Source organism: Schistocerca gregaria, chromosome 9 (genome assembly GCF_023897955.1).
Source record: "Schistocerca gregaria isolate iqSchGreg1 chromosome 9, iqSchGreg1.2, whole genome shotgun sequence".
NCBI lineage: Eukaryota > Metazoa > Arthropoda > Insecta > Orthoptera > Acrididae > Schistocerca > Schistocerca gregaria.
The window spans coordinates 252576300-252720478 of NC_064928.1; positions in this window are offsets into that span (position 1 = coordinate 252576300).

The following is a 144179-nucleotide window of genomic DNA, read 5'->3' on the forward strand; positions in this document are numbered from 1 at the left end:
TAACGGATCGTGCAGCCACACCTCGATCTCTTAATCAACAGATGGGGACGTTTGCATGACAACAACCATCTGCACGAACAGTTCGACGACGTTTGCAGCAGCATGGACTATCAGCTCGAAGACCATGGCTGCAGTTACCCTTGACGCTGCATCACAGACAGGAACGCCTTCGATTATTTACTCAACGACGAACCTAGGAGCACGAATGGCAAAAGGTCATTTTTTCGAATGAATTCAGGTTCTGTTTACACCATCATGATGGTCGCATCCGTGTTTGGCGACATTGCGGTGAACACACATTGGAAGCGTGTATTCGTCATCGCCATACTGGCGTATCACCCGGCGTGATCGTATGGTGTGCCGTTGGTCACACGTCTCTGTCACTTCTGGTTCGCATTGAGGGCACTTTGAACAGTGGACGTTACATTTCAGATGTGTTACTACCCGTGTGTCTACCCTTCATTCTATCCCTGCGAAACCCTACATTTCAGCAGGATAATGCACGACTGTATGTTGCAGGTCCTGTATGGGCCTTTCTGGGTACAGAAAATGTTCGACTGCTGCCGTGGTCAGCACATTCTCCAGATCTCTCACCAACTGAAGTGTCTGGTCAATGGTGGCCGAGCAACTGGCTCGTCACAATACGCCAGTCACTACGCTTGACGAACTGTGGTATCGTGTTGAAGCTGCATGGGCAGCTGTAGCTGTACACGCCTTCCAAGCTCTCACTCAATGCCCAGGCGTATCAAGGCCGTTATTACGGCCAGAGATGGTTGTTTAGGGTACTGATTTCTCAGGATCTATGCACCCAAATTGCGTGAAAATGTAATCACATGTCACTTCTAGTATACTATATTTGTCCAATGAATACCCGTTTATCATCTACATTTCTTCTTGGTGTAGCAATTTTAATGGCCAGTGGTGTATTAGGACCAATAACCATTCACTGAGTATTATTTACAGTTAACATACAATTTTTCAGAGAACAGATCGAATCAGTTAATTGAACATTTCTAGACAATTTTGTTCCCGTGACAAGTGATGGGATAGCGATATGAACATATAAAAATAGCGGTAGCATGGCTTACACAAGGTATAAAAGAGCAGTGCATTCGCGGAGCTGTCATTTGCACTCGTGAGTGATGTGGAAAAGTCTGCTGTGTGATTGTGGCCGCACGACGAGAATTAGCACACTTTGAACGCGGAATGGTAGTTGGAGCTAGACGCACGGGATATCGTCTCTCGGTAATCGTTAGGGAATTCAATATTCCGGGCTCCACAGCGCCAGACTGTGCCGGGAACACCAGATTTCAGGGAGTGCCCCTCACAGTGCCGACGGCCTTCACTTAACGACCGGGAGCAGCGGCGTTTGCGTACAGCTGTCAGTGCTAACAGACAAGCAGCCCTTCGTGGAATAACCGCAGCAGTCAGTACGGGACGAACGACGAGATATCCGTTAGGACAGCACAGCAAAATGTGGCGTCGATGGGCTGTGGCAGCAGACGACGCGAGTGCCTTCGCTGACAGCACATCGCCTGCAGCGTCTTCCTGCTGCTCGTCACCCCGTATCGGTTGGTACACAAAACGGGTCAGATCGTTGTTGCAGAAGCAACGAAAAAAGCATGCCGAATATAAAAGAACACAAAATCCGCAAGATTGCCATAGCTTTACAGAAGATCGAAATATGGTGCCTACTTCAATGCGAGATGATTTTAGTAATTTCCACAACGAAATTCTGTCTCGAAATCTGGCAGAAAACTCAAAGAGATTCTGGTCACGCACAAAGCACACCAGTGGCAAGACGCAATCAATACCTTCACTGCGCGATAACAACGGTGAAGCCACTGATAACAGAGTTATTAAACACGGTTTTCCGAAACTCCTTCACCAAAGAAGACGAAGTAAATATTCTTGTATTCCAGCCAAGATGAGAAACATAGAAGTAGATATCCTCGGATTAACGAAGCAGCTTAATTCACTTAATAAAGGCAAGGCCTCTGGTCCAGATTGTATACCAGTCAGGTTCCTCTCAGGGTACGCTGATAAAATATCTCCATATTTAACAGTTATATACAACCACTCGCTCACAGAAAGATCCGTACATAAAGCCTGGAAAATTGCGCAAGTCACCAATCCGCCGAATTAAAAAAAAAAGGCACTGAGCACTATGGGACTTAACTTCCGACGTCATCAGTCCCCTAGAACTTAGAAATACTTAAACGTAACTAACCCAAGGACATCACACACATCCATGCCCCAGGCAGGATTCGAACCTGCGACCGTAGCGGTCGCGCGGTTCAAAACTGACGTTCCTACAACCGTTCGGCCACCCGGGCCGGCGCCGAATTACATGCCTATATCACTAACGTCGGTTTGCAGTAGGGTTTTGGAACATATACTGTATTCGAACATTATGAAGTACATCGAAGAAAACGATTTATTGGCACATAGTCACCACCCTTTCAGAAAATATCGTTCTTGTGAAACACAACTAGCTCTTTATACTCATGAAGTAATAAGTGCCATCGACAGGGGATGCCAAATTGATTCCATATTTTTAGATTTCCAGAAGGCTCTCGACACCGTTCCTCGCAAGCTCTTCTAACCAAACTGCGTGCCTACGGAGTATTGCCTCAGTTGTGCGACTGGATTCGTGATTTCCTGTCAGGAAGGTCACAGTTCGTGGTAATAGACGGAAAGTCATCGAGTAAAGCAGAACTAATATCAGGCGTTCCCAGAGAAAGTGTTGTGAGCCCTTTAGATTAGATTAGATTACTACTTGTTCCATAGATGATGAATACGACATTTCGTAATGATGTGGAACGTGTCAGGTTAATAAAAGATGTATATACAAGATATCACATTAGACGAAATATTACATGATACTCTTTAATTTTTTTAAAAATTCTTTTTTTGACGTTCGCAAATTACCCACTTACTATATCCAAAAATTCATCTAATGAGCAGAAGGAGTTGCCATTAAGAAATTCTTTTAGTTACCTTTTTCATTGCTGTATGGCTATCTGTCAGACTTTTGATGCTATTAGGTAAGTGACCAAAGAGTTTTGTGGCAGCATAATTTACCCCCTTCTGAGCCAAAGTTAGATTTAACCTTGAGTAGTGAAGATCGTCTTTTCTCCTAGTGTTGTAGCCATATGTACACTGCTATTACTTTTGAATTCGTTCGGATTGTTAATAACAAATTTCATAAGTGAATATTATATTGGCAAAAATGACTTGTTCTGATCCATGGACATTTTATCGGGAATATTGAGTAGTTTATCCTCAGACAAAACGCTAGGACGACCACTTCTCGGTATATCTGTCACTGAACCCGTACTTCGAAATTTGTTAATCAAATCTCGCACAGTATCGCGATGTGGGAGTGTTGTCTCCGGGAAAACCGAATTATATGTTTGACGAAGTGAAACTGTGTATTTACCGCCAGCTTTGAACACTCGTTCGACAAAACACACGTTCTTCAATGGTTAGTCTTTTAACAGTGACAAAAACGAAACAAACGAACGAAGGATCTGAACTTAAACGTTCGAGTCAACACGTAACGACACACACCAACGATAGTACTGACGCTGGCTGAGATAAACGAAACAGTGGAATGTTGGGAGAGTCGACTTGAAGGGGAGGAACCCAGGCAGGCGAACAATCATGCGGAACGCGCGGCTATCAATCATACGGCACTGCGGAGAGACTTTCTGAACATCCTGTATAACGTCTTTTCAATGAACAGGCTGAGATAGTTAACTGAAAGTTTCTCGAGAATTTTCTTTCCTTTGCTTTTTGCTGTGAAACATAAATAACCATTTTCTCAACGAAACCAAACAGCCACTAACGTAACATCGCAAACTGCATGGGGTGATGCAGGTCAAATATTTCCAAAACCTTTCAAGATATCTTTCTATGTTTACACCCAGATAATCTGTGAGAAAGTCTTCAGCGATCGACGTATATTCCCGGTTCATAGCTACATTCACTACAGAGGTATCGATATGATATCAACTTTGCTTTTCCCAATAGAACTACAGTAATTTTTGCCACTATTCAAAATGGTTCAAATGGCTCTGAGCACTATGGAACTTAACATCTGAGGTCATTAGTCCCCTACAACTTAGAAGTAATTAAACCTATCTAACCCAAGAACATCACACACAAACAAAGCCCGAGGCAGGATTCGAACCTGCGAATCTGCGAACGTAACGGTCGCACCGTTCCAGGCTGGGGGACCTAGAACCGCTCGGCCACATCTGCCGGCTTTGCCACTATTGTTACAGTTCTAAAAATAAAAAAAATATAAAATATAAAAAAAATAAAAAAATTCGACGATATTTCACTCTTCAGAATCCGATTAGTAGTGTTAGTAAAATAAGGTAATCAGACAAAAAGTTAGTGACCCCTAGAGAAATCAATAAAAGCGTCTTTTAAAAGCGTGTAATGCCATCCTTGGACTTGATAATCTCTGGTGTTTGGTTAGGAAGCGAGTACACAAAGGTGTGCAGGTATATTGCAGCCAGTTTAACCCACTCGGTGAGGGTTTGATCGAGCAATACCACCGAATTTCGGGGATGCTGATGGCGGAGTTTTATCCGTCCCACAGAATTTCTACATGGTTCAAATTAAGTCAGTTTGGAGACCAGTCGAGATGTAATAGGATGAGGCAAGGTTCAGAAAACCAGTGACGTATTCTTCCAGTCCGATCAACTTTGCTGTTGTCGACTCTATGCGCGAGAGACAGCAGTGACCTCTTGCGAGGTGATCGGACCGACGCCGAATGTTCGCTGCGTTGAGTTTCCTTCGAACTGTTGTCTTGCTAACAATTGGGGCTGCACCTTCATTTGCTGCCTGCCGCAGTTCTTGTCGGGTTCGGGAAAGATTTTGATTCACAAGTTGTGAAATGCGTCTGCGGTCCCTCTCACTCGGGATCTTCCTAAGATCACAATTCTGACGTCGTGTTACATCACTGCTTGTAAAGACTTTGAAGACCAACAAATCCAGCAAATGGACACACCATATAGTCATGGGCACAGTGAAGTACGGTGGCTACAAAACGCCACTGTTTCCTGCGCATGTACCCCGACATCAGTATGGGATATGGTCACCGTGCACACGTACACAGGTTGCACAACAGGTTGGCAAACTCTGTATCAGGTGGTCGAGCAGCTGCTGGGGTATAGTCTCCCATTCTTGCACCAGTGCCTGTCGGAGCCCCTGAAATTTCGTAGGCGTTTGAAGACGTGCAGCGATACGTCGACCTAGAGCATCCCAGACGTGCTCGATGGGGTTTAGGTCTGGAGAACAGGTAGGCCACGCCATTCGCCTGATATCTTCTGTTTCAAGGTACTCCTCCACGATGGCAGCTCGCTAGGGCCGTGTGTTATCATCCATCAGCAGGAAGGTGGAACCCACTACACCCCTGAAAAGGCGGAAATACTGGTGAAAATTGACGTCCCGGTACACCTGAACTGTTACAGTTCGTCTGTCAAAGACATGCAGGGGTGTACATGCACCAATCATAATCCCACCCCATTCCATCGAACCATGACCTCCATACAGCTCCGTTTCAAGGACATTAAGGGGTTGGAACCTGGTTCCTGGTTCACGCCAGGTCAAAACCCGGCTAGAATCACTGTTCAGACGATACCAGAACTCGTCCGTGAACATACCCCGGACCACTGTTCCATTGACCACGTACTGTGTTCTTGACACCAGACTTTACGGCCTCTCCAGTGACCAGGGGTCAATGGAATGCACCTTGCAGGTCTAGGGACGAATAAACCATGTCTGTTCAGTCGTCTGTCGACTGTGTGTCTGGAGACAACTGTTCCAGTAGTTGCGGTAAGGTCCCGAGCAAGGCTACCTGCACAACTCCGTGGCCGGCTGTGGGTACTGATGGTGAGATATCGGTCTTCTTGTGGTGTTGTACACTGTGGACGTCCCGTACTGTAGCGCCTGGACACGTTTCCTGTCTGCTGGAATCGTTGCCATAACCTTGAGATCACACGTTGTGGCACGCGGAGGGACCGTGCTGCGGCCTGGTGTGTTTGATCCGCCTCCAGTCGCCCTGTTATTCTACCCCTCAGAACGTCATCAGTAAGTGTTCTTTGAGCCATTTTCAAGACACAGTCACTATCAGGACGCCCGAAAACGTCTGCACACTTACTCTTTGAACCGTACTCTGACATGCACGACACACCTCTGCGTATGTGGACTGCTGCCAGCGCCGCTGTGCGACGACCGCAGGTCAAATGCACCGCATGGTCATACCCCGAGGTGATTTAAGCCCGCAAACTGCCCACCAGAGCGTTGTTTCAGCGTGTGTCAACATTGTCCTTGATTTACGAACATGAGTGTATAAATGTCTCATTTCTCGAAACTGGTTTATGCAGACGTAGAGGCAGTGCATGTATGGTGGTGTGCGTTACTCGGTCGTTGTTCCATTTATTATTTATTTGTTTTTATTTTACACGTTTATTTCCGTAGCACCAAACTGAGGAGCAAACCTCCAAGGTCGTAGAACGTGTCAGTACATGAAATTACAACATAAAAGTAATAAAAGATAAAATGAAATGTTTAAGATCACAGAAAAGACAAGCCATAAGTTTATGTAAACCCAGTCAATAACATTAAACAGGAGTCAGCGTAATTTTTCAAGGAACTCCTCGGCAGAATATGAGGGACCCATGAGGAAACTCTTTAGTTTCGGCTCGAAAGCGCGTGGATTACTGCTAAGATTTATGAATTCTTGACGTAGCTTATCAAAAATGGATACAGCAATATACTGGCCGCCTCTCTTCACAAGAGTTAAAGAAGTGCGATCCAAATGCAGACTGGATTTCTGCCTAGTATTCACTGAGTGGAAGATGGCCAATATCAGACTACACACGCTAACGAGCACGCTTTAACAAGAGGTTCGCGAAATTACACCTCTTATTGCCCAAACCATCCCTTTCTCAACTAAAAATATCCTTTTAGAATGTGTACAATTACTCCAAAACATAATACCCCACGACATAAATGAATGAAAATAAGCAAAGTAGACTAATTTTCGTGTCGAACGTTTACTTACTTCAGATACCGTTCGAATAGTAAATATGGCTGCGTGAAATCATTGAGCAAGATCCTGAAAGTGGACTTTGGTTCAAATGGCTCTAGGCACTATGGGACTTAACATCTGACGGCATCAGTCCCCTAGACTTAGAACTTCTTAAACCTAACTAACCTTAGGACATCACACACATCCATACCCGAGGCAGGATTCGAACCTGCGACCGTAGCAGCAGCGCGGTTCCGGACTGAAGAGCGTAGAATCGCTCGGCCATAGCGGCCGGCTACGTGGGCTTTCCACGACAGTTTACTATCTACCTGAACACCAAGAAATTTGAACTATTCAGTTTGACTAGTCACATGGCCATTTTGCGAAATGAAAACGTCGGTTTGATTAAATTGTATGTTAGAAACTGTAAGGACTGAGTATTATTATGATCTAGCATCAGTTTCTTTTCTACAAGCCATGAACTTATGTGTTGAACTGCGCTATTTGAAGTATTGCCAACGTTGCACACAACATCCTTTACGACAAAGCTAGTGTCATCAGCAAACAGAAATACAAGGTGTACATAAAGTTCGGGAACGCTTCCAATTATTTATTGGACAAGAGCTAAACATTGTACAGATGTGATACATGTTGCATTTTGATGGGACACACTGAAAGTCTTTTTTACAAACACTCGATATGCGAACCATGAGTGACCCATCAGACGTCAGTACGGTAATCGAATTCCTGCCACACCCGTCCCAGCATGGCATCGTCGACTGTGGCAGTCGCTTCGCGTATTCTCTCCCGGAGCTCTGCCACATCACGTGGTACCAGATCTTTAATGTGTCCCTACAGAAAAAAGTCACACGGAGTGAGATCTGGTGATCGGGGAGGCCATTTCATGAAACAGCTCTCACCATCTTCACCACGGCCACCATGTTTGCGACTAGCGCTGACTATCGGCAAATTACCAAACTACGCTGTGGCGAAATACAAGAAAATAAAAACCTTCCAGGGTTTCTCTTCAAAATGTCATATGTATTATATCTGTAGAGTTTTTGGATATTGAGCAATAAATAATTGAAAGTGCTCCCAGACTTTTTGTACACCCTGTATTTTAGAATCACTTGTAATACTAGGGGACATATCATTTATATAAATTAGGAGCAGTAGTGGCCCCAGCATAGATCCCTGGGGCGCCCTCCACTTAACCGTACCCCTCTCAGACCCCACTTCACAGCCATTCTGAACACTGTGAAGAATGATATTTTACTGTCTGTTATTGAAGTAAGAGGTGAACCAATTGTGAACTGTTCGCCGCATTCCATAATTGTCCAACTTCTGGAGCAATATTTTGTAATCAAAACAATCAAACGCATTAGTTAAATTAAAAAACGTGCCTAGCGCCCGAAATCTTTTGTTTAATTCATCCTGTACCTCGCACAGAAAACAGAATACAGCATTTTCGGTTGTTAAATCGCTTCTAAAACCAAACTCTACATTTGATAGCATATTATTAGATATAAAATGATCAATTATCCTTACATACACAGCCTTTTCAATAACTTTAGCAAACACTAATGGCATAGAAATAAGTCTAAACTTGTCTATATAGTCCCTTTGTCTCTTTCTACAAAACGGCCTTAGTACTGAGTACTTTAACCGTTCAGGAATCTGACAATTCTTAAAGGAAAAATTACAAATATGGCTAAGTACAGGACTAACATGTGCATCATAGTACTTTAATGTTCTGCTAGGTACTCCATCATATCTATGAACGTCCTTAGTCGTAAGTTATTTAATTACTGACTCAATCACCCTCTTGCCCTCTGCCATCTGTAAAAGCTTAACGATTCACCCGTGCGTGCACTCTGGGGATGCCTAATTGCTTGTGCCGAATGTTTATTTAAAAGTTAGGACCTGACTGAGTTGAACGTGAAACCGATTGCTGCCTTGACGCAGCTAAGAGCGTCTGCTTATGAAAGCGGAACAACAGAGAAGATCAAACTGTTACTAATCACTAACGCGGTTGTACCGACACATCAACTGGAACGCAGAAGACTTCGCATCTAAGGATGGCTCACCAGTTAACAGCGGAAACAGTTTTGCTATTGTTTCTGCTGGAGCCATGAAAGAAAGGTGCACGTCAGATATTGAATGGACTTGTAAAACAGCGATTTAAGATATACAGTCTGTTAAATGATAACTTGACGTCATGTGTTTGATTGCACGATACCTACACATCACGGTTGCAAGTCTCTGAGGAGATGTCTGGGCAAGATGCAACAGAAAAATTTCTCACGGTTTACAACTTCTTGGGTGCTATGGACAGGACGCTTCACGTTCAACAGTTTTCTTTGCGTAATGTAAGTCCCCATCATTTTCTCAGTTTTGGAAAATTGTACTATTTCGCAACAGTTCTCTAAATAAGTCATTATTGTTCTTCTTTTCCTCCAGTCTTTGACATTTCTTCTGAAATGTCGCCGTTATCCCGATGTGTCTACCCATCTTAACTAGGGTGGCTCTATGCATCTCATCAGCCACTGGTTCTGATATATCGAAATTTGTATATCTGATACATCTCAGGAACTGGACTTTTAAAGAGGCCTTTTAGTGCTGGACCTTTTTAAAAATACTTTGTTAGCTATAGACCCACTTGTCATCTTAACTGATGATTTAATCGTTTATGCTTTATTTTTGATTGCTATTGTTTTTAGATCATGACCAGAGGTAGAAGACAGAGAACTATATGTAAGGTAATGTACGTATACAAACTGAACGCGGCCTTAACTACTCGGTGAACACTCGACTGATCTTGTATTCATTAGATAGCAGATATTAAGAAATAATGCACATGAAACAGTGACGCCAAGCAAATACAGAAACAGAAGTTTTTCGTTATCATACATACCGATGGTAACTGCTAGACCGAAGTTGTTGCGAATGATGTCCGCTTACCTGTAAACGTGAAATGACACCAGTTACACTCGTATTTTGGTACTTCAGGTTACTGACATATTTAAAATTAAATGTGCTTTTTAAGAAAACTATATTTGACAACAGAGACTATACATACAGTGTCTGCCAAACCTAGAATATCAGAAGTGCACAGGCGGTGGAGGATATTAACCTCAGTATCTTTTGATCAGTGACCAACGGTCGGATGTTACTATTTCAGAAAGTAGGAAGTGTTGTCTAATCGATGTATGTGAGGTATATTTTCGTAACGTTTGAAGAGAAAACGATACACAGTATAGTGTTGTATGCCAACGCTGGAATCGTCTCTCTGGTTCCGTTTATTGAAGCATTCTGCCAATAGCTGCTTTCCTGAAATTCCTTCACCAAAGAACACAAGGCAAATATCCCAAAATTCGAATCAAGAACTGCAGCAAACGTGAGCAACATAAAAGTTACAAAGGTTCCGAGTTCGAGTCTCGGTTAGGCACAGAGTTTTTAATTTGCCAGGAAGTTTCATAACAGCGCACACCCCACTGCAGAGTGAAGAACCTCATTCTGGATGAAATCAGTTGATAAAGGAAAGTCTTACGGTGCACACTGCATACCAGCTAAGTTCCTTTCAGAGTATGGTGATACAATAGCTCCATACTCAGCAATCACATACAACCCCTTTCTTGACGAGATGTCCGTATCTAAAGCCTGCAAAAATGCACATCTCGTACCAGTACTCAAGAAACAAAATATGAGTAATCCTCTGCATTACAGACCCATGTCACTGACGTCGATTTCCAGATGGATTATGGAACATATACCATGTTCGGGAATTATCAGTTACTGCGAAGAAAACTATCTATTTACACATAGCACAGATTTAGAAATTATTATTCTGGTGCAATACAACTAGTTCTTTATTCTTATGAAGTCATGAGCACTATCGATAGGGGAATTCAAATTGATTCCATATTCATAGGTTTCCACGAGGTTTTTGACACTGTTCCTCACAAGCGAGTTCCAATCAAATTGCGTCCCTGTGGAGTATGGTGTCAGCTGTGCATAGTTCGTAGTAACTGACGGAGAGTCATCGAGGAAAGCAGAAGTCATATCTGGCGACTCCCCCCCCCCCCCCCCCCCAAAAAAAAAACGGCTCTAAGCACTATTGGACTAAACATCTGAGGTCATCAGTTCCCTAGACTTAGGAGTTCTTAAACCTAACTCTCCTAAGGACATTAGACACATCCATGCCAGAGGCAGGATTCTAACCTGCGAACGCAGCAGCAACAGCACAGTTCTGAACTGAAGCGCATAAAGCGCCTAGAACCGCTCGGCCACAGCGGCTAATTGGTGACTCCGAAGGAAGTGTTTTAGCTCCTCTGCTGATTTAGGAGACAATTAGAGCAGCCATCTTAGATTGCTTGAAGATAATTCCGTCATTCACTGAATCGCGAATTCATCAAAAGATGCAAAATGATTTAGACACAATGTTTCTATGATGTGAAATGTGGCAACTGACTCAAAATAATGAAAAGTGTGCATACTAAAAGGAATCTGTTTACTGTATTCATCTCTTGGTCTCCCTCTACGATTTTTACCCTCCACGCTGCCCTCCAATACTAAATTGGTGATCCCTTGCTGCCTCAGAACATGTCCTACCAAACGATCCCTTCATCTGGTCAAGTTGTGCCACAAACTTCTCTTCTCCCCAATCCTATTCAATACTTCCTCATTAGTTATGTAGTCCACCCATCTGATCTTCAGCATTCTTTGTGACACCACATTTCGAAAGCTTCTATTCTCTTCTTGTCCAAACTACTTATCGTCCATCTTTCACTTCCATACATGGCCACACTCCATACAAATACTTTCAGAAACGACTTCCTGAAACTTCAATCTATACTCGATGTTAACAAATTTCTCTTCTTCAGAAAGGCTAACCTTGCCATTGCCAGTCTACATTTTATATCCTCTCTACTTCGACCATCATCAGTTATTTTGCTCGTCAAATAGCAAAACTCCTTTACTGCTTTAAGTGTCTCATTTGCTAAACTAATTCCCTCAGTATCAGCCGACTAAATTCGACTAAATTCCATTATCCTCGTTTTGCTTTTGTTGATGTTCATCTTATATCCTTCTTTCAAGACACTGTCCATTCCGTTCAACTGCTCTTTCAAGTCTTCTGCTGTCTCTGAGGAATTACAATTACGTGCTAAAAATGGAATGATGACGTATACAGAGTGAGTCACTAACTATTTCCACTAAGAATAACCATGGAAGTATGATAGGAGCTGAAAAGCTTGTGGGACAAAAGTTGCATTGGACAACGGTGGCCATGACATCACGTTGGTTTTTTGTTGGTAGGTGGGGTCGCTTCAGATGTCTTCCATGTGATCCTCTGCCAGCTCCAGTCGGGCCGTGCACGTCGGCGTTGTGGCGTGAGTGGGAGGTGGGGTAGCTGTGTGCGTGTCAGTAGTCCCACTGGACACATCCGGTTCACAGCAGTTCACGCTGACACGTCTGGATTCACAAGCCCTCTCAAGTGTGTTGTGGTTGTACGATCTGCCACTGATGCCCTTAATACACTCCTGGAAATGGAAAAAAGAACACATTGACACCGGTGTGTCAGACTCACCATACTTGCTCCGGACACTGCGAGAGGGCTGTACAAGCAATGATCACACGCACGGCACAGCGGACACACCGGGAACCGCGGTGTTGGCCGTCGAATGGCGCTAGCTGCGCAGCATTTGTGCACCGCCGCCGTCAGTGTCAGCCAGTATGCCGTGGCATACGGAGCTCCATCGCAGTCTTTGACACTGGTAGCATGCCGCGACAGCGTGGACGTGAACCGTATGTGCAGTTGACGGACTTTGAGCGAGGGCGTATAGTGGGCATGCGGGAGGCCGGGTGGACGTACCGCCGAATTGCTCAACACGTGGGGCGTGAGGTCTCCACAGTACATCGATGTTGTCGCCAGTGGTCGGCGGAAGGTGCACGTGCCCGTCGACCTGGGACCGGACCGCAGCGACGCACGGATGCACGCCAAGACCGTAGGATCCTACGCAGTGCCGTAGAAGACCGCACCGCCACTTCCCAGCAAATTAGGGACACTGTTGCTCCTGGGGTATCGGCGAGGACCATTCGCAGCCGTCCCCATGAAGCTGGGCTACGGCCCCGCACACCGTTAGGCCGTCTTCCGCTCACACCCCAACATCGTGCAGCCCGCCTCCAGTGGCGTCGCAACAGGCGTGAATGGAGGGACGAATGGAGACGTGTCATCGTCAGCGATGAGAGTCGCTTCTGCCTTGGTGCCAATGATGGTCGTATGCGTGTTTGGCGCCGTGCAGGTGAGCGCCACAATCAGGACTGCATACGACCGAGGCACACAGGGCCAACACCCCGCATCATGGTGTGGGGAGCGATCTCCTACACTGGCCGTATACCTCTGGTGATCGTCGAGGGGACACTGAATAGTGCACGGTACATCCAAACCGTCATCGAACCCATCGTTCTACCATTCCTAGACCGGCAAGGGAACTTGCTGTTCCAACAGGACAATGCACGTCCGCATGTATCCCGTGCCACCCAACGTGCTCTAGAAGGTGTAAGTCAACTACCCTGGCCAGCAAGATGTCCGGATCTGTCCCCCATTGAGCATGTTTGGGACTGGATGAAGCGTCGTCTCACGCGGTCTGCACGTCCAGCACGAACGCTGGTCCAACTGAGGCGCCAGGTGGAAATGGCATGGCAAGCCGTTCCACAGGACTACATCCAGCATCTCTACGATCGTCTCCATGGGAGAATAGCAGCCTGCATTGCTGCGAAAGGTGGTTATACACTGTACTAGTGCCGACATTGTGCATGCTCTGTTCCCTGTGTTTATGTGCCTGTGGTTCTCTCAGTGTGATCATGTGATGTATCTGACCCCAGGAATGTGTCAATAAAGTTTCCCCTTCCTGGGACAATGAATTCACGGTGTTCTTATTTCAATTTCCAGGAGTGTACGACGATCCTTGGGGGTGTCTGTGCTGTGTGCACGTCCAGAACCTCCTCTACTGGTAGGAGAATATTCACGTGGCCACTGGTACCAGCATCGCTGCGCGACTGACCCAGAACGTCCAACATGGCTGGCTGTTCTCCGAAAGGACCATCCCACCACTCGGAAGGCCCCAGTCTGAGCCCTTTGAAACTCGTTCAGTCGGGTTTAGGAAGCGTAAGTGCGTCTACGTGGCATGGCACACGTTTTGCACATTTCTGGATGTGAGCATCCCTTACTAAAGGGTAGACACAGAAGGCGCCCTGGCCGCAGTGCCACTACGGTCTCTGTTGGCGTACGACGTTGAAACCGTTATCACTACATTTATTATCACCCAGGTGCCATGTGCCGTCACCTGATCTAAATCGACATCAGATGGCCGCTGTGGCCGTTCGGTTCAAGGCGCTTCAGTCCGCAAGGGGCTGCTGCTACGGTCGCAGGTTCCAATCCTGCCTCAGACATGGATGTGTGTGAAGTCCTTAGGTTTGAGTAGTTCTAAGTCTGTTTTACTCAATGCCCAGGCGTATCAAGCCCGCTATTACGGCCAGAGGTGGTGGTGCTGGGTACTGACTTCTCAGGATCTATGCACCTAAATTGCGCGAAAATGTAATCATGCCAGTTCTAGCATAATATATTTGTTCAATGTATACCCGTTTATAGTCTGCATTTCTTCTTGGTGTAGCAATTTTAATGGCCAGTAGTGCACATACTACAATTACGAAGAACTTGGGTTGTAACGGTGACGTAGATAAAGTTGTCCGGAAAGCAAACCAAACACTATTTATTGGTGGAACACTTAGAAAGTGGAAGAGGGTTGATAAAGAGACTGCCTAGACAATGCTTTTTCGGCCACTTCTGGAATACTGTTGTGCGGTGTGGAATCCTTACGAGGTAGGGTTAGCGGAGGAGATCGTAGAAGTTCAAAGAAAGGGGCAGTCCGTTTTGTACTATCAGGAAAGAGGGGTAAGAGTGCCACGGTTATGATACGCGAGTTGAGCTGGCAATCAGTAAAAGAAATGCTTTTTTCGTTGCGGCAGGATCTTGTCATGAAAATTCAATCACCAACTTTCTCCTCTGAATGTAACAACAGTTTGTTGCCGCCGACCTCCATAGGGAGAAATGATCATTGTAATGAAATAAGAGATATCGGTGCTCGCACGGGCAGACTGGAGTGTTGGTGTATACCGCACGCTCTTCGAGAGTGGAAAGGTAGAAAAGTAGCTTGAAGGTGGTTCAGTGAAACCTTTGGCAGGGACTTAAGTGTGAATTGAAGAGTAATCATGTTGATTTAGACACGGATGTAGGTAAACTTGTATAGTTCAGAGTAGGATGGTAGAGTAACGCGCGCTCCCGCAGTTGTGGCCGAGCAGTTCTAGGCGCTTCAGTTCGGAACCGCGCTGCTGCTACGGTCGCAGGTTCGAATCCTGCCTCGAGCATGGATGTTTGTGATGTCCTTAGGTTATTTAGGTTTAAGTAGTTCTAAGTTCTAGGAGACTGATGTCCTCAGAAGTTGTCCCATAGTACTCAGAGCCATTTGAACCATTCGAATATTGGATTGGGATCATCAGCTGCGGCAGACATATAGGCACGAGTATTGCAAATGGAGTAAAGTACGTCATGTCGTGACGTCACACGCTCAACATTTGTCAGTCACATTTAAGAAAAAGAACCACCACAGCTGTATCTTGAGAGTGTCTTTATTGTCCGACACGAGTAGTTTCGGCGGCACATTACCTCCATCCTCAGGCCTCACCACTGCCAAAAGTGTGTTAGAACTCTTTGGACCGTTTATTGTGGAGCCCTTGTTACTGGCACACGTCGGTTTTCCTGAGGAGTCTGTATTGCATCATCAATCACAGGTTATTGGAACAGCGGAAAGTTCCGCGGGACTGTAAGAAGGCGCAGGTCACAGCAATCTGTAAAAAGGGAAGAAAATCGGATGCACATAATTACCGGACAATTTCACTGACATCGATTTGTTGTAGAATCATGGGATATGTTTTGTGTTCAGACACAAAGACCTTTCTAGACTCTGAGAAGCTCATCTGCACGGTTTTAGGAAACACCAATCATGCGAGACACAGCTGGCACTCTGTGCATGATATACAATAGGCTCTAGACTTTCGAAAGGCGTTCGACTCAGTTCCGTACTGTCGCTTGCTCCAAAAATTGCGCGCTTAGGTCTATCCGATGAAATTTGCGGTTGGATAGAAAGTTTTCTAACAGTCAGAGAGCAGTATGTTGTCCTAAATATGTCTACGGGACTGATGACCTCAGATGTTAAGTCCCATAGTGCTTAGAGCCATTGGAACCATTTTTCAGTTACGCGCGGATAGAGGTATCAGAAACGTATTTAAGTGGCGATAAAGTAGCTGTTTGGACTGCCACTATAGTCTACGTTGTCACGATACGTTTATAGAGCTTTTGCTTACGTTCGTTCCGCAGTCCACACCCTAATTGTTTTTCGTCCTTTACACACTCCTCAGCGCGGAAGAGGTGTTTATCCAGCAGCGCAGCTCCAGCTCCGCCAGGTCTCTCCAGACCACTTAGACAGAGCCATGCCTCAATTCCTCTCTCTCCCTCCCTCTCCCATTCTCTCTCCCTCCGCCTCCCCCCCCCTCCTTCTCGCAGCAATACTCCCGGCTCCGCCCCGCCTACGCAGTGGGTAGCACGCAGCATGCATAATCGGGGGTTGCCATGGCGACCGGCTCCGTTTGTGCCGTCAGCGGGCCAGCTCTCTCACACACACACAGACACACACACACACACACACACACACACACACACACACGCACGCACGGCTCGATTACCTGTCGCCGTCCTTTGTTCTCGCGGCGCATGCCGCATTGCAATCCGTCCGCCCACGCGTTAAAGGCAAATGGCTGTTGGTGACACGGGGCGCGGGCGTCTCGTGTGTGTGTGTGTGTGTGTGTGTGCACGCTGAAATTTCCTGTTTGTGCCGCCAGCTAAATAAACCAGTTAGCGGAAAAGTAGTCGCTCTGACCATCAGACGTGCCGGTTGATCAAGGGTCCGGCGTATCGTTTTCATCGAGACTGTTGCAGCATCCGGGAGCATATTCTGACGTCACATATCATGGCGTTTCTGGAAAGGAAGCAAGCCTGTCTCAGAACTGTTCGTGTTGCGATCTACGAGAGTCGTTCCGAAAGTATTGTCCTCTATTTTTTTGTGGTGACTTTAGATGTCCGCGCCAGATATCGCTGGTGTAGTGCCTATGCTCAAACCTCCCCCATTCATTTGCAGCTGATTCTGCTGTTCTTCGGTACTTGGCGATTACAGAGGCGAGCTCCTAGAAATGGAGTCTGACGCGCGTATAAAACAGCGACGTGTGATTGAATTCCTCACTGCTGAGGAAACTGCGCCGATTCAAATCCACCGACCCATGCTAAAGGTGTATGGAGAAGATACAACAGACATGAGCAATGTCAAGCGATGGGTGCGGCATTTTGAAGGTGGTGAAAAGCGTGTGCATGAGAAGCTACGGCCCGATCGACCCTGCAAAGCAGTCATGCCTCGCAATGAACAGAGTCTCGATAAAAACATCCGTGCTGATCAGCGGTTGACGACCAAAGAATTGTCTGCAAAGCTGAATGGCAGAGTGCGACATACCGGATGGGGTTGGCTTGTTGATTTGGCTGGAGGGGACCAAACGGCGAGGTCATCGGTCCCATCGGATTATACACTACTGGCCATTAAAACTGCTAAACCAAGAAGAAATGTAGATGATAAACGGGTATTCATTGGACGACTATATTATACTAGAACTGACATGCGATTACATTTTCACGCAATTTCGGTACATAGATCCTGAGAAATCAGTACCCAGAACAACCACCTCTGGCCGCAATAACGGCCTTGATACGTCTGCGTGTTGAGTCAAACAGAGCTTGGATGGTGTGTTGACCATGCAGCTTCAACACGATACCATAGTTCATCAAAGAGTAGTGACTGGCGTATTGTGACGAGGCAGTTGCCCGACCACCATTGGCCAGACGTTTTCAATGGGTGAGAGATCTGGAGAATGTGCTGGACGGGGCAACAGTCGAACATTTTCTGCATTCAGAAAGGCCCGTACAGGACCTGCAATATGCGGTCGTGCATAATCCTGCTGAAATGCAGCGTTTCGCACGGATCGAATGTAGGGTAGAGCCACAGGTCGTAACACATCTGAAATGTAACGTCCACTGTTCAAAGTGCTGTCAATGCGAACAAGATGTGACCGAGACGTGTAACCAATGGCACCCCATAGCATCACGCTGGGTGATACGCAAGTATGGCGATGACGAATACACGCTTCCAATGTGCGTTCACCGCGATGTCGCCAAACACGAATGCGATCATCACGGTGCATTAAACAGAACCTGGATTCATCCGAAAATATGACGTTTTGCCATTCGTGAACCCAGGTTCATCGCTGAGTACACCATCGCAGGGGCTCCTGTCTGTGATGCAGCGTCAAGAGTAACCGCAGTCATGGTCTCCGAGCTGATAGTCCATGCTGCTGGAAAGGTCGTCGAACTTTTCGTGCAGATGGTTGTTGTCTTGCAAACGTCCTCATCTGTTGACTCAGAGGTGTGGCTGCACAATGCGTTACAGCCATGCAGATAAGATGCCTGTCATCTAGACTGCTACTGATACGAGGCCGTTCGGATCCAGCACGGCGTTCCGTATTAACCTCCTGAACCCACCGATTCCATATTCTGCCAACAGTCATTGGATCTCGACCAACGCAATCAGCAATGTCGCGATGCGATAAACCGCAAACGCGTTAGGCAACAATCAGACCTTCGTCAAAGTCGGAAACGTGGTGGTACGCATTTCTCCTCCTTACACGAGGCATCTCAACAACGTTTCACCGGGCAACGCGGGTCAGCTGCTGTTTGTGCATGAGAAATCGGTTGGAAACTTTCTTCATGTGGGCACGTTGTAGGTGTCGCCACCGGCGCCAACCTTGTGTGAATGCTCTGAAAGGCTAATCATTTACATATCACAGCATCTTCTTCCTGTCGGTTAAATTTCACGTCTGTAGCACGTCATCTTCGTGGTGTAGCTATTTTAATGGGCAGTAGTGTAGTAGGGTGAGGAAGGAAGTCTACCGTGCCCTTTCAAAGGCACGATCCCGGCATTTGACTGAAGCGATTACGATTTAGGGAAATTATGGAATACATAATCAGGATTTGAACCGTCGTCCTCGCAAATGCTGGTCCAATGTGCTAACCACGGTGCCAGCTTTCTTGGAGGGTGCAACGCCTTGGAAACAATGTTGGAACGTCCTGGATATCGCAAAGAATGTGTGAGATGGGTCCCGCGGATGCTAACAGAACAACAAGAAGCGCATCGATTGGAAATTTGTCGATACCTGCTGCACCAATATGAAGCTGAAGGTGACAGCTTTTCTGAATGGCATCGTCACCAAAGATGAGACTTTGTGTCAAAACTACGAGCCGGAATCCAAAAGACAGTCCACAGAATGGCGACATGCGAATTCACCGCCAAAGAAGAAATTCAAGACACAGCCGTCTGCAGGCAAAGTGAGGTGCACAGTCTTCTGGGACAGCCAGGGTGTGGTTCCTTTGGATGTCGAGGAGCCTAGAGCAACAGGACGACACTGACGAAGCTGAGAGCCTGAATTTCCAGGGTGACGCCAGATAGGAAGACCAACTTTCACCTGTAATGTGATAACGCCAGGCCCCCACACCAGTTTTGACCACGCAACTCACAACAAAATTAGATTGGACTGTCTTACTACAGTCACTGTACAGTCCCGATTTAGTGCCTTCAGGCTTCCATCTGTTTGGACCTCTGGAAGATGGTCTACGTGGCGAACATTTTCAAGTCTCAGATGCTGCTGTCAAAGCTGAAAGGAAGTGATTAGTCTCAGCTGTTTCCGATTTTTACTAGCGCGTCGTGCAGGTTCTGGTTCATCGTTGGCAAAAGTGCATAAAGAATAGTGGTGAATATGTGAAAAATGACAGTCTGTAGCTCAAATACTGCTCTTTTCGTTGTGCTCAAAATGGTTCAAATGGCTCTGAGCACCATGGGACTTAGCAGCGGAGGTCATCAGTCCCCTATAACTTAGAACTACTTAAACCTAACTAACCTAAGGACATCACACACATCCATGCCCGAGGCAGGATTCGAACCTGCGACCGTAGCAGTTGCGCGGTTCCGGACTGAAGCTCCTAGAACTGCTCGGCCACCACTTTCGCTGTGCTGTTGTGATTTATATAACTTCGGTAGTTTCCATAAATAGAAATGGCTGGCATTACTTTTGGAACGACCCTCGTAGCTATAGTAGGTGGATAAAAACATGGAGACACTGAGGAAAATGCATGCTTGAATATAGGAAGCGTACTCGGAGAGTAAGTTAGATAGAGCGCGAAATGGGAACCACAGTGAAAAATGAGATGAATCTTTGCACAGATGTGTTGCGCAGTGTATCTAGTATTAAACTCCCTGACAGATTAAAACTGTTTGCTGGACCGAGACTCGAACACGGGACCTTTGCCTTCTGCAGGCAAGTGCCCTACCAACTGAGCTACACAAGCACGACTTACGTCCCGTCCTCACAGTTTTACTCCTGCCAGGACCTGATCTCCTACCTTACAGACTTAATTTGGTTGCTTGAGTGAGATTTTCACTCTGCAGCGGAGTGTGTGCTGATATGAAACTTCCTGGCAGATTATAACTGTGTGCCGGGAGAGCTTCTGTAAAGTTTGGAAGGTAGGAGACGAGGTCCTGGCAGGAGTAAAGCTGTGAGTCTTTCTTGGGAAGCTCAGATGGTGGAGCACTTGCCTGTGAAAAGCAAAGGTCCCGAGTTCGAGTCTCAGTTCGGCTCACAGTTTTAATGTGCCAGGAAGTTTCATATCAGCGCAAACTCCACTGCAGAGTGAAAATCTCATTCTGGAGTGTATCTAGTATGTCTGTCGATCGTATCACGTCGCTATTTCCAGTCCTGAGCGCCCAGTCAGGCGTAAAGATGCCTACAAAATAGTTTCTCCCGCCAAGTATGCGTGGCTGCCGTGATATTTCGCCTGATTTCAGGCAGCCCACATAACGTATCTGCTCCACTCTCCCTTCTTCGTCACAATTCTCGGGCATACTGCAGGGGCAACGAAGACGCTCCTGCAGCGTTTTCTATGAGAAGTGTTTCATCGCCCACCCTACAGCCAGACCTTTGCTCCCTCTGATTTTCATCTCTGCTCACGTGAACCGCTAGCTACGAAGACAACATTCTGTCACAGGCAATGAACTGTAAATGCGCGTAGATAATTAGTTGAAAATGCAGGTGGTTGCCTCCTGTGACGAGGGAAGTGGAAAAGTTGTACTACGCAATGACAAATGTCTTATGTCGGAGTGGTGACTACTTAGAGAAGTACAAAATTAGTTAAAAACAGTCTTGATTGCAATTTTAGTTTTTTTCTATTTTTCAACGACGCGTTTCACCTTATGTAGGCATCTTCAGGTTATCTTTTCTAGATGGACAAGAGAGGCACCAACATCAGCATAACGCGTTCCCGGGACAGACGGTTGTTCAAGAGGATTGTGACTAAAAATGAGGGGCCAGCAGCTGCAGAAATCACGGTAAAACTGTATGTTGCGCTTTCACACCCTTTCAGCATCAAAAGAATATGCAGGGAGCTCCATAAGCAGGGAACCGCCTCGAGAGCAACCATTCCGAAACCATGCACCGCTGATTCATATCCCCGTAACGGGAAAACGTGGAGACAAAGGTATAAGACCTGGACAATGGAACGGCGACAGAAAGCAGTCTACGAGTCTTGTTTCACGCTGTTTCCGACTTCTGCCCGAGTTTATCTCCCAAGAGAGGAACACGGTGAGATTTTGGTGGTGATTTGGGCAGCGATATAGCAATATACCAAGGGCCCCAAAGTTACTCTACAGAACCGGACTTGTAGTGTTTACAACATATGGTGAGAAACATTATCACACTAAAACGCCAAAGAAACTAGTATAGGCATGGATATTCAAATACAGATATATGTAAACAGGCAGAACATAGCGCGCGGTCGGCAATGCCTATGTAAGACAAGTGTCTGGCGCAGTTGTTATGTCGATTACTGCTGCTACAATGGCAGGTTATCAAGATTTAAGTAGGTTTGAACGTGGTATTATAGTCGGCACACTAGCGATTGGACACAGTGGCTCCAAGGTAGTGATGGATTGGGGATTTTTCTGTACAAACATTTTACGAGTTTACTGTGAATATCAGGAATCCAGCAAAACAGCAAATCTCCGACATCGCTCCGGCCCGAAAACGATCCTACAAGAACGGGACCAACGACGACTGAAGACAATCGTTCAACGTGACAGAAGTGAGACCCTTCCGCAAACTGCTGCAGATTTCAGTGCTGGGTCATCAACAAGTGTCAGCGTGCGGACCATTCAACGAAACATCATCGATATGGGGTTTCGGAGCCGAACGCCCAGTTGCGTAACCTTCATGACTGCACGACACAAGGTTTTACCTCTCGCCAAGACCCGTCAACACCAACATTGGACTGTTGATGACTGGAAACGTGTTGCCTGTTCGGACGAGTCTCGTTTCAAATTTTATCCAGCGGACGGACGTGCACGGGTATGGACACAATCTCATGAATCTATGGACACTGCATGTCAGCTGAAGACTGTTCAAGCTGGTGGATGCTCTATAATTGTGTGTGTCGTGTGCAGCTAGAGTGCTATGGGACTCTTGAAATATCTAGATACGACTCTGGCAGGAGACGTGTACGTATCACCTGGATTCATTCATGTCCATTGCGCCATCCGATGGACTTTGGCAATTCCAGCAGGACAATGCAACACCCCGCACGTCCAGAATTGTAACAGAGTGGCTCCAGGAACACTTTTCTGAGGTTAAACAACTCCGCTGACCACCAGACTCCCCATATAGGAACATTATTGGGCTTATATTATTATTATTATTATTATTATTATTATTATTATTATTGCTGGTGTTTCGCCCTTAAAGAGCGCAGTTATACTAAAAAGACCAATTCCTTTTGCTGCCTTGCTTGCTACCCAAACTTCCCTCATTCGCTCGCTGTGTTTCTGTTTCCGGTTCTCTGTCCGTGGTTCTTGTCAGCTTCTTGTCTTCGGCAGCATCTTGATTGCCTTTTTGGTTGCCCATATTTTTTTCATCTCCCGGCTGTGATCTTGTTTGCGTTCCTCGGTCCATTTTGCGCATCTACGTTTGTCACAGAGCATCTCATGTAGTTTACTTTTCCTAATGATGTTTATGAATTTCATTCTGTCGTTTATTGTCTGGTGTAATGTTGAGTTGGTTCAGGTCGTTTCTTACCTCTGCCACCCATTTGTTGTTTCTAATGGTTACCCAGTCAAAGATCTGTTTGGTCAGTCTGTGTGATGGCATTCTGTATAGATGTCCACAAAATTGTAGTCTGTGTTTTCTAATCTTTCCTGTGATTGTCTCCGTATGTTTATATAGTTCTTCTGTAGGTTTCTTGATCCATATTCCATTGTTGTTAGTTGCGGCAAATATTTTCCTACGTATTTCCCTGACAGGGAAACCGCGCGGTCACAACGAGCGGTGATTTCACTTCTGTATACTGGTTGATACGGCAATCTCTAACTCTGACGCTTCTTAGTTTAATGAGGATTAGCAAAGCAAGACTATTCATACAGCACATTGAAAGTTATTTGAAGCTTAAACTGACAGTTAAACGACAGAAAGTTTTCTTATGCACAGAATAGGATCAGAAGTGTAGCAACATCTCTGGCCGTTAATATTGCGAACATTTAGACAGGTTATTTTGTACTTCAGTGTTGGACTCGCAGTGAACTCTAATGAAGCATTACAGACTAATTCTTTTTTAGACCACTTAATAGCAATTTGATAGCCACAGGATAATCAATGAACGATATTAGTACGATTGTGTATTCAGAGCGTTACGGCGTAAAGTATAGCACCGGCATGCCAGTCGGGAACGACAGAGAAGAGACGGCTGTGAGAAGACATCAGCCAATCACACGCTGACCGAACCTTCTTCCAGGACGACAACGCGACATCAACGGCCCCTGTGCGAAGAGGACATAAGCATCGCAACCGGCTGGCGACGGCCCAGTTGAACACCAGCTTCAAGGACAGACACTCGGACAGAAGCGTCCACGCTGGTTGTTTCGCTTGTACTGTTACCTAACAGACTGTCCATTGCCTGGCCTGGACAACTTGGATTATTTCATATGCCGCCCTTTGCTTGCGACAAATCTGTGTAAATGTCAATGCTAAGTGTTTTCACTACTGGCCATGAAAATTGCTACACCACGAAGATGAAGTGCTACAGACGCGAAATTTAACCGACAGCAAGAAGATGCTGTGATATGCAAATGATTAGCTTTTCAGAGCATTAACACAAGATTGGCGCCGGTGGAGACACCCAAAACGTGCTGATATAAGGCAGGTTTCCAACCGATATCTCAGACACAAACAGCAGTTGACCGGCGTTTCCTGGTGAAACGTTGTTGTGATGCCTCGTGTAAGGAGGAGATATGCGTTCCATCACGTTTACGACTTTGATAAAGGTCGGATTGAAGCCTATCGCGATTGCGGCTTATCGTATCACGACATTGCTGCACGAGTTGATCGAGTTCCAACGACTGTTAGCAGAATATGGAATCGGTCGGTTCAGGAGGGTAATATGCAACGCCGTGCTGGATCCCAACGGCCTCGAGCAGTCGAGATGACAGGCATCTTATCCGCACGGCTGTAACGGATCGTGCAGCCACACCTCGATCTCTGAATCATCAGATGGGGACGTTTGCAAGACAACAACCATCTGCACGAACAGTTCGACGAGGTTTGCAGCAACATGGACTATCAGCTCGGAGACCGTTGCCGCGGTTACCCTTGTAGCTGCGATGGTGCACTCAACGACGAACGTGGGTACACGAATGAAAAAACGTCATTTTTTCGGATGAATCCAGGTTCTGTTTACAGCATCATGATGGTCGCATCCGCGTTTGGCGACCTCCTGGTGAACGCACATTGGAAGCGTGTATTCGTCATCGCTATACTGGCGTCTCACCCGGTTTGATGGTATGGGGTGCCATTGCTTACACGTCTCGGTCACCTCTTGTTCACATTGACGGCACTTTGAACATTGGACGTTACATTTCAGATGTGTTACGACCCGTGGCTCTTCCCTTCATTCGATCCCTGCGAAACGCTACATTTCAACAGGATAATGCACGACCGCATGTTGCAGGTCCAGTAGGGCCTTTCTGGATACAGAAAATGTTCCACTGCTGCCCTGGCCAGCACATTCTCCAGATCTCTCACCAGTTGCAAACGTCTGGTCAATGGTGGCCGAGCAACCGGCTCTCCACAATACGCCAGTCACTACTCTTGATGAACTGTGGTACTGTGTCGAAGCAGCATGGGTAGCTGTACCTGTACACGCCATCCAAGCTCTGTTTGACTATATGCCCAGGTGTATCAAGGCCGTTATTATGGCCAGACTTGGTTGTTCTGGTTACTGATTTCTCAGGATCTATGCACCCAAATTGCGCGGAAATGTAATCACATGTCAGTTTTAGTATAATATATTTGTTCAATGAATACTCGTTTACGATCTGCATTTCTTCTTGGTGTAGCAATTTTAATGGCCAGTACTGTACTTTTTTCTAATAAAACTCATTAATACGTTTGTTTGAATTGTTTGTTTAGCGAACGAGTACTAGGATTGCTAAACGGCAAGGCTGGAGTAATGTTTGACGACAAGCATGGAGGCATAATAGAGAGCATGTGAATTACGCCGATAGAACCGTTGTTGAAGAATTCATATAATCCAGTTGTGATTTTTGGTAAATTTCTGGTGCATCGCAAGTCAGTTAGTATTAATATCGCAGCCACATTTTGACAGGCACTGTCCCGATCATATATAAGAGTGTTATCTCTGACTGGGTCTACAGCTTACGTTAACATTGACACTTAAATGTATTGACGAAGCGCTGTTAATGATATCACTTAAGTGAATTATCTACACCGTTAAGTACTCAAGAAAAGGCGTACAGTTGAATGCTGCTATTACACAAGTTCACGAAAGAGGTCGTTGACACCAGAGATTAATCGTGTTGTTAGAACATTGTTGTATGGCGTTTTCATTTGTTTCCAATATGTCCATTGTTTCTCACGAATGTAACTCAATATTCTGCGTCCAGATTGTCCGTCTGACTACCCCTTAATTGCGAAAAGGCTCTCTCTGTTATTGAAGAATCGAATTTAAATAGAAGAAAATTGGACTTAGATTAATACTGCTGACTCGACTGAGTACGGTTTATACTACGCTTAGCACTTCCCACGTGGCAACTCAAGGTCACCTCGGCAACTACACTAGATGGTTCAAATGTCTCTGAGCACTATGGGACTTCTGAGGTCATTAGTCCCCTATAACTTAGAACTAGTTAAACCTAACTAACCTAAGACATCACACACATCCATGCCCGAGGCAGGATTCGAACCTGCGACTGTAGCGGTCGCACGGTTCCGGCCTGAAACGCCTAGAACCGCTCGGCCACCCCGTTCGGCAACTATACGAGATATAAAAGTCCTTATAGATTAATAAAATCGTCGCAGTCAGCCTGTAATGACGTCAGGAGAAGAGGGACAGCAGTATTTTACCGTTATGGCTGATCGCTTCCACCCCGTTGTTCAGTTTTTGTTCCTCAGTGGTGATGCTGTATACCAAAAAGACAGAACACCTGTTCAGGCGGCTCAGATCGTCCAGGACTAATTTCGTGAGCACGGGGATCAACTGTCGCATCCTCCCTGGTCACCAGAGCCACCAGATCTCATTATTATCGATCGTTTGTGGCTCCTGTGGAGAGAAAGTTCCGTGATTCGCACACACCTGCATCACCGTTACACGAATTGGCCACGATCTTGCTGGAATAGTGGTATAAGATTCCCCTGATAAAGACCTGTTTTTATCCATTCCGAGACGACTGGAAACTGTTTTGAATGCCAAAGAGTGCCCTACACCGTATCAGACGCAGTTACGTGTTGTGTTTTTCATGCTTCGTTGTCACGGGGAGTGGCCGCGCGGTTTGAGGCGCCATGTCACGGATTGCGCGGCCCCTCCCGCCGGAGGTTCGAGTCCTCCTTCGGGAATGGGTGTGTGCGTGTTATTCTTAGCATAAGTTAGTTTAAGTAGTGTGTAAGTCTAGGGACCGATGACCTCAGCAGTTTGGTCCCTTAGGAATTCACAGACGTTTGAGAATGTTTCCATATTTTTGCCCAATCCCTGTACACTGAGGCGAAAAAAGTCATGGGATACTGATATATACTTATACAGATGACGATGGTTTAGCGTATTGACGGTATAAAATGGCAGTGCATTGGTGGAGCTATCGTTTCTACTCAGGTGAAAAACGTGAGAAGCTTTCCGCCGTGATTATGGCCATCATCATTATCAGTGTTCTGCCAAAAGGCAGGTTTTCGCACGGTAGTTCTCCAGGCTGTCCGCTCTTCTGCCATCCTCTTCAGGTCTGCATAATTTCCTCTTCCCTTTATGTCGTCTATCATCTTGTATCTCCTTCCTCTCAGTCTTCTCCCACAAACCAGTCCTTCCAAAGCATCTACTAGCAAGCACTCCCTTCTCAATGAATGTCCCAACCAGTTACTTTTCCTTTCTCTTACAACCTTCAGCAGATGTCTTCTCTCACCAACCCTTTCCAGTACTCTTTCATTACTCACTCTTTCCATCCAGCTTATTCTCTCCATTCTCCTCGACATCCTCATCTCAAATGCTTCTAACCTTTTTTCATCCTCTTGTCTCAGCGTCCATGTTTCTGCCCCATATATTGCCACACTCCAGACAAAACATTCGTCAAGCCTTTTCCTTAGTCCTTTATCTAATTTGCCACATAAGAGTCTGCTCTTTCTGTTGAATGCCTCCTTCGCTATGGCAATTCGAGTTTTCACCTCCTGGTGACATCTCAAGTCTTCAGTTATTGTGCTTCCACGAGATTTAAATGCACTTACTTGTCTAATGGTAGGTTGTCCTATTTCAATATTGGACAGTCTGCGTCTTGTACTGATGACCATACTCTTTGCTTCTGCTGTGTTTATTTGCATCCCATATTCCACACAAGCTTCATTCAGATATTTGAGCATGTCATTCATTGTCCACTCACTTTCTGGCACTAATACCATGTCATCAGCAAATCTTATACATTCTATTTACTTTGCACTAACACATATGCCTCTTTTCCCATCAAGCTTTTCGCAATAATCTCTTGAAGGTACACGTTAAACAACAGTGGGGAAAGGCAACAACCTTGTCTAACACTTCGTTTAATGCTGCTTCCTTCTGACATTTCATTTCCAATCCTTATCCTTACTTTCTGGTGTAAATATTGATTCTGTATCAGTCGTCTCTCTTTCCAATCTACTCCTTTCCCCTTCAAAATATCCATCAGCTTATTCCTCTGAACCCTGTCAAAAGGCTTTTCTAAATTTATAGAAACAGCAAAGATTTCTCTACCCTTTTCCATATACCTTTCCCCTATACTTCTTAACAGGCCAATAGCATCTCTTGTTCGTTTTCCTCTTCGAAATCCAAACTGCTCCTCTGCAATCCCTCTATCCAGCTTCCCATATAACCTTCTATTCAACTCTTTCAGCAAGACTTAAGCTGCATGAGAAATTAGACTGATGGTCCGGTGCTCTTCACATTTTTTAGTGTTTCTCTTTTTTTCTATTGGTATATGATTATGGCTGCACGACCGGAATTAACAGACGTTCAAAGCGGAATGGTAGTTGGAGCGAGACGCATGGGCCATTCCATTTCGGAAATGATTAGGAAATTCACTATTGCAAGAGTCACGGTGTCGAGATTGTGTTGAGGATACCAAACTTGAAGCATTATCTCTTACCACAAAGAGCGTAGTGCCCGATAGCCTTCACTTAACGACCGGCAACAGCGGCGTTTGCGTAGTGTTGTCAGTGCTAACAGACAAGGAATATTGCGTGAAATAACTGCAGAAATCGATGCGACGTACGACGAACGTATCCGTTAGGACAGTGAGGTGGTATCTGGCGTTAGTGGGGTGTGTCATCAGGCGTCCGAATAGAGTGCTTTTGCTATCAGCACGGCATCGTCTGTAGCGCCTTTCCCGGTTTTGTGACCACATGGGTTTGACCCTAGACAACTGTAAAACAGTGGCCTGGTCAGATGAGCCCCGATTTCAGTTGGTAAGACCTGATGGTAGGGTTCGAGTGTGACGCATATCGCACGAAGCTGTGGACCCAAGATGTCAACAAGGCACTGGCTCCATAATGGAGTGTGCTGTATATACATGGAATGGACGGTGTCCTTTGGTCCAACTGAACCGATCATTGAACGGAATTGCTTATGTTCGGGCATTTGGAGAATATTTTCAGCCATTCATGGACTTCAAGTTCCCAAACATGTCACCAGGCCACAACTGCTCGTAACTGACTTGAAGAACATTCTGGACGATTCGAGCGAATGGTTGGTCACCCATATCACCCGACAAGAGCCGCATCGAAAATTTATGGGACATAATCGAAAAGTCAATTCGTGTACAGACACTTCCGCAGTTTCGGACGGCTGCAGAGCAAGAATTTCTGCAGGGGACTTCCAACGACTTGTTGAGTTCATGCTACGCAACAGTACACCTGGCGAATCTAGGTCTTTGACTGGTTGAATCATAATTATTTTCAACCATAATGGCTATGTTTGTGAACCGTGACTGTGTGGGATAATTATTTATTCCACGTTTCTGCTACTAGTCACTTTTTAATTTATGATTAATCTAACATAATGCAACGCGTTTCGAACATGTTATCTTCATCTTCAGGCGTTTATACATACATACATACATACATACATACATATAGAGAAATGTTACTTAAAAAACAGTCTTAAACTAGATTACTCTAGAACTCTTTGTCCATTGTTTTTTACTTTAGCTGCTGGTGTGGCATTTGGTGGGAAGGAGGGGGCCACTGAATGGCTGGAAATAGAAATCAGTGACGTCTTCTGCTGGTTTTCTTCCTTGTGGTTGACTATGAATGATATCATAACCTGTACAGGATGCAGATAGATTTGAATCAGTGACGTGTTACGAAAATGGTGTGAAAGGCTTTTATATAACAGTTGATCACTTACAATTTCATCATCTTGCTGCTTCACTCGCATCACTGGTGTAATGGCGGAGCTGTTTGATGACATTACACTATTGCGCATTATATTTTGTCACTGAATGGCAACGTAGGTCACTGCACAAATTGCTTCGATGTTGTACACAACACAAGATGGAGGACTGTAGCATGTGAGTCTGTATCGATTATCGAGGTTTTGTATCGATATTCTTGGTACTGACAGATTTGTCGTCAATTATTTACATTGACATATCTTGAATCTATTGAGTTAGAACTGGCTTAAGACTGTCGAAGAATTTTGAGTTTTGGCTTAAGACTGTTGAAGAATTTTGAGTCTTTGGTTCGGTTATTTCATTAAGAATGTTATCTGCATGCTTTGTGTTATGTGTGAAAATTTCCTTTTCTTCCATGTATCCACTCTTTTACTTTTTCCTAGTTTGTGTATAATTTCGATGTTGTCTTCGATTTTTAAATGGTGTTCTGTGTCTTTAATGAGAGTTGCTACTGCTGATTTGTTACATTTATCAAGCGTGTAGCAGTCTAAATGTTCTTTGAATCGGTTTCTGAAATTTCTGCCTGTTTGGCTGATATGTTTATTACATGGGCTGTAGGTAATTTTGTAAATGTAGATGTATCAAGACTTGTACCTGGTGGTGTTATATTGTGAATAAGCTTCCTACTTAGGTTGTTGTTGGTGCTGAAGCTGATTTTTACTTCTGTGTTTTTGAATAGTCTTGCTAATTTGTCAGATACTATCCCAAGATATGGCATTTTTACTTATTTGACTGCTGGGCTACTGTCAGTTGTGAGTGTAGTTGGATGTTGTTTGTTCAGTTTATTTTTTATCTGTTGTGACATGGTATTAATCAGAGAAGGGTCATATCCATTGTATAACATCGAATCAATTTGTGCAGTGAGTTACGTTGGCAATCAGTGACAAAATACAATGTGCAACAGTGTAATGTCAATCAACAGCTCCGCCGTTACACCAGTGATGCAAGTGAAGCAGCAAGACGATGAAATTGTCAGTGATCAAATGTCATGCAAAAGCCTTTCACACTATTTTCGTAACACACCACTGGTGCAAACCTATCTGCATCCTATACAGGCTGTGACATCGTACATAGTCAACCACAAGGAAAACCCCAGCAGAAGATATCACTAATTTCGATTAATAGCGATAAACTGCACTCCCCCCCCCCCCCCCCGTTGTGTATTGTGTACATAGTTCCGCGTAGTCAGCGCTAACACAACTTTACTTTCCCAATAGAGCGCGCACCGCTAAGCACAACAGCGCAGGCGCAGCGCTCGTCCGTCTCCACACTACGAGATGGCGCTGTCTTAGAGACGGACCAAATTCTGCTTCCGCCGATCCGCGTATTAATATCTCACGCAGCCAATGAGATTGCTGCTAACGTAGAACCTTTTCTCCTCGCGGATTACACTCGCGCAGTGATACCTCAACGCACGAGGTATTATAACGAGTGTACAGACCTCCGATTAGTCAGTCTGCATTAGTCTGTAGTCAAGTTTCAGTCTGCGCCTAATAAGATTATCATATTCCTGTACATAGCCATGAAGAGAAATGTATGTATCAGAGATATGTGAGAATAAGATTAACGTACCAAGACCAAAGGAACTTCAGATTGTCAATTGTAAATAGCATCCAGAATCAAGTTAAGTAAGGTTAAGGATTGTTACTATTTTAACAAATGTCTGTAAAAATTAATCAAGTTCTGTTTAAAGTTGGTCACCGTCAATCTGCTACTCTAAGCGTGCAAGTGGCATTTCTATCGTTTGACCTAACGGCAGAAGATAACCACGTCATGATAAGACCACGAGACATATTGCTGACTCTCGCCTACTTCGTTAGAGCGACAAGTCATCTAATCTGATGATGTGTGTACCGAAGGTCTTACAGTACGCACACCACACCCCCCTTCCCTCCAAACGCCACACCAGCAGCTACAGTAAAAAACAATGGACAAAGAGTTCTAGATTAATCTAGTTTAAGACTGCTTATTTTTAAGTAACGTTTGTCTGTATGTATGTATGTATGTATGAACGCCTTAAGATGAACAGAACAGGTTCGAAACGCGATGCATTACGTTAGATTAAGCATAAAATAAAAAGTTACTGGTAGCAGAAACTTGAAATAAATAATTAGTCTTTCACGATTTCAGGAGGTATATCATAATTTTTATCAGATAAATGTAGATGACACGAAAATAGCATGAAGGTAAAATTAGAGAGATTCGTCGAGATCTGGAGGGTTAGCAGCAAACGCTCTTCCTGCACGCCGTTCGAGAGTAGGACAGGAAAAGAGGGAATTTACAGTGGTACACAAAGTAACGTTTGCAACACACCATAGGGTGGCTAGCAGAGTGTAGATGCAGATGATTTACCACACGAGCACGCCGTCTGATGAGTGACCAGGATTCGAATCAGGAATCTCACACTCCATTTCCCCACTTCCAGCAATGCAACACTTCAAATGGCTCTAAGTAATATGGGACTTAAGTTCTGAGGTCATCAGTCCCCTAGAACTTAGCGCTACTTAAACCTAAGTAACCTAAGGACATCACACACATCCATGCCCGAGGCAGGATTCGAACCTGCGACCGTAGTGGTCGAGGTGTTCCAGACTGAAGCGCCTAGAACCGCTCGTCAACGACACTCCAGAGCCACCTATCATGGAGCAGTGTGTTGAGGTAAGGGAGCCGCCATGTCTCTCCAGGAAACTGGCCGCCCTTAGTACCGCAACATAGTGGCCGGGGCAGAGCTTTAACGATTTGCGAAGAGGGCACTCGTAAATAAATGGGAAGAGCAGAGGGGGAGCGGAGATCCGGCGCGAAACTTCAGCGGTGCTTTAGCGAGTGCGCGCGCGGCGGGCAGGTAAGGCAGGTAAGAATTTATTACCGCGGGATTTGCAGGGGCGGCCCCCGCCGAGGTATAATGGCGATATTCAGCAGCCGGGCCGACCCCGGAGCGAGTTTAACGAAGTGCTCGCGGATGATACGGTCTCCCCGTTTTATGGGCGCTCTTTATTAATGGAGGCGCGACGGCCGCGGCCGGAGAAGCGCGAGCGGGCCTATAAACCAGGCCGAGCCCCGGCCAGGAGGGGTGAGAGGGTGAGGGGGGAGGGGAGGGCCCTCGTGTAAATTGCTGTCCGCCGTCTGCTGTCTGCCGTAGCCGTGTCTGCTGTTGCTGTCTGCCCGGCCGCCTCCATTTGTCGCGGTCATTAACGGCCCGGGAAGGGAAATTTACGGCCGCTTGTTGGAAATTCACTGCCGTAGGAGCGGCACCGCGGCTCCTCGCCGCTACAGTACCTCTGGCACGGTGGACGAAAAAAAAAAAAAAAAATGAAAGAACTGCCACGAGGTATTACCTGTGCTCGATGTGGCGTGTAAAATTATCAAGTACATATTTCTCTCTCCCTTTTGTTACATAGTTCGTTAGATTTTAGCGACTCCTCTAGTGACTACAAGAGGCCATATTAACTCTCCACAGATAAAACCATTGGTTCGACTCTACACAGGAGGAGGAGGGAGGAGGAAGTTAGTGTTTAACGTCCCGTCGACAACGACATGATTTAGAGACGGAGCACAAGCTTGAATTAGGGAAGGATGGGGAAGGAAATCGGCCGTGCCCTTTCAAAGTAACCATCCCGGCATTCCCCCCATGAACCATGGATCTTGCCGTTGGTGGGGAGGCTTGCGTGCCTCAGCGATACAGATGGCCGTACCGTAGGTGCAACCACAACGGAGGGGTATCTGTTGAGAGGCCAGACAAACGTGTGGTTCCTGAAGAGGGGCAGCAGCCTTTTCAGTAGTTGCAGGGGCAACAGTCTGGATGATTGACTGATCTGGCCTTGTAACATTAACCAAAACGGCCTTGCTGTGCTGGTACTGCGAACGGCTGAAAGCAAGGGGAAACTACAGCCGTAATTTTTCCCGAGCGCATGCAGCTTTACTGTATGATTAAATGATGATGTCGTCCTCTTGGGTAAAATATTCCGGAGGTAAAATAGTCCCCCATTCGGATCTCCAGGCGGGGACTACTCAAGAGGATGTCGTTATCAGGAGAAAGAAAACTAGCGTTGTACGGATCGGAGCGTGGAATGTCAGATTCCTTAACCGGGCAGGCAGGTTAGAAAATTTTAAAAGCGAAATGGATTGGTTAAAGTTAGATATAGTGGGAATTAGTGAAGTTCGGTGGCAGGAGGAACAAGACTTCTGGTGAGGTGACTACAGGGTTATAAACACAAAATCAAATAGGGGTAATGCAGGAGTAGGTTTAATACTGAATAAAAAAAATAGGAGTGCGGGTAAGCTACTACAAACAGCATAGTGAACGCATTATTGTGGCCAAGATAGACACAAAGCCCACGCCTACTACAGTAGTACAAGTTTATATGCCAACTAGCTCTGCAGATGATGAAGAAATTGAAGAAATGTATGATGAGATAAAAGAAATTATTCAGGTAGTGAAGGGAGACGAAAATTTAATAGTCATGGGTGACTGGAATTCGTCAGTAGGAAAAGGGAGAGAAGGAAACATAGTAGGTGAATATGGATTGGGGGGAAGAAATGAAAGAGGAAGCCGTCTGGTAGAATTTTGCACAGAGCATAACTTAATCATATCTAATACTTGGTTCAAGAGTCATAAAAGAAGGTTGTATACATGGAAGAATCCTGGATATACTAAAATGTATCAAATAGATTATATAATGGTAAGACAGAGATTTAGCAATCAGGTTTTAAATTGTAGAACGTTTCCAGGGGCAGATGTGGACTCTGACCACAATCTACTGGTTATAAACTGTAGATTAACACTGAAGAAACTACAAAAAGGTTCTAATTTAAGGAGATAGGACCTGGATAAACTGAAAGAACCAGAGGTTGTAGAGAGTTTCAGGGAGAGCATAAGGGAACAATTGACAGGAATGGAGGAAAGAAATACAGAAGAAAAAGAATGGGTAGCTCTGAGGGATGAAGTAAAAGGACGAGGGCTAATAGAAATCCGTGGGTAACAGAAAAAATATTGAATTTAAATGATGAAAGGAGAAAATATAAAAATGCAGTAAATGAAGCAGGCAAAAAGGAATACAAACGTCTCAAAAATGAGATGTGCAAAATGGCTAAGCATGGATGGCTAGAAGACAAATGTAAGGATGTAGAGGCTTATCTTATTAGAGGTAAGACAGATACTGCCTACAGGAAAATTAAAGAGACCTTTGGAGAGAAGAGAACCACGTGTATGAATATCAAGAGCTCAGATGGCAACCGAGTTCTAAGCAAAGAAGGGAAGGCGGAAAGGTGGGAGTATATAGAGGGTTTATACAAGGACGATGTACTTGAGGACAATATTATGGAAATGGAAGAGGATGTAGATGAAGACGAAATGGAAGATACGATACTGCGAGAAGAGTTTGACAGAGCACTGAAAGACCTGAGTCGAAACAAGGCCCCCGGAGTAGACAACATTCCATTAGAACTACTGACGGCCTTGGGACAACCAGTCCTGATAAAACTCTACCAGCTGGTGAGCAAGATGTATGAGACAGGCGAAATACCCTCAGACTTCAAGAAGAATATAATAATTCCAATCCCAAAGAAAGCAGGTGCTGACAGATGTGAAAATTACCGAACTATCAGTTTAACAAGCCTCGGCTGCAAAACACTAACGCGAATTCTTTACAGACGAATGGAAAAACTGGTAGATGCAGACCTCGGGGAGGATCAGTTTGGATTCCGTCGAAATGTTGGAACACGTGAGGCAATACTGACCTTACGACTTATCTTAGAAGAAAGATTAAGAAAAGGCAAACCTACGTTTCTAGCATTTGTAGACTTAGAGAAAGCTTTTGACAATGTTGACTGGAATACTCTCTTTCAAATTTTAAGGTGGCTGGGGTAAAATACAGGGAGCGTAAGGCTATTTACAATTTGTACAGAAACCAGAAGGCACTTATAAGAGTCGAGGGCCATGAAAGGGAAGTGCTGGTTGGGAAGGGAATGAGACACGGTTGTAGCTTCTCCACGATGTTAGTCAATCTGTATATTGAGCAAGCATTGAAGGAAACAAAAGAAAACTTCGGAGCAGGTATTAAAATTCATGGAGAAGAAATAAAAACTTTGAGGTTCGCCGATGACATTGTAATTTTGTCAGAGACAGCAAAGGACTTGGAAGAGCAGTTGAATGGAATGGATAGTGTCTTGAAAGGAGGATATAAGATGAACATCAACAAAAGCAAAACGAGGATAATGGAATGTAGTCAAATTAAATCGGGTGATGCTGAGGGAATTAGATTAGGAAATGAGACACTTAAAGTAGTAAAGGAGTTTTGCTATTTAGGAAGTAAAATAACTGACGATGGTCGAAATAGAGAGGATATAAAATGTAGACTGGCAATGGCAAGGAAAACGTTTCTGAAGAAGAGTAATTTGTTAACATCGAGTATAGATTTAATTGTCAGGAAGTCGTTTCTGAAAGTATTTGTATGGAGTGTAGCCACGTATGGAAGTGAAACATGGATGATAAATAGTTTGGACAAGAAGAGAATAGAAGCTTTCGAAATGTGGTGCTACAGAAGAATGCTGAAGATTAGATGGGTAGATCACATAACTAATGAGGAGGTATTGAGTAGAATTGGGGAGAAGAGGAGTTTGTGGCACAACTTGACAAAAAGAAGGGACCGGTTGGTAGGACATGTTTTGAGGCATCAAGGGATCACAAATTTAGCATTGGAGGGCAGCGTGGAGTGTAAAAATCGAAGAGGGAGACCAAGAGGTGAATACACTAAGCAGATTCCGAAGGATGTAGGTTGCAGTAAGTACTGGGAGATGAAGAAGTTTGCACAGGATAGAGCAGCATGGAGAGCTGCATCAAACCAGTCTCAGGACTGAAGACCACAACAAAACACTATCCAGGCATTTGCCTGAAGCGATCTAGGGAAATCACGGAAAACCTAAATCAGGATGGCCGGACGCGGGATTGAACCGTCGTCCTCCCGAACACGAGTCCAGTGTGCTAACCACTACGCCACCTCGCTCGGTATCTGACTCTGCACAGCTGTTACGTAAGAATGGCTATAGTGGCCAGGGCGCATGTGGTTTTCATGCTCTTGGAGGGTGCTGCAGACCAGTCGTGAACATTTAAAACTATTCAAATACATTTCTTTGGTATTGTCAGCGAGTTTAGTGGCAATAAATTTAATTACCTCTCTTTCAAGACTTGCATCTTACCAAACAGCAAGCTGGCCGCTGAGCCCGAGCGGTTCTAGGCCCCTCGGTCCTTCAGTCAGTTACGTCTCTATTGTACATCGTAAATAGTTTAGCACACCGGACACGGAGGTCTTAGTCTTAGTTTATAGCTTTAACCTACCCTAATCTCTTCCAGTTAAGTTTGTTTTTATTATGGTAGATGTTAAAGGTATGGTGAGCGATGGACAGCGTCTTGAGGGTCATTCCAAGACCCGGGTCGCCGCCCACAACCAGGTGACGGGCAATATTATACCTGAATCAGATTTTCACTCTGCAGCGGAGTGTACGCCGTGCTGGACGGCTGACCACCCAGGGACCAAAACAGTTTTTGGAGAAAGAAGGACGTGTTCACCTTGAAAGCAAAACCCGCTCTATTGTTTGGGAGAGGCCCAGCATACGCCTTTCTTTGATGGACCTAGTGCACAGTTTCAGAGTTCTCACAGGTGGACAGTAAACGCCCAACGCAGATGCTATATATTTCTGGATTGGTTGGCTTAAACGGAGCACCATTCTCCTGTTTGTAAGAGTAATGCTGATTGGAGGACTATTTCTGACGCAATGAGCCAGAGGAGTGTGGGAAAGGCAGTGGATGATATACCCTTTCGCTTTTTGCATGGAGGGAAGTCATTCCGGTGATGCTCGTGTAGTGGGAACACGTAGCAGGAGCGAGTGTGCTCGTGGGTGTACGCAGAGAGTGAGGAATAAAGTCTCCACTCAGTACTGCACTGAGAGAGCAGCTATGTCGCTAGCTAATCGGAGTGATACCCTATATTGAGTCGCTCGCGATTAAGCGTTTCTTCACTGCGTTATGGCGACCGTCTTCTGTTTTATGTCCTCCCTTATGGTGCAACGATCATCTATGAAGTGTACTGTGCTACCCTCTGGAAACTGAGGAAACGACTTCAGGGAAAGGAAATTCTCCTTCTCCATGGCAACGCAAGGCATCACACAAGTTGTGCAGTCGAGTGGATCTCACAGAACTTCATTGGACTGTTCCTTCTCATCCACCCAATAGTCCAGATGTCGCACCTTGACACTTGCGTCTGTTTGGCCCAGTGAATGGTGCACTTGTGGGAAGCAGTACGTGGGTGATGGGGAGGCTACTGACGCCGCGGGACGCCGGGTCCGACGCGACCAGTGGTACCATGTGCTCGCAGTAAGGTGGCGTCAAGTGGTACCATGTGCTCGCAGTAAGGTGGCGTCAAGTGCTACCATGTGCTCGCAGTAAGGTGGCGTCACGCCGTCGAACTGAACGGAGATAACGCTGAAAAGTAGGGTTTTGTGGCCAAAAGGAGTGGCAAATAATATAATGCATTGGGTTCCTGAATAAAACCAGCCTGATCCCGGAAAAAATATGTTGCATTATTTATTGAAGGCCCCTCTATATCAGATAGATCTAGGACAGGAAACAAGGCACAAAAAGTAGCAGAAAAGTTATGGCTGGCACTGAGCACTATGGGACTTAACATCTATGGTCATCAGTCCCCTAGAACTTAGAACTACTTAAACCTAAATACCCTAAGGACAGCACACAATACCCAGCCATCACGAGGCAGCGAAATTCCCTGACCACGCCGGTAATCGAACCCGGGAATCCGGGCGTGGGAAGCGAGAGGAGAAAAGTTATGCTGTTTGGAAAGAAGAACATCTATTTCCAAAGTAAGGAGGATATAAACTGCAGACTGACAGTAGCAAAAAACTGTTCTGTGAAAAAGAGTAACTCTTTTACCATTGAAAATAAATTAACGTGATAGGAAATCTTTTGTGAAGGTATTTGTCTGGAGCGTAGTCTTGTATAAAAGTGAACTGTGGAAAATACAGAGTACAAAGGAGAAGACAATAGAAGCTTCTGGAATGTGGTGCTGAAGGAGAATGCGAGAGGTTAGATGGTACGATCAAGTTACAGGTCTAGAGGTACTGAATCGAACTGGGAAGGGAAAAAAATGTATGGCACAAGTTCAGTAAAAGAAGGGAGAGGGTGATACGACACATCCTGAGAGAGTCCGGGGGAGGGGATAAAATTCGTAAAGGGAGAAATCACCTTGCGTACAGTAAACAGATTCAGCAGTCTTTACTCGGAGATGAAGAGGCGTGCACAAGATAGGGTAGCACGAAGAGCTGCATCAAACCAGTCTTCGGACTGAAGGCCTTTATAACACAATTCAGAATAATACACTCCGGGAAATTGAAATAAGAACACCGTGAATTCATTGTCCCAGGAAGGGGAAACTTTATTGACACATTCCTGGGGTCAGATACATCACATGTTTACACTGACAGAACCACAGGCACATAGACACAGGCAACAGAGCATGCACAATGTCGGCACTAGTACAGTGTATATCCACCTTTCGCAGCAATGCAGGCTGCTATTCTCCCATGGAGACGATCGTAGAGATGCTGGATGTAGTCCTGTGGAACAGCTTGCCATGCCATTTCCACCTGGCGCCTCAGTTGAACCAGCGTTCGTGCTGGACGTGCAGACCGCGTGAGACGACGCTTCATCCAGTCCCAAACATGCTCAATGGGGGACAGATCCGGAGATCTTGCTGGCTAGGGTAGTTGACTTACACCTTCTAGAGCACGTTGGGTGGCACGGGATACATGCGGACGTGCATTGTCCTGTTAGAACAGTAAGTTCCCTTGCCGGTCTAGGAATGGTAGAACGATGGGTTCGATGACGGTTTGGATGTACCGTGCACTATTCAGTGTCCCCTCGACGATCACCAGAGGTGTACGGCCAGTGTAGGAGATCGCTCCCCACACCATGATGCCGGGTGTTGGCCCTGTGTGCCTCGGTCGTATGCAGTCCTGATTGCGGCGCTCACCTGCACGGCGCTAAACACGCATACGACCATCATTGGCACCAAGGCAGAAGCGACTCTCATCACTGAAGACGACACGTCTCCATTCGTCCCTCCATTCACGCCTGTCGCGACACCACTGGAGGCGGGCTGCACGATGTTGGGGCGTGAGCGGAAGACGGCCTAACGGTGTGCGGGACCGTAGCCCAGCTTCATGGAGACGGTTGCGAATGGTCCTCGCCGATACCCCAGGAGCAACAGTGTCCCTAATTTGCTGGGAAGTGGCGGTGCGGTCCCCTACGGCACTGCGTAGGATCCTACGGTCTTGGCGTGCATCCGTGCGTCGCTGCGGTCCGGTCCCAGGTCGACGGGCACGTGCACCTTCCGCCGACCACTGGCGACAACATCGATGTACTGTGGAGACCTCACGCCCCACGTGTTGAGCAATTCGGCGGTATGTCCACCCGGCCTCCCGCATGCCCACTATACGCCCTCGCTCAAAGTCCGTCAACTGCACATACGGTTCACGTCCACGCTGTCGCGGCATGCTACCTGTGTTAAAGACTGCGATGGAGCTCCGTATGCCACGGCAAACTGGCTGACACTGACGGCGGCGGTGCACAAATGCTGCGCAGCTAGCGCCATTCGACGGCCAACACCGCGGTTCCTGGTGTGTCCGCTGTGCCGTGCGTGTGATCATTGCTTGTACAGCCCTCTCGCAGTGTCCGGAGCAAGTATGGTGGGTCTGACACACCGGTGTCAATGTGTTCTTTTTTCCATTTCCAGGAGTGTAAATTATCATATACGAGATAAAACCTATCTTCTCAGCAGCTGACCTTTTTAGTCCCAACAACTTACTAAACTACCAAATTAAACTACTTAAATAGTCAGTTTTGGAGAAGAGTGGAAGATACTAATTCACCTGGAATTGTGGCAAATTCCATACAGGCCAGTTTGTCAGGGAAACATTCTTCCACCTTAAGGAACATGAAAGAGGTTACCGACTTACAAGAGGAGGAACTTCTGATTAATGAACGTTACAGCTACAAGGCGCAACATGAAATCATGTCGTAACATCCTCAAAGGCAGTGTAACAAAAGAGGCTATTCCTTTCCACCTGTTACGTTCCCGTCCCCTCCGCACCCCTTCAAAAATCAGTATTAACTTTTTCCAACTTTTGTGATATACTCGATATGATCATCGGTATTGTATATGCATTGTACATAAAAATCTCGAGTACTGGCTCTGGGTTTATTCAACAGAACTTTATTACCTGTTACTTTCCTTTGGTAATCAGGAGTTAATGAGCCAAGTGAATTGTCTAAAAACTGTGCTAATTAAAAAACGTTAGTAATTCCAGATTTCGTTGTCATAATTCATTTATAAACGTATACCTGAGTCTATCTTCCTAAGAGAATAGATTAAAAAGACAAGTAAATGACAACATCTGTCACCTGACGAGGAAAATATGTTAGCAAAGTCTGCACTCATTTAATTCCGGAGTAATTAACATCATTAGAAAAAAATTGTTACTGAAATAGGATTCCATATTTGGGCAAAGCAGTCAGAGTAATTCAATATAAATCATTTATGTATCCAAAACTCCTCGTTCAAACGAAGGTTCTTCTACTATTCATTAATTCAGAAACGTAAATCTTTAATTGTAATTTATGAAAATCTAGCACACAAAAATATCTAACTTTAGTTTTAATTAATGTACATCTACGAGGGTCATTTCCTAAGCCATGGCAAATATGGTATATCGTGTTAAAATGTGGCACCACCGTAATCCAAATAAATACATTCGAGAGTGAGCGGCAAACAGTACCGAAATCAGCTAACGGATTACGACCGAATGCAAGGATGGCTGGGTACCAGCGCCTGGAACATTCAGTGTATGCTTGCCCGTGCTACACGGTGGATGCAAGCAGAGTGGATCAGCGAGCATACGTGAAAATTGCCTTTCTCTCCAGCAGAATTTTACTTAGTATCATGCGGAGATACGAGCAGCTGTGCGTGATATGGCATCACCCACGACGATCATGCTCATTGTGGTGTACGAGAGCCACTGCGTTCTGGAGTATCGCCTTGTTTTGGACGGCCACACCGTCAATGCCCAATACTTTCTGCTGTACCATCTGCGATGCACACTTGGGTGAAAACGTCCGCCCCTGCTGGATAATACAATCACACTCCATGATAACGTTACAGCCCACACTGCAAGAGGTGTAGAGAATTGTGTTCAGCAGTAGAAGTGGCAAATTCCCCCCACCCCACCCCACCTCCACCCACCAACCCAACCTAATCACCAGACCTCAGACCATGCGACTTCCATCTCATTTCAGAACTGAAGGAATCATTGCGTATTTTGCAAATAGGATGGAAATCCTCACGGCATTTCGGCTACAAGTGGCACATATTTATGACAATACTGTGGCGTCGCAACTAGTGCGAGCGCACAGTTTTCTATCAAATATTTACTGTGAAATGTAGACAGACTGTAAAGTAGCCATCAGATTAGCATATGTGCTGTAGCGGGCAGATTACCGGTGTCCGTTCGTCTGACGTCACGACCATATGGCATGTCTGTACCGTGAGAATGTAAGACCTGTGCGCTAACTAGCCGCGTGTATAACGTGGAACTTTCATCTTTAATAACTTCTAACTGAGGAACCTGAGGAAATTAAAAGTTAATATACTAGTTTCTGTTATGAACAAAATTAAGTCATCCAAATTTGAGCTTTGAAACCTGCATATTTTGGAAATTAGAAAAATCTTACAGAAAACGCAAATTTCTACAATTTTCGAGTCTAAATAAATACCATTATGTATAGGTCACCTTCAGTGACCATCCAACTATGAAACAAAACCACCTTCCGTGCTTTTGTATTTATTTTAAGAAATTTACTTTTAGAAATTCACCTATAACTTTGTTAAAACCATAAATGTTTTGAATTTTTGTGAACAGTTATTTTATATGAGTAGGTGAGAGTGAATGAGTGTGCCTGAGTGAATGAAAGAGGGACATTCGCCATTCTTTGCAAGTGTATAAAATCTAGGTTGGAACTCGCAAGTGTTCAGACGATGTAACCGTGGGAACAGAGTCGCCAGTGGTTCCCCATCTTAGTGAATGTCGGATGTCCAAGAGTGTATGGTATTGTACAAGCAGCCAGAACGTTCGCGAGTATTTAAATAATTTCTGGAAATAAAGTAAAGTCTAGTTTTCCTTTCGGTTTGTTAAATTATACAGTAAATTTTGTGTAACAAGAAATCATGACGTAAATGATTCAGAAGTCATGACTGGTGCGTGCTAGATTTTGGCGCGAGGCGCACCCAAAGAGTTAATTCTGATTGGCTGTGTGATGTGTGAGCCAATGAGATGCGAGGACGGTTAGCAGACTAGGAGAGTGAGTCGCGAGTGGATGAGGAGTCGCGAAGGAACTGTGATCGAGAAGAGACATGCTTGATGTGTCCTCGCGAATAATGTGTAAAATGAAGTCATAAAACGGCTTCATCGGTTCGGTACTGTGCGATTTGAGACTGGAAGAGTCCAGTAACGCGTAGTGTGAGTTTGAGCGAGTTGTGACTTTTCGTTCCGCGAAAGACGCGAGTAACTTTAATAATTAAAAGCGTGGCGGTACTTCGTAAACTTTTACTAAGTGCTTATGGCGAGCATTAACGTTAAAAAACGAACTATTATTGAACATCGACTGCAAACGTGTATGTTAGAAAATCGTCTGTGTTGCAGTTAAGTAAATTCCGTAACTTTGAAAGCTAATTCTGGCGGGGTTTGAGTGTGGATAGAATTGTGAACTGAACTTTCTTCAAACGTAGATTAGCGGGCTGATGATCAGGCTTAAAGACAATAAAGAGCTTAAATAGAATTATCAACTTCGCGTTCTCGTTTGAGTAAACAATTACTACCATTCCAATAACTCAATTTATTTAGGAAGATTGCTCATAGATTGTATTTCAGCAAACATGTATCGCGGCCTCCGGTGAGCGGCTATTAAATTGCAGTTTCTTCAACACTGCTTTTCTGCAATTTTTCCAGTAGCTGCTATCAGGAGAGGCGAGTGCAGCAACTACCTAAGAAACGAGGTAGGTGGACTTTCTTTCAGGGAAAGGAAACTGCGCGATAAGAGCCTGACCCGTCGCAAGTGGTGCATCGGCCGGGAATTAAAAAATAGTAAATTCCAGTGAATTTCAAAAAAAAAGCAGTAGTGACAATTACCGGACAATACAGAAGTGCTCGCTATGTGTAGGAACTGTGTAGCGTACAAATTGATATCGCCACGTGAATAGGAAGGACAGTGAAAGTGTCCGTGAACTGTAATGTGTTGTACGGAACGGAAGAATTTTTCGGTGACTACGCGCCGATTGGAATAGCAGTCTACGACGGCGTCTGGCAGACGACGAGCTACGGAGACTACGCAGAGGCGACGACAGCGGTGGCAGTTGGCAGCGCTGATTCGAGCGGGGGCCCGGAAACTGGTACAGCATTGCAGTGTATGGTGAACGGACCCGCAGTTTCATCTAGCAGCAACGCAGCACGCCGAAGCACAAAGTTAAGTACAGTGCTTTTGAAAACTTTGTGTGTTTGTGGAGTCAAACTGAGAAAAATGGCTGAGTTTCAACCAAGTGACAAAAAGGCGGAACTAAGTTGTGATAGTGGGATGGAGACAGGGGAAAATGACCCCATGAATTTTAGTTTAGACGTGTCTCAACCCAATTTCAGTAGTAGTTTGACTGATTCATCCTATGTTAATTATAGTTTGGAGTCAGATCCAAATATGTCAGTGCCCAGTGAGTTACAGTTACCCATGCCGGTAGTTAATGTTAATAGGGACATTGTATCAGCAAATGAGGGGGCGAAGGATAATGTCGCCAGTATGCTGATGAATCTATTAACTAAGATGAACGTGTTGGATTCCAATATGTCAAGTAAGATGGATTCCAGTATATCAAAATTGGAAACTAATATGTCAAGTAAAATGGATTCAAAAATGTCTAAATTAGGATCTGATTTAAGTAATGAGATGACTAAAATGGGCGCTGATTCAGATTCTAAAATATCCGATCTCAGAGACTGTTGGAAGCAAGATTTAGCAGTGCTCAGTAGTAAAGTAAATGTTGAAATACAGCAGGTTAAACTAGAATGTACAGAAAATATTGTTCAAGTGCAAAGTGAATTGACGACACGAATCGAACAGGTTACTGAGGATCAACAGCAATTTAAATCCCATGTTGATGCAGAATTAGATAAAGTATGTGAGCACATAAAAGTGGTAGAGAATTCCAATGAAATTAATCATGCCGCCTTAGAATGTAAAGTAAATGATACCAAAATTCGGTGTGAGAAACTTGGAGAGCAAGTTGTAAATAAGGTCAATAATTTAGAGACTCACATAAGCCATTTCAGTGAAAGTGTGAATGAGCAACTTTGTGGGCATGAATGCAGACTAACCAAAAGTAGAACAGTGTGTTTCTAACCATAGTGGTAGTATAATTTCCAGTGGAATAATTGAATCTACCGAGGTTGCGTATGTTACCCACAGACAGTTTTTAAAATTTGACCCAAGTAAGAACATGCACCCCAGAGAATTTTGGAACGATTTTGAAGACGTTTTGCCGAAAGTATGGAGCGATAAACAAAAGATAGGCTTTATCACTTCAAATTTGATGGGAGAGGCCAGAGTATGGGGGAATTTAGCCTCTGAAAAATACGCGAAATTGTCAGAATTTAAATTAGCGTTCTTTGAGGAATACTGGGGAAAGAGAAAGCAGATGGATGTTCTTAATCGGTTCTGGTCGGGAGAGAAGTATGACCCCAAGAGAGAGGGCATCAAACGATTTGTTCAAAGGTGGGTAACAACTCTGTCCTACCTTAGTAATAAGTTAGAAACGGAACAGATCATATTAGGGGTAGAAAATAAGCTACCGTGGAACTGGAAAACTAAGATCATATCTGCGCCCCGAGATAACATTGACAAGTTCGTACAGTATTTAGAAAGGGTTGAATCCGTCCAAAAAGAAGAAGAAAACATGAGGAGGGAGCATCGCCCGCCTGCTAGGCAGAATGACAATCGCGCGGATGTAAACATTAATAGGATGGGTGTTCAGAGAGGCGGCGGATACCGTGGCAGTTCACGTGGTAGAGGAAGAACATATGTTAACAGGTTCAATGAACGCGAGCAGTATGACGGCGGCCGACAGATGTCAGGAGGTGAGGCGGTCAGCTGGAGGCATAGTGATGACGCACCGCGCTCGGAAAACCATTAATTGTCTACGAGTGTGCTGGCGATCGTAGGCAACAGCGTTTAAAGTTAAATCCGCTGGCAAAACCATTCATAAGAAAGCAGCCTGAACGACCACCTAACATAAATGTTGTTGCTACAAAATTTAGGGAGGATAACGTAAAACAGACAGAGATAGTAGCTTTAAGTCAAGTGGAGGTTAATGAACCAATTAACTGTAAGAATAATCATAAGAAGCCACTTATTGAAGAACTAAGTACTAGTTATAAGGGTAATAATCAGAAAGACATTATGCACAGTAAAACTAATGAAGAGCTGTCGGATAGGGGTGAGAACAGTAATAATGGCAGGGTTGTGACTGTGCTTGATAAGATAATTGATGTTGTAGATAGTTACGAAGAAGAGGATAGATTAGAGGAGGAGGTAGAGGTTAATGACGACGCCTTGGATAGGGTCGTAGAAAAGGAGGTTAATGAGAAAGAGGGGGAAACATTGGAAAAATGTTTTGACTTAGCAATAGTGGATAGGCTAATAGGAGCTGCCACTAGAATTGAGGGTGATAATAAGCATGAAATAAACCCTGTAAGTGTGAATGTGATTGCCACCCAAAAGACAGGCTTCGAAAGGAGAGAAATTGTGCAAGATTTATTGGAGGAAGCAGAACCCAAAATAAATAAAGAGTACTTAGGGCAACCGATAGTAGAGCTAAGAGTATTAAATGAACCAGTTAAATGTTTGATAGATACTGGATCGGAAGTCTGTGCAGTATCCCAGAACTTGGTAAATGAACTCCCTAACAGTAAACAGATTGTTAAGATGCCAGTAAGTGGCTTGAACATTGTAGTAGCAACCGGTAAGACTAAGAAGACAGTAAAACAGGAAGTGTTTCTACCCATAGCATTTAAGGAAGTAGAAATAAGACAGAACTTCTTAGTTATAAATGGACTGAGTGTAGACATATTGGTGGGGGCTGACTTTTTGAATAAATATGAAGGATGGGTGAATTTTTCTACCAATGATGTTATGGTAAAAATTAAGGGTAAACTAATTACTATACCTTTCATCGGTAAGCAGCTATGTGAGGATCCTGAGCAGAATGATTTTCCTATATGTATTTGTAAAACAGAGAAATTCTTGGAGGGCTATAATGAGTACGGTGACAAAAAAGTAGAGGATCCGTCTGAGCTTGTGAGTGTCAGAAATAGGATCGAGGAGAAATTACTAGAATTAATTGATATTGATGAAGCAAGGAAAAACGATTTAAGACAAATACTAGTCAAACATGCCGAGGTTTTCTCAGATCAACCAGGGCTAGTAAAGGATTATGAGTGTTTTTTGACAGTGCAGAAAGACGCTCATTTCTTCAAAAAACCATTTGCAGCCAGGAGTGAGTAGATACCTCAGAGAGCTTTGCACTCTTTGCAGAGCTAAGTGCGTGACGAGCACTAGGTCTCGAGTCGTTTGACAATATTTCTTCCACTTTCTTTTCCGTATTGTCAACCTACCTCTTCTTTCATTCAGAACTAAAATTCTATCGTCTTTCCTTCTTCTCTATCGTAGTTTTTAAGTGATAAAGTGTTTAAGTAATGAGTAGGAAAGAACCTCAGTGCAGTATAGGTTAAGCGTAAGGAATGAGTGTAAGAGAAAATCAAAAAGGATTAAGATACCTCAGATAAGTAATAAGTCTCAGTAAAGTAAATGTTTGGCCTAAGGTGTGAGTAATGCCCTTAGAAAGGTAAAATAACTAAGAAATGTAAGAGCCTCAGAAAATATGGTGACGAACATTGAAGCTGTTTGTTAAGTAACAGAACGATATGTTAAGACGTAGCATTAAGCTAATGTTTAGGAAAGGAAATGGAGCAGTACAGCAAAACTGTCTGTTCAATGAAGTCAGAGCCTCAGGAGGTGATTTAGTGGTAAAATGAGTAAAGGTACAGTGCAACAAGGTTGACTGTCAAAGGGGTAAAGGAAGTTAAGTTAAAGGGACAGTGCAGCAGGACTGACTGTCAAATGAAGAGAAATATGTGAGAAAAGGAGAAAGAATGAGCATAGTGTTTGGCTAGCTCGATATTAGGAAAAAGTGAGGCTACGAAGGTGAGTAAATAAAAAGCTTAATGTTGGTAACCAGAGGTGGCGTTTGTTGGTAAACAGAGGAGATGTTTGTAAACAAAAGAAAGTGAGGCTACGAAGGTAAACAGAGCTGAGGCGACGTTGGTAACTCAGGAGGTGGATGTATGTTAGAAAGTATGGGTAACGAGGTTTAGCAGATTAGTAGGAAACGCTTTAACAAATACTAACCTGAGTGTGTGAAGTATGAGTATGAGAGTTGTAAATTAAACCCGAATGTGACTAGAGAAAACCTGATGTTGACAAGAAATTGAAGTAACTCCAGATATGTGAGATGAGGAAAGTACCCATGACATCGATTCCATTTTTGACCAGAGACACACAAAGCTCCCCAAGTTTGTCGTAGAGATTAGTATAAGGATTGTAGTGTTGATAAATGAATAAGTAAATATGTATTTTTCAGTGTTTAATTTATGATACAGGACTACAGGAGATTGCCTGGAGACAGAATTGTAATATTGATAATTTTGTGTATATTTTATATTGTTGTGTATTGTACAGGAACTGGAGAGTCACCAGTGCTGGCGGAGATTTATTATGTATTTGTGAACTATTTGTAGGAATTGTTTTTCTTAGTATTTCTTAGGTAACCATAACTTGTTTGATTATGAGATGAAGAAGTAATTAAAGAGTAAATGTGCCACTTCGGTACTGCATTAGGAAAGTCAATTCACTTTTCACTTAAAAAAAAAAAAAAAAAAAAAAAAAAAAAAAAAAAAATTGAAAATTGTACATACTGTAAAGTAAATTTTATCAAAAATATGAGACTTTAGAGTCAAGCAGATAGCGCCATTTATCGCTGCTGTAGGTTAAGACGTAGCAGTTAGAAAGGGAACTGAGGCCAGCTGATGTTTCAGGTGCGCCGAAGTAAACAGAGGTGGTAGCACGAGACTTGAAATGGACCTCCCAAGCAGGACCCGGTCGAACTACGAGTGCTATCAAAATCTTAAGTGTAAGTGGTAAAAAAGTGACGCTCACCATAGCGATAGTAGTGTTAGTGTGCGTGTGACGTACATCAAGATAGTATTTAGGTTTGTTTTCTCTTTCAGGAATTTGTAAATAGAATTTTGTAATCTGAAAAATTTTTTTTTGAATGATGATAAAAGTGCATGTTTAGATATAAGATGTTTTGTAGGTCGTCAGCCCTAGGTATAAGTGGATGATTGATGTACAGGAACTATAAATGTTAAATAGCTGTTTGAGTAAATCTTTAATAGAAATTTTTTTTAGAAAACTAAAAGTTTGTCATGAATGAAAAAATTTAGTTTCCTCAGGAGGTGTGTGGCGTCGCAACTAGTGCGAGCGCACAGTTTTCTATCAAATATTTACTGTGAAATGTAGACAGACTGTAAAGTAGCCATCAGATTAGCATATGTGCTGTAGCGGGCAGATTACCGGTGTCCGTTCGTCTGACGTCACGACCATATGGCATGTCTGTACCGTGAGAATGTAAGACCTGTGCGCTAACTAGCCGCGTGTATAACGTGGAACTTTCATCTTTAATAACTTCTAACTGAGGAACCTGAGGAAATTAAAAGTTAATATACTAGTTTCTGTTATGAACAAAATTAAGTCATCCAAATTTGAGCTTTGAAACCTGCATATTTTGGAAATTAGAAAAATCTTACAGAAAACGCAAATTTCTACAATTTTCGAGTCTAAATAAATACCATTATGTATAGGTCACCTTCAGTGACCATCCAACTATGAAACAAAACCACCTTCCGTGCTTTTGTATTTATTTTAAGAAATTTACTTTTAGAAATTCACCTATAACTTTGTTAAAACCATAAATGTTTTGAATTTTTGTGAACAGTTATTTTATATGAGTAGGTGAGAGTGAATGAGTGTGCCTGAGTGAATGAAAGAGGGACATTCGCCATTCTTTGCAAGTGTATAAAATCTAGGTTGGAACTCGCAAGTGTTCAGACGATGTAACCGTGGGAACAGAGTCGCCAGTGGTTCCCCATCTTAGTGAATGTCGGATGTCCAAGAGTGTATGGTATTGTACAAGCAGCCAGAACGTTCGCGAGTATTTAAATAATTTCTGGAAATAAAGTAAAGTCTAGTTTTCCTTTCGGTTTGTTAAATTATACAGTAAATTTTGTGTAACAAGAAATCATGACGTAAATGATTCAGAAGTCATGACTGGTGCGTGCTAGATTTTGGCGCGAGGCGCACCCAAAGAGTTAATTCTGATTGGCTGTGTGATGTGTGAGCCAATGAGATGCGAGGACGGTTAGCAGACTAGGAGAGTGAGTCGCGAGTGGATGAGGAGTCGCGAAGGAACTGTGATCGAGAAGAGACATGCTTGATGTGTCCTCGCGAATAATGTGTAAAATGAAGTCATAAAACGGCTTCATCGGTTCGGTACTGTGCGATTTGAGACTGGAAGAGTCCAGTAACGCGTAGTGTGAGTTTGAGCGAGTTGTGACTTTTCGTTCCGCGAAAGACGCGAGTAACTTTAATAATTAAAAGCGTGGCGGTACTTCGTAAACTTTTACTAAGTGCTTATGGCGAGCATTAACGTTAAAAAACGAACTATTATTGAACATCGACTGCAAACGTGTATGTTAGAAAATCGTCTGTGTTGCAGTTAAGTAAATTCCGTAACTTTGAAAGCTAATTCTGGCGGGGTTTGAGTGTGGATAGAATTGTGAACTGAACTTTCTTCAAACGTAGATTAGCGGGCTGATGATCAGGCTTAAAGACAATAAAGAGCTTAAATAGAATTATCAACTTCGCGTTCTCGTTTGAGTAAACAATTACTACCATTCCAATAACTCAATTTATTTAGGAAGATTGCTCATAGATTGTATTTCAGCAAACATGTATCGCGGCCTCCGGTGAGCGGCTATTAAATTGCAGTTTCTTCAACACTGCTTTTCTGCAATTTTTCCAGTAGCTGCTATCAGGAGAGGCGAGTGCAGCAACTACCTAAGAAACGAGGTAGGTGGACTTTCTTTCAGGGAAAGGAAACTGCGCGATAAGAGCCTGACCCGTCGCAATACGAATGGCATTCACCGCTTTCCCTAACGTTGGGAACACTGTGTGTATGCAGTGCAAGACAGTTCTGAAGGACAGTGGTTGATATTACTCAGTTTTGTTTCGTATGTACTCGCGCACAATAAATTTACACAATGTTACAATGCGTGTGTTTCATTTCAACCTTTGGCATCATCTCCTGTATTGAAACACTGTTTTATATTCTGTGCTATGTTCTTGCCGGATCAATGCACAACGAGGGATTCCCACGTCGTCGCATTATCGCAAGGTATACCATAGTTTCCATAAATCCTCGTATCTGAGAGGCAGACTGGAAACCACTTTATGGTCAATCTGTGGCAAGTTGCGAAATGAGTAAGATGGACGGCAGACGATGCAGTATAAATTACTATCCCGAAAGTGTTTATTAAATAGTCCCGTGACTGTTCCAAATGATTAACTGGACGGTGAATGAGCAACTACTACAAAGTCTTGCGTCAAAATTCAATAATGATCATCATCTACTGTGTGAAACAGGATCAGACTGTGATCAGTGTTACCTCCAGCAACGATTGTGCAAATAGATTTCGTATTGATATGACTTGCACTTCACGGACAGTGATTTGAAAACTTTATACGGAGACTGGGCTAAATGAGTTACATGCAACACGTTAATGGCTGTGTTTCATCACTTGTGTTACTGCACGCGAACAGTGTTACAGGATATCAGTTCAGTATGTGCCTAACTGTTTATCCGTCCATAATGTAAATAGGTGAGATACAGCTGATACTCCGTATTGCTCCAAACGTCGCCGAACTGTTCGTACAGATGGTTGTTGTCTTGCAAACGTCCCCATCTGTTGACTCAGGGATCGAAACGTAGCTCCACGATCCGTTACAGCCATGCGTATAAGATGCCTGTCATCTCGACTGCTAATGATACGAGGCCGTTGGGATCCAGCACGGCATTCCGTATTACCCTCCTGAACCCACCGATTTCACATTCTGCTAACAGTCATTGGATCTCGACCAAAGTGTTCCGCAATGTCGCGATACGATAAACCGCAATCGCGATAGGCTGCGATCCGACCTTATCAAAGTCAGAAACGTGATGGTACGCATTTCTCCTTCCTACACGAGGCATCACAACAACGTTTCACCAGGAAACGCCGGTCAGCTGCTGTTTGTGTATGAGACATCGGTTGGAAACTTTCCTCATGTCAGCACGTTGTAGGTGTCGCCACCTGCCCCAGCCTTGTGTGAATGCTCTGAAAAGCTTATCATTTGCATATGACAGCAACTGCTTCCTGTCGGTTAAATTTGGCGTCCGTAGCACGTCATCTTCGTGGTGTAGGAATTTTAATCGCCAGTAGTGCATTTACCGGTTTATACAACAAGTATTATGATATGCCAATGATACGTTTAGTGTTGGCAATTGAAGCTTAATTTGAGATAAGCATTGCAGTAAATTACTTTTTATTTACAGAAGACCAAAGACGGGTACTGTGCTGCTGGAATACTTGGTGCATTGTTTTGTAACGGGGAAACAGGAGTGGCAACAGTATTTTCATTATACCATAATTTTACAGAATGCAGGAAGTTTTACTTAGGAATTCAAGAAATGTAATCATGGGAGACTCCTCTGAGTGGGAAGAAATCACGTATGGATTTCTACAAGGCTCAGTTTTAGGATCAGTATTGTTCCTCATACACATAAACCATCTTCCATCTAATATACAATAGGCAGAATTAATTCTTTCGACACATAACACCTGTACTGTAATAAATCCAAGCATACGTACAGCAACAGAAGAAATGGTAAACAGCGTTTTTAACAATGTGATTCACTGGTTCTCTGTCAACAGTCTGATTATTAAATTGAAAAAGACACAAAATATTCAGTTATGTATTTCTATGGCTATTGCATCAATGAGAAGTGTAACACAGGCTAATGAAATAAGGAATAGGGTGAAAGCTTCAAAAATGTTAAGCGTCCTTATTGCTGTGAATTTAAACTGGAAAAACCACGTTATAGAACTCCTAAAACAACTTATTTCAACCACATTTGCACATAGAATCATCACAAATACTCGGTAGAGATACTTCAGTAAACTGACACATTTAGCATATCTTCGATCAGTAATGACATATGGTTTGCCTCCCTCAACCTATCTTCTAAGATAAGCCATAGCGTCAGTATTGCGTCACGTGTTCCTGCATTTCTCCGGAATCCAAAGTGATTTTACCCAATGTCGGCTTTTACCAGTTTTTACATTCTTCTGTAAAGAACTCGTGTTAGTATTTTCCAGCTGTGACTTATTAAAGTGGTTTTTCCCACATGTCAGCATCTCATTTATTTGGAATTGAAATTATTATATTCTTCTCGAAATCTGTGGCTATTTCACCTGTCTCATACATCACTGGAATACTCTCTTTCAAATTCCAGAGGCGAGAGAGGTAAAATACAGGGTGCGAAAGGCTGTTTACAGCTTGTATAGAAATCAGATGGCAGTTATAAGAGTCGAGGGGCATGAAAGAGAAGCAGTGGTTGGGAAGGGAGCGACACATCGTTGTAGTCTATTCCCGATGTTATTCAATCTGTATACTGAGCAAGCAGTGAGGGCAACAAAAGAAATATTTGGAGTAGGAATTAAGATCCACGGAGAAGAAATAAAAACTTTGAGGTTTGCTGATAATATTGTAATTCTGTCAGAGACAAAATGGTTCAAATGGCTCTGAGCACTATGGGACTCAACTGCTGTGGGCATCAGTCCCCTACAACTTAGAAGTACTTAAACCTAACTAACCTAAGGACATCACACACATCCATGCCCGAGGCAGGATTCGAACCTGCGACCGTAGCAGTCGCACGGTTCCGGACTGCGCGCCTAGAACCGCGAGACTACCGCGGCCGGCTGTCAGAGACAGCAAAGGATTTGGAAGAGCAGTTGAACAGAATTGACAGTATCTTGAAATGTGGATAGAAAAAAACGAAAACGAGGATAATGAAATGTAGCTGAATCAAATTAGTTGATGATTAGGAAATTAGATTAGCAAACGAGACACTTAAAGTAGTAGGTTTGCTATTTGTTCAGCAAAATACCTGATGACGGTCGAAGTAGAGAGGTTATAAAGTGTAGGCTGACAAAGGCAAGAAAAACATTTCTGAAGAAGACAAATCGGTTAACATCGACTATAGATTTAAGTCTTAGGGAGTCGTTTCTGAAATTATTTTTATGGAGTGTAGCCATGTATGGAAGTGAAATATAACAAAGAAGAGAATAGAAGCTTTAGAAACGTGATGCTACAGAATAATGCTGAAGATTAGTTGGGTGGGTCACATAACTAATGAGGAATTTCTGAATGAAATTAAAGAGAAAAGAAATTTGTAGCACCACCCTACTAGAAGAAAGGATCGGTTCGTAGGACACATTCTGAGGCAGCAAGACACCATCAGTTTAGTACTGGTACTGGAAGTAAGTGGTGGTGTTTGTGTGAGGGGGTGGGAGGGGGGTAAAACCGTAGAGGGATACCAAATGATGAATACTGTAAGCAGATCCAGAAAGATGTAAACTGCAGTAGTTACTCGGCGATAAACAGACTTGCACAGGATAGAGTAGAATGGAGAGCGGCATCAAACCAGTCTTTGGATTGAAGACCACATGTCATAAGAAATAATCTTCTGGGATAGCTTATCTTTAAGAAAGAATGTCGTCAGTGTTCGAAATCGTTCTGTAAGAATACTATGTTGTGCTCATCCATGATCTTGTAGAGATCGGTTTAAGGAATTAAACATTTTGACTACTGCTCTACATTACACCAGTGGGCTAGTGCCACAAATTTCTCTTCTCCCCAATTCCATTCAGTACTTCCTCATTAGTTATGTGATCCACCCATCTAATCTTCAACATTATATCTATTTTCTCGTGGAATCTGTTGTAAATATTGTACCTCAGTTGATAAGGAACGGTGATGTACATAATTGCAACACCGGAAGGAAAACTGACATTCATTGCTTCACGATAAGGTTGTCTTTAGCACGAAAAGGGATAAACAAAGTTTCAACAGAAATTACTGGTCATTTATCCAGTGATATAAAATGTCTGGCACACAGGGAAGTGCAGTCTGGTAACAAACTGAAAAACTTTATCGTTGGCAGCTTCTTCTATTCCGCAGATTTGGTTATTATTTTAATTTGTAAGAGGTGGGGATAGGAATGACGTACATCTGTATATTTAATAATAAGAATCAAATAATGAAGAAAAATTTTTAATGTTCAGGATGCACCCATACTTACAAATTAGTCTGCGACGTGAATATAAAATGAATCGTTCCACATCATTAAGATTTATTGTGGAAATGATCCACAAAAAGTGAAGCTTACTATTTAACTGTGATCTATTGAAGACACGTAATCTCAAATTTTTTGGGGTAGTTTCACTCTTATGTGTAAATCTTCACTGGTCTTTTGTTGGGGAACATCTTATCTTTTAAGTTTTATGTTTTCTTTGTGGAACCACTCACTTTGATTTCACTAGGGGAAAAATAGTGCATAAGATACTTCGAGCGGAACGATTGAAAGGATGTGTCTTTCTCCCTGCATTTGAACGAGACAAAATAGTCAATTAGAATCTCATTTATTATTTCACATAAAGCATATTGTTCAGAAATCATTGATTCTCCAGCATGTTTATTAATTTCTAATTACCACAACAACAATTACATATTAATATTACTAAATTAACTACAGGAGCACAATCTATGAAACTTCTATGTATGTTTGTGTGGAAAATATATTCAGAAAGCCACATTTTGTTTGAAAGATTCTTATTGTGTGACACTCTCTTTTTATGCCATGGAAACTTAAGTTATACTCATATCCGACCAGAAACACATCCTAGTTCTGTCTTTCATTTTTTGTCTACCTTATACGGAAGTTTGTCATTCAACAAATAAGAAAATACGAACACATGTGTTGCAATTCCGCGTATTTTAGTCCCTGTCAATAACATTCATGGCAGCGAATTTGAGGAAATGAATAATATTTATCAGCTGCATTACCGGCCGAAAGACGACAAATGAATTACTCCGGTCCCCAGTATGAAACAACATGTCAATAAATAATCGGAAAATTATTAAAACCTTTGATAGCGAATAATCAGATCCCGTCCCGAATACAAATGCCGCCTGTGGAAAAGTGGAAAGAACAATCGACTGTAACTGCGCTGGCTGCGGGACAGAACGAAAGAAACAGAACGGCCGATGAATAACGGAATCAAACTGTCAACAAAACTCTCTCTCACAAATATCGCGGGCACGCTTTGTCAATGCTAATTACGTGAACGGGAGCTGTCGGACGTATTGTGTGAGGGAGAATGGAATAAGAGAACACCTCCGGTGTTTACACACAATAATTGAAACATAATCATTGTTACGCGCAGTAATTACGCCGTATGATATCAGTTTTAAGGCCGAAATGCGTACAAGAGATGTGATATCCACGGCGCTGTTTAGCGACATACTCGTCTTTAATATATATATATTTTTTTCAGTATACTTTGTGGACGCAGCGTTTGTTAAGTCTGTTGTTTGAGCCGAGGCGATTATGGCAGCAACAAGTAATTAATCTGTGCCGTGCATGCATGTTCCTGGAATGTTGCCTGAGCTCCCAAAAGCTCACCACACACAATATTATCAACTTTCCACTGAAAGCGCCACATTGTTCGATTTGATGCACTTAAGACGGAATAGAAATGTACCAGCTCGTAATGTGATCCCCCACCACTGACGTAAAGTCGTGACAGTTAATTGCATGCTGCAAAGATAACTATACATTGACACAAAAACTTTTTCCTTTTTCCTGGGCTTTCTTCTTTGATTTTCCGCGTTCTTTTTTTGGCAAACTGGAAGATTTAATATACTATAGATTTTGTAGCTTTATTTCTTTATGAAACTATGTTTCTGTACACCTCATGGAACCGTTGTTTTTATTCTTTCTGGTGTGTGCTTGCACCTTTATTAACACACTACCTGCCAAACTCAGCACTGTCTGGGTTTAAATTTTTTCACTCTTATATCAGAAAAAGAAACAACAAAAAAGAACTTTGGTTGTAGTGTAATATGAAGAAATATCATTTCCGTGAATTCGTGAAAACACTATCGAAATTATGAAACAGTTGAACAAAGAAAAGGGCATTACGTTTATTTGTGTAAGTACAGCTGTTTTGCGTGTCTACTATGCGATTTTGTATACGTCTCTATGTCAACGCCTCTTCGTAACTCTATAGAAGACTGTTGTTTTCGCCTACAGCTGCCAACAAGGACACATAATGGAAATATATTATACAAGACTTACGTATTTTATTTGTAACTATTGTCCACTGTTGACACAGCTGTTCTCTTATTGTATGACGAGAAACAGTACAGCAATGTGGTCTCTGTAAGTTGTGTTCAATTAACGTGAACAGTCGACGAAATGAACTGACCCGGAAAAAAAAAAACGCCGGCCGGATTGGCCGAGCGGTTCTAGGCGCTACAGCCTGGAACCGCAAGATCGCTACGGCCGCAGGTCCGAATCCTGCCTCGGGCATGGATGTGTGCGATGTCCTTAGGTTACTTAGGTTTAAGTAGTTCTACGGTCTATGGGACTGATAACCTCAGCAGTTAAGTCCCATATGCTCAGAGCCATTTTTTTGTAAAAATTTTATTTGTACAAATAATATGAAAATGTCGATTTAATTTGAATGAAACTTAAAAATCCTTAAAATTAGTAACAGCCTATACTAAAAATTAACAGTAGAAGGGAACTATCATATACAAAAATCAGTACCCCACAGAAAGAAAGTGCTAAACGATTACACGTCACTATGCATTTAATATCTCTTTGCCACAGTACATCCCACGAAACAAATGAATTCTACATAGACCCAAAAATACATAGTGGCAGCCTAAATTCTGTGCTTGCGAAGAACTCGTATAAAATGAATGTTTAACAACAGAAACGAAAGAAACCAGCGTGGTACCTCGACACAAAAAGTAAAACACCACGGCACAAAAAAAGTGTACGTAACATAGCAAACAACACGATACATAGCGATTCTTTGTCGGAAATGCATAATAAACAGAAAAATAAAATAAGGTTTTGCTGTTTGCATATGACAAACTGCAGATTGCGTAGTAGACCTAAAACTACTAGCATAAATACCCACTAGCTTCATGTGAAGTATGCACACAAATGCATGCATCCACTTTATTTTCAAACGTACTATTAAACTATATACTTTAGATATACCGTAAATAAACAACATAGAATGCCTCAACTCACTGATACACGTCTTTTCTCTGTGCCGTATGCAAACCAATGTAAAAACATTTGATAATAATCGTTCATTTCACAAACGTAAATATTTTATAACAAAAGTTTCCTTAAAGGTTAACATGTAACTATAGTGCAGAAGGTAAATAAACAAACCCACTGCAGACAACACAAAAAGTACTGAAACATGTCTGGTTGGAAACAAAATTACAAAGGTGTCACGACGGAATTCCTCTCAAATATTAACCATTGTGTATTTTTGTGCGATCTGTGTGAATTAAACTTTAGTAATAAGAGGAACAACCTTGTTTAGATTTAGATACCGCCTCCACTACAGCTGACAATATCATGAAACGATAACCGCTATCTTCACTAGAAGTGAGGAAGTATTATGGGATGTCTTCAAACGAGTGAACTGTACTGTGAGAACAGAACATGGACTGAGAGTAAAGTGAAGAAAGACGGAAGTAATGAGTTGTAGCAGAGATGAGATTAGTGATAAACATAACATGAGAATTGATCCTGACGAGTACACGATGTTAAGGAATTTGCTACCTTGAACTTGAAAGCAAAATAATACGTGACGGAGGAAAAAAAAAAAACGATTAGCAGAGGCAGAGAAAGCATTCCTGGTCAATAGAAGTCTGTTAGTATCAAACATCGGCGTTCATCTAATGAATAAATTTCTAAGAAGGCACGCATGGAGCACAGCATTGTTTGGTTGTGAACCAAGGACTCTGGGAAAACAGGAAAAGAAGAGAATCGAAGGGTCCGAGATGTGGTGCTGCAGAAGAATATTAAAAATTTGGTGGACTGATAAAATAAAGAATGAGGAGGTTCTCTGCAGAACCTATGAAGAAAGGAACGTTCGGAGAAGACAGAGAACCAGAAAGAAGAGGATGACAGGACATGTGTAAAGGACATCAGAGTATACGTTCTGTAGTGCTGGGGGAAGGTGCAGAGGGTAAACACTGTAGGGGAAGACCTCTAATGGAATACATTCAACAATGAAGAAGTTAGCAAGAGGGGAATTCATGGTGACGTACATAGAAGGAGTCAGAAGACAAAACGAAAAGCGTAGCTAGTTGAATTTATCGGAAAACAAATTTCCACTGCTCCCTTCACCACCGAGTTCAGAATTATGAAGCCAACATTGGACTTCGACATTTTCATACCAGACCTACAATGACACGTGTCGATGCGGTGCACTGCTAAAGTGGATTTATTGGGTTGTAAGAGTGGGATGTACCTTTGATAGAGCGTAGGAGTCACCTGCCCAATGTATGAGTAACAAAGGCCACAGACTAGGGGATCTTTGTAAACCCCAGACTTATGGAACACCAGTCCATCCCAGACGCAATGCTAATGTGCTATTGTCTTCGGTGGAGGGAAAAGTATCACTTAAGCTCTGTGCCTGGGGAGGATACAACCTATTTTTGACGGCAGGAAGGCGACGGATTTAAATATCTCTCTGTTTTATTCCTCGTTCTTTGTGTGCTGTTTAGTCTTATTTGCAGATCCTTATATATCTTGTCTAAAATACGCATTTGCTTCAAAGAATCCGTTTAAGAGTAGAAGCTCATCTTGCTCACAGCTCGCATCAGCAAAGCTATGTACTCTGCGACCCAGAGCGGTGAGAACAGCCACCGGTGTCGGCTTTTTGTACGTAGATAACAGTCCGCATGAGGCAGCTTCCGATAGACTGCGTGCCGAAATGTGCCATCACCAAAGCATTTGAGAATAGAAGACCCCCTTCTTCTCGATTTCCATTATAAATTGTCTTTTTTCCCAGATGAAATTTAGATGCTTCAAAAACTCTTATAATTTATCCTCTCCATGGAGTCACGTCTTATACATGTCGTCAAAACTGTCTCCAAAATACGCCGAGTTTCGAACTAATAGTTTCCAGCGTCTTTCGCCCGAAGTCTTCCATTAACATAGTGGCTACCAAGGGCGACAAGGCGAAAAGCGAATACCCATGTGGCACTATCGCTCTGCTCCAAAAAATTCGTTGATAAATAAGAAGTATGACGAACTCAGGGCACATGTGAACAAAGCAGTAACCCTTTATCAAAACTTTAGCCAGTGAGAGAAAACGGGTCTGAAAGGTTAACCTTGGTGAATAAGCAAACCACGTTGAAGGTGAGTAATATGTAAGAATTGTTCAGTCTTAGTTATTTAAGTAAGTCGATAAACTCTGCAGAGTTGCGTATCTGATGAGCACATTTTCCATCAACAGGTCTTAATTATGAGGCAGAATGTACGTCACATTCGTAACTAGGAGAGCCTATACGACTCGCAGTTGGTAACATAGGAACATCTTTCTTGTGATTTTATTTGGAGTCTCCGTGCCATTTGGTTTCAATCTTCTCACAACTTCCACAGGGAATGGGGTGGGCATTCATAGGCGCACCATTCTTCCAAACCACCTGCTTAGTGCGCTCTTTACTGACCTTCTGGTATGTCCTGTTCGGTGAATTATCTATTACATCATGACATTCATCACGAGACAATAAAACAGTGGCACTATCTTTCCCAGCTGGCGATGTTTATGCAGTGCAGCCTCTCGGCCATAGATGTGATACTCTCTTGTGGGCAAGTTTTTCAACAGCCCGGTAACTGTATGTGACCACAGCCACAGTGGCCCAGTTGACGAGTTTACACAGATGGAGCGAGTGCCGCACCTTCAGTCTGTCCATACATTCTGATGATGGCCGAAAGATATACCACGAAAACGCCAGGACAATAAATAAGCTTCCTGGAGTTCCACGCCACAAATCTAATGGTTTATTCATTGCCATGCGAAAACATGAAAATATACAAACATTTTTTGTCTGTACTTAATTTGTAAAATTAAAAAACAGGTTTTTGGATGGATATTAATCTCATCTTCTTTTGTAGAACTATTCATAGTGATGTTAGGAAATAATGTGCGCCATCTAAAGTATTTTAGTCCTTTCAGTTCTTTATCACGCCACTTAACTAAATTATAGATCGTGTAGTAAAATTTTATGCATTTAAATAATAAAACTTAAGACCTGAAGTAAAGGCTTTTAATTCGAAAATTGCTCTAAAATACTCTTTCTCAGTGTTAATTACAAGAAATTTTCTCTGGTAGGGCCGACAGCATAGGTTATGCCCTGGAGTCTACATTTAAGTCGTAAGAAATACGGCACCAATTCTGCAGCTGCAATTAGAGCTATACTCCGCATATCACCTGATGGTATATGGCGGAGGGTACTTCGAGTACTGCTATCCTTTCAGGGTGTCCCTTTCCTGTTCGAATAGCGGATGGCAGGTGCGAAGAATGGTTGTCAGTAGACATGCGTATCAGGTCGGAAGTAATAAGTTGCTCGACTCTTCTCAAAACGTACGGTCTCGGAATTTCAATGTTAAACTTCACTATTGTGCGCAAAGCCTCTCATGCCACTGGAGTTGTCTGAGCATCTCCGTAACGCTCTCAAGCCCACTGAACGATCCCGTGGGGAAACGCGCCACATCTGCGTTGGATCATCACTTTCTCTCTTCTGTCAGGCCTACCTGGTAAGGGTCCAGGCAGAAGAGCAATGCACGAGAATCGGTGAAACAAATGTTTTGTAAGTTACTTCTTTCACGGATAAATTACACATTTTCTTAAGATTCTCCCTGTGAACAGCTGAATACATGGCATCTGCTTTGCCTACTATTCCTTTTGAATGGCCATTCCACCTATATATTTTTCGGCAGTTACAATTTCCAGCAATTAGGCACCAATAGTACAATCGTATTGTGTGGTGTGCGTACTGTAAGACCTTCGGTACACACACCATCAGATTATTTGACTTGTCGCTCTAACGAAGTAGGCGAGTGTCAGCAATATGTCTCGTGGTCTTATCGTGGCGTGTTTATCTTCTGCTGTTAGGTCAGACGATAGAAATGGCACTTGCACGCTTAGAGTAGCATATTGACGGTGACCAGCTCTAAACAGAACTTGATTAATTTTCACACACATTTATTAAAATAATAACAAGCATAGATATTACATAACTTGAGTCTGGATTCTGTTTACAATTGACAATCTGAAGTTCCTTTGGTCTTGATACGTTAATCTTATTCTCACATATCTCCGATACTTGACAAAATGTCTATTCACTAATCATCATTGCTAAGTCAGGAATATGATAATCTTATTAGGTGCAGACTGAAACTTGACTATACACTGGTACAGACTAATGCAGACTGGTACAGACTAATGCAGACTGACAGGTGCAGACAAATGCAGACTGACTAATCGGAGGTCTGTACACTCGTTATAATACCTCGAGCAGACAGGTATCACTACGCGAGTGTGATCCGTGAGGGGAAAAGGTTCTACGTTAGCAGCAATCTCATTGGCTGCATTACATACTAATACGCGTATCGGCGGAAGCATAATTTGGTCCGTCTCTATGACAGCGCCATCTCGTAGTTCGGAGACGGACGAGCGCTGCGCCTGCGCTGTTGTGCTTAGCGGGAAAGTTTTGTACGCGCTGACTACACGGAAGTATGTACACAACATATTGTATGTACAATATGTTACATTTACACCGAGGTGACGAAGGCCATGTAATGCTTCCTAACAACATGAGTAGTGCACCAACACAACGTGGCATGGAAGTCCCCTGCAGAAACACTGAACCATCTTAATTTTATCCATTGTTTGCAGTGTTTCTTCCGAGACTGTATTACTTTCGTAACTAACCTCAGCAGGTGGTTGTTCCTTATTGTTACACTGGGTCATGTTGCCTCTACAGCCGTCTATAATCACGAAAGTACTGCAGGTACAGGGTATTGTGTACGAACTGACTTCTTGATTATACAACGTAAATGTTCGAGGGAATTCAGGACGAGCGACCTGGGGGGCCAAAACATTCGCTGCAATTGTCAATAATGTCCTTCAAAGCGATCGCAAACAGTTGTGGGCCGGTGAGATGGTGTATGTACATCTACATCTACATCTACATCTTCATGGATACTCTGCAAATCACATTTAAGTGCCTGGCAGAGGGTTAATCGAACAACCTTCACAATTCTCTATTATTCCAGTCTCGTATAGCGCGCGGAAAGAATGAACCGCTATATCTTTCCGTACGAGCTCTGATTTCCGTTTATTATATCGTGGTGATCGTTCTTCCCTATGTACATCGGCGTCAAAAAAAAAAAAAAAAAGTTTCGCATTCGGAGGAGAAAGTTGGTGATTGGAATTTAGTGAGAAGATTCCGTTGCAACGAAAAACGGCTTTCTTTTAACGATTTCCAGCCGAAATCCTGTATCACTTCTGTGACACTCTCTCCCATATTTCGCGGTAATACAAAACGTGCTGCCTTTTTTTGAACTTTTTCGATGTACTCCGTCACTCCTATCTGGTAAGGATCTCACACCGCGTAGCAGTATTCTACAAGAGGACGGACAAGCGTAGTGTAGGCAGTCTTCTTAGTAGGTCAGTTACATTTTCTAAGCGTCCTGCCAATAAAACGCAGTCTTTGATTAGCCTTTCCCACAACATTTTCAATGTTGTTCGTAACTGTAATACGTAGGTATTTGGTTGAATTTACGGCTTTTAGATTAGACTGATTTATCGTGTAATCGAAGTTTGACGAAATACTTTTAGCACTCATGTGGATGACCTCACACTTTTAGTTTTTTAGGGTCAACTGCCGCTTTACGCACCATTCAAATATTTTTTATTCTAAATCGTTTTGCAGTTCGTTTTGATCTTGCTGATGACTTTATTAGTCGATAAACGACAGCATCATCTGCAAACAACCGAAGACGGGTGGTCAGATTGTCTCCCAAATCGTTTATACAGATAAGGAACAGCAAAGGGCCTATAATACTACCTTGGGGAACGCCAGAAATCACTTCTGTTTTACTCGATGACTTCCCGTCAGTTACCACGAACTGTGACCTCTCTGACAGGAAATCACATATGTAGTCACAAAACTGAGACGATCAATAGCGCTCAACACTTCATGTTGATAAAAAGCTAGTTGTGTTTCACAGGAACGATGTTTTCTAAATCCGTGCTGATTGTATGTCACTAGACCGTTTTCTTCGAGGTAATTCATAACGTTCGAACACAATATATGTAGGAAAATCCTGCTGTATATCGACGTTAACGATATTGGCCTGTAATTTAGTGGATTACTTCTACTATCTTTCTTGAATATTGGTGTGACCTGTGCAACTTTCCAGTCTTTGGGCACGGATGTTTCGTCGAGCGAATGTTTGTATAAGTAGGTAAAACTGTTACTGGTGCATATTATTCATCGTTATTGGGCCGTCTGAAAACCAAAGTGCAAGAAAAACGCCGGTGATTGGACCGTAACAAAGTCTTTTTCCATCAGGACAGTGCATGAGCACACACCTCAGCAGTTGTGGTCACAAAATTAATGGAAATAGGATTCTAACTCGTTTTATATCCCCCCTGTTCTCCAAACGTGGCTCCCTCGTACTATTATTTGTTCCCCAATTTAAAGAAATGCCTTGTGGTGCAAAGATTTTATTCAAACGATGAGGTGGCCGCGGCAACTAATAGCTATTTTTCAAACTTGGACAATTCCTGTTATTCGGAAGGGATCGACAAATCAGAAAAGCGTTGGACGAAGTGTATAAATCAAAAAGGACAAGATATCCAAAAATGAAAAAGGTTTACCCCAAACACGCAAGTAATTTTTATTTTTGCACGGGCTTTTAAAATGCCCCTCGTAATGCTTCGTGATATCGTGACGGACCTATTCTGGCCAGAGTAGTGCAGCAGCACAGCGTGGCGTGGACGTCCCCTGCACAAACACTGAACCATCTTAATTTTATCCAGTGTTTGCAGTGTCTCTTCCGAGACTGTAGTACAGTCGTAACTAACCGCCGCAGGTGGTTGCTCCTTATTGTTATACTGGGTCATGTTGCCTCTACAGCCGTACTGCAGGTACATGATATTGTGTACGAACTGACTTCTTGATTATACACCGTAAATGTTCGATGGAATTCATGTCGAGAGAGCTGGATGGCCAAATCATTCGCTGCAATTGTCCGATCGGTAACAGTTATGGCCCGGTGAGATGGTGTATCGTTGTTAGGTAACAAGAAGTCCAAAAATGGCTGCAGACGGTCTCCAAGTAAATCTTTCCAGTCAATGACCGGTTGGTTGGACCAGAGGACCCAGTGCATTCCTTGTAAACGCAGCCCACACCTTTATGGAGCCACCACCGGCTTGCACACTGCCTTCTTGACAACTTGTGTCCATAGCTTCGTGGGGTCTGCACCAAAAGCTCTTACCAACTGAAATCAGGACTCATCTGACCAAGCCAATGTTTTTCAGTCGTCTAGAGTCCAATCCCACAATCATTTATACAATTATTTCGCACAGGTATTAAAATCCATGGAGAATAAATAAAAACTTTGAAGTTCGCCGATGACATTGTAATTGTGTCAGAGACAGCAAAGGACTTGGAAGAGCAGCTGAACGGAGTGGAGTGTCTTGAAAGGAGGATATAAGATGAACATCAACAACAGCAAAACGAGGATAATGTATGTAGTCGAATTAAATCGGATGTTGCTGCGGGAATTAGGTTAGGTAATTAGACGCTTAAAGTAGTAAATGAGTTTTGCTATTTGGGGAGCAAAATAACTGATGATGGTCGAAGTAGAGAGGATATAAAATGTAGACTGGCAATGGCAAGGAAAGCGTTTCTGGAAAAGAGAAATTTGTTTACATCGAGTATAGATTTAAGTGTCAGGAAGATTTTTCTGAAAGTATTTGTATGGAGTGTAGCCACTTATGGAAGTGAAATGTGGACGATAAATAGTTTAGACGAAAAGAGAATAGAAGCTTTCGGAATGTGGTGCTACAGAAGGATGCTGAAGATTGGATGGGTAGATCACATAACTAATGAGGAGGTATTGAATAGGATTGGGGAGAAGAGAAGTTTGTGGCACAACTTGACCAGAAGAAAGGATCTGTTGGTAGGACATGTTCTGAGGCATCAAGGGATCACCAATTTTGTATTGGAGGGCAGCGTGGAAGCTAAAAATCGTGCAGGGAGACCGAGAGGTGAATACACTAAGCAGATTCAGAAGGATGTAGGTTGCAGTAGTTACTGGGAGACGAAGAAGCTTGCACAGGATAGAGTAGCATGGAGAGCTGCATCAAACCAGTCTCAGGACTGAATACCACAACAACAACAACAACAACAACAATAGGGTCCAGCCGTTATTGTCACGAGCCTAGAAGAGGCGCTGCAGGCTAATTTCGCGTTGTTAGCATAGACACTCGCGTCGGTCGGCTGTTCCCATAGCGCATTAGCACTCAGTTTCACAGCATTGTCGTAATGGATACGTTTGTCGTACGTCTCACATTCATTTATGCGATTATTTCGCGCTTTGTTGCTTGTCTGTTAGCACTGACAAATCTACGCAAACGCCGCTACCGTCTGTCGTTTAGTGAAGTCCGTGGGCCACTGCGTTGTCCGTGGTGAGAAGTAACGCCTGAAATTTGGTATTCTCCGCACACTCTTGACACCGTGGAACTCGGAATATTGAATTCTCGCAAGATTTCCGAAATGGAATGCCCTAGGCGTCTAGCTCCGACTACCATTCAGCGCCCAACGTCTGTTAATTCCTGTCTTGCGGCCATAATTACGTAGGAAACCTTTTCAAATGAATGATCTGAGTACAAACGACAACTCCATCTACGTTTCACCCTTTTACACCCGGTGTACGCGAAACTACCACCTCCTGTATATGTGCATGTCACTACGCCATGACTTTTGTTGGGACCGATGACCTCGCTGTTTGGCCCCCTCCGCGAAATTAGCCACGCAGCCATGACTTTTGTCACCTCAAGGTATTTACGTTCAGTGTCACCTTCAAGTCCCTGCACCGTTGATCAGTCGTATGCAGGTCTTCCTGCTGTTCGCTACAGCCTTCTGACGTAGACAGTCGCCTGCAAACGATTTCAAGGAGCTTCCGTCACTTTCTACTAGATCATTTATGTATACAGGGTGGTCCATTGATCGTGACAGGGCCAAATATCTCACGAAATAAGCGTCGAACGGGAAAAAAAACAAAGAACGAAACTTGTCTAGCGTGAAGAGGAAAACCAGATGGCGCTATGGTTGGCTCGCTAGATGGCGCTGCCATAGGTCAAACGGATATCAACTGCGTTTTTTAAAATACGAACCCCCATTTTTATTATATTGTCGTGTAGTACGTAAAGAAATATGAATGTTTTAGTTGGACCACTTTTTCGCTTTGTGATAGATGGCGCTGTAACAGTCTCAAACACATGGGTCACAGTTTTAGGCGAACAGTTGGTAACAGGTAGAATTTTTAAATTAAAATACAGAATGTAGGTACGTTTGAACATTTTGTTTCGGTCGTTTCAATGTGATACATGTACCTCTGTGAAATTATCATTTCTGAGAACGCATGCTATTACAGCATTTCTGCAAAAAAATCCTCAAAATGACGCCCGTCAACCTCAGTGCATTTGGCAATACGTGTAACGACATTCCTCTCAACAGCGAGTAGTTCGCCTTCCGTAATGTTCGCACATGCATTGACAATGCGCTGACGCATGTTGTCAGGCGTTGTCGGTGGATCACGATAGCAAATATCCTTCAACTTTCCCCACAGAAATAAATACGGGGACGTCAGATCCGGTGAACGTGCGGGCCACGGTATGATGCTTCGACGACCAATCCACCTGTTATGAAATATGCTATTCAATACCGCTTCAACCTCACGCGAGTTATGTGCCGGAGATCCATCATGTTGAAAGTACATCGCCATTCTGTCATGGAGTGAAACATCTTGTAGTAACATCGGTAGAAGATTTCGTAGGAAATCAGCATACATTGCACCATTTAGATTGCCATCGATAAAGTGGGGGCCAATTATCCTTCCTCCCATAATGACGCACTATACATTAACCCACCCAGGACGCTGATGTTCCACTTGTCGCAGCCATCGTAGATTTTCCGTTGCCCAATAGTGCATATTATGCTGGTTTACGTTACCGCTGTTGGTGAACGACGCTTCGTCGCTAAATAGAACGCGTGCAAAAAAACCTGTCATCGTCCCGTAACTTCTCTTGTGCCCACTGGCAGAACTGTTCACGACGTTCAGAGTCGTCGCTATGCAATTCCTGGTGAATAGAAATATGGTGCAGGTGCAATCGATGTTGATGTAGCATTCTCAACACCGACGATACTTGCGCAATTTGTCTACTAGTGATGTGCGGATTAGCCGCGACACAGCTAAAACACCTACTTGGGCATCATCATTTGTTGCAGGTCGTGGTTGATGTTTCACATGTGGCTGAACACCTCCTGTTTCCGTAAATAACGTAACAGGCGAACGGTCCAAACACTTGAATAATGTCGTCCAGGATACCGAGCAGCATACATACCACACGCCCGTTGGGCATTTTGATCACAATAGCCATACATCAACACGATATCGACCTTTTCCGCTATTGGTAAACGGTCCATTTTAACATGGGTAATGTATCATGAAGCAAATACCGTCCGCACTGGCAGAATGTTACGTGATACCACGTACTACACGAATATGTAATAAAAATGGGTGTTCCTATTTTTTTTAAAAATCAGTTGATGTCGGTTTGACCTATGGAAGCGCCATCTAGTGGTCCAACCATAGCGCCACCTGGTTTTCCCCTTTAAGTTAGACGAGTTTCGTTCCTTGTAGGTTTTTCGCTTGATGCTTATTTCGTGAGATATTTGGCATGGTCACTATGAATGGATCACCCTGTATATTGTAAAGGACTCGGCATCAAGCTGAGCGTCTACTTCTACATCGCTGTGGATCTCACGGAGCAACAGTGGGAGCTGAGTTTCGCAGGATCGCTGTCTGCGGACTCCATGTTGATTTTCACACCGGAAATTTTCGATCTCCAAAACTGCTGTAATACGTTAGCATAAAACATACAACTTAACCGTACAACAGAGAAACGTCAGCGATATACGCCTATAATTATGTGCATCTGTCACGCGACCCTCCCTGGGCCGATAATAAGACGCAAGCACACTGTTGCACAGTTGGGTGGCTAGGCTCCTTGATGCTCTGTGTGCTACGTTGATTCTGTCCAGGAAGGCGGCGTGTTGTTGTCTGCGGTGGACTTTGGCTCCAGAAGTTGCACCCGCAAGTTGCTGTTGCTGTTGCCTCGTCTCGTGTCTGTCTCCAACAGCTTTGCAGAGCAACTTATAAGAGAGAGAGGGAAAGCCAGGGAGAGAGGGAGAGAGGGAGAGAGCAGAGGTGGAAACTAATTTGGAAGGCACACTGCGGCAAAGCACGCAGCGCGTCCACAATAAACAGGCGAGTCTGATTTACGCGAGCGGAGACGCTCGGTTCCAGTCTTAATTATGTCTCGTCTGCGGCGAGAAGTTGGCTGAAGTCCACAGCGTGGAGGTCTCGTGTAGCGTCAACTGCACTCTGACGTGTGCACATGGGGTCACGGCCTGTTCGATCGAAATATTTATAAAATGCGAGGGAGGAGAAATGAAAACATCGTGGTTTCTCGGCGAATTCGTATTTCTGTCAGAGGTGGCAAAGGAATTGGAAGAGTGGTTGAATGGAATTGATTGCTGTTTGAAAAGAGTGTATAAGATGAATGTCAGCAAAAGGTACAAAAAAAAAAGGGTGTGAATGGATGTAGTAAATGAAGAGATGATAGTAGTAAATCAGGAGATGGATGTAATAAATCAGGAGATGAATGCAGTAATTCAGGAGATCTACGAAGTAAATCAAGAGATCAATGTAGTAAATGAGGAGATGAAGAGTTAATTAGATTGGAAAATGAGATACTACAAATTGTGGGTGAGTTTTTACACTCGGACAGCCAAATAACTGATGACAGCCGAAGTAGGGAGTATAAGAAATGTGGAGTAACAACACTGCGAAAAATGATTTGAGAAAAATAATTGGCCAAGTGTCAGCACGATTCGCGGGCTGTTGGTTCTGCACACAATTAATTATGTGCGTCGTCAGTTCATTTATTCCGGAAGTCGAGAATCGCGACCATTTTTGCGTCTCATCGACATTGATACTGACCAGTCGGCGAATGTTTGATTCACATACAATCTCAAACGCCATATGTGCCTGAAGTAACCGCTACTGGATATATGATTATGAATAGAGTCCGAAACGCGTCATATGGGTTTGACTGACGTTTGGCTTTTACCATAACGACTCAGTCTGCTTGCATGCAGAACTAATGGTTGTTTCAAGTTTTACGCCTGATAACAAATGACAAAAGAATTTTTTTCGTGTTATATAATTACAAATCAACAATTTTCGGATTTTTTCATTTACTTGTACTCTGAAACCTCGTTTTTTGCCAAATTTTGTGATTCAAGTCCAACGGGAAGCACCCTCTAAGGTTTAGGTGGGTGAGTTTTCGAGTATGTGACCTAAATGGCCTCATCTTTTGGTTCCATTGACTTAGAGGCTTACATTTATTACACCGCCAAGGATATGCAGACCTTAGTACGTGACATAAAAAAGGTTTTTTTAACAACAACAAAAATGCTCTGAGCACTATGGGACTTAACATCTATGGTCATCAGTCCCCTAGAACTTAGAACTACTTAAACCTAGCTAACCTAAGGACAGCACACAACTCCCAGTCATCACGAGACAGAGAAAATATCTGACCCCGTCAGGAACCGAACCCGGGAACCCGGGCGCGGGAAGTGAGAACGCTACCGCACGACCACGAACTACGGGCGGTTTTTAACAGACAGAGTCATTTTTTCGTTGGTACAAATACAGTTCTACAGTTTCTGGGATTTTTACTTTGTTTTGCCAAATCTCCTGTTTTCCAGCGAACGGAAAGTAGCGTGTAGGTTTTGATAAGTGAGTTTGCAAGTGTTAAAGTATGTTACATAAATGCCCGTATCTTTTGACTGCAGTCACTTAAAACCTTCAATGTTTTACACCGCCAAGGGACGGTAGACGTCAGCACGTGACATAAATGTGAACTAGATATGTTCTTCCGTCCATGAGACAGACAGAAAGACGGACAACAAAGCTCTCCTATAAGAGTTCCATTTTTACCAAATGAGGTACGGAACCCTATAAACGAAATTTTCTAACACTGAATATAAATTCAAGTGTTAAGAAGTCTGTTTTAGAAGGTATTTGTCTGGAGTATAGCTAATATAAGTGGGACAATACACAAGAAGATAATACAAGCCTTTGAAACGTGGTGCTATAGAAAAACGCTGGATGTTAGAGGGACAGATTGGATATGGATAGAATCTGTGACAAAAGAATTTTATGGCACAACCTGACTAAAAAAGGGAAAGGATGACGAGACACATACGGTGGTGTCAAGCAACAGTCACTTTGATTTGGACGTTAGTCTGAGGGATAAAACTTGTAGAGGAGTAGCAAGTCTTCAGTTTAGTGGCAAGATTAGAGCAAAGGTTGCGATAGTTATACATAGAGGGAGAGGATCGCCGAGAATAGGCTAACCTTGTGAACTGAATTAAATCCTTCTTCGGACTAACGACCACAAGAACTCTGACATTTGCAGAGAATCCTATGACGTTCCATTTTAACATACAAAAACTGGATTTGGTAGTTTTTCAGATGGCACGAGTGTCGTCATTCATCAGTAACTATACAGTGATGTTACATAATACATCGATAGCCAACGCGTGAGACGAAGAAGTTATGGAAACAAGGAACAACAAACATCAATGTATATACGAATGAAATGACACAATTTCAGAGACTTTACTGGTATCATACAGATATGATTTCAATTTTTCCTGATTGTTAGTGAGCACCTATTGTAGGGCTTTTGACAGAGTTGATACAGCGTTCTAGATCGTACAAAAGATGCTCTACGGTGCTTGTAGCAGGGAATTGAGGTGATAGAGTACAAGGGGTGATCATAAAATTTCGCTTATCACTACGAAAAAGTTCGAATAAATGTTGTTGTTGTTGTAGTGCTCATCAGTCAAAAGATTGGTTTGATGCAGCTCTCTATGCTATACTATCGTACGCAAAACCTCTTGGACTCCGAGTAACTACTACAACCTGCATATTTCTGAATCTGCTTACTCAATCTCCTTACTCTGCGCTTTTAATACTAATTTGGTTGTCCCCTGACGTCTCAGAACGTGTCCTATCAACCGATTCTTACTTTAGTCAAGTTGTGCCACAAATATCTTGTCTCCCGAATTAAATTCAGTGGCCCCTCATTAGTTACGTGATCTATCCATCTAATGTTCAATACTCTTCTGTAGCGCCACATTTCAAAACCTTCTGTTCTCTTCTTGTCAAAATTGTTTATCGTCCATGTTTGACTTCCACTACCGTGTACACTCCAAACAAATACACTAATGCACATGAATTAAGGATAATTACACAACGTGGCACTACACAAAACTGGCGCTAATAGCATAGGCAAACAGGAAACACACACAACACAGATCTGTAAGTCCACGGTTTGGTGATAAGTTAAGAAAACCGTCCCGAAACACATGTGCTACAAGACGCCACTGTTTCCTGCGCATGTACCTCGACATCAGTATGGGGTATGATCACCATGCACACGTACACAGGCCGTACTACGGGTTGGCATACTCTGGATCAGGTGGTCGAGCAGCTGCAGGGGTATAGCCTCCCATTCTTCCACCAGTGCCTGTCGGAGCTGTTGAAGTGTCCTAGGGGTTTGAAGACGTGCAGCGATACGTGGACCGAGAGCATCCCAGACGTGCTCGATGGCGTTTAGGTCTGGAGAATAGGCCGACCACGCCATTCGCCTGATATCTTCTGTTTCAAGGTACTCCTCCACGATGGCAGCTCGGTGGGGTCGTGCGTTATCATCCATCAGGAGGAAGGTAGAATCCACTGCACCCATGAAAAGGCGGACATACTGGTGCAAAATGACGTCCCGATACACCTGACCTGTTACAGTTCCTCTGTCAAAGACAGAGAGGAGGAGTTGCCATATATGTCAAAAGCTTCCACAGCGCCGCTAAAGCGGAGTTTTTGAACGCAGTTTTCCGAAATTCCTTCACCAGGGAAGACGAATGGAATATTCCAGAATTTGAAACACGAACATCTGCTAGCATGAGTTTCTTAGAAGTAGATACCTTAGGGGTTGCGAAGCAACTCAAATCGCTTGATACGGGCAAGTCTTCAGGTCCAGATTGTATACCGATTAGGTTCCTTTCAGATTACGCTGATACTATAGCTCCCTACTTAGCACTCATATACAACCGCTCGCTCACCGATAGATCTGTACCTACAGATTGGAAAATTGCGCAGGTCGCACCAGTGTTCAAGAAGGGTAGTAGGAGTAATCCATTTAACTACAGACCTATATCATTGACGTCGGTTTGCAGTAGGGTTTTGGAGCATATACTGTATTCAAACATTATGAATCACCTCGAAGGGAACGATCTATTGACACGTAATCAGCATGGCTTCAGAAAACATCGCTCTTGTGCAACGCAGCTAGCTCTTTATTCGCACGAAGTAATGGCCGCTATCGACAGGGGATCTCAAGTTGATTCCGTATTTCTAGATTTCCGGAAAGCTTTTGACACCGTTCCTCACAAGCGACTTCTAATCAAGCTGCGGAGCTATGGGGTATCGTCTCAGTTGTGCGACTGGATTCGTGATTTCCTGTCAGGAAGGTCGCAGTTCGTAGTAATAGATGGCAAATCATCGAGTAAAACTGAAGTGATATCAGGTGTTCCCCAGGGAAGCGTCCTGGGACCTCTACTGTTCCTGATCTATATAAATGACCTGGGTGACAATCTGAGCAGTTCTCTTAGGTTGTTCGCAGATGATGCTGTAATTTACCGTCTAGTAAGGTCATCCGAAGACCAGTATCAGCTGCAAAGCGATTTAGAAAAGATTGCTGTATGGTGTGTCAGGTGGCAGTTGATGCTAAATAACGAAAAGTGTGAGATGATCCACATGAGTTCCAAAAGAAATCCGTTGGAATTCGATTACTCGATAAATAGTACAATTCTCAAGGCTGTCAATTCAACTAAGTACCTGGGTGTTAAAATTACAAACAACTTCAGTTGGAAGGACCACATAGATAATATTGTCGGGAAGGCGAGCCAAAGGTTGCGTTTCATTGGCAGGACACTTAGAAGATGCAATAAGTCCACTAAAGAGACAGCTTACACTACACTCGTTCGTCCTCTGTTAGAATATTGCTGCGCGGTGTGGGATCCTTACCAGGTGGGATTGACGGAGGACATCGAGAGGGTGCAAAGAAGGGCAGCTCGTTTTGTATTATCGCGTTATAGGGGAGAGAGTGTGGCAGATATGATACACGAGTTGGGATGGAAGTCATTACAGCATAGACGTTTTTCGTCGCGGCGAGACCTTTTTACGAAATTTCAGTCACCAACTTTCTCTTCCGAATGCGAAAATATTTTGTTGAGCCCAACCTACATAGGTAGGAATGATCATCAAAATAAAATAAGAGAAATCAGAGCTCGAACAGAAAGGTTTAGGTGTTCGTTTTTCCCGCTCGCTGTTCGGGAGTGGAATAGTAGAGAGATAGTATGATTGTGGTTCGATGAACCCTCTGCCAAGCACTTAAATGTGAATTGCAGAGTAGTCATGTAGATGTAGATGTAGCGCAAAACATTTAGAAACTAAAAAATTTTGTGTAGAGCAACATATGGAAGCATGTGTCACTGAACTAAAACTAAATGATGGCACTTTCATAATTGTAACAGTGTATAGGTCCCCCTCAGGGAATTTCCAGCTATTTCTAGAAAACTTGGATGCTTTGTTGTGCTATCTGTCAGACAGGGGGAAGCAAATCATCATTTGTGGGGATTTCAATGTTGATTCCCTGGAAGAGTGTGATAGGAAGAATGACCTTGTAGTATTACTCAGTTCTTTCAATTTGAGCTCCGTCATTGATTTTCCTACTCAGATAACAAAGAACAGCAGGACATTGATAGATAACTTTTTTATAGACCAAGATAAGTTTAAGGACATAAATGCTTATCCTGTTGAGAATGGTCTTTCAGATCATGGTGCACAGCTAGTTACAGTACATGGCATAGCTCCATGCAGTATATCAAATAACAATTTCAAAGCAGTGCGTTCAATTAACAATATAAATACTGCAAACTTTAGGGAAAGACTAAAGGAGCTAGACTGAGATAAAGTGTATATGGAACCCGATGCAAACTTGAAATATAACTTATTTCACTATACATTTTTAAGGGTATTTGAAAATAGTTTTCCCAAGAAAACAGTGAAACATAATTCCAAGAAAACATATAAAAAACCTTGGCTAACTAAAGGAATAAGAATATCTTGCAACCGTAAAAGAGAACTGTATCTAACAGCCAGACGGAGTACTGACCCCGAAATTGTTCAATATTATAAAAACTATTGTGCGGTACTAAGAAAAGTTATTAAAAAGTCCAGAAGCATGTGTATCATGTCTGAGATCAGTAACTCTGATAATAAAATTAAAGCAATTTGGAATATTATTGAAAGGGAAACAGGGCAACCAAGAGCAAAGGAAGACTTTAGTGCCACTGAATGACAAGTGTACTAACAAACAATCTGAAATTGGAAATATTTTCAATAATCATTTTTTTAATGTTGTGGAGAAAGTAGGATCTAGATCTTCACTAGAAGAGGGAAGACTTCTAATAGAAGAGGCCATACCTGTGCAGTTTGAAACAACTGTATTTCTGCGAACCTCTCCCTCTGAAATCAGTAAAATAATAAACTCACTGAAAAGTAAAAGCTCTTACGGAATTGATGGCATTTCCAGCAAGATACTTAAAGCTTGTTCCCCACAGATAAGTAGGATTCTCAGCCACGTATGTAATACCTCTTTGGAGTAGGGTGTTTTCCCCGATAGACTGAAATATGCCATTGTAAAACCATTGCATAAAAAGGGGGATACGTCGGATGTCAACAACTATCGCCCAATCTCTCTTCTGACAGCTCTATCAAAAATTTTTGAGAAAGTAATGTATTCAAGAGTAGCCTCCCATATATGTAAAAATAAAGTACTAACAAAATGTCATTTTGGTTTTCAGAAAGGCTTTTCAACAGAAAATGCTATATACGCTTTCACTGATCAAATATTAAATGCTCTGAATCACCGGACATCACCCATTGGTATTTTTTGTGATCTCTCAAAGGCCTTTGACTGTGTAAATCATGGAATTCTTTTAGATAAGCTAAATCATTATGGTTTGAGGGGGGGCGGTGCACAAATGGTTTAATTCATACTTAACTGGAAGAATGCAGAAAGTTGAAATAAGTGGTTCATGTAATGTTAATACAACAGCTGATTCCTCAAACTGGGGAGCTATCAAGCACGGGGTCCCACAGGGCTCGGTCTTAGGTCCTTTACTGTTCTTGATATACATTAGTGACTTACCATTCCACATTGATGAAGATGCAAAGTTAGTTCTTTTTGCTGATGATACAAGTATAGTAATAACATCCAAAAACCAAGAACTAAGTGATGTAATTGTAAATGATGTTTTTCACAAAATTATTAAGTGGTTCTCAGCAAACAGACTCTCTTTAAATTTTGATAAAACACAGTATATACAGTTCCGTACAGTAAATGGCACAACTCCAGTAATAAATATAGACTTTGAACAGAAGTCTGTAGCTAAGGTAGAATTTTCAAAATTTTTAGGTGTGTTCATTGATGAGAGGTTAAACTGGAAACAACACATTGATGGTCTGCTGAAACGTCTGAGTTCGGCTACGTATGCTATTAGGGTTATTGCAAATTTTGGTGATAAGAATCTCTGTAAATTAGCTTACTATGCCTACTTTCATTCACTGCTTTCGTATGGTATCATATTCTGGGGTAATTCATCGTTGAGTAGAAAAGTATTCATTGCTCAAAAACGTGTAATCAGAATAATTGCTCGAGCCCACCCACGGTCATCTTGCAGACATCTATTTAAGGACTATGGATCCTCACAGTATATATATTCACTTATGAAATTTGTTGTTAATAATCCAGCCCATTTCAAAAGTAATAGCAGTGTGCATAGCTATAACACCAGGAGAAAGGATGATCTTCACTATGCAGGGTTAAATCTGACTTTGGCACAGAAGGGGGTAAATTATGCTGCCACAAAAGTCTTTGGTCACCTACCAAACAGCATCAAAAGCCTGACAGATAGTCAACCAACATTTAAAAATAAATTAAAAGAATTTCTAGATGACAACTCCTTCTACTCATTGGCTGAATTTTTAGATATAAATGAAGGGAGGGAAAAAAACTAACTTAAGTATTAGTGTCATGCAATATTTTGTGTAATGTAATATCTTGTACAGACATCTTTCATTAACCTGACACGTTCCACATCATTACGAAGTGTCGTATTCATGATCTATGGAACAAGTATTAATCTAATCTAATCTAATCTAACATGCAGGGGTGTACGTGCATCAATCATTGCCCCACCCCACACCATCAAACCACGACCTCCATACAGGTCCCTTTCAAGGACATTAAGGGGTTGGTATCTGCTTCCTGGTTCACGCCAGATAAAAACCGGCGAGAATCACTGTTCAGACTATACCTGGACTCGTCTGTGAACATAACCTGGTGGGACCACTGTTCGAATGACCATGTACTGCGTTCTTGAAACCAGGCTTTACGGTCTCTCCTGTGAACAGGAGTCAGTGAAATGCACCTTGCAGGTCTCCGGGCGAATAAACCATGTCTGTTCAGTCGTCTGCAGACTGTGTGCCTGGAGACAACTGTTCCAGTGGCTGCGGTAAGGTCCCGAGCAAGGCTACCTGCAGTGCTCGGTGGCAGTCTGCGGTCACTGATGGTATCTGTCTTCCTGTGCTGTTGTACACTGTGGACGTCCGGTACTATATCACCTGGACACGTTTTCTGTCTGCTGTAATCGTTGCCATAATCTTGAGATCACACTTTGTGGCACACGGAGGGCCCGTGCTACGACCTGCTGTGTGTGACCAGCCTCCAGCCGCCCTAGTATACTACCTGTCATAACGTCATCATTATGTGTTCTTTGAGCCATTTTCAAGACACAAACACCATTAGCATGTCTGAAAACATCTGCGTACTCACTCGCTGCACCGTAGTCTGACATGCACCAACACACCTCTGCGTATGTTGACTGCTGCCAGCGCCACCGTGCAACGATCGCAGGTCAAATGGACCGCATGGTCATACCCCGAGATGATTTAAGCCCGCAAATCGCCCACCGGAGAGTTGTTTCACCTTGTATCAGCATTATCCTTAATTTATGATAATGAGTGTACTTTCAGAAAAGATACCCTAACACCTAAATCCGCACTCGATGTTAACAAATTTCTCTTCTTGGTTGTATGGTTTTTTCATCCTCTCTCCTTCGTCCACGATCAGTTATTCTGATGACCTAATAGCAAAAGTCACCTACTTCATTAACTGTCTCGTTTCCTAATCTAATTACGTCAGCATGATTTGGTTTAATTTGACTTAATCTGATTAGCCTTGTTTTGCTTTTGTTGGTAATAACCTCAACTGCTCTTTCAAGTCCTTTGCTGTCTCTGACAGAATTATAATGCAATCAGTAAACGTCAAAATTTTTGTTTTTCTTCCTGAACTTTAATTCCTAACCCAAATTTTTCTTTGGTTTCCTTTACTGCATAGTCAATGTACATGTAGAATAACATCGGGGATAGGCTACAATCCTGTCTCACTCGCTTCTCAACCACAGCTTCTCTTTCGTCCCCCTCGACTCTTATACCTTCCATCTGGTTTTAGCACAAATTTAAAACAGCCTTTCGTTCCCTGTACTTTACCCCTGCAACCTTTAGAATTTGAAGGAGACTATTCCAATCAACATTGCAAAAAGCCATCTCTAAGTCTACAAATGCTAGAAACGTAGGTTTGCCTTTCCCAAACCTATCTTCCAAGATAAGTCGTAGGCTCGGTATTGCGTCGCGTATTCCTATATTTTTCCCGAAATCCAAACTGATGTTCCACAAAGTCGGCTTCTACCAGCTTTTCCATTCTAAATACGTGTTAGTACTTTGCAACTATGACTCATTATACTGATAGTTCGGTAATTTTTACACACTTCTCAGCACCTGCTTTCATCATAATTGAAAGTACTACGTTCTTATTGAGGTCTGAATGTACTTCGCCTGTCTCATACATCTTGCTGACTAGATGGAGGAGTTTCTGGCTCTGTCGAGGCTATCAGTAGGTCAGATGGAATGTCGCCTACTCCAGTGGTCTCGTTCAGACTCCGGTCTGTCAGTACTCTGTCCAGTTCTTCTGGCAATATCATATCTCCCATCTCATTTTCGTCTACATCGTCTTCCATTTCTGTTACTGCCTTCAAGTTCATACTTCTCGTACAAGTCCTCTATATGCTCCTTCTACTTTCAGATTTCCGTTTTTATCTTAGTACTGGTTTTCCATCTGAGCCCACGAAATTCACGCAGGGGCTTCTCTTTTCCCCAAAAGTCTCCTTAATATTCCTGTAGGTGGCATCTGCTTTCCCCTAGTGAAATATGGTTCTGAGTCATTTCATTTGTCTTCTAACTAATCAATTGTTTTGCTTGTTCGCAGGGCTGGTAGGCACTGGAATTCACACGGCTACAGTTGTGTCGTGCGGCGGTAGAGAGCTCACAGCCGCAGCACACTGCCGCGGTCCGTACCCACTGCCTCGAAGCACTGCGAGATTATGCTGGTAATGTGCCGCGGGCCAATTCCAGTATCAATCAGGACTGCAAACAAAACAAAACAATTTATTACTATATATGTTTTTTTCGTAGTTATAACTCTACGACTACCTCTCGTATTAGTAATCCATAGATCATTCACTTGTTTTGGACCTGTGCAACAAGTATCAAGCGCAAGGAACTTCAGGTGTGTGAGATGCTCTGAACTAAAAAGCATTCCGCCAATTGGTAGTAGGACGTAGGCACTGAGGATTCCGTACAAACGCAGTTATGTACAACATACATTGTTCATCCATCCTGGGAATAAAGAATATCAACGATTTTTGCCTGTTTTCGACATCGATACTGGCAAGATACTGGACTCGGGAATTCATAGACTGTATCAAAATCCTTACAGTAGTCCCTCAGATTAGACTACAAGAAGAAGTAAGAAGATTAATTTAGTTTAAACATCTAGAGAGAAAATTTAATAGAACATTTTTTTTTGCTTGATAGAACATGACTGCTACTTACATTTTATGTTTGCATGCTTTTTTGTTCTCCTATTTGTGCTTCTGATGGATGGGTAACGACTCCATTGTATGGTCAAATGGCAAAAAGATATTTTTATATGAAATAATTACAACTTAACAAATTTATGATTTTGTACTTTACTCGTACTATGAAACCTTACCTGCTAGCCACATTTCATGGTTTTAGGTCAACGGGAAGTACCCTACTGGTTTTGATGAACGAGATTGCGAGGTTCAAAATATGTGGCATAAATGGCCGTACCTTTACATAGCGTTGCCTTAAAAACTTAAATTTTTTTACACACAGACTTTAGTATGCGACATGAATTTGAAATTGTTACTCCTACCTGTTCCAGAGAAAAAGAGGCCTTAACAGACAAACAGATGCACATATGGATGAAAAAAACGACAAAAAACAATTTTTTTCGTATCACATAATCAGAAATTGAGAACTTCAAGATTTTTTACTTTACTTTTAGTGTGAAAATTTGCTTCTTGCCAAATTTTATGGTTTTTAGGTCAATAGGAGGTACCCTACACGTTTTAATGAGTGCTTCTGGGAGTGTCAAGATATGTGACGTAAATGGCCGTATCTTTCGATTGCATTCACTTAGAAGATTAAAAGTTTTACACCGGAAAGAGATCGTAGACCTCAGTATATGATACAAATTTGAACTTCATAAGCTTAAGTGTTCTAGACAAAAAGGGTTCTTCGAAGACGGACAGACAAACAGACAGATGTACAAAAAATGACAAGAACTAGTTTTTCCTGTTACCTAATCACAAATTAACAATTTTAGGATATTTTTCCTTTACTTTTAGTGTGAAACCTTCCTTCTTGCAAAATTTCACGATTCTATGACAACCAGAAGTAGCCTGTATATTTTGTGAGTGAGCTTTCTAGTATGAAAATATGTGACATAAATTGCCGTACCTCTTGAATGCATTGAGTTGGAAGTTTAAAATTTTGACACCGTCAGTGGACCATAGATTTTAATATGAGACTTACGTCTGAACCTCGTGTGAGTACCTGTTCGTGAGAAAATGGGTTCTTAACAGTCGAACAGACAGACAGACAGAATGACAGACAACAAAGCGATTCTGTAAGGGTTCCTTTTTTACAGACAGAGACACGTAGCCCTAAAAACGTGTCAAACCCTCAGAGATTCCTTCTTCGGCTAATTTGATGTTAAAAGTGGAAATACGTGGTGGGAGAAGTTGTGAGGCAGATGTCAGAGCAGCCAGAGCCGGGCTTCCTGTAATTTACGCAGCTCCCCCTGACCCAGATGTGGCTAATTAAGTTTGCAGTTGGGCGAGCGGAGTCTTACATAAATCTGCCGACACGTCTGGATGTTTATTGTGCGAACGTTCCGTGCTCCGCGGCAATCCAACTGCCAGCGTCCTAACAGCCCGACAACCGACTTAAACTGGGCGGCTTCTGGGGCAGGCAAAGCCACGCTCAGTGTAGAAGCCAAGGTTGACTGTAGAACAGAACACCGCCAGAGCAAACACACTCTCTCTCTGTCTCCCTCTGTATCTCTCTCTCTCTCTCTCTCTCTCTCTCTCTCTCTCTCTCTCTCTCTCTCTCTCTCTCTCTCTCTCACTGTCTCGTTATTCGCAACTCAGCACTCTCTCATTAAATTCCTTAATTTTCTCTCTGTGTGAGTTTTCAACTTTCTCTCTTACCTCCATTTTCCTTTCTTTCATTCTGTCTAGTCTTCTCCTCTCACTCTGTAGTTTTCTGTTTTTTCTCTTCCTTCTTTTCATTCCATTAAACTTTCCCCTCTTTCTCATACTTTTCCTTTCATTTCTATATTTTCATTTTCTTTTTTGTGTATTGTCTTTTCCTCCTTTCCTTGTTATATTCTTTAAGTATATCTAAATTTACGTTTGCCTCTCACTGTCTCAGTCTCTGTACTGCTTCCATTCTTTCTCTTCATCATCGGCTCGTTTTTCTCTGATACAGATAATTGGTAGAGTAAGTGAGGGACTGCCGTTGTATGTGCGAGGAAAAGGGTCAAATACATGTCGAGATACACACATTTAGCTTTTACACTTTTTCCACAAATCGCTTAGGCGAATTTCGAGATAGTTCTTTTGATGCCACGTTGGCTCCAGTACATTAGGGCATCTGTTTTATAAAATGGATCTGAAGATGATCATTGTTGATGAAGCCGACAGCCTGATGACCAACAAATTCGTGACGATAGAGGTGAAATAAAAGAAGTTTATTCAATGCTGAATGCCAGGATTCCGATCACTACCACAGAGGCGTCAGAAGAAGAGGTAAAATGTGTGCAAAAGGAGCTGTGACGTCCTTCGCGTAGTATGTAGCATCCATGGTGCGTTGGGCACAATTCTGGTGAAATTTGGTGTCAATGTGACATCAATAATCAACCTCACATGTTATATCAACTTCTTAACTGCGGCTTTTTAATCTCAGGGGTCTAACCTTTAATATTTAAAGCGCTGCCAAGCCTGAAAGTGACGTCACGAAGCCCACACTTCTGCACCAATACAGAGGAAGCCAAATTTCCAACTTGTGACCCGCCACGAGAGGCAAATACTGGGTCTCGAAAAAGTGATACTACTTCTTTCGCAGTGTTGAAGGCAGCTGGCCGGATAGCCAGGCGTGTTGAATTTACAGTCGGGGACAGGAAGGTGCGCCAGCTCCGGATACTATGTGTGCAGCGGATTAACGACGGGGTCGGAGAGGCGGCGAGTGTAGGTGTGGTTTTTAGGTGGTTTCCTACCTTCAACTAGGTGAATAATGGGCTGGTATGCAAGCCGCGCCTGAGTTAGACCAATCGCTAACATTGTGAAAATTTTCGCTCACTTTCACATAAAGAACACTACATGTAGACTGTTGGGGTCCATATATTCTGTCCTGCAGGGGTGCCGACAGTAACGTCATCCACCCTTAAATTAACGACGCCCAATCAGTTAATGCCCGCAGCTCGTGGTCTCGCGGTCGCGTTCTCGCTTCACGAGCACGGCTTCCCACGTTCGATTCTCGGCGGGGTCAGAGATTTTCACGAGCGTCGAGATGACTATGTGTTTGTGTTTTCATCATCATTTCATCATCATCATGAAAGTGGCAAGATTGGGCTGAGCACAGGTTCGGAACTTGTATGGGCGCTGATAACCGCGCAGTTGAGCGCGCCACAAACCAGCCATCATAATCATCAATCGGTTAATAACTATGTCGATTCATGGCCAATGCAAGATACAGGGATAAGGAAAAAATGAACTGTATATAGAACGTAGATAGTGTTACTCCAACCTATACTGCCAGAAAAAAAAAATTGTACATCATTTCACTTTACTGGAAGAGTGCAGAAAGTTGAAATAAACAGTTCACATAATATGCAAAAAACTGGTGATGTCTCAAACTGGGGAACAATCAAGAACGGGGTGCCGCAAGGTTCGGTCTTGGGTCCTCTGCTGTTCTTAATATATATTAATGACTTGCCATTCTATATTCACGAAGATGCGAAGCTGCTACTTTTTGTCGATGATACAAGTATAGCTATCACACCCGACAGACAAGAATTAACTGATGAAATTGTAAACGATGTTTTTCATAAAATCGTTAAGTGGTTCTCTGGTAATGGGCTCTCGTTAAACTTTGACAAAACACAGTATATACAGTTCCACACAGTAAATGGAATGACCCAATTAATAAATATCGACTTCGATCAGAAATCGGTAGCTAAGGTAGAATATTCCAAATATCTAGGTGTATGCATTGATGAGCGGTTGAACTGGAAAAAAACACACTGAGGATCTGCTGAAACGTTTGAGTTCAGCTACTTATGCTATTAGGGTCATTGCAAATTTTGACGATGTACATCTGAGTAAATTAGCTTACCACGCCTATTTTCATTCTCTGTTTTCGTATATCATCATATTCTGGGGTAACTCATCATTGAGTAAAAGAGTGTTCATTGCAGAAAAGCGTGTAATCAGAATAATTGCTGGAGCTCATCCAAGATCATCCTGCAAACACTTATTTAAAGAGCTAGAAATCTTCACTGTAGCCTCACAATATGAAATTTGTTATTAACAATCCGAACGAATTCAAAAGTAATAGCAGTGTACATATGGCTACAACACTAGGAGAAAGGATGATCTTCACTACTCAAGGTTAAATCTAACTTTGGCTCAGAAGGGGGTAAGTTATGCTGCCACAAAAGTCTTTGGTCACTTACCTAATAGCATCAAAAGTATGACAGATAGCCATATAGAATTTAAAAGGAAACTAAAAGAATTTCTTAATGGCAACTCCTTCTACTCATTAGATGAATTTTTGGATAGAGTATTCAAAAAGGGTATTTTTGGCTCAAAAACGGGCTGTTCGAGCTATATGTGGTGTAAGTTCGAGAACCTCTTGTCGACCCCTATTCATTTTCTTTAATGTCTTTTGTTGTTAGCAATATTAGCTTATTCCCAAGTGTTAGCAGCTTTCACTCAGTTAATAACAGGCAGAAATCAAATCAGCATGTGGAATGCTCTTCCTTGACTCTTGTGCAGAAAGGAGTGCAGTATTCTGCTGCATCCATTTTCACTAAGCTACTAGAAGAACTCAAAAATCTTAGCAGTAGCCCAAATGCTTTTAAGTCTAAACTGGAGAGTTTCTTCATGGCTCACTCCTCCTATTCTGTCGAGGAGCTCCTGGAAGAGCTGAAAAATTAAGCAAATTCCAGTGTTACATTGTTGATTTTCTTTATTTAAACTTACGAATTGTCGCCTGAATACGTTTCTTGTATTTCATTTTATCTGTTTGTACTATCGTGCTATAATTTCATGTATTGACTCGTTCGATGACAATGGAGACTTCTCCTTAATTTGCTCCCACGGAACAATAAATAAATAAATAAGTAAATCTCTTTCAGGATGACCCTGATCGGCGGGTACAGTGTGCAGAACGGGCTCTGGATCAGCGTAACGGGAATACAAACTTCACCCGACAGGTGGTGCTCAGTGACGAAGCTAATTTTCGTATACAAGGAGAAGTAAACAAACAGAATCATCGTTACTGGGCAAACGAAAACCCTTAGTGGGTGAATCTCTGTAAAGAAGTTGGTGGTGAAAAAGTGATGGTTCGGTGTGTGATTTGGGACATAAAAATCGTGGATCCGATGTTTATTAATGGAATCTTGAGTGGGAAGAAGTATCTTAATATGTTCTGTGATTATGTGCTTCCAGCGTTGCTGAATCCGCACTGTCATGTCTCAACCTTCATCCAACAAGATGGCGTACCTTCACCATATGCTACTGAATTCTGACAGTTTCTGGAAGAACCGTTTGGAGGTTACTGGATAGACTGGAGGTGTCCTATCGAATAGCCACCGCCATCCCCAGACCTTACACTTCCTGACTTTTATCTATGGGGACATCTGAAATAGGTTGTGTATGACGTAATAATCAACAATGTAGCCCATATTTTCCGGTGTACTGAGAGGCCGTGTGCCTCTGTTGACACACTGTTGCTGGGGACATCTGAAATAGGTTGTGTATGACGTAATAATCAACAATGTAGCCCATCTTTTCCGGTGTACTGAGAGGCCGTGTGCCTCTGTTGACACACTGTTGCTGGGGACATCTGAAATAGGTTGTGTATGACGTAATAATCAACAATGTAGCCCATCTTTTCCGGTGTACTGAGAGGCCGTGTGCCTCTGTTGACACACTGTTGCTGGGGGCATCTGAAATAGGTTGTGTATGACGTAATAATCAACAATGTAGCCCATCTTTTCCGGTGTACTGAGAGGCCGTGTGCCTCTGTTGACACACTGTTGCTGGGGACATCTGAAATAGGTTGTGTATGACGTAATAATCAACAATGTAGCCCATCTTTTCTGGTGTACTGAGAGGCCGTGTGCCTCTGTTGACACACTGTTGCTGGGGACATCTGAAATAGGTTGTGTATGACGTAATAATCAACAATGTAGCCCATCTTTTCCGGTGTACTGAGAGGCCGTGTGCCTCTGTTGACACACTGTTGCTGGGGACATCTGAAATAGGTTGTGTATGACGTAATAATCAACAATGTAGCCCATCTTTTCCGGTGTACTGAGAGGCCTTGTGCCTCTGTTGACACACTGATGCTGGGACGTGCGAAGCAGGACTGTGCGAAAAAGAGTCCGATCGTGTGTACAGCGCAACGGAGATCATTTTCAGCGTATGCTGTGATGCTGACTCTCACAAATGCTCTAAACTTTAACAGGTCGTAACTTCTACACAGATAAAGATATCCTAAAACAGATTTCACTTGCGTGTTTCTGAGAAATCAGCCGTTCAAAATGATGTGCCACATGGCTCCCTTACCATTTAAAACACGTAACGCAGCTCCAAGATGACGGGTTTCAAGATGGTTGCCGCTGTCGCCATAGCTCCTATAAATTGTCCCCCCTCCCACAGACAGCCCAAACCAACTCCATTATGATTCATCATACCGTTAGACCTTTATACGAATGTATCCACACTTTCCCTCACTCTTGCCTCTGCCTAAAGTGATTGGTCGGTCAATTTGAAGTAGTGTTTTCCGTTTGCGCCTTTCTTGTCATTGTATCTCAAGAACGTATTTGAAAAGTAATGCCGACAGCCTGTGTCCTTGTCTTAATTGAACTTTTATTTCTATAGGATCTGAGTTTCCCCGTAAGTTTAAGCTTGGACTTTGTGTCTGTCAGTGTCTGTCTTATTATTGCAAATGTTTCCCCATCTAGTACTTATTCTTTTAATAATTGGAAGAGTTATTCCAGGTAAACTGTGTCATACGCTTTTTGAAATAAACAAATGCTCAGACTATACATTTACCACAAATTGTCTAACGTCTTACAATTATCTTTACTTGCGAGATTTGCTTTGGACACAAACGGCTTGGCCTGTATCATGATTGATATTCTGCACTTTTTGGTTCAGGTTGTTCTGTGCTCTGTCGAGAAGACATTGGGACAGTATTTTGTATGCAAGTGATATTAGTTTCTTCTATATTATTACTACTATCGTCATCATCTTCTTCTTCGTATTGTTATTCTTATTATTGTTCTTCTTCTTGGTGAAGTGATACGTCTATGCAACTAAATATATGGCCGTTCGTTTTAACGCGGTAGGCTTTCTGCTTCCTTACATTTACTAAGCGCCATTAGTGGCAATTTCTTGCCGTGTTGTTGCCACATAGTGCAATCCCTGAATTGTATCTTTTCGTTCTGCGTTCACCACAATGCTTAATCTTCCGCGTTTGTGAGCGCATGTAACCTAAGCACTTCACTTTCGTTGTGTGTTGTTTTTCTTTCCCTCCGTCAGTGAAAACTGATAGTTGGCAAAGCTGTAAACAGTAAATATTTACAAATTATACCCCGCTCGCTAACTAGCACTGACCAAGTCCAATTTGATTCAGATGGGTGACAACGAACCCAGTGAACAGCGTGCGATGATTCCGATATTCTCTTCTGCTATTGCGTTACATGTTGGGGTACTCATTCTGTCAAAATTCAAGCATGTGCAGTGAAAGTTTCTGCGTAAGACATTTGTCGTTGTCACATCCATTTCGCTCTCCTATGAACCAACAGAAACAATTGGTTTTCCTTTTGTTTTTGTTCCCTGGTTTTCACATCTAACCACCGGCTACGCTCTTAGGACAATAACTGGAAATGATCAAATTCAGTGGCACCCTCACTATTCATTCCAGACCACCTGATCTAATCAAAATATTGCCATGTTTATTCAATCTGGGTAATCTGGGATTCACTCACATCTGTGAAGCTTCACATCAATCCCCTGTTGGGCTGAAACTCTCTCCATTTGCAAGTATCGTCATTCGTAAATCGCTTTTTCCCCGTACTGCGTTTCTATTTTTCTCTCTTAGTTTCTGCTCAATCTCTCCTTGTCCTTTCCCTCTTTCGCCTTGTCTGACATACTGAAGTATGGATTCCTTCTGACTCTCCTGCTGTTTAGTGCAGTAGTGGTCAGTGCGTAGTGGTTACTGCATCTCCCTAATGAGCAGGAGACCTTGGTTCGTAACCTGGCTTTGGTACAAATTTTCGTTCGTCGCTCCAGTCTGGATATGTACGTTTCTTAAAGAATCAGCATGACTTCGGGCAAGGTAATTCGCCTCAAACACAGCTTGCTTCATTTATATTGAATGTCTTGCAAACAGGTCGAAAGACACTTGTTGTTCCAAAAACCAAAGACTACTCCTATAAATAGTGGTAATGAAGTCCTGAAAGCTATGAAAAATGTACGATTGCCGTACAGTAAAACAATTTGGAGGAGTAACTGCCTCGTACAGTTGAACAGATATAGTGACCCACGCACATACTTTCATAATTCAGAGCACGGCGAAACAATGGGCTTGCATAGCTTATAATTGAATATTGACCAGTGAGTACTGATTGGCACAGGGAAGTGAATTAAGCAGAACGTGTGTTGGCTCTGTGATTACAGCATCCAGCGATGCGATCAGGAGTTTTCCTTAGTTTTGTAATTGTTTCCTCAGGGTATAAAGGATCTTTCACCCATCTGACTGAAAAAATAATTCATGAATGTTACTTTCAAGTAGCATCAAGTATGTCTGAAATCTATCAGCACGATATACAACCAACAGTGAAGTTTCACAGAAGCTCTAAATTTAGCATGAACAGCACTGCGATATGCTTTTAACAGTTTCCACAACGAAATTCTGTCTAGAAATCCAAGGAGATTCTCGTCATATGTATAGTGCAGTAGTGGCAAGACGCAGTCAATACCCTTACTGCGCGATAGGACTTGTGACGTCACTGATGTTAGTGCCACGAAAACAAAGTTACTAAACGCCGTTTTATGCAACTCCATTTCCAAAGAAGAAGTAGTAAATATTGCAGAATTCGAATCTAGAACAACTGCCAACATCAGTGCTTTAGAAGCAGATATCCACGGTGTAGCGTGGCAGCTTAAAGGCAAGGTCTCTGGTCCAGACCGTATACCAGTCGGGCTCTTTTCACAGCATGCTGATACATTAGCTACATATTTAGCAATTCATACAACTGCCTGCTCCTCGGAGACCTGTACCAAAATACTGGAAAGTAGCATACGTCACACCTGTATCCAAGAGAGGAAATGGGACGAATCCACTGAACTGCAGACCCATACAACTAACGTCGCTTTGCAGTAGGAATTTGGAACAATTAATGTGTTTGAAAATTATGAATTACCTCGAAGCGAACGATTTATTGACAAACAGCACGGCTTCAGAAAATATCGTTCTTGTGAACATGAAGTAATGAGTGCTATCGGCAAGAGATGTCACACAGTTTCTATATAGTTAGATTTCCCGATGGCTTTCTACACCGTTCCTCACAGGCGTCTTCTAATCAAATTAATTTCCTATTGAGTATCGTGCCAGCCATCTGATTGGATTCGTGATTTCAAGTCAGAAAGATCACACTTCGTAGTAATTGACGGAAAGGCATCGAGTAAATCAAAAGTAGTGGGCTATCTGGTGCTCCCCAAGGAAGTGTTATAGGCCCTCCGCTGTTCCCGATTTACATAAGCGACATAAGACATTATTTGAGCAGACCTTATGGATTGTTTGAAGATGATGCTGTCATTTACCGCCTTATAACGTCATCAGATGATCAAAACCAATTGCAAAATTATTTAGACAAGATATCTGCATGGAGTGAAAAGTGGAAATTCCCTCTAAATAAAGAAAAGTGTGAAGTCATCCACATGAGTAGCAAAAGTAATACGCTAAATTTCGGTTTCACGATAAATCACCAAATCTTCACGTTGAAAATGAACTAAATACTTGGGGATTACAATTACAAATAACTTACACTGGAACGATCACATTGATAACGTCGTGAGGAAAGCAAACGAAAGGCTGCGATTTATTGGCAGAATACATAGAAAGTGCAACAGGATTGCTACAGAGAATGTCTACACCAAAGTTGTTCACCATCTTCTGAAGTACTGCTGTGCAATGTGGGATCCGCATCAGACGTGACCGACGGAGGACATCTAAAAAGTTCAAAGAAGTGAAACTTGTTTTGTACCATCTCGAAACAGGATAGAGAGTGCCACGGACCTGATACGTGAATTGGGGTAGAAACCACTAAAACAAAGGCATTTTTCGTTGTGGCAGGATCTTCTCATGAAATTTCGATCATCAACTTTCTCCCCCGACTACGGAAATATTCTGTTAACGCTCACCTACGTAGTGAGAAATGATCATCGTGATGAAATAAGAGAAATCAGAGCTCGTACGGGTAAATTTAATTTCTTTTTTTCCCCACGCACATTTCGGGAATGGAACAGTAGGGAAATAGCTCGAAGGTGCTTCGATAAGCCCTCTGCCAGACAATTTGATTGTGAATTGCAGAGTAATCGTGTCGATGTAGATGTTACAGATGTTGAAAAGACAGCTAACGGCACCTGTTTACAACATTTATAAGTTGCATAGCTTTTAAGGGACTCTACGACAGCCTGGAATGTGATCTTGAGAATTATGTTCACTGTGTTATAGAAGAACAATGGTTTGGCAGTTAACAGAGAAAAAGTCTACAGCGACTTGTTTGTCAGTAGATGGTTCACGAGATCACAGACATGTGTGTCGACCGCCTGAATAAAAAGACCGTGAGATTCACAAAGGGAAGGCGTTCTGGTTGCATATAATTTCTCAAACAGTCACATAGCACGTTTGACGGTGTGGATGTCCCGTGTCTTGGTCGGTAAACTTTAATTTGTATCCGCTGTCGCACGAGAAAACGTGGGTTTCTTTGAAGTGGTTCGAAAGTATTGAGATGGAGAGAGAAATAATGAGGGAGATAAAAGGAGTGTTTGTATCTCGTGGACAAGCTGTGCTTTCACAGCTCCGGTAAATTTACATCTGTGCGGGCGGAAAGCCAAAGGCGCCTTTCGTGATAGGCTACCCACGTTGCATTAGATTTAAGCGGGCACCGTGGAAACACTGATTAGGGGCTGTGGAACCGTAGCCAAAGGGAAACGAGACAGACTATATAACGAGGATGGCGAGGACCTCGGTAACGCAGGCAGGAGCGTGTATAGAAGTGCCCTCTTTCGGAAATCAAGAAGGAACTGCGTGAACGTTCATTTGGCTGTTTTAATACTGTTAAGTGCTCGAAGTGATGAGTCGTGTGTGCGTCCACCTCCACTATTGAGGCAAGGGAAGAGGAACAGGGACCTGCAGTGAGGTTTCAGGCTGCAGAGGAATTTTCAGGAAGTGAAGTTGGTGCCCGAATATCTCCTGCATATGGCAAACACAGCATGTCACGTGCACATATTGAGAGGCACCCACATGCCTTGCTCATACTGTGGCATCAAGCAGTCAGGCCTGCAAGATGAGTGGTCTGCCAAGCGAGTGGATTTGTTGTTATTTCTCGTGTAACATCAATGACTGATTATGTGCCCCAGTACGCACAATTAAGCTACAAATTATTCTCTTGTTTGAATACTACGCAACGGAAACGGATAACGCACATCTGACTATTAGTAGTTTACACAATTCTGATTGTTCACTACGCTCTGGAAATACCACATTTTCTTTCTTACTCAACGGTTTTGACCGACATGTGGCCATCACATTGAATATGAATGGCGCATAAATTATAAATTCTGGATATCATGACTACACACTATATGAAGAACAAGGCCACCAATCTTTTTCTTTCCACTATCTTACTTATTCCGATAAATTATATTATGGTTCAAAGATAACCTAAACACACCATTACATTTTATACAACAATTACACATGAGAAACTCCGCCCAGTGGGCATGACTTCACATTGGTGATTCTCTATCTTATGGTCTCGTAATTATCTAACGCTACAGTGCACTTTCTTGATAGGATGGTGGATCTTTTGCTATATCTCACACTTCGACTCTCACACCCATCGTCACGAAAATTTACTCCAGAACGAGCGGTACAAAGAGGAACATGCATAACCCACTGCCTCTGAACCTATCTTGCTACTCTCCCATGCAAACCACACATACTTAAATTACAAGAAATACGTCACACTGGCAACATACATCACAAAGCATAGTCACAATGTTAGAATCACTTCACTTTCAGCTTTCCCACTTCAATTAGTATTCATCCCAGTTTCATACGACACTGCCCCACTTCGTAACTTTTCTTTCCTACTACAAATTCTGGAGGATATATGCACGTCTTCCTGTGCAATGCAAGCCAAGTGGCGTTGCTGGATAGACGGCTGACTCACCTTGCTTCTCTCTCAGAGTATTATAGTTTCAATCAAGCGTCACACGGAAACATAACACGCAAAGTAATATTAAGAACATATTCATCACACACGCGAGTCCTCATATGATACCATGGACGAGTACTTCTCTTTATCCTTTGTCTCATACACGGATTGAGACTAACACAGTACTCACCACTAGGAAGAACTCGTTTCTAATTTCAAGTCCTGCACACGCCATTTCTTAAATATTTCCAACTTATAGTACACACGCCAGTAGTTCAACTTAACTTTAGCACTTGGAAGTATTTCAGCTTAGTACTAGCATTCGCAAGTATTCCAACCTAGTACTAGCACTCGCAAGTATTTCAACTTATTGCTACACATGGTTTCACTGTGACCGTTGGTCACTTCCGAAGATTACTACGATCCCCTTAATATCACCTGTCTGTCATTTAATTATCCTCCCAAAAGTTCCTGAAATAGAGAAATAATTATCCCAAACTACTCTTAAGTGTTTCACTTGCATACCATTTTCTCCACTCTTTTGTCTTTACGGAGCACACCTGAGACAGGTCTTACCAACACAAGATCCAGCGCCAGAGCTCTGAAACATGGCCGTTCTTCAGGTCATCTCGCACCTCGGCCGAAGTGGGGGAGCATCTTGCTACCGTATTGGTCAGCCACATTTCAGGCGCTCAAAGCTCAGGTGAATTTCATCTCTTTAGTTCCACCAAAGGTGACCAAAGGACCGTCTCAAAGATGATCATATATTGCACATTCACTATCTGCAGTTAGCAGACGACCATACTTTCATTCATTTCACAGATGTCAACAAATTGGGTGTAGGGATTTATTTTGTGGGAGTGCACATGTGATCAATTAAATAAATAAATTGTCCTTCTTTCCTACACTGGTACCCGGCTTTGGTGTATTAAGTGAAATTGAGTTATTATTACAAACAATATGTTGTTCTGACAAGAATAACGAAGAATGTTGTACCTATTTTTAATGTCGGGCGGTACTATACCCTTTCAGTGTGTTATCACGAGATAAACGACTTCGTGAAGGTCGGATGTCATTGAAAGACAGCAGTCGGCCAAGACAGGCTCATAGAATCATTACGCCTTCTGTCATCGCTGCAGAGGATGTTGCCGTCAGAAATGACCAACGTTGAACAGTGGAAGACCTTTAACTCATGCCTCGGTTTAGCTAGCGCTCATGCCATCATGGTAGAGCATTCGAGTTTACGGAAAAACTATGCGCAGTGGGTTGGCCATAGGGTGACGGTAGTTGATTAGGATGTCTACATCACTGCAGCACCTGGAACGACATCACGAAGAAGAATATTACTTCCACTCTCTTAGTATCGTAGGAGATAAAACGTGGTGTCGTCATTCTGAGTCTGAGCGTGAACCGTCAGAACCAACGCAACGCAAAATTCCATAGCTATACCCACCAGTATCGTGGCAGTCTCTCTTTGATTCGGAGGGTCCGCTACTTAGCGAGTTTCGGGGCGCCGCAGTGAATGCAAAGCAATACACGGACACTCTGCAAAACCTGCAGCTCGACATCACGTCCAAACGCCAAGAACCATTGTGTTGCAGGATAATGCCCACCAGCAAGTTGCCAAGATGGTTTCATGGATCTCGGCACGACGTGATTTCCATATTTTTGGAGCACTGAATGGGTACAATCCAGGTTCTGCAAGCCATCGCAAACATTTTTCCATGACGACATTGCCCGACTTCTGTCACTGTTAGATAAATGTATTAACAGTTTTGTCGGTTATTTGTGAAATAATAAACAGTTTACAGAATTCCACAACGCTGAGATGCAGAAGGATCAGCAAATTGTGATACTGTTCAATCAGTTTCTGTTCGTAACCGGTTTCACGATCACTTGAATTCTAATCCTTTGGATAAAGTCTGTCAAGGTTTTTTGACTATGTGGAATGACATTTATTCTGATTGGATGGACGGTTTGATGATGTGTTGTGAATAAAAACACGAAACTAGTCGTCATCAAGTATTAAAAAGAGCTAGTTTGCAACTCTGGCTGTTGAAATAAACAGCTTTGTTATTTTTTTCATCTCTCTCGTTTTCATTTGACTGCCCATTATACAGTTACAGATATGTAAACTGTTCCACAATAAGCATCTTGACTGATAAATTTGTGAAGACTGTCTTGCCGATCACTGCCAGTTTCTTACGGAGCAAATTCCACATGTCACCTATGAGTCCACGAGTAAATCTGTGGTTTAACGTATCAACATTTCTACAGGTAGTGCATTCGTTGGTCTGACCAAGGTGTATTTTGCGCGCGTTTTCATTGGTCGGTAATCTGTCATTGGCAATGGTGTACTATTCAGATATCACTCCCGACGTGAGGTGAACTTTGTGAACATTGCTCCAGGTGATATTCTGTTTCGATCGAGCATACTTTTCCTCAGTTCTGTAACAATGGGCCGTTGATGTCAAACTATTGCAAATGACTCTCTTGACTACTAAGTTAGGTTTGCCCGCCTTGCTGTTTATGTAACTTAACTCACGAGTATTCGTCTGACGGGCTGGCGTACAATGTTAATTTCTGATACGTTAACCTGTGGTGTACTTTCCGGCTTATGTTTGAGTACTAGATTTCGTATTAAGTCTCGAGTTTGTTTTCTTACTTCTTATTCATGCGATTAATTGGAAGCGTTCCGCACTTGTGTTTCCCACTCACATGAATAAGTCTTCCCTTTGCGAGTGGTAGAGTCGGAGTGACGAATTGTATTTCAAAGATATTATCTTTGGACAAGAATAATCAAAAGGCTCGCTGGATTTTGCTGGCTGCTGGGTCTGGGATAGACGATATCTGCCCCATGTAGCGTAGTTAACTTGCTATTGACGTGTCTACTGTTTTCGCTTTTTCAACTAAGTCTAGTTACCTGTCGTAGTTAATTTGCAAAACGGTTCTTACTTTCTGCAGCATTTCTCTCCAATTGAAGGTAATCATTTCAAAAGCGAACGCATTTAACCAGAGATCATGTGATTTGTCCAACGTGCTAGTTTTCCACCAGTCTAAATATGCTCGCAGTAATGTTGATGCCTCATGAACTGACACTGAGCCGGCCGATGTAGCCGAGCGGTTCTAGGCGCTTCAGCCTGGAACCGCGCGACCGCTACGGTCGCAGGTTCGAATCCTGCCTCGGGCTTGGATATGTGTGATGTCCTTAGGTTTAAGCAGTTCTAACTTCTAGGGGACTGATGACCTCAGATGTTAAGTCCCATAGTGCTCAGAAACACTTTTTTTAACTGACACACAGTATGGTAAGTAGTTGCACGGAGACTGTTTGTTTCTTCCATACGACAATAGATGCGAGAGTGTATTCATAGCTGCCTGCGGTGGCCATACCTCGTACATACGTTGTTGATGTATACCAGTTCCGAATCAACTTTTAATGAAGAAATACCTTCTAAGCGATAAACACTTCCATGAAGTTTGATAAACATCGGACTCCTGCTTCATGGCGCGTACTTTTCACGTCTGGCGAGTGTAACAACGTCCGTTTCAGAACACTTGGCCTCGCAGATTCTCTCACGTATGGAAGTCATCGCATCAGGAAGGGTAGCAAGTGATCGGCTACCAATAACATTTCCACATGCGAAGTGAAAAGCCGATTCCGTGGAGACACGGATGAGATCAGCAATAAGAAGCAGAAGAAGAAGACCAGTAGCGTTTCCCTGTATATGAACTCAGCCAGAGTCCTCTAACTCAAGCGTCGTGGTGGCCACGAAGTGTGTATGATGGACGAAGCACTTTGTCTGTTGACATGTTTCGGACATCGGGCTTCCGGAGTTTCGTGAGTGAAACTTCCCACGAGGAATAGCTCTCCTCTTGTAAAGTCAATAGCTGCAGTTTCTGAGCTTTTTTTTGTGACTATCTGGCCAAATAAACGGGCACGACTGTTTTCAATCTGTTCTACCTCTGCTCTTAAAACAATAACGCAAGTTTCACGCACTGACTAACGGTGCTTAAGAATTGGTCGAACGAGTATGCTGTGAGCGGTCCCGAGACGTAAATCAGCTATGGCGGTCATTGTAGAGCCATTGATAAATCTGAGTACTAGTTTTTCGTCTTATTTTCACTCATCTGAGCACATCTTTGCTAGTTCACGTGCAGTATAGTGCAAGGTACAACTGCATATTTCTTCTTTTTTTTTCACTTCGAATCACCCATCTTTGATCTTTGGGATACGTCAGACCAATCAATTCTTAGACGCCTGTGCCCTCTGTGGTGTCACCACCAGACACCACACTTGCTATGCAATTTCTTGGGTACTTTTGTTCTGTCGTTACAATAAACAGGCATTTTCTTCTAGTTGTAACGACGGAACAAAAATAACCCAGAAATGAGTTAATGTGTCAAACATTTGGTGCTAAGCGTGTAAAACTTCTATTGCGGAAGACGAACACTCCTAATTTTGTTGGTTTCATTAGTTTGGGGTTATCACCCGGCGAGTAGTGAAAAAGTTTACAAAAGCTTTGAGATAGTGTTTAAAATTTGTTGGAAGTCACTAAGTGCCCTTGTTTCCAGGCCTGGACGTATATTTTGTTTGCGAAGTACAAAAATGGCTCTGAGCACTATGGGACTTAACTGCTAAGGTCATCAGTCCCCTAGAACTTAGAACTACTTAAAGCTAACTAAACCTAACCAGCCGTAGCGGTCGCGCGGCTACAAACTGTAGCGCCTAGAACCGCACCGCCATACCGGCCGGAGTTTGCGAAGGGAAAACGAGTTTATAAAAAAATGAATTACACAAAGTACATTAATGTGTCTGTGCAGTGTCCTCGGAAGCCAAAAGAAGAAGCATCAGTCACCACAAAAGCTGAGTACTAACAAATATATACGGAAGACTCTTTGACACGCTAGAAAGCCCTTTTTTCTAAAATCAAGGGATGTGTTAACGCGCCTATGAAATTTACATTTACATCGCTTGGTTTGCAGATGACAAGCTATCAGTTGGTCCTGAAAAAACACACAGAGTAAACTCACGTTAGAAGCAAAACGAACAAAAACTATCGGTAGATCTTATTTTGTTAAATCAGTTATAACCTAAAAGTTTTGGACTTTTTTACAGTTTTGAACAATCAAAAACCTGCAGTTGCAGGCACAAAGGTGCGGAATCAAGTTTGGGAAAAAAACAAAGGAAATAATGTATTTGCAGAAGTATCATACGACTATCGACAAAATGTAAAAGTTTGAAATATTGTCTTAATCTACATATTAAAAAGTATTATCTTACATTAAAGATCTAACACAATAATTCAAGTATTAAAGTTAAAAACTGTGTACAATGTCTTGTGCCAGCGTACAAATTACCCAGATTATATTCCAACAGCCTTCACACGTAATTTCAATGTTTTCAAATTTTTTATCGCTGAAACCTCCCATAAAATAATGAGAGGTCAAACGGATATCGCTTACTACATTCTCGCTCTTCGCACAGTGAAGCTTCAGCATTAGGGTCGAAGTTCTACATTATTACTTCTTTAGTACTAACTGTATTCGCAGCCCATTTTGCAGAGTAGCCGCGTCTACCACTGCAGACACATACTTCAGAAGTCTATCGCTGTACGACACACCAGATCAAGAGACACGGCGTCATAAACGTTGACGTGTGTAAAAAACTAGTTGTGGCTTAAATCGGTGTGCAAATTACTCACATTATATTCCTGCAGTCTTTGACAACAAGGGCACTTACGGACTCTCGACAAAAAAATGGTGGTTCAAATGGCTCTGAGCACTATGGGACTCAACTGCTGTGGTCATCAGTCCCCTAGAACTTAGAACAACTAAAAACTAACTAACCTAAGGACATCACACACATCCATGCCCGAGGCAGGATTCGAACCTGCGACCGTAGCAGTCGCACGGTTCCGGACTGCGCGCCTAGAACCGCGAGACCACCGCGGCCGGCTACTTCAAAGCTTTTCTAAACTTTTTCATTATTCTACTAAACCAATTAAAACCCACATGACTAGGTGTGTTTGTCTTCCACAGATTAAGTTTTACCGCTTAACAGAAAATGTTCTACACATTAACTCATTTCTGGGTTATTTTTGTTTCGTCGTTACAAGTACAAGACAATGCGTGGTTGTTGTAACGACTGAAAAAATACCCAAAGAGCTGTAAAGCAACTACGGATGACCAGACAAATGCAGACACTACCTCGCCTGTAACGTAATCAAACATTCAAAGCTGTTTTACTCAAGACAGGTCGATTCTTTAAAGAATAGTGGGTTGGGGTGTTATTGGTACTGTATATCCCAACATCGAACGTCCATTAAAAGAGATGGTGATCACAATTCTGAGGCGGAACAGACCAAGAAATCTAATTCATGAAAATGATGATTATTTTGACGATAATAAACACGTAGTTCGATATATAAAAGAAATACTCAGTTGTACGTTGAACTATAGAATACGAGAACAAACAAATATGTGTATAATGTTCCTGGAGTGCTGAGATGCAAAGAATGAAAAAAAGACGAAAAACTAGCATTCAGATTTAGCAATGGCTCTATAATGACCGGCATAGCTGATTACGACCCAGGTCCGCTCTCAACATAGTCGTTCGACCAATTCTCAAGTACCGTTAGTCAGTTCTAGAAACTTGCCTTGTTGTTTTAACAGCAGTGGTAGAACAGGTTTAAAATGAGTCCTGCTCAGTTTCTGGTGGGTCCTTTATTTGGGCAGATAGTCACAAAAAAAGCTCAAAAACTGCAACGAGTGACTTTACAAGAGGAGAGATATGCTTCGCGGGAAGTTTCACTCACGAAATTCCGGAAGCCCGATGTCCGAAACGAGTCAATAGGCAAACTACTTCGCCCGTCATACATACCTAGTGGTCCCCACGACGCCTGAGTTAGAGGACTCTGGCTGAGTTCATATACAGGGAAACGCCACTGGTGTATAGTGTACCCTCCGCCACACAGCGCAATGTTGCTCCCGGAGTGCAGATACAGAGCGACGTTATTACACTCTACTTCTTCATCATCATCATCATCTTCTTCTTCTTCTTCTGCTTCTTATTGCTGATCTCGTCCGTGTCTCCACGGAATCGGCTTTTTACTTCGCATGTGGAAATACCCTTCCGGACGCGATGGCTTCCATACGTGTGAGAATCTACGAGGACAATTGCTCTGAAACGGGCGTTGTTACACTAAACTGTCGTGAAACGTGCACGCCATCAAGCACCAGTCCGATGATTATCAAACTTTATGGAGGCGTTCATCACTCAGAAGGTATTTATTGGGTAAAACTTTCGTTCCATTCGTAACTGGTGTTCGTCATCAACATACGTACGAGGTACGGCCACCGCACCTATGAATACACTCTCGCATCCATTGTCGCATGGAAGCAAACAGTCTCCGAGGAATTCTTGCCATACTTGAAACACATTCTGCGTCAGTTCACGAAGATTTATTACTGGAGGCATCAGCGTTACTGAGAGCGTAGGCTGGTGCAAGACTAGAATGTCACATAAATCGTACGGTCTGTGGGTAAGCGAAGTGGCAGCTCAAATGATAACCTCGAATTGGAGACAAATACTAAACAAAATAAGAGCCCTTCTGAAAATTCGTTTTCACGGGGATCCAGACTTAGCTCAGAAAGCGAAAACGATAGGCGCGTCAGTAGCAAGTTATCTACTGTACGATACGTGGGGCAGAGACCGTCTATACCAGACCCAGCGACCGGCAACATTCAACGAGCCTTTTGATGATTCTTGTCGATGGATAAAACCCACTGATGATGGGTCAAAGGTGCTGAACCATGTTTGGGTAAAAAGAAAAAAAAACAGTGTGTTTGCAAAAAGGCGGAACTCATATCCTAATCCTATAATTTAACTGCAAACGCGGAAACAAAGAGCCAGAGCTGCAGATCTAAAACATGAGTGAACATATGAAATAACTAATATGATATTGTTGTTGCTCTTGTAAGCTGATAGATAGCCAACCTGCTACGTAACGGTTTCGCCGCTTATTTACACAGATTATTACGTGTACATTGGACGTATTTTTTCCAGCTCAGACTTTATATTTCAGTTATAGTACGGAAATAAGTAGTAATTAAACTTATCAAAGTTCGTTTAGCTGCTGTAGTGTAGGGACTGTCTGGTCACGCACGACAAAATCGAATCACCATCGGTAATGTTCTTGTGCTTGTGCAGTGCACTGCTCACTACTGAACCGTAAAAGGGACACCGTTATTAGACAAGAACTAACTACACACAGGAACTATACACAATACGCCATGCGGCCAGAGAGGTTTGTTACAACACAAATTATCAAACAAAATTAACAACAACATAAAAAAGCAAATTAAACAAGAATAAGCCATGAACCAATTCCCAGGCATAACAGAGAAAGAGGAGCAGAAACACTTGGAAAACACAGAGAACCAGGCAATCATTGCAAAAGACATAGCATTTCACATACCAACACACAGAAACAAAAACGTCCAGAGTGTGGGGAACATCCTGAAGAAACAATGACTACAAGCATGATTCCCTACAAAAATTGCAGTACAGAAAAATGTGATCACTAAGAACACCTCCATAGACAACTTCTATGATGCTGGAATATATCACTTAACCTCTACTTCATGCCTATCTGTCTATACAGGGCAAACATGCAGCAAATTGAAAATGAGTTATTGTGTACACCTCAGTGCCTTAAAAAGTAATGGCACACTTTTACAGATCATCTCACACAAGAAAACTACTAGCCAAACAACACTGAGGCTGATCTTAAAACCCTCAGAGAAAGCAACAGTCACTATCAAGGGCTCACAATAGAGATTACCACACCCAAACAGCAGTGATAAAAGGAAAGAAAGTCTTGAATGAAAATACAATATAAGTGCAACAAAACGCTGGATGGCACACTCAACGAACTATATGAAGGGAACTCCCTTCATTAAACATGACAGTAAAACACCATCAAATATCCAAATAAACATCTGCTTCTCAGTCCCATCCCCCCACACTTCCTTCCAGTTCCTAGAGGATTCCGGTTCAGACATGCGTCCAGCCATCCTGATTTAGCTTTTCGTGATTTCCGTAAATCGCTTACGGTAAATGCTGCGATGGTTCCTTCGAAATGGCACGGCTGATTTCCTCCTCCATCATTCCCTAATCTGGCCTCGTGCTCCGTCGCTAACGACCTTGTTGTCGACGGGACATTGAACACCATAATCTCGTCCTCCTGCTCCTGCTCCTCCTCTACACACACACACACACACACACACACACACACACACACACAAGTGTGCGCGTGCGGGAACACCACATCACAAGTTCTTCCCCATCAGAGTATAACACTATCGTCTGCTAAAGCTATATCATAACCTAAATAAATAAATAAATAAAAGTTGGAGGCAGGTCGTGAAATAAAAACTATCTCGCTGAAGTGATAATGGTTTGAAGCAACAGAGCAGTGTTACCCTCTGAGAGGAATTTCGTTATGTTGACCGTGTTGTACCTAACGGGGGTGGCTTATCGGAAGTGAAAGTCAAAATTACGTAAATATTTAAACAGTAACAAACAATATTTTACCTATCTACACTCCTCAAAACATAAGGAAAACGGTCGCCAGCCAATTAGACAAGAGAATGATTAACATTATTGTACAAGAAAATAGTTATGAGTAACTTTAACTGACAAACACAACCTGTACTTTGCCACACGCGAGTGTAATGAACTTTGGCACCTGAATACAGTATGTTCACGTTAAGGTTGGAGCTAAGAGGTCAGAACAAACTATTTGCATAAATATAACCTTATAACACTACACATTATTGTTTTCAGGGCTTATTCAAACTGAACGGTCTTTATAACATTACTATTAATATTCACTGAAGAATAATAAATTGGACATAGGTTCAGTATTACTTCTCAAGCATTTTCCTAGCTGACATAAAATTGTAAATGTAGTTCACTGCAAAATTATGAACTGGTCACAGGTTAAGTCTCTCTCAGCTAAATACTTTTCTATTTTGAATGAAAGTTAAATGGAATTCACTAACAGGTTACTTCTAACTGTCTTTTGAATAAAGAAATTATTGTTTTCATAAATAGTGGTCTTTCTACTAATTATTATCTAGCATGAGCGCAATAGACAAACTGTTCGTCCTGTTACGCCATTAATATGCACTTTTAATACACAAGAGGAGACCAATATTGTACAGAATTTGACTTGAATAGCAAGAGTAATTGAAACTTTCTACAATTAAGTAACTTTGAGCATTTTAACTACTTTCAATGAAGGCGGGCCCTTAATCTTGACCACTGTAGCAGAGCAAAGTAAACACACTTTCAGTACACTAGAGAAATAAGTACTTAGCAAGCATGAACATATAACTCTCAACAGTTGCAGTTCAGAATTTTTACTGCAGTGATACACATGTCTGAGATATTTGCAAGATCCTTTCAACAAACAATATAAATTTTAGCACACTCTAATGCCATATTAATTATAATATGCCTTCAATAAAGGACACTCGGCAAGCAGTTTAGCGAGGGAGTGAGGGACCCTAAGTGGATATGTGAGTAAGGATAAATCACGGTAGGTACAAGAGTTCAGTCAGATTTTGCCTTATATTTGGGTACAGTATAAGATCCTACTAGCTGATCCTTCACTGTACATTACTACAATGTTCCATTACAGTGACTGCGCAATGTGGTGGCGATTGCATGTTGGTAGGTGGAATTGTAGGTAGAATAGCTGGACTCTGTCATTTCTTGGTAGTGCTGATCGATACCAATTCCAGAATAGTTCCCGCTCTTTATCCAGAAAGCGTCAGGAAAAGCCTCTCTCGGAACCAACACAATACACAACTTTTACATCAGCAGTTGATAGTTTGGTAGCTCGTTCCCGAATGACTCTCAATTCCACCTTTTCTACCTAGGCCAACCACAACTTGCGTGCGCTCCATGCTTCCGTTCCCGAGGGGAACCACAACACCTTTTACACACAGAATAACTAAGAACCATAAGTAAGGATCAGCAATTACATAACAACAGGCAAACATATTAATTAAAACCTAACACTTGCACATATAGGTATTTATACAAAAAATTATTTAAACAAAATTATTAAATCTCAAAGATAACCAAAGACATTAAGTGAGAAAGACAAACATATCATTAGCTCATATCGTACATATTGCATAGGTCACACTTCTCACATTCTAAAAGACATCAAAGTTTTTAACAGAGAAAAGAATAAACACTCTCATGGTATGGATTCAATGCAACAGCATTTGCAGAAACTCAGATCTATAACATTAAATAAAACAAAAGGCACAATAAATCAGTACAGCTTTAGAACTATGGTGTTACAAGAGACATCAAAATAGTACTCGCGAAACATTCAAAATCAGCGCCAAACTAAACACAGGACAAATGATGATGTGAAAACAGTGTAGACAATAACAGTGTTGAGAGGACACACCAGGGATACACAACAGGAAAAAAGTGTCATGCTGTCAAAATAACAAAAAAAGACACAGGACACCTATCTGTGAAAATGCATTTCCACCATCAATACAATTTTCAGAAATAAGTGTGACTCACAGAAGATGCAACAGAGTGATCGAAACATATCTCGGTGAATGAAATGATATAGTGTTATGCACAAGAAAAAAATTCAAAATAAACCCAAACTTAGAATATAAATGCAGATATAGTGGAGTCGTTTCTGAAGGTATTTATCTGGAAGTACGGAAGCGAACTGCGGACAAAGGGCAGTTCAGGCAAGAAGAGAATTGACGCTACTGAGGTATGGTGCTATGGAAGAATGTTGAAAATTATATGGGTAAATCGAATAACTACTAAGGAACCAATGAATCGAACTGGGCAAATAGAAATTATGGCAGAACTCTGCCGAAAGAAGAGACCAAGTAATACATTACTGGCCATTAAAATTGCTAAACGACGAAGATAACGTGCTACAGACACCAAATTTAACCGTCAGGAAGACGATGCTGTGATATGCAAATGATTAGCTTTTCAGAACATTCACACAAGGTTGGAGAGGCCTACAACGTGTTGACATGAGGAAAGTTTCCAACCAATTTCTAATACACAAACAGCAGTTGACCGGCGTTGCCTAGTGAAACGTTGTTGTGATGCCTCGTGTAAGGAGGAGAAATGCGTACCATCACGTTTCCCACTTTGATAAAGGTCGGATTATTGCCTATCGAGATTGCGGTATATGGTATCGCAACATTGTTGCTCGCGTTGGTCGAGATCCAATGACTGTTGGCAGATTATGGAATCGGTGGGTTCAGAAAGGTAATACGGAACGGCGTGCTGGATCCCAACGGCCACGTATCACTAGCAGTCGAGAAGGCAGGCATCTTATCGGCATGGCTGTAACGGATCGTGCAGCCACGTCTGGATCCCTGAGTCAACAGATGGGGACGTTTGCAAGACGACAACCATGTGCACGAACAGTTAGACGATGTTTGCAGCAGCACGGACTATCAGCTCGGAGACTGTGCCCGCATTCACCCTTGACACTGCATGACAGGGGATCGTGCAGCCACGTCTCGATCCCTGAGTCAACAGATAGGGGCGTTTGCAAGACAAACATCATCTGCACGAACAGTTCGACAACATTTGCAGCAGCGTATCCTATCAGCTAGGTGACCATGGCTGCGGCTACCCTTGACGCTGCACTGCATCACAGACAGGAGCGCCTGCGATGGTGTACTCGACGACGAACGTGGGTGTAAGAATGGCAAAACGTCATCTTTTCGCATAAATCCAGGTTCTGTTTACAGTATTACGATTGTCTCATCCGTGTTTGGCGACATCGCGGTGAACGCACATTGGAAGCGTGTACAGGTATTCGTCATCGCCATACTGGCGTATCACTCGGCGTGATGGTTGGCCTATGGGGTGCCATTGGTTACACGTCTCGGTCACCTCTTGTTCGCATTGACGGCACTTTGAACAGTGGACGTTACATTTCAGATGTGTTACGAACCATGGCTCTACCCTTCATTAGATCGCTGCGAATCCCTACATTTCTGCAGGATAATGCACGACCGCATGTTGCAGGTCCTGTACGGGTCTTTCTGGATACAGAAAATGTTGGACTGCTGCCCTGGCCAGCACGTTCTCCAGATCTCTCACCAACTGAAAACGTTGGGTCAATGGTGGCTGAGCAACTGGCTCGTCACATTACGCCAGTCGCCACTCTTGACGAACTGTGGTATCGTGTTAAAGCTGCATGGGCAGCTGTACCTGTACACGCCATCCAAACTCTGTTTGACTGAATGCCGAGGCGTATCAAGGCCGTTATTGCGGCCAGATGTGGTTGTTCAGGGTACTGATTTCTCACGATCTATGAACCCAAATTGCGTGAAAATGTAATGACGCGTCAGTTGTAGTATAATATATTTGTCCAATGAATACCCGTTTATCATCTGCATTTCATCTTGGTGTAGCAATTTTAATGGCTGGTAGTGTACAAAGTATCCTGACACGTGAAATAATGTAGCACCACGTTCCAGAATCTTCAGTTCTCTTCTTAGTGGGCAAAATTGCTCGGTTGCTTTTGATCCAACAGTGCGCCCACGTAAGGTAAGCGGCAATGAACGCGTTACTGCCGCCACGTGGGAACAGTGCCACGTAACCTCTGTGGAGAGCGCAGGAGCACACGTGTGTGTGTGGGGCCCATTACGGCTGCCGCCGTGTGCCAAACGGCGCACGCGATGACAGCTCTGGAGAGCCGCTGGAGGCGGTCCAAGCGTGCGGCCGCCGTCTAAGCGAACCGCTCACTCTTTCAGCGAGAACATCTCTCCGGCATGCTCAGGTGTTTGGAAACTCGATGACTCTCCGGAAGCCAATTACTGCCTCTACAACGTAGCGGCGAGTGCTTCTGGTGCTGCGTCCTTCCTAGCACTGTGTACAGCAGAGAAACCAAATGGTTCACTATGGGTCTTAACGTCTGAGGTCACCAGTCTCATAGAATTTCTTGTTTGTTGTTTTTGTGGTCTTCAGTTCTGAGACTGGTTTGATGCAGCTCTCCATGCTACTCTATCCTGTGCAAGCTGCTTCATCTCCCAGTACCTACTGCAGCCTACATCCTTCTGAATCTGCTTAGTGTATTCATCTCTTGGTCTCCCTCTACGATTTTTACCCTCCACGCTGCCCTCCAGTATTAAATTGGTGATCCCTTGATGCCTCAGAATATGTCGTACCAATCGATCCCTTCTTCTAGTCCAGTTGTGCCACAAACCCCTCTTCTCCTCAAATCTATTCAATACATTCTCATTAGTTACGTGATCTACCCATCTAATCATCAGCATTCTTCTGTAGCACCACATTTCGAAAGCTTCTTGTCCAAACTATTTCTCGTCCATGTTTCACTTCCATACATGGCTACGCTCCATGTAAATACTTTCAGAAACAACTTCTCGACACTTAAATCAGTACTCGATGTCAACAAATTTCGCTTCTTCAGAAATGCTTTCCTTGCCTTTGCAAGTCTACATTTTATATCCTCCCTACTTCGACCATTATCAGTTATTTTGCTCCACAAATAGCAAAACTCCTTTACTACTTTAAGTGTCTCATTTCCTAATGTAATTCCCTCAGCATCACCCGACTTAATTCGACTACATTCCATTATCCACGTTTTGCTTTTGTTGATGTTCATGTTATGCCCCCCCTTTCAAGGTACTGTCCATTCCGTTCAACTGCTCTTCGAAGTCCTTTGCCGTCTCTGACAGAATTACAATGTCATCGGCGAACCTCACAAAGTTTTAATTTTTTCTCCATGGATTTTAATTCGCATAATGAATGTGGGACTGAGCGCTAGAAGACTTAAAAGCAGTTGCTTGGTCCGACGAGTCCTGATTTCAGTTGGTTAGAGCTGTTGGTGGGGACGCTACAACCCTGCCTCACTCCCTTCCCAACCACTGTTTCCCTTTCATGTCCCTTGACCCTTATAACTGCCATCTGCTTTCTGTCCAATTTTTTAATAGCCGTTCGCCCCCTGTATTTTACCCCTGCCACCTTCATAATATGAAAGAGATTACTTCAGTCAACGTTGTCAAAAGTTTTCTCTAAGTCTACTAATGCTAGAAACGTAGGTTTGCCTTTCCTTAATCTTTCTTCTAAGACAAGTCGTAGGGGTTAGTATTGCCTCACATACTCCAACATTTCTACGGAATCGAAATTGAACTTCCCCGAGGTCGGCTTCTACCAGTTTTTCCATTCGTATGTAAAGAAGTCGCGTTAGTATTTTGCAGCTGTGATTTTTTAAACTGATAGTTCGGTAATTTTCACTTTTGTCAACACGTAGAACTTAGAACTACTTAAACCTAACTAACCTAAGGACAGAAGAACATCCATGCCCGAGGGAGGATTCGAACCTGTGACCGCAGCAGCAGTACGGTTCCGGACTGAAGCCCCTAGAACCGCTCGGCCACAGCGACCGGCACCAAAGATACACACGCTGACTTATTCACACCTAAAAAAAAACGGGACATAAGTTTATGCCCCGCGGGATTAGCCGAGCGGTCTTAGGCACTGCAGTCATGGACTGTGCGGCTGGTCCCGGCGGAGGTTCGAGTCCTCCCTCGGGCATGGGTGTGTGTGTTTGTCCTTAGGATAATTTAGGTTAAGTAGTGTGTAAGCTTAGGCACTGATGACCTCAGCAGTTAAGTCCCATAAGACTTCACACACATTTTGAACATAAGTTTATAAACACTAATGCCTGTTGAACACAACAGACTGTGTGTAATGTTATGTGAGCCTCACTGCCCTTTTCTTAACTAATTTGTGCCTAATTTTATTCTGAGAATCTCAGTAATGTATGTAAATACCGTAAATGTAAATTTGATTCAAAAAGTAGGGGAAGGCGGGCAAGACGGGGAGGTGGGGTAAGACGGGGAAGAGCTACAAGCTAAAGTTAGAGTGCTGCCATCTGTGGATAGCTACGTCAACATCATCAATACAAAGGTCGCAGTGTGTTGACACTGCTGAACGTTAGTTTCGCGTCGGTTTCTGTGAGATTTGCAAGGTACGTACAATTGTTATACTGATTTGCAATGTTTTACACCTTTCGAGGTCCTAAAACATGTCTTTCGTGAACATCTGTCCAGACTGTATATACAGCACTGAATAGTACGTCTTGTTAACAGTAAACTTCTGTGTCAGTAGTCAATGTTCACTAACTAGTGTTCATGTAGGCGTAACATAACCTGACAGCATGGTAGGGGGCAAGACGGGGTGGGGCAAGATAGGGAGCTTCCCCATGTTGCCCTTACTATTTATCCAACCATTACGTTCTTATCGTCTCATGTGTTTACCTCGCTGCAGGTTTTGAACACGTAAATTATACGTTGAAGTTTATTCGGCAAAACCTTCATTCACTCAGCTACAATGTCCACAGCAGTGAACGGGTTTCGGAAAACAGGCATTTGGCCTGTAAACAGAAACGTGTTTCAGGAAAGTGATTCCTTCCCTGTTCAACTACAGACATTCACAAGCTCACACATCCGATCTTACAGAAACGGAAGACCACATACCAGAGATGTTGTCAAGACGTAAAACACCTGAACAGTTAACAACTGACGACCAAGCCTCTGTTTCGTCTAACTTTCAGGTTACCAGCCCTGAAATGGTGTTAGCTATTCCAAAGGTGGATAAAAAAACTGAAAGGAAAGCATCTAACAGGCGTGGAAAACCCATTGTTTTAACCGAATCTCCTTATAGGAGTGAACTATCTGAAGAAATTAAATGAAAAGGAGTCGCCAAACATGCTGCATGTAAACGAAAATTCTTCTCAAAGACGTTTAATAAACCTGGGATACCACCAAAAGGACATAATGACAACGAAAGAGTGACGAACGTTACTGACGTCTTAACCACCGCTTCATGCTCAAGGGATAATAAACTGAGGTCGAATGACAACGAGGAAGAGAGTGAAGAATGTTTATATTGCTATGACTTCTCTGAAGGAGGCTGGATACGGTGTATTAGCTGCGGACGCAGGGCCCACGACACGTATGCAGGGGTAGAAAATGATGATGACGAGGCTGTCCACACTTATGTACTATGTGAAAGTAATACGCCTAAATAAAACGTAATACCTGATTCTACAATTCGCAGAACCATGTTTCGAAACCTTATCGTCACATGATATCGTTATTCCAGTCCTTATTTAAGCCTTAGAGATGAATTCATGCTAGTACCCATCTTACCCCGCATATGGGGCAAGACGGGGAATTGGTAGCTAATGTTTCAAATGGATATATTTCTAACTAAATGTAACACGTTTGCAGGTTTCTTTACATGCTATTGTAATTCAATGATAAGTAAACAAATGATAATCAAACCTACTTGAGTTTGTTTATTTTTGACCCTTTTGTAAGGGTTTAAAGTTGCTTCCCCATCTTGCACCGCCTTCCCCTACTTGAAATGAGGTTAAGCGCAGATGGACAGCAAGAAACTATTAGCGCGCAATCCCCGCAACAATAGTAGTTTTGAATCTTTGAGTACGGACTCTAAAGAAATAAAGATAAAAAGACAATTGATTTATTAAAGAAAAAGATTACTGTTAATCTGTATCTTGTGGAAAGAGGACGTGTTGCTAGGCCGTCGCTCAAAACGTATTATTACATTTAATCAAAATTGATATTTTAGTGAAAAAAACGAGTAAAGTATGTGTAATAGTTGTCAAACATTTATGTATACAATTGTTTTTGGAACTGAAGAATAGAAATATCTTGTTTTTTTTTGTTTTTTTTCGGAAAAGGAGGTGAACTTCATTTTCGTCTTCGGCTATCAGTTGACAGAACTGTAGGTGTACAAAGTTCACTAAAATACAGGAAAGTAAATGCATTCTCTATACTTTTCATTCAATACGTAACCACCTCTCATAATTTCTTAATTTCAGTAATTTCTATTATTTTCTTGTATAATGGTATGGTGCTGAACTCCGGCTACCAATTTTGATGCAAGGAGTTTGAAGGAAGTTTGTGTGCCGAGCAATCACCTTTTCTCACAAAAAGCAGATTGCTGTTTGATCTTATTTACTTACAACAGTGGTCCCTTAGGTATGAAAAGCTACGAAAACTTGGGCTCAAAGATATCCGCAATCCGGCCAAGTAACTAACAGAGTTGTATTTTAAACCTTAAAGGACAACAACTTCCTCCACATTGTAGTACGTCAGCAACTGATGAAGAAGCTAGCTGATTATTCAAGGAGGCATCAACCAAAATTCAGGTACCAGTTACGACTTAAGGTAGAAACCTCAATCAAAAATCAATCTCTCTCCCTCCAAACACATATATAAAAATTAATATTGTTAAGATAAAAGTCATTTTATAACTGCTAAAGAAGTGTGCAGACTTTGTACCCCGTGTTGTCGTTGTTGTTGTTTCAGTGTTTGAACTGTGATGGTTGCTTTTCGGAGACAGAATATAATGTGATTCATGATTTTTAACTATCCCGATTAAATTTCGAGCACGCCATGCTTGCATAATATTCCGTTTACTCCGTTCGCTGCACATCTTGGACCGGTAATATGAGGGCGTGGCGCCTCAGAGTTGTTGACATCAGAATGGAGAACAACCGAAACTAGGTCTGTAGCTGTGGCCTAGCTACACGAGATGACAGAAGACGAACAAGACAAACACGTTATAGACCATACATACAGCAAGTTAGTTTAAGCAGTGTGTAAGTCTAGGGACCGATGACCTCTGCAGTTTGGTCCAATACGAATTAACACACATTTGAACATTTTTGAATGGTCAGTTACAAATAATTTGGTTGCTAGCTTTGCTGGTTGCCACCTCCGAAGCAGGAGATAATTTTGTGGACCGCGGACCGTGTTTGTATTAAATACAATACAACAAATAATTTTGCACTATGTTGATTAACTACATCGGAATTAGTCTCTATGGGTTTGTCGCCGGATGACGTAGTGCATATTCCACAATATTTCCTCGGAACAACTGCCCGATATCGTCGATGTCACTATGGCTGCAGTTCATTAGGACTTTGTTTTTTTAGAAAACAGATCTGATGATGGTCATTATAGACCGAAACCGGTAATCTGTTAATGAAAAGTTTGTGAGCATAGACGCAAGTTAAAGGAAACTTAGCCGGCCGATGTGGCCGTGCGGTTCTAAGCGCTTCAGTCTGGAACCGCGTGACCGCTACGGTCGCAGGTTCGAATCCTGCCTCGGGCATGGATGTGTGTGATGTCCTTAGGTTAGTTAGGTTTAAGTCGTTCTAAGTTCTAGGGGACTGATGACCACATATGTTAAGTGCCATAATCCTCAGAGCCATTTGAAAGGAAACTTATCGTATATACGGGTCACTGTTTTATTCGCGACAACGTCCTAGCTTGTGAAAGTTGACGGTCGCTTATACATCAGAATGTCTTGAAGTTTCATTTACAGTGACGTAGTAATAAGAATTCTAATTCACAAGTAGGACCTACTTCCAAGAGCGGAACAACACCAGTGTACGAGAGATGCGGCTGCTGACCAATCATCGCGTTTTTGTTCCTTTACATCACGTTTATCCTTATGATGAATGAAGTATAGTCCAGAACACTCTGTTTAAACTGTGGCTGTAATTCGTCTAACTTCACCTTACTGCAGCTAAATGACGTCAGTTCACTGTCTAAGTGACCGCTTACGGTGTTAACAATACTTCGCAAGGTGCGTCACTTGCACCCGATTTCTCGTAGTTTTATCCAATCCCTCTGCTTCTGAGCTGCATTTTTTCTAGGCATCGCGTAAGTTCTCATTTCGCGGAGAGTCTCTCTCTCTCGTCGCCTGGCAAGCCGTCGTTACGTCGCTAAACGAGATCAGAGCCAGAATGCGGCGATTATTTTTTGTCCCCGCCGCGGTACAGTGTGTCCCGCAAGTACGTGCCCGGCGTGGTTCCAGATCGCACGACATTATGGCGTCTCTCTCTCTCTCTCTCTCTCTCTCTCTCTCTCTCTCTGTCTGTCTCTCTCTGCCGAACCCTCCGACCCCCACCACCCACGCAGACAGCGGAGGAATCCGCGGTCCTGGCGTTTCTTCCTCCACCCCCTCTCCCCTCCAAACCGCCTCCCTCCCCTACGACCAGGCGCGTTCTGTCCGCGGTCGGTGGCACATAAAATATACGCTCCCGACAAATCTGACGACAGCCCCCCATCTCCACACCTTCCGCAGCCTTTCCGTCTGTAGCGATTCTCGGCTTTCCGCCGTCTGGTAACCGACGCCGGCCATTGCAATGAATCTAACACTGTTCGTTGTTGTGGTGAGCGATTTCGCAAGTGCTGGGCAGCACGAGACCGAAGTGAACATTTTTACCTAGCGAAGAAAATAAAACTAAGGATGGAAAACGCCCTCGACGAACATTAAATGATCTGACTCGTAAAAATATGTCGCATGCTGTCACAAGGGGTAAAAATACCACACTAAATATTAAGTGTTAAGAAACGGACAGTATTTGTACAGGGCTTACTAACTTGGTAACTATGGTCAAGTACAAAGCACCATACCTCAACGTGTAGAAAGAGGCCATCACACTCTGAAATTCAACCCTTTTACGGTCTTACACTGTTAGCACTCCAGTCAGTCGTTATGTACTGAGGTTCGGCAGTTTCGGGTGCTGCCTGCCTACGTCACTTACGACTTCAACATCGAAATGCTAGACGACCGAGGGCAATGTTCGTTATACATTATTTTCAACAAAGTAATCAAAGTCTCCGAAGCGTGGGCATTAGTATTGCAACGGAAATACCGTCACAGTGAAAAAACAAGTTAAATATTCAAGTATTATTTGCGGGTTGCCTAGTTAAGATTAGTTGCACGACTATCGGATTCATGGCAGTGTAGCAAAAAAAGTACTAAACCAAAGAAAGTGATTATTAAGCAGTTACTATCATGAGAATAATCTCTTCTCTGGACGTTAGCGGGAAACTGTAGCCCACCTGAAGTTTATTTGTATCTTCATGTACCCTTTGAAAGTTTACCGTCTGACCTCCTTGCCTAGGGACGCCCGATGAAAGTTGATGTCGTCAAGCCCTGAATGAAAATTGCGCAACGGATAACTGGGGAGGGGAGCTTGAGAGCGCTACCTAGAGAGCGTGCCCTTTCTGTACGATACAGCCAACGGGCTGGCAGGCTCACACGCTGTGTGGGTCCCTGCATTCTATATCTATTATTTTAAATGAATTCCTTTAACTTCACTTCTTTGTGATTTTTAAGGTATGTTAAAGATTGATGACAATTGATTACCTATTTATTTTAAATATTATCACTCGATTTTACAGCGATTGCAGCAATTGTTCCAGTTGAAAGATATTACAATTTTACAACTTATAGCTCAGGTGTATTATATACTAATCTGCACGCACATTTCTACGGGCAAGACGGAATTGCGTTGGCCAAATGTATACCACCAAAGTCTCCCAATATTTTACATGGGACATCCACTATGTGAGGAGGATAACGGACAAACTCGGGACCAGATACATTAACACAGTGGGTCAAATTTCCGGAATTGAACGAGCATATTCATTTCCTTACACAATCCGAAGCTGGAAATAAAAGAATTAGTGCAAATATTCAAATACCTCTCTTCCACGCGTGAATATCGAGACAGACGCACTGAGGGTACGTCTGCTCGCTTACCCGTCTTCTGTAACACTCCTAGAATCTGGCGGGCACCCGGAGGTCTTCCTGGGCCCCGGTGGAGTGGGTGGTTGAAGCACTTGGCGGTTACCAACCTCTCCACGCCAGATCTTGTGACACTGGAAAGTCTTTGACTTTGGGCTGCCTGTGCTGTCTCTCTGATCCCCTACCCAGAAGTAAGGTTGGCACTACTATACTACAGAACTACTTCCCAACAAAGATTTGGCCATTCTCTACGGAAAGGTTTGAGGAGGATTAGGAAAATTCATGTGCAGATTCACATTTACGTACAAGAAATGCATAATACACTACACATATAAATACGTATTATGAAGCCTGACACATTTCTTTCCACCCGTCCACATGGGTTCTGTTGCACACGCCGCTGCGGAACCGCCTCTGTTTCTATTTCCCGGTGTGAGCGAGCAGCGAAACCTGCTGCTTATAGAGCGGAAACTACTGTACCGTGTAAGTAGGCTGTTTAGGTTTTTTTATTGGTAACGCCGCCGCCACGTAGCGCTCTGTATGAAAATCACTGGCTGTGCCGTGTGCAGTCTGTGGCTGGTTTGCATTGTTGTCTGCCATTGTAGTGTTGGGCGGCTGGATGCTAATAGCACATAGCGTTGCGCAGTTGGAGGTGAGCCGCCAGCAGTGGTGGACGTGGGGAGAGAGATGGCAGAGTTTTGAAATTTGTAAGAATTGGTGTCATGAACTGATATATATATTATGACTATAAAGGTAAATACATTGTTTGTTCTCTATTAAAATCTTTCATTTGCTAACTGTGCCTATCAGTAGTTAGTGACTTCCGTAGTTTGAATCTTTTAGTTAGCAGGCAGTAGTGGCGCTTGCTGTATTGCAGTAGTTCGAGTAACGAAGATTTTTGTGAGGTAAGTGATTTGTGAAACATATAGGTTAATGTTAGTCAGGGCCATTCTTTCGTAGGGATTTTTGAAAGTCAGATTGCGTTGCGCTAAAAACTATTGTGTGTCAGTTTAAGCACAGTCGTGTACAATTTTTCTAAGGGGACGTTTCAACCGTTTCACATTACCGAAAATCTAACGGGAAGACTGCTAGGGAAGTGCTGAAAACTTTCGTAATCTGCTACGCTTCGCAAATGCGAAGTAATAGAGTGCAAGACTCGCGAAATAAGCCAAGTAATGAAGTAACACAGGTTGCGCTGCAAATCCAGCAAATTGCGAGCTGCTCAGATAACGGACAGCGCTAACAGGTAAATGCGAAACTCGCTTAGAATTCAACGAACAAGTGTCCTAACGCACAAGCCAGCACCGAATGCAAAAGGACTGAGACAGCGGCCGAGAATACCTGCCATCAGTATTAGTATAGGTCCAGACGTCTCCTCCATGACAGGTCCCAAAACGGAAAACCTCGTCTCCTAACTCTCTAAGCTCTAGAAACATTAATTTTGGAGGGCAGGATTTCCAGGGATTGCCACAGTGACCTGGGAGAACTTCGCTTTCTTACCCCAACTGCAGGGGAACGCGACACAAATTTACCATTCTTGGCTTCTAGTATGTAGAAGGTTTGTACTGACTCACAGCCAGGTTCCCAACACTTTTCGAGTCCTTCGTGCCATAGCACGGGGTCGGACAACGTTAACGTGATTGGATAACCAGATTTTGGAGAGAAGGCGACGAATTTTCCCATGGTTGGCCAGCGGCCCCACATCATTCTCTTCTGTGTACTGTTAGGTGGATTCGTCAAATATGTCAATTCTCTAGAAGCTAGTCGGCAACTTATTTAGAAGGAGAAAACCACATCTGTAGCCGAGATGGACTACTAGGAACTTGCTACACACGTTTCTACGAAAAGCAACACCCCTGTGTCCGTCCTGCTTCCATCATAGCCTTTGTGACAGACTTCCTGTGGTCATGACGGAACAATTTCACGGCCAGTCTGTGGTGACACCACACTTGCTAGGAGGTAGCCTTTAAATAGGCCGCGGTCCGTTAGTATACGTCGGACCCGTGTGTCGCCACTATCAGTGACTGCAGACCTAGCGTCGCCACACGGCAGGTCTAGAGAGACTCCCTAGCACTCGCCGCAGTTGTACAGCCGATTTTGCTAGCGATGGTTCACTGTCTACATACGCTCTCATTTGCCGAGACGACAGTTTAGTATAGCCTTCAGCTACGTCATTTGCTACGACCTAGCAAGGCGCCATATTCAGTTACTAACAGATAATATCCCCCCCATGAATCATGGACCTTGCCGTTGGTGGGGAGGCTTGCGTGCCTCAGCGATAAAAGATGGCCGTACCGTAGGTGCAACCACAACGGAGGGGTATCTGTTGAGAGGCCAGACAAACGTGTGGTTCCTGAAGAGGGGCAGCAGCCTTTTCAGTAGTTGCAGGGGCAACAGTCTGGATGATTGACTGATCTGGCCTTGCAACATTAACCAAAACGGCCTTGCTGTGCTGGTACTGCGAACGGCTGAAAGCAAGGGGAAACTACAGCCGTAATTTTTCCCGAGGACATGCAGCTTTACTGTATGATTAAATGATGATGGCATCCTCTTGGGTAAAATATTCCGGAGGTAAAATAGTCCCCCATTCGGATCTCCGGGCGGGAACTACTCAGGAGGATGTCGTTATCAGGAGAAAGAAAACTGGCGTTCTACGGATCGGAGCGTGGAATGTCAGATCCCTTAATCGGGCAGGTAGGTTAGAAAATTTAAAAAGGGAAATGGATAGGTTAAAGTTAGATATAGTGGGAATAAGTGAAGTTCGGTGGCAGGAGGAACAAGACTTCTGGTCAGGTGACTACAGGGTTATAAACACAAAATCAAATAGGGGTAATGCAGGAGTAGGTTTAATAATGAATAGGAAAATAGGAATGCGGGTAAGCTACTACAAACAGCATAGTGAACGCATTATTGTGGCCAAGATAGATACGAAGCCCACACCTACTACAGTAGTACAAACTTATATGCTAACTAGCACTGCAGATGACGAAGAAATTGAAGAAATGTATGATCTAATAAATGAAATTATTCAGATAGTGAAGGGTGACGAAAATTTAATAGTAATGGGTGACTGGAATTCGAGTGTAGGAAAAGGGAGAGAAGGAAACATAGTAGGTGAATATGGATTGGGGCTAAGAAATGAAAGAGGAAGCCGCCTAGTAGAATTTTGCACAGAGCACAACTTAATCATAGCTAACACTTGGTTTAAGAATCATGAAAGAAGGTTGTATACGTGGAAGAACCCTGGAGATACTAAAAGGTATCAGATAGATTATATAATGGTAAGACAGAGATTTAGGAACCAGGTTTTAAGTTGTAAGACATTTCCAGGGGCAGATCTGGACTCTAACCACAATCTATTGGTTATGACCTGTAGATTAAAACTGAAGAAACTGCAAAAATGTGGGAAATTAAGGAGATGGGACCTGGATAAACTGAAAGAACCAGATGTTGTACAGAGTTTCAGGGAGAGCATAAGGGAACAATTGACAGGAATAGGGGAAAGAAATACAGTAGAAGAAGAATGGGTAGCTCTGAGGGATGTAGTAGTGAAGGCAGCAGAGGATAAAGTAGGTACAAAGACGAGGGCTGCTAGAAATCCTTGGGTAACAGAAGAGATATTGAATTTAATTGATGAAAGGAGAAAATATAAAAATGCAGTAAATGAAGCAGGCAAAAAGGAATACAAACGTCTCAAAAATGAGATCGACAGGAAGTGCAAAATGGCTAAACAGGGATGGCTAGAGGACAAATGTAAGGATGTAGAAGCTTATCTCACTAGGGGTAAGATAGATACTGCCTACAGGAAAATTAAAGAGACCTTTGGAGAGAAGAGAACCAAGTGTATGAATATCAAGAGCTCAGATGGCAGCCCAGTTCTAAGCAAAGAAGGGAAGGCAGAAAGGTGGAAGGAGTATATAGAAGGTTTATACAAGGGCGATGTACTTGAGGACAATATTATGGAAATGGAAGAGGATGTAGATGAAGACGAAATGGGGGATACGATACTGCGTGAAGAGTTTGACAGAGCACTGAAAGACCTGAGTCGAAACAAGGCCCCCGGAGTAGACAACATTCCATTAGAACTACTGACGGCCTTGGGACAACCAGTCCTGAGAAAACTCTACCAGCTGGTGAGCAAGATGTATGAGACAGGCGAAATACCCTCAGACTTCAAGAAGAATATAATAATTCCAATCCCAAAGAAAGCAGGTGCTGACAGATGTGAAAATTACCGAACTATCAGTTTAATAAGCCACGGCTGCAAAATACTAACGCGAATTCTTTACAGACGAATGGAAAAACTGGTAGATGCAGACCTCGGGGAGGATCAGTTTGGATTCTGTCGAAATGTTGGAACACGTGAGGCAATACTGACCTTACGACTTATCTTAGAAGAAAGATTAAGAAAAGGCAAACCTACGTTTCTAGCATTTGTAGACTTAGAGAAAGCTTTTGACAATGTTGACTGGAATACTCTTTTTCAAATTCTAAAGGGGGCAGGGGTAAAATACAGGGAGCGAAAGGCTATTTATAATTTGTACAGAAACCAGATGGTAGTCATAAGAGTCGAGGGGCATGAAAGGGAAGCAGTGGTTGGGAAAGGAGTGAGACAGGGTTGTAGCCTCTCCCCGATGTTATTCAATCTGTATATTGAGCAAGCAGTAAAGGAAACAAAAGAAAAATTTGGAGTAGGTATTAAAATTCATGGAGACGAAGTAAAAACTTTGAGGTTCGCCGATGACATTGTAATTCTGTCAGAGACGGCAAAGGACTTCGAAGAGCAGTTGAACGGAATGGACAATGTCTTGAAAGGAGGATATAAGATGAACATTAACAAAAGCAAAACGAGGATAATGGAATGTAGTCAGATTAAATCGGGTGATGCTGAGGGAATTAGATTAGGAAATGAGACACTTAAAGTAGTAAAGGAGTTTTGCTATTTAGGAAGTAAAATAACTGATGATGGTCGAAGTAGAGAAGATATAAAATGTAGACTGGCAATGGCAAGGAAAGCGTTTCTGAAGAAGAGAAATTTGTTAACATCGAATATAGATTTATGTATCAGGAAGTCGTTTCTGAAAGTATTTGTTTGGAGTGTAGCCATGTATGGAAGTGAAACATGGACGATAACTGGTTTGGACAAGAAGAGAATAGAAGCTTTCGAAATGTGGTGCTACAGAAGAATACTGAAGATAAGGTGGATAGATCACGTAACTAATGAGGAAGTATTGAATAGGATTGGGGAGAAGAGAAGTTTGTGGCACAACTTGACTAGAAGAAGGGATCGGTTGGTAGGACATGTTTTGAGGCATCAAGGGATCACAAATTTAGCATTGGAGGGCAGCGTGGAGGGTAAAAATCGTAGAGGGAGACCGAGAGATGAGTACACTAAGCAGATTCAGAAGGATGTAGGTTGCAGTAGGTACTGGGAGATGAAGCAGCTTGCACAGGATAGAGTAGCATGGAGAGCTGCATCAAACCAGTCTCAGGACTGAAGACAACAACAACAACAACAGATAATATTGTGAATCATGTACCATCAAGAGCGAAATTCATCATTAATGGATTAAAGTTTAAGTATCAAAACAGCTACGTCCGCTTTCTAAATTCTAATTCCTTGTCATGTTCCAGACCTCACATCAGCATAGTTCTTCCCTCCTCACGCCAGCCTGCGTGAGCTAAATCGGCGTGCATTACGGCCTCCTCTAGTAACACGGTGTTGGCTCTTCTGCCAACACAACACATCCAGTCCGCTTGCTTTTCACCAAGGCGAACTGAAAACTTCCTCCACTGATAGCCACCCTTGTGCTCTCCCCAAACGTAATTGAAAATGAGCAGCTGTGCAGGTAAACATCGCATAGCAACATGTGACTGCACTGTAAACAACTTATATCGGTTTTTTAGCCTTCTGCATAATGTTTCAGTACGCCCTGTTCTGAACCGTCTGGCGGTAGTTGACGACGTGGCAGTGTGGTGACCGTGATCTATAAAGCAAGAGGCCATATTTGGAGTGCAAGAGCAACAATTCAGGAAGTTGACAAAGTGGAAGAAGCCTGCCAGCACCTCTGAAGGGTGAAGCTGAGCATTGATACAGCTCTGGTTATGCTACTTCAGGAGCTGACTAAGCAATAAGAGCAGAACGAATGACGTCATCACCACCCACTGGCGACGCCCAGCTACTGGAACGTATTGTCGCTTCTGGAGAAGTACTGGCCAGTGGACTCATACAAACATACCCTCCAATCAGATCATCTGATGTGTTCAGATGTGTCTGATTCTCACTGACACTCTCTGTGCACGACTGTATTGGGGTCTATACCTGTAGCCAACCAATGACATACCCATCTGGTGACATCGAGGTGCAGACTGCTGTAGCACCTGATAAAGTAGGGTATCCAGTAATGAACAGGAAACTTCGCCTCCAGTTACATCAAGTAACCATCTTTGCTTAGGATATTGTGCAGACGACTTATTACCTTCGCACCAAGGGGTTAATCTTTATGCTCTCGGTGACTACTTACTACTGGTGGCCACATAACTAGGGGGACACCTTTTTGAGTTTGGGCTAGGGGCAGCCCAGTCTCTCTGTCACTGTGTCCTTGGAGGCTTCCACTGAAACTAATCATCGCCTAGTGCAGCTATATGCCTTCGACGTGGTGATATCGAGGTAGAGTTTGCTGTATTTCCTGATGATGGGGGTATCCACTAATGAAGAACTAACTTCGTCTTCAGTAGCACCAAGTTCCTACCTCTGCTTGGGATAGTGTGCAGACGACTTAGCACCTTCACACTGCTGGGTTACCCTTTACCCTCTTGATGACTACTTCCTGCTGGTAGCCGAACGAGGTGGCGCAGTGGTTGGCACACCGGACTCGCTTTCGGGTGGACGACGGTCCAATCTCGCGTCTGGCCATCCTGATTTAGGTTTTCCGTGATTTTCCTAAATCGCTCCAGGCAAATACCGGAATGGTTCCTTTCAAAGGGCACGGCCGACTTCCTTCCCCATCCTTCCCTAATCCGCGCGGTGCACGTTTCGATCCGACGTTCGCATGGATGACGGAGTTTCCGGAGACGACCATTAAACCGGGTGCAGTAAAAGCGTAATTCATCCGCCGAGGCGACGCGTTTCCATTGATCCTCTGTCGAATCTCGACGATCCCGTGGCTACAGCAACCGTAACTGACAACATCGTCGGGCCAACATGTGAACCCATAGTGGTGGTCTGCTGTGGAGCTTCATGTTCAACAACGTGCAATGAACACTTATGGGTGGTCCAGCACTGTGCTCTTTCGACAGAGATGCCACAGATCACCGTCTATCCTACTTTACAGAACAGGCAAGCCTCTGAAGCCCACGTTCTGTGAATGGTCGTGGATGTTCAACCACTTATCGTCCAGTGATTGTTTCCCTATTTTCCTACCACTGTTCGTAAATGATCACAACAGTAGCACGTGAACATTCGACCAGCTTCGCCAGTTTCCAGATGCTCGTTCACAGGCTGTGCTTAATAATAATCTGTCCGGTGTCAAAGTCACTTGTTTCAATGGATTTCCCACTTTTGTGGCGTGTGGCGTCATTACATCTACATCTACATTTGTACTTCGCAAGCCACCCAACGGTGTGTGTCGGAGGGCACTTTACGTGCCACTGTATTTACCTCCCTTTCCTGTTCCAGTCGTGTATGGTTCGCGGGAAGAACGACTGCCGGAAAGCCTCCGTGCGCGCTCGAATCTCTCTAATTTTACATTCGTGATCTCCTCGGGAGGTATAAGTAGGGGGAAGCAATATATTCGATACCTCATCCAGAAACGCAACATCTCGAAACCTGGCGAGCAAGCTACACCGCGATGCAGAGCGCCTCTCTTGCAGAGTTTGCCACTTGAGTTTGTTAAACATCTCCGTAACGCTATCACGGTTACCAAATAACCCTGTGACGAAACGCGCCGCTCTTCTCTATCTCCTCCGTCAACCCAATCTGGTACGGATCCCACACTGACTCAAGTATAGGTCGAACGAGTGTTTTGTAAACCACCTATTTTGTTGATGGACTACATTTTTTAAGGACTCCCCCAATGAATATCAACCTGATACTCGCCTTACCAACAATTAATTTTATATGATCATTCCACTTCAAATCGTTCTGCACACATACTCCCAGATATTTTACAGAAGTAACTGCTACCAGTGTGTGCTCCGCCATCATATAATCATTCAATAAAGGATCCTTCTTTCTATGTATTCGCAATACGTTACATTTGTCTATGTTAAGGTTCAGTTGCCACTCCCTGCACCAAGTACCTATCCGCTGCAGATCTTCCTGCATTTCGCTGCAATTTTCTAATGCTGCAACTTCTCTGTATACTACAGCATCATCCCCGAAAAGCCGCATGGAACTTCCGACAGTATCTACTAGGTCATTTATATATATTGCGAAAAGCAATGGTCCCATAACACTCCCCTGTGGCACGCCAGAGGTTACTTTAACGTCTGTAGACGTCTCTCCATTGAGAACAACATGCTGTGTTCTGTTTGCTAAAAACTCTTCAATCCAGCCACACAGCTGGTCTGATATTCCGTAGGCTCTTACTTTGTTTATCAGGCGACAGTGCGGAACTGTATCGAAGGCCTTCCGGAAGTCAAGCAAAATAGCATCTACCTGGGAGTCTGTATCTAATATTTTCTGGGTCTCATGAACAAATAAAGCCAGTTGGGTCTCACACGATCGCTGTTTCCGGAATCCATGTTGATTCCAACAGAGTAGATTCTGTGTTTGCAGAAATGACGTGATACGCGAGCAAAACAAGAGAATACATGATTTTGCAGTATGTTCTAAACGTCTTTGATCCACTTATATACTTTCCTTACTGTGTCACATTCCCACAACGCCACCAGGTGACATCCAACCGCGAGGTGAGCATTGGTCACAATGTTTTGGCTTATCAACGTATAGCCGGCCGCTGTGGCCGAGCGGTTCTAGGCGCTTCAGTCCGGTCGCAGGTTCGAATCCTGCCTCGGGCATGGATGTGTGTGATTCCCTTAGGTTAGTTAGGTTTAAGTCGTTCTAAGTATAGGGGTCTGATGAACTCAGGCGTTTAGTACCACACTGTTTAGAGCCATTAATCACCGTATATAAAATTCCAGCGTGCGTGTATTTGTAATTCTTCTCTTACTGAACGGTTGGACCGATTTTGATGAATTGGTTTCGCACTTATGAGGTCATTTGGACAGTTCTTAGCAATAGTTGGACCCGGCAAGTGGAATTGTTGTCATATATTCTTTGGATTACTCTCATAAAAACCCATAGTCTCAAATTTTTAGCCTCCTAGCAGTTCTCACTATTGACTTACGCATCATGAAATGATAAAGCTCATTGTGTCATAGCGTGGCATTGTTTTGGTACTTTGATTTCAGGTTGTTCGTTACTGATGTATTCTGTGTATTGTAATTGCGAGCATATTGAGTGAATTATGTATCGCTTAATTTGACATCGATGTAACATAGGAACAGTATTTGAAATAATATTTCGTGAAAATTTGAAAATGCATTGTTTGAATTGTGATTTATACACATGTGCATTCGGTGTCATTCCATCTAATCTCCTAAATGAAATATTCCATTTAGCCGTCACTTGTGCGATTTCGATGATGATGCGATGCTTATCAAGAGTTAAACGGTTCGTCTGATGTAGAAAATGTTTTTGTACATCTTACTGACTTATCAAATAAATGCGTTTCGTTCATAAGTGACCGTTTGATCAAACTGTGGCAATTGTCTTACACATCAATACTTGACGAAGATCATTGCATCGTAGCTTCGCATTGTTTTGGCACTTTGATTTCGGATTGCTGAACCCAGATATATTCCGTGTACTGTAATTCCGTTCAAATTGAGTTAATTATTTATCGATTAATCCGACATAGATGTATCAAATGAAGTGCATTTGAAATAATATTCTGTGGAAATGTGAGAGGAGTATTGTTTGAATCACGGTTTATACATATGTTCATTTGGCGTCATCCCGTCTAACCGTCTAAATAAAACGTTTTATTCAGTGTTCATTTGTGCTATTTCGATGATGATGCGATGCTTATTAAGAGTTGAACGGTTAGTCGAATGTACAACGTCCGACAACACTGAGCGGAAAATTTAAAGAAGAGGATGTATTGCTGCCACGGATTACAATGATACCTTCAGGCGGACCAGATCAGTTCCAGCGCTTACAATTTTCCAATTGTTTGGTTTTTATGATGACCATAAACAAGGTGTAATGTCGCTATACGATAAACCGCAATCGTGATAGGCTACAATTTGACCTTTAATAAAGTCGGAAACGTGATGGTACGCATTTCTCCACCGTACACGAAGCATCACAACAACGTTTCACCAGGAAACGCCGGTCAGATGCTGTGTGTATATGAGAAATCGGTTGGAAACTTTCCTCATTTCAGCGCGTTGTAGGTGTCACCATTCTTCTGTGAGTACTCTGAGTACCTAATGAATTGCATATCACAGCATCTTCTTTCTGTCGGTTAAATTTCGAGTCTGTGGAACGTCATCTTCGTGGTGTAGCAATTTTAATGGGCAGTAGTGTAGTTCTATATATGAGGGCTATTCGGGAAGTAAGTTGCCATCGGCCGCGAAATGGGAACAACTGTGAAAATCATAAATGTTTTATATGTAGCAGTTCACATATTTAAGCTGCTTCTCTACGTAGTCGCCTCTCCGACGTAGACATTTGTGGTAGCGTTGTGCCAACTTTCCAGTACCCTTCTCACAGAATACAGCCGCCTGTGCTTTCCGCCAATTATTCTACGCTGGTCCACAGCTGGTTGACTGTACCAAAATGTTTTCAGAGCCAGCGGTACATGTGAGCAGAGATGAAACTGAGGAGCAGCGAGTTGCAGGCTGTATTGTGGGTGATTCAACACTTGAAATAGAAAACGCTGCAGGAGCATTGCCCCTGCAGTGTGCGGCTGAGGACCCGCATGACAGCCGTGTCACGTGGGATGCAAGACATCAGGGGCAATATCTTTCCCAGTCTTCATACTTGGCAGGAGACACTGCTTTCTAGGCATCTCTACGTCCTCACTGTGCGCTCAGAACTGAAAAGAGCAAAGTGACGCGATCGACTTGCATCCTAGAGACAGTGCCCAACACACATGTGGAGAACTTCATCAGATTTTCACAGCAATTACCATTTTGCTTCCGGTCGGAACTTTCTTTCACAATAGCCCTCGTATATTTTTCTAGCATGGCCTGTGCAGGGCAACATCTGTCTGCTGTGTCCTCTACTTGTAAATAAAAACTACACATGCATGAGGCTTATTCGATACATAAGAGCCCTTTTGCTATACTTTTTATATGTTGACAGCTCAAAACCAACCCGAACTAATGTAGCACCATATGTCGATTCTTTACATAGCCACAGAGATCACTGATTTGATCAAGTAGCCATTCTAGTGACAAGAGCGGCTTCGAAACACTTGGCTTGTTTTAATTCAATATTTGTTTGCAAAAGAAAGTAGAAATACATCAGAAGGTGTTATTCTCATTGACGTCATTCCAAGAATCTGTGCCATTAATTCAGAAGCAGATGTCAACACATCAACAAAACTGAAGACGCACATCCGCCGACTTCGGCGCCGCAGCAACACAGGAGATGTTTTGCTGCAACACGATAACGCTCGGCCCCACACAAGCCTGAGGACTGCTGAGCACATCGCAAAACACTGTTGGTCAGTGCTACCCCATACACCCTCTAGCCCTGACCTAGCCCCCTTGACCTTCCACGTGTTTGGGCCATAAAAGGATGCCATTCGTGACAGACATTTGGAGGACGATGAGGAGGTGATTCACACAGTGAAGCACTGTCTCTGCCACCAGAACAAGGGTTGGTCCCGACAGAGCAAACACGCCCTTCTTTCGCGCTGGAGTAAGGCCATACAACGGGACGCAGATTTTATGAAAAAATAGAGTGTGTAGATAAAACACATATTTGTAAATGTCATTATGTTCAATGAAGAATTGTAGAAGAAAAACAATGTGGTGCATTACTTTACTACTCGCAAAACATATGAGATGCGACGTAAGCAATCAAATACATAAATTATCATAAGGCAGAACACACATCAGTAGAGAGGTGCATTCTTATGCTATACAGAATGTAAGACGAATTCGACCAACGGCCTTGCTGCACGCGCTCCCAGTTCCTATCTGATGATGGAAGTTACGCGCTGTCGGGCTTGGCTAGTACTGTCCGAGTCAGCTGAGTGCTGTTAGCAAGTGGGGTGCACTCAGTCCTTGTGAGGCTAATTGAGGAGCTACTTGACTGAGATGTAGCGGCACCAATCACGAAAAGTGACAACAGCTGGGAGAGTTGTGCGCTTACCATCTACCCCTCCACATCTGCATCATCTGCATCCCGTGACGCCTAAGGGTTGAGGATGACACGGCAGCCGGTCACTACTGCCGGGCTTTAGAGGCGTGTTTGGATGGTTTACGACACATTCACCTCATATGGGTAAAAACAATCCCAGTTCCAAACAGAAAACCATCCTGTCTCACGTGAAACGTAGGGTTAGAACTTAGGAAGTATATCGTGGTGCTAGTTACCTATCAGCTATGCATTATGCGGCACTCCTGAAAATAACTGAAATAGTTGTCATCCTGACAAAGAAAACGTATTCAGTCCTAAGTCCAAGAGCCCTCATATTGTAATGGGAGTGACAGTACTGGTATACAATGACCTGGTCTAGAGGAAGTCACAAAGCCGAACAGCATCAAACTATATACGAAACCAATAGTGACACACTAGACGTGCTTTTAATATCTAGTAATCTGAACTAACCAGAGGACAAATGTTAGGCGTTGGCTAAAAAGAAGCCCAAGACATATAAACAAGAGAAGGAAACCACTTAAAACACAATGTTCCACTGTTGTAGCGTGATAGTGTAATTACCATTTCTCTTGAAGAGTACTATTTGAGATGGAAACCAGGGAAAGCGAATTCAATGAGGATAATGCGCAGTCAACAGAAGTTGAAAATAAATTACGAGTGGGCACACAACCCAACGTATATAATGAAGGAAGTTATGAAGCGATAATTAGTGCATTTACATGCGATTATGTGGAAGTAGCGACGAAGAAGGAGAAGATAGACGAGGATGAGGAAAAAGTAGAAGATGTTGAAGAAAGCATAAATGAAGGAAGAAATAGAGAAGAGGAATTAAAAGAGAGAGAAGTAGCAGTCGAAGGTTATCCTACAGAAAGTTCGAATTCACAAGGGAAATTCCTAAAAAGACTCATGTATGATTCAGTGGAGGATTCATTGATGCAAGAGGAAGAAGAACAGAACCAACCCTTTCAAATTCAACCAATTGTGAAGGCCATGGTAAAGAATATCCCAGTCAATATTGTAATTGATAGCGGAAGTGAACTGACTGCGATCTCAGAAAATTTATTCATGCAGTGTAATGCCAATGAGGAATTGCCAGTTCTGAAAAACACGTAAGATTAAAGTAAGAGGTCCTATTAGAAACAGTGCTGCGGAAGTTACGAGACAAACAAGGTTAACTCTTTCGTGCCAAGGTCAAAAGATCGAAGCCAACTTCGTGATTATACCTAAACTAGCTGTAGATTTGATCATAGGTGCAGATTTTTTAAATGAGAGGAGCGATAATAGATATGGGGAAAGGTAGCGTAACATTCGGGAATGTCACACTTCTCTTTGAGCAAAAGCTAGAATTAGAAGAGATACCAGTTATAAACAAACAATTAAGAATGATGTGAGATAAAGAGGATGAAGAATTAGAATGGTGTGCACAAAAGGGGGAATCGCCTCAACTCATGTTAGAAGTCCATAAAGAAATCAACGAAAAACTGCAAGAAGTTCAAGGTATTTCGGAACACAGTAAAAGAGAATTAGAGGGTATTTTACGAGATAAAGCAGAGGTATTTTTACCTAAGGCTGGCAGTATTAAACACTTTCAGTAAAAGTTTGAAGATTAATTTTATTACTCATAAATAATCAGCACAATATTTCAAGATTATGTTGCAGATAAGATCGTCAGGAGAAAGAAGAATGAAGAGAGAGGAAGGTGGGAAAAAGAAAGTAGTTTCAATAATAACACCAATAGTATCATAGATTAAGGTGCAGGGATAAAGCGTAGGTAGTCTAACAGCATGAAATACTAAAATGCTATACACCACGACACTACACAAAAATAAAAAAAGAATTTGAGGAGTCTTGAGTAGACGTTAAGACTCCAAATATCTTAGAATTGTAACATGGAAAGGGCGCCGAAATTTGTAAACCTTTTTAAGAAGGCGTATAACAAGTAGGTACTAGATATATGTTAGAGGATTATAAGTAAAACTTTTTGTAAGAACCATTGTAAAAACTCCAGCAAGGAAGAGATGCAACGACCCACAAGTTGCAATGTGAGAAGTATCAAGATAGAAAAGGACGTAATTAGCAAGACACGATTCCTACATAGCAGGAGTGTCGACAGAAGGGAAAGGACAGTGAAACCAACAGAAGGCCCTTGTATAGAAAGTGGGCAATAAATTTGCCCGCTAGGAGGAACCCTGCTGGGAGGGAACACCGAGCCGCACAGTGACAGACCCCTGCTGAGACGTGGCGGGACGGCGCTGGGACGGCGAACGCCGCAAGGGTCTCCGAGCCCCGAATGAATGGAGCAAGCAAAAAAACGGCCCGACAAGAAGTCCGCTTGGGCAAGCCACCCCTGGCAAAAAATATGCGTAAAAGTCACACTACTGCTATTAAACAACACGCTGATGCACGAAACTGAAGAAAACTTCCACAAAGTAAAAATGACATGCCCAAACAATTTATCAAAGTGTTACTAGGAGGAGAACTTCAAGGCGAGTAGTTATCAATAAATATTTCCATATCCTGCCCAGAGAAGAACCAAGAAGCAAGTAAGAAGTAGAGAAAAAGCAGGAAGAACATAAGTTGAAGATTCGCAAGATTGAGACCAAGAAAAAAGATGGGTGAAGAATAGACGACATACATTCCCAACTCCCTATCCTATTGTAAACTAGTCGTCTGCAAAGTATTACAACGAAAAACGACCGCATTCAGATACACATAACGATGACTTTCACGCATACAAAGCCAATAAACCACGAGATTCTGCACTCACAGCTCCATTCCATTATGAGACGTCCACAACATCGACACACACTTGCAAAGCCAACAAGGAACAACGAACGAAGCTGTACATCAAATACTTGCCCACATCCATCTCGCTCACGTCCATCACCTTCGTGCAAAAACATTCGCCAACCTCATGCTTAAACATTCATAGGATAGTGTGAATGTGTGAAATCAAATTATGTGATGTAGGAATTGTGCAAAACAAACGTGTGAAAAACTAAATAAGGTAAGCACACCAGACAGCTAATAAACTAAAAAATAACAGTCACTGACTATGGACTTAAGTAAAAAATAGACTACCTATAAAAAAAGTCATTAGTTCTGAAATGGACAGTATATAAAGAAACAATATGCCTTATTTTTCTCCTCATAAAAATAAAAGAATAACTATATTTTACTTGTTTTCTCCTTATAAAAACAAAGAATAAAAAATTATCTTGTTGGATGTTTTCCTTTATTAACATTTGTACCAATTTATTAGGATAATATCTCAATACTTGTGTATGTATATTTCTTTGTCAAAGAAATTCTTGGAAATAATTCTTATTTGTTACTGTAACAATGTTGAAATGAGTGTCTAGAAACAAAAACATTTTACTTGCACATGATATTTAGAAAATGTGTTAGGAACAGATTTTACTTAATTACTACATTTATAAAAACAATATTTCTAAGAAAATCGATGTGAAAGACTCCTCACTTTCGATAACAAACTTCTTAAAAAAAAAAACTTCACACTTAAGTAAAGAAAGAAAATAATTAAAAATTAATAATAGCATAAAATATTCTTCTCTTGTCATTTTTAATTATAGTGTGGAAGAATATAAAAATATAAATTAGTAATACAAACTAGCATAAAACAGAAAAACGTGGCTGAACAATAGGCAACAAAATTTAGACTGACTTAGACAACGATTCAATCATTGCCTAAATTCAGTGCAAAAATTAAGTTCGAAGGGTGGTGATATGTAAGGTGTCAGGCAAATCCAACACCTTCCATGAAAACCCTGACGTGATAAGCAAATCCAGTAGTATGTCACATAGCTCCGAATAAATCGTGTCATTAAATTAACCAAAGTAATACGAGTAACGAGTGAGCAAATGGAATACCACAGACTAACACAAGAATGCCTAAATGCATGTCGTACCTTCCCACCGTGAGGCAGACACAGTTCCGAGGGGAGAAACGAGGACAGAACCCGAGAGCAGAACCGTGTTAAGCTAGAAGGCCCTACGATATGGCATGGACTGGACACCCACGTCGGCAGCCTACCTCTAAGACTACCACCCGCACGTTTTAGCGTGAGACTTTTTCGCGTCCCTGTTACGTCAAGGACCACCCTCCAGCCCATGTTAAAAGCTAGAGCCCTCCAGAAAAACAGTATAGATCTTACGATAACACAAAAAGGGCCACTACCACCCGCAAGATTTAGCGTGAGACTTTTTCGCGTCTCAGGTACGTCAAGGACCACCCCCCAGCCCATGTTAAAAGATAGAGCCCTCCAGAAGAACAGTATAGATCTTACGATAACGCTAAAAGGACCACACCAGCTGCAGGTTTTAGCGTGAGACTTTTTAGCGTCTCTGTTACGTTGCAAACTTTAAAAATATTGCCCCACCACGAAAAGTATAACGTTTCTCATTGGATAGACAGAATTTTTGTAGGCGGAGCTTAAAGTTATCATTGAGGCCATGATTGGTCAGATGAAAACACAGCCAGATAGTTTTTTTAAACCAACTTCGGTAAATTGTAGTAAGGAGAAGTTAGCAGGAGTTGCTTCCGAGATGGCGATGTGAGCGGAGCTGTGCTGCCCGCCGCTGCCCTGACGCTGCCGAAACACCAACAAGGTAATGAACGCACGCGATGCAGCATTTTTGAGCGCATAAGGCTTCACTCAGAACTGTAGAAGTCTCATCTGTTACACCCCGTTTTTTGCGTAATACTAGTGTCGATCGTTAATTAAAACTCATGGTGTTCACATTGCCACTTGAAGTAAAAATCTGAAACGCGATAATTGCTCTGTTATATAGTTATTGAGAAGCCACATCAGCCACTGTAATTTACGACAAGTTAGACAAGTAATTAAAGATAATTGAGGGTCACTGTAGACCATTTTTGATAGTTTTCTCTTTTGTGAAACTTAATTTAAACCTAGATTATAGATGTGATATGGCATAAGTCAGCCTTCGATCGATTGTAGAACTTGGAAACCCATTCAGGGAATATTCGTTCACATTTTTGTTGAACGCAGTTGGTTTTTATCATCCTGTATTAAAACATTTGCTTCTATCAATAGTGCAATTTATAAACGATGTTTTGTGAGTAGAATAAAGTTACCAATGGTAAACTTAATTGATTTTTCGACGTTATTTTACCAGCTAACTAAAAATAGGAAAGCCTTGAACCCTTTCCACTAAATTTAGTTAGTATTAAGATTCTTTTACAGGGAGTGCAGTGGAGCTGACGCTGAGATAATTAAGTATTTGGTTATATCATCGCTAGTCTCACTGAACTCTTCTGAATTCTACATGTCATGTGTGGTCTGGCGTCTCCTTACCAGCAACAGGTCCCAGGTTCAAACTAGCTAATTCCCTAAAAAACACGCTCAGAGCGTCGTTGCGCGAAAGTGGTAGGGAGACACGATATAGTACAAACAGACACCACCATGAATGTTTAGAAGCTTGGTACTAACGACATGTTTAATAGAAACCACAATGAAGATGACGCCAAGTAGGAAGTTATGGTACAAGGTATGCATTTGACAGACAGGAGATGTGTGGTAAGTAAAGGATAAAAGAACATGAGGGGAGGGGTATGTAGAAACTGCATACTAGTGTAGGGCCATGACAGGAACGTGAGGGGAAAGAGGATGTAAATAAGCATGCATACTATTACAGTACCATGATGGAACAAGAAGGAACTACATATGTGATCATAAATAGAAAAGGTATTGAGTAAGAACAGAATGTTTACCCAGGGAAAATACTATACCTAAACGGTGAGTGATACATGAATAGAAGGGAAAACAAAGAAAGTGCCATATAGGACAAAACCAACCATAAAATGGAAATATATCCTAAAAACTGTAAAAGCTTCTTAATGGTAAAATTATGAACAAAGAGGATTAAAAACAGAGGTAACTTTTGAAGAAGCGGGTGACTGCAAATGCCACATGTCTCTGAGGCATCACACCAGCAGTATGGTAAATATAACACCATAGCAACCTTCTGTATGGTGCATGGAGGGATAAAAATCATACAGCCACGAAATACACTGTATAACAGGGCCAGCCTACCACACAACGTCGTCAGCAACAGCGAATACCCTGCCCATTACCTGAAGTAAGATTAAGCCCTATAGACGGAACAAGCTGAGCAATGGGGTATGTTATGGCGCCTGTGATGGGCAGGCATGGTTCGACAAGAGCCTTGACGATGGGTGTTCCTGGCCTCTCGTTTCGATGCTGTCCAAACATCGGGGTGATGCCACAGCTGAATGCCCCACAGATCTAACGCTACTCGAATGGACCAGCCAGTCAAATGGAGACCCACAATATGGCCTGTTTCAAACTTTGCAGGGTGCTAATAACGCTGTTCAAAGGAGTACATGGCGTCTGCCAGACCTTCACAGTGACCACTCAATATCTGATGCTGTTGGCTCCTCTTATAAAGGGTGATAAAAAACGTGTCGAATACTTTGTAATGTGCAAGTACTTATTGAAACAAGAAAAATGCTGCAAAAAACATGGATCAAGAAATGCATACTTTCTGGGATAAACACGTGTTTACAGCAGGTGTTCAACGTGGCGTCCGTTCATGATAATGCAACCCTCTGCTCTCCGGTGCAACACAGTTGTTGTTGCACCTGCTGGTATACACTGAAGAGCGACCCTGTACTTTCAGCAGACCGTTAATTGTCGTGGGGTACACCATTTCCTTCAAGTGTCCCCACCAGCAAAGGTCTAGGGGCTGAGGTCTGAGGAACGAGCAGGCCAAGGTGTGCCCCCCACCCCCACGCCCATACAGCCCCCCTCCAGCAGTCCTGAAATGTCTGCATCAGATGTTCGCTAACATTGTGTTGCGGCCACACGTAGTAAGTGTTGCTTCACGCAGTGGATAATGGCAAAACAGAGGCACGCCAGCGACTGAGGCGTTGCAAAGTAGGCTGGCACAGATAGCCTTGCTGACAGCAGCAGTCCACCAGCAGGCTGACACAAGGACGCACACAGACCGAGTGCCGAGCGAAGCCTGGAGAGTGCTGAGTAAGGGGAAGTGAGGCCAGCACGCTAAGTTACGCTGCAATATACTGCGGGTGTAATAACAAAAAGCTGCCACCGAGGGTAAAAAACGTCCTCCTGCGGATATAAATAGTGGAGCGCAGGCAGCAACAGACAGAAGCCATTAGGAAGCAGTTCGGATCTGAGGACGGACGTGGTCGGTGCCCGAATGTTCAATCTTCGAAGGTGACGATTCCAGCTCGCAGCAGTCATCCGTTCGCCGCCAGATCTCAACTCCAGCTGTGGAGGTCGGCCCGAGTTCGGTCGGCACCACAGCTGACTTAACTAGAGCGAGGACTTCCAGCAGGACCGGCCGCAGCGAAGGTCTCGGTCACAGGCGACGCCGGGGACTGACGGCCGGACCTCACGGCAACCCGGCCCCACGGCGCGTGGTCCGTCCGTGACGGGACCTCGAGGACATCACGACTGACGGCTTCCCAGCCGCCGGTGCAGCAGGCGTCGTCAGCTGACCTCACGGCGACGCGGCTCCGTGGGCGTGCCGTACTGAGGTGGCGAGTGGCGACGAGTTCACCTCAACCGCAGGGCATCCTGGCTTCAGGGAAGCACTGGTGGCCTGAGGCTCCTGCGCGCGATCAGCGGCGCGCGTATTGTCGGAGAATCTACACAGCAGCAGCCAGGTAGACGGATCTGCAGGGCTGGGCAGCGACGAAGAGGGAGAAATTGTAAAGAAAGTTCAATAAGTAATGGTAAAACTCCACGCCGTCCCAGCCTTTTGCGCTGCCACTGTGTCTGCTGCTAACGAGTGGTGCAGAAGTCGTAACGACTGTGACGAAAGGGTGCTGGTGCGCTATCATGCGTGAAGGACATTTGTATTCGTTACTGCAAAGGCACAGCCTCCAGCAAAGTAGGTAACACATTAATGAGAAGAAACTGCAGATACATTTACATCTCTCGATGCATGATGGTTATGGAAATTCACAACATTATCTCTTAAGGATCCTGCCTCACTTTATATAAAACCTTTGGTGTGAACAGTGGATGTGCCGCACACTTCTGCAGCAGCCATTGACAGAACCACCGTCTGCCATGATCGTCCTGTGGTCTTAGGGCCTGAACGCGCTGTACAAGATATGGGTACAGCAACTGTTCATGAAGAGAGTGGGACACGCCTTCTTATGCTGCTAATCGTCGCACATAGGTCCCAGGGGTTTCTTCCACAGAACGTAGCACACGCTCCTGCATGTCAGCTGTGCGTACTGTGTGTGGCCTTACACTGTCTTCCGAGGGGCGTGGGTACCAGTGTCCCTCAGACGCTGGAAAAGTCTTCCGAACAGCTTACCAGAGGGCACTCCTGCGCTGACGATATTTTTCACTGTCGATGGAACGGGATTGCTTTGACAAACCAAAGCAGAATATCATATCCGCTATTTCACTTGTCGAGTAGTAGGCTCCCATTGCTAACAACTGGTGCAAGAGAGCAAATGTAAATGCACTACAGCAATTGTACATAGAAACAGCGCATTAACAGTAAAGAGGTAACTGAATCCGCAACTGGAAGAAGGTAAAGCACCATGATACATACCCAGGGTTGACCGTACTCTACAATAAGACTGGTTTGATGCAGCTCTCCATGCTACTCTATCCTGTGCAAGCTTCTTCATCTCCCAGTACCTACTGCAACCTACATCCTTCTGAATCTGCTTAGTGTACTCATCTCTCGGTCTCCCTCTACGATTTTTACCATCCACACTGCCCTCCAATGCTAAATTTGTGATCCCTTGATGCCTCAAAACAAGTCCTACCAACCGATCCCTTCTTCTAGTCAAGTTGTGCCACAAACTTCTCTTCTCCCCAATCCTATTCAATACCTCCTCATTAGTTACGTGATCTATCCACCTTATCTTCAGTATTCTTCTGTAGCACAACATTTCGAAAGCTTCTATTCTCTTCTTGTCCAAACTAGTTATCGTCCATGTTTCACTTCCATACATGGCTACACTCCAAACAAATATTTTCAGAAATGACTTCCTGACACTTAAATCTATATTCGATGTTAACAAATTTCTCTTCTTCAGAAACGCTTTCCTTGCCATTGCCAGTCTACATTTTATATCCTCTCTACTTTGACCATCATCAGTTATTTTACTTCCTAAATAGCAAAACTCCTTTACTACTTTAAGTGTCTCATTTCCTAATCTAATTCCCTCAGCAACACCCGATTTAATTTGACTACATTCCATTATCCTCGTTTTGCTTTTGTTGATGTTCATCTTATATCCTCCTTTCAAGACACTGTCCGTTCCGTTCAACTGCTCTTCCAAGTCCTTTGCCGTCTCTGACAGAATTACAATGTCATCGGCGAACCTCAAAGTTTTTACTTCGTCTCCATGAATTTTAATACCTACTCCAAATTTTTCTTTTGTTTCCTTTACTGCTTGCTCAATATACAGATTGAATAACATCGGGGAGAGGCTACAACCATGATGACCTAAGTAGTCTGGTCCCTTTAACCCCCACAAACCAACCAACCAGCTACAACCCTGTCTCACTCCTTTCCCAACCACTGCTTCCCTTTCATGCCCCTCGACTCTTAAGACTGCCATCTGGTTTCTGTACAAATTGTAAATAGCCTTTCGCTCCCTGTATTTTACCCCTGCCACCTTTAGAATTTGAAAAAGAGTATTCCAGTCAACATTGTCAAAAGCTTTCTCTAAGTCTACAAATGCTAGAAACGTAGGTTTGCCTTTTCTTAATCTTTCTTCTAAGGTAAGTCGTAAGGTCAGTATTGCCTCACGTTTTCCAACATTTCGACGGAATCCAAACTGATCCTCCCCGAGGTCCGCATCTACCAGTTTTTCCATTCGTCTGTAAAGAATTCGCATTAGTATTTTGCAGCTGTGACTTATTAAACTGATAGTTCGGTAATTTTCACATCTGTCAGCACCTGCTTTCTTTGGGATTGGAATTATTATATTCTTCTTGAAGTCTGAGGGTATTTGGCCTGTCTCATACATCTTGCTCACCAGCTGGTAGAGTTTTGTCATGACTGGCTCTCCCAAGGCCGTCAGTAGTTCTAATGGAATGTTGTCTACTCCGGGGGCCTTGTTCCGACTCAGGTCTTTCAGTGCTCTGTCAAACTCTTCACGCAATATCGTATCACCCATTTCGTCTTCATCTACATCCTCTTCCATTTCCATAATATTGTCCTCAAGTACATCACCCTTGTATAAACCTTCTATATACTCCTTCCACCTTTCTGCCTTCCCTTCTTTGCTTAGAACTAGGTTGCCATCTGAGCTCTTGATATTCATACACGTGGTTCTCTTCTCTCCAAAGGTCTCTTTAATTTTCCTGTAGGCAGTATCTATCTTACCCCTAGTGAGATAAGCCTCTACATCCTTACATTTATCCTCTAGCCATCCCTGTTTAGCCATTTTGCACTTCCTCTCGATCTCATTTTTGAGACGTTTGTATTCCTTTTTGCCTGCTTCATTTACTGCATTTTTATATTTTCTCCTTTCATCAATTAAATTCAATATTTCTTCTGTTACCCAAGGATTTCTAGCAGCCCTCGTCTTTTTACCTACTTTATCCTCTGCTGCCTTCACTACTTCATCCCTCAGAGCTACCCATTCTTCTTCTACTGTATTTCTTTCCCCTATTCCTGTCAATTGTTCCCTTATGCTCTTCCTGAAACTCTGTACAACCTCTGGTTCTTTCAGTTTATCCAGGTCCCATCTCCTTAATTTCCCACATTTTTGCAGTTTCTTCAGTTTTAATCTACAGGTCATAACCAATAGATTGTAGTCAGAGTCCACATTTGCCCCTGGAAATGTCTTACAACTTAAAACCTGGTTCCTAAATCTCTGTCTTACCATTATATAATCTATCTGATACCTTTTAGTATCTCCAGGGTTCTTCCACGTATACAACCTTCTTTCATGATTCTTAAACCAAGTGTTACCTATGACTAAGTTGTGCTCTGTACAAAATTCTACTAGGCGGCTTCCTCTTTCATTTCTTAGCCCCAATCCATATTCACCTACTATGTTTCCTTCTCTCCCTTTTCCTACACTCGAATTCCAGTAACCCATTACCATTAAATTTTTGTCTCCCTTCACTATCTGAATAATTTCTTTTATTTCATCGTACATTTCTTCAATTTCTTCGTCATCTGCAGAGCTAGTTGGCATATAAACTTGTACTACTGTAGTAGGTGTGGGCTTCGTATCTATCTTGGCCACAATAATGCGTTCACTATGCTGTTTGTAGTAGCTTACCCGCATTCCTATTTTCCTATTCATTATTAAACCTACTCCTGCATTACCCCTATTTGATTTTGTGTTTATAACCCTGTAGTCACCTGACCAGAAGTCTTGTTCCTCCTGCCACCGAACTTCACTAATTCCCACTATATCTAACTTTAACCTATCCATTTCCCTTTTAAAATTTTCTAACCTACCTGCCCGATTAAGGGATCTGACATTCCACGCTCCGATCCGTAGAACGCCAGTTTTCTTTCTCCTGATAACGACATCCTCCTGAGTAGTCCCCGCCCGGAGATCCGAATGGGGGACTATTTTACCTCCGGAATATTTTACCCAAGAGGATGCCATCATCATTTAATGATACAGTAAAGCTGCATGTCCTCGGGAAAAATTACGGCTGTAGTTTCCCCTTGCTTTCAGCCGTTCGCAGTACCAGCACAGCAACGCCGTTTTGGTTAGTGTTGCAAGGCCAGATCAGTCAATCATCCAGCCCCTGCAACTACTGAAAAGGCTGCTGCCCCTCTTCAGGAACCACACGTTTGTCTGGCCTCTCAACAGATACCCCTCCGTTGTGGTTGCACCTACGGTACGGCCATCTGTATTGCTGAGGCACGCAAGCCTCCCCACCAACGGCAAGGTCCATGGTTCATGGGGGGGACTGTGCTAATATCCGCAACAAATCGTCGCGCGGCACTTCCTAAAAACAAGTGTTTATCTCAGGAAAGCGTGCATTTCTTGACCCCTGTTTACTGGACTTATTTTTCTTACCTTGATGAGTACTCAAAAATGGTTGAAATGGCTCTGAGCAGTATGCGACTTAACTTCTGAGGTCATCAGTCACCTAGAACTTAGAATTAATTAAACCTAACTAACCTAAGGACATCACACACATCCATGCCCGAGGCAGGATCCGAACCTGCAACAGCAGCGGTCGCGCGGTTCCAGACTGAAGCGCCTAGAACCGCTTCGCCAAATCGGCCGGGCTCGATGAGTTCTACCGCCTCTCAAAGTAATCGACACTTTTTTCTAACATCCTGTATAATCTACGAGGACTCGTCAGGACAGTAACCATGAAGCACAATAGCGCACTCTCGTCGTCGTCGTCGTCGTACTTTCCACAGAGAATTTCTACTCCAATCATTATACACACCCACTGCGTATGTGTGTCTGCCGGCCATGTATTCCGCGTGCTTCACGTTTTTTGTCATGCTCTGTAGTTTTCGAGCAGAAAACGAGGAGGTACTTACGAATGACTCGGTAATTTTTACGACTGAACTGCCCTTACTTTTCTAAGGCACCATATGGAAAAGAACGCTTGTGCTGCGAGACGGCAGGAATGGCGGCCTGCACGTGGTGTGGTGTGTGGTGCATTACGACCGGGCGGCCGCACCGTATCGGCCCTCATTAACGCGCCGGCCACTGGTCCCGAACACAATGGCGCCGAGAACAACGGCCTGCTAATCCCGCAGGGGCGGCGTTGTTGACAACAAACAACGCAATTATCAGCCAGAGCTTCCGCCGTCCCCGCTGCCTGGTTGACGTCGGTTAAGTCACTCGGCCGGCGCTTTGTGCGTGTGCGTGTGTGCGCGCGTGTGTGTGCGTGTCCACGTGCAACGAGCAGAGTGTTACACTGCGAGTGAACAGCTGATTGTTATGTCTCGCGTCGTTTTCCCCGCTTGACTACGTTGCGATCCACCTTATGTTTATTAGTCACAGTCTTTTGGCCGATATTAAGTATCTCCGATAATACTGCAATTGGATGCCAGAAATATCTATGGCTTTAGTGTAAATACTGCAGGAAATAAATTCCGCAAATACTGGGTCATATTTATTGAACTACATCAAGAAAACGTAAATTGGTTACAAACTACGGGGTGCACAAACTTTATTCATGATGAAAACGTCGCTACAGACATTCGGATTTAGACTATGGCATGTCCGATACGCCTGCCATCATTGGCGATGATATGGCGCAGACGAATGGCGGAATACTGCCGGACCCGCTGAAGTGTCGGAACATCGATGCTCTCGGTGACCTCCTGAATGGCTGTTCTCAGCTCAGCAATGGTTCTGGGGCTATAGCTGTACGCCTTGTCTTTAATACAGCCCTACCAAAGGAAGTCGGACGTGTTCAGATCCGGAGAATATGGCAGCCAATCGAGGTAATGACAGAGCCAGAATGCGGTCCCCAGAGCGCTCCTCCAGGACATCAAACACTGTCCCGCTTCGATAGGGTCGAGCTCCGTCTTGCTCGAACCGCATCTTGTCGAAATCAGGGTCACTTTAGATAACGGTGATGAAGTCATCTTCCAAAACTTTCACCCACCGTTCGGTAGTCACGGTGCCGGCAAGGAATGTCGCACCGATTATTCCGTGACCGGACACTGCACACCGCACAGTCACCCGTTGACGGCGAAGAGACTTCTCGATCGCGAAATGCGGACTCTCAGTGCACCATATGAGCCAGTTTTACTTAATGGCGAACCCGTCCAAATGAAAGTGGGCTTCGTCGCTGAACCAAACCATCTATGCGAATACTAATTCCCGTCATGCTCCGCCGCCAACCGTGCAGTTTGAACGTCCTGACGCAAACCGTTCAGCAATTATGACGATTTTATTTTATATAGTTCAACAACTGTCACCCTGTGAGTCACAATACAATTATTTTTGTTTTCCTCGTGCACATTTCAGCAATTAAATCCTTTTTTTAGCGTTGCGTATTCAGTCCGTAAAAACGAAACCTTTATAGGACCACTCTGTTATCCATCCGTCCTTTTTCTTTAGATCCATCTGTCTGTTTGTCTGTTCATCTGCTAGAACCCTTTTTCTCTGGAACAGGTTGGCGTATCGAGTAAATTTATGCCACATACTAACGTCTAAGGTCTAGGCACAGGTATCAAGACCAAATATATGTCACAAGTGAAGCTGTGTGGTTCCTTGGCGACGTAAGAATTTTAAACTTCGAAGTCAATTCATTCAAAAGATACGGATACTCGAAAACTCACTCATCAAAAGCTTTAAGACACTTGCCTTTAACCAAGAATAATGAAAAGACGCAACAAGCATGGTTTTACGGTACAAGTAAAGGAAACATCGGAATATTCTCAATTCGTAATTATATAACAGGAAAAAGATATTCCTTGTCTGTCTGTCCAGGGTCTGCTACATCAAAATTTGTTGACGTGGATGGTCCTTCGCAGATTCTCCGTTAAATTAAAAATTTATCACTAAACTGATGGGAATTGTACAACAGATTCAGCCGGCCAGGGTGGTCGAGCGGTTCTAGGCGCTACAGTCTGGAACAGCGCGACCCCTACGGTCGCACCTTCGAGTACTGCCTCGGGCGTGGATATGTGTGATGTCCTTAGGTTAGTTAGGTTTAAATTGTTCTAAGTTCTAGGGGACTGATGACCTCAGATGTTAAATCCTATAGTGCTCAGAGCCATATGAACAATTTTTTTTGTACAACAGGTTCCTCTAGTCATCAGTATAGACATAATTGTTGAGTAACTGCACTATCTCTTAAGAGTGTTATGCACACATCTTCTCTACGCATGTGTTTGTAATTAGGAGGACAATACATGGTAAATGACTTACTGCGAGAGACAGGTACTTATATTCGATGTCAGAAGTACTCTTAGACGTCTGCTTTTAATCTTACCACTGCTTCTGTATTGTGGGATCACACTATGTGATACAAAGTATCCGGACACGTGGCTGAAAACGACTTACAAATTCGTGGCGCCCTCCATTGGAAGTGCTGCAATTCAATATGGTGTTGACCCACCCTTAGCCCTGACGACAGCTTCCACTCTCGCAGGCACACGTCCCATCAGGTGCTGGAAGGTTTCTTGGGGAATGGCAGCCCGTTCATCACGGAGTGCTGCACTGAGGAGAGGTATCGGTGCCGGTCGGTGAGGCCTGGCAGGAATACGGCGTTCCAAAACATCTTAAAAGTCTTCTGTAGGATTCAGGTCAAGACTCTGCTCACTCCAGTTTATTACAGGGATGTTATTGTCGTGTAACCACTCTGCCACAGGTCGTGCATTATGAACAGGTGCTCGAGCGTGTTGAAAGATGCAATCGCCATTCCCCGAACTGCTCTTCAACAGTGGGAAGCAAGAAGGTGCTTAAAACATCAGTGCAGGCCTGTGCTGTGATAGTGCCACGCAAAACAAGAAGAGGTGGAAGCCCCCTACATGAAAAACACGACCACACCATAACACCACCACCGCCGAATGTTACTGTTGGCACTACACACGCTGGTAGATGACGTTCACCGGGCATTCGCCATACCCACACCCTGCCATCGGATCGCCACATGTGTTTCGTGATTCGTCACTTCACGCAACGTTTTCCCACAATTACATAGTCCAATGTTTACGCTCTTTACACCAAGTGAGGCGTCGTTTGGCATGTATCGGCGGGATGTGTGGCTTATGAGAAGCAGTTCGACAGTGAAATCCAAGTTTTCTCACCTCCTGACTAACTGTCATAGTACATGCAGTGTATCCTGATGCAGTTTGGAATACATGTGTGATGGTCTGGATAGATGTCCTCCTATTACACAATATGACCCTCTTCAACTGTCGGTGGTCTCTGTCAGTCAACAGACGAGGTCGGCCTGTACGCTTTTGTGCTGTACGTGTACCTTCACGTTTACACTTCACTATCACATCGGAAACAGTGGACCTAGCGATGTTTAGGAGTGTGTAAATCTCGCGTACAGAGGTATCACGCAAGTGAGACCCAAACAGCTGACCACATTCGAAGTCCGTGAGTTCAGCGGAGCGCCCCATTTTGCTCTCTCACGATGTCTAACGACTACTCAGGTCGCTGATATATAGTACCTGTCAGTAGGTGGCAGCACAATGCACCTAATATGAGAAACATATGTTTTTGGAGGTGTCAGGATACTTTTGATCGCATATAGTGTATTAGGAGAAATGGTTATCTGATATGTACTTGAGAAATGTCATTTGTTTTTTTGACATTTGACAGTTTACTTGGAATGTTTACCGCTTTGAACATGTTTGCATGGTTCAACATATACATATGATACGTATTCGAAAGGTTGTAATATTATTACATTGAGCTCAGGCAAGCAAAGGGATCGGAAACAGTTGCAAGTCAGAGATGCAGAGAGTGTTGATAAAGTGAGGAGCTTGGATGGCGGTCATCCCGCAAAGAAAACTGAGATGCTTATCGATGTGTAACTGAGGACAGAAGATCATTTAAGAGAATTTAATAGAGGGACTGCATATTTGGAGAAAAGGTAACATGCACTGAATTTATTTCGTTGCAAGCGTTAGCAGAGTAATTATTGTAGTGCAAGAATTTCATTGTGTGTAACAGTATCTAGGTGTTGGTATCCAGGGTGT